Genomic DNA, 121,896 nt, shown 5'->3' on the forward strand with positions numbered 1-121,896 from the left:
ATATCACAGCCATATCTATAGTGTGTGATGTATAGTCTCACACATATCACAGCCATATCTATAGTGTGTGATGTATAGTCTCACACACATCACAGCCATATCTATAGTGTGTGATGTATAGTCTTACACATATCACAGCCATATCTACTGTGTGTGATGTATAGTCTTACACATATCACAGCCATATCTATAGTGTGTGATGTATAGTCTCACACATATCACAGCCATATCTATAGTGTGTGATGTATAGTCTTACACATATCACAGCCATATCTATAGTGTGTGATGTATAGTCTCACACATATCACAGCCCTATCTATAGTGTGTGATGTATAGTCTCACACATAAAGCAGCCATATCTATAGTGTGTGATGTATAGTCTCACACATAAAGCAGCCATATCTATAGTGTGTGATGTATAGTCTCACACATAAAGCAGCCATATCTATAGTGTGTGATGTATAGTCTCACACATATCACAGCCATATCTATAGTGTGTGATGTATAGTCTCACACATATCACAGCCATATCTATAGTGTGTGATGTATAGTCTCACACATATCACAGCCATATCTATAGTGTGTGATGTATAGTCTCACACATATCCCAGCCATATCTATAGTGTGTGATGTATAGTCTTACACATATCACAGCCATATCTATAGTGTGTGATGTATAGTCTTACACATATCACAGCCATATCTATAGTGTGTGATGTATAGTCTTACACATATCGCAGCCCTATCTATAGTGTGTGATGTATAGTCTCACACATATCACAGCCATATCTATAGTGTGTGATGTATAGTCTTACACATATCACAGCCATATCTATAGTGTGTGATGTATAGTCTCACACATATCACAGCCATATCTATAGTGTGTGATGTATAGTCTTACACATATCACAGCCATATCTATAGTGTGTGATGTATAGTCTTACACATATCACAGCCATATCTATAGTGTGTGATGTATAGTCTCACACATATCGCAGCCATATCTATAGTGTGTGATGTATAGTCTCACACATATCACAGCCATATCTATAGTGTGTGATGTATAGTCTCACACATATCACAGCCATATCTATAGTGTGTGATGTATAGTCTCACACATATCACAGCCATATCTATAGTGTGCGATGTATAGTCTCACACATATCACAGCCATATCTATAGTGTGCGATGTATAGTCTCACACATATCACAGCCATATCTATAGTGTGTGATGTATAGTCTCACACATATCACAGCCATATCTATAGTGTGTGATGTATAGTCTTCCACATATCACAGCCATATCTATAGTGTGTGATGTATAGTCTTACACATATCACAGCCATATCTATAGTGTGCGATGTATAGTCTCACACATATCACAGCCATATCTATAGTGTGTGATGTATAGTCTCACACATATCACAGCCATATCTATAGTGTGTGATGTATAGTCTTACACATATCACAGCCATATCTATAGTGTGTGATGTATAGTCTCACACATATCACAGCCATATCTATAGTGTGTGATGTATAGTCTTACACATATCACAGCCATATCTATAGTGCATGATGTATAGTCTTACACATATCACAGCCCTATCTATAGTGTGTGATGTATAGTCTCACACATATCACAGCCATATCTATAGTGTGTGATGTATAGTCTTACACATATCACAGCCCTATCTATAGTGTGTGATGTATAGTCTCACACATATCACAGCCATATCTATAGTGTGTGATGTATAGTCTTACACATATCACAGCCATATCTATAGTGTGTGATGTATAGTCTTACACATATCACAGCCATATCTATAGTGTGTGATGTATAGTGTCACACATATCACAGCCATATCTATAGTGTGTGATGTATAGTCTCACACATATCACAGCCCTATCTATAGTGTGTGATGTATAGTCTTACACATATCACAGCCATATCTATAGTGTGTGATGTATAGTCTCACACATATCACAGCCATATCTATAGTGTGTGATGTATAGTCTTACACATATCACAGCCATATCTATAGTGTGTGATGTATAGTCTCACACATATCACAGCCATATCTATAGTGTGTGATGTATAGTCTCACACATATCACAGCCATATCTATAGTGCATGATGTATAGTCTTACACATATCACAGCCCTATCTATAGTGTGTGATGTATAGTCTTACACATATCACAGCCCTATCTATAGTGTGTGATGTATAGTCTCACACATATCACAGCCATATCTATAGTGTGTGATGTATAGTCTTACACATATCACAGCCATATCTATAGTGTGTGATGTATAGTCTCACACATATCACAGCCATATCTATAGTGTGTGATGTATAGTCTCACACATATCACAGCCATATCTATAGTGTGTGATGTATAGTCTCACACATATCACAGCCATATCTATAGTGTGTGATGTATAGTCTTACACATATCACAGCCATATCTATAGTGTGTGATGTATAGTGTCACACATATCCCAGCCATATGTACTGTGTGTGATGTATAGTCTTACACATATCCCAGCCATATCTATAGTGTGTGATGTATAGTCTCACACATATCACAGCCATATCTATAGTGTGTGATGTATAGTGTCACACACATCACAGCCATATCTATAGTGTGTGATGTATAGTGTCACACATATCACAGCCATATCTATAGTGTGTGATGTATAGTCTTACACATAAAGCAGCCATATCTATAGTGTGTGATGTATAGTCTTACACATAAAGCAGCCATATGTACTGTGTGTGATGTATAGTCTTACACATAAAGCAGCCATATCTATAGTGCATGATGTATAGTCTTACACATATCACAGCCATATCTATAGTGTGTGATGTATAGTCTTACACATATCACAGCCATATCTATAGTGTGCGATGTATAGTCTCACACATATCACAGCCATATCTATAGTGTGTGATGTATAGTCTTCCACATATCACAGCCATATCTATAGTGTGTGATGTATAGTCTTACACATATCACAGCCATATCTATAGTGTGTGATGTATAGTGTCACACATATCACAGCCATATCTATAGTGTGTGATGTATAGTCTCACACATATCACAGCCATATCTATAGTGTGTGATGTATAGTGTCACACACATCACAGCCATATCTATAGTGTGTGATGTATAGTGTCACACATATCACAGCCATATCTATAGTGTGTGATGTATAGTCTTCCACATAAAGCAGCCATATCTATAGTGTGTGATGTATAGTCTCACACATATCACAGCCATATCTATAGTGTGTGATGTATAGTGTCACACATATCACAGCCATATCTATAGTGTGTGATGTATAGTCTCACACATATCACAGCCATATCTATAGTGTGTGATGTATAGTCTTACACATAAAGCAGCCATATATATAGTGTGTGATGTATAGTCTCACACATATCACAGCCATATCTATAGTGCATGATGTATAGTCTCACACATATCACAGCCCTATCTATAGTGTGTGATGTATAGTCTTACACATATCACAGCCATATCTATAGTGTGTGATGTATAGTCTCACACATATCACAGCCATATCTATAGTGTGTGATGTATAGTCTCACACATATCACAGCCATATCTATAGTGTGTGATGTATAGTCTTACACATAAAGCAGCCATATATATAGTGTGTGATGTATAGTCTCACACATATCACAGCCATATCTATAGTGCATGATGTATAGTCTCACACATATCACAGCCCTATCTATAGTGTGTGATGTATAGTCTTACACATATCACAGCCATATCTATAGTGTGTGATGTATAGTCTCACACATATCACAGCCATATCTATAGTGTGTGATGTATAGTCTCACACATATCACAGCCATATCTATAGTGTGTGATGTATAGTCTCACACATATCACAGCCATATCTATAGTGTGTGATGTATAGTCTCACACATATCACAGCCATATCTATAGTGTGTGATGTATAGTCTCACACATATCACAGCCATATCTATAGTGTGTGATGTATAGTCTCACACATATCACAGCCATATCTATAGTGTGTGATGTATAGTCTCACACATATCCCAGCCATATCTATAGTGTGTGATGTATAGTCTCACACATATCACAGCCATATCTATAGTGTGTGATGTATAGTCTCACACATATCACAGCCATATCTATAGTGTGTGATGTATAGTCTCACACATATCACAGCCATATCTATAGTGTGTGATGTATAGTCTCACACACATCACAGCCATATCTATAGTGTGTGATGTATAGTCTCACACATATCACAGCCATATCTATAGTGTGTGATTTATAGTCTCACACACATCACAGCCATATCTATAGTGTGTGATGTATAGTCTCTCACACATATCACAGCCATATCTATAGTGTGTGATGTATAGTCTTACACATATCACAGCCATATCTATAGTGTGTGATGTATAGTCTTACACATATCACAGCCATATCTATAGTGTGCGATGTATAGTCTCACACATATCACAGCCATATCTATAGTGTGTGATGTATAGTCTCACACATATCACAGCCATATCTATAGTGTGTGATGTATAGTCTTCCACATATCACAGCCATATCTATAGTGTGTGATGTATAGTCTTCCACATATCACAGCCATATCTATAGTGTGTGATGTATAGTCTCACACATATCACAGCCATATCTATAGTGTGTGATGTATAGTCTTACACATATCACAGCCATATCTATAGTGTGCGATGTATAGTCTCACACATATCACAGCCATATCTATAGTGTGTGATGTATAGTCTCACACATATCACAGCCATATCTATAGTGTGTGATGTATAGTCTTACACATATCACAGCCATATCTATAGTGTGTGATGTATAGTCTTCCACATATCACAGCCATATCTATAGTGTGTGATGTATAGTCTTCCACATATCACAGCCATATCTATAGTGTGTGATGTATAGTCTCACACATATCACAGCCATATCTATAGTGTGTGATGTATAGTCTTACACATATCACAGCCATATCTATAGTGTGCGATGTATAGTCTCACACATATCACAGCCATATCTATAGTGTGTGATGTATAGTCTCACACATATCACAGCCATATCTATAGTGTGTGATGTATAGTCTCACACATATCACAGCCATATCTATAGTGTGTGATGTATAGTCTCACACATATCACAGCCATATCTATAGTGTGTGATGTATAGTCTTACACATATCACAGCCATATCTATAGTGTGTGATGTATAGTCTCACACATATCACAGCCATATCTATAGTGTGTGATGTATAGTCTCACACATATCACAGCCATATCTATAGTGTGTGATGTATAGTCTCACACATATCACAGCCATATCTATAGTGTGTGATGTATAGTCTCACACATATCACAGCCATATCTATAGTGTGTGATGTATAGTCTTCCACATATCACAGCCATATCTATAGTGTGTGATGTATAGTCTCACACATATCACAGCCATATCTATAGTGTGTGATGTATAGTCTTCCACATATCACAGCCATATCTATAGTGTGTGATGTATAGTCTCACACATATCACAGCCATATCTATAGTGTGTGATGTATAGTCTTACACATATCACAGCCATATCTATAGTGTGCGATGTATAGTCTCACACATATCACAGCCATATCTATAGTGTGTGATGTATAGTCTCACACATATCACAGCCATATCTATAGTGTGTGATGTATAGTCTCACACATATCACAGCCATATCTATAGTGTGTGATGTATAGTCTCACACATATCACAGCCATATCTATAGTGTGTGATGTATAGTCTTACACATATCACAGCCATATCTATAGTGTGTGATGTATAGTCTCACACATATCACAGCCATATCTATAGTGTGTGATGTATAGTCTCACACATATCACAGCCATATCTATAGTGTGTGATGTATAGTCTCACACATATCACAGCCATATCTATAGTGTGTGATGTATAGTCTCACACATATCACAGCCATATCTATAGTGTGTGATGTATAGTCTTACACATAAAGCAGCCATATATATAGTGTGTGATGTATAGTCTCACACATATCACAGCATCGCTGCAGGGTATAAGATACCTGGGAGCAGACTCCTGAGGGGACGTGGCTGACGGGACACGTGGCTGACGGGACACGTGGCTGACGGGACACGTGGCTGACGGGACACGGCCGCTTCTTACACAACTTTATCCCACATGCACATTACATCAGGTAATGCTGCTCCCCAGAAACATTAACCAGTCATATCCTGTAAGGTTATGTGCTCACACTTAGCACAGCCATAGCTGCCATGTGTAAGGAAGCTGAGCAGATATATGAGGAGACATGGAGACATGATCTCCTGTGGTAATTAGTAATTCCTGAGGTAAAAATCCTCTCATACATGATGTGGAAGCTGAGGATACACTAGTACACGATGTGGTAACAGCAGAGAGATATAACATGGTAACACCCAGCCTTATAGGGAGAGAAACAATACTCGCCAAAAACCGTAGCACCTGTGGGCGGAGCCACGGGCGTCGAGATGGTCGATGCTATCGGCGGTGGAACCAGGCTGGTCTCCCACGTCGTCCTTGGCTCCGGTAACCAGTCATCGCCGCGGCATCCGAGGAACCGCCTGATGAAGACGGGGGACGCCACCCGGACGACCTGGACCTCCTCTCCCGATGGGAACACCTCCTATCGCGACCGTGATGCACCACTGAGCCGCGGCGAAAACATCTGCGTGCATCCCGGGCGGGCGAGGAAAACAGGACCTGCTGCGCTGGCGCCTGAACCTAGCAGGAGCTGGAGGCGCCAGGGGTGTATGTGTGTTCTGGGACTAGGACCACAGGGGGTTTGGGAAGTAGAGGTGGAAGAGCACTAGCCCACCACGCTGGGAGGGGCAGGGCGAGCACCTCCACAACGCAGGCAGCCGGAACAGCCGAGAGCATAGCCGCTGGGAATACAGCGGAGCGGACTAAATGTACCAGCAGTCGCCACATATGCGTAGACCGCCGGCCGGAAAATTACACTAATGTGGGGAGGGGGGGTCTTAAACAGTCCGGCGGCTGCGCCATACATGTGGACTGACATCACAGCCGCAAAGCGCCTCAAGAAGGGGAAGGGGTCGCCCATTAGTAAACCTGACCACCTAAGGTACCAGGACACAAATCAGATACCGCTCACCACAACTGCAGACAGCTTGAAGATGGCGTGGGCAAGAGGAAGTGCAGGCCCAGGGGCGGGCAAGAGGAAGTGCAGGCCCAGGGGCGGGCAAGAGGAAGTGCAGGCCCAGGGGCGGGCAAGAGGAAGTGCAGGCCCTGTGCCCTATAAAGGCTTAGCAATGGGAGGAGAAAGGAAGCAAATACCACCGCTATTCAAAGTGCAATGTCCCATGCAACACCAGGACACCCCCAGTCCATGGGCACCCTCCTTATACAGTGGGGGGCACCCTTCAGACACTAATTGTATCACTGTCTCCTACTGCTTGTTACCTGCTCTCCTGATACCTGGGGAAGAATCCCGTATGTGCTGCCGAACGGACGAAAAAGAAATAGACATTACATATTACACACGTTATACGTTACATACATGTTACATGTCACACACAGGGTACACACAAGTTACACATAGTCACATTACACGATACACACACGCTACACGTTACACACACGTTACACGTTACACACACGTTACATATTACACACACATTACACGTTACATACACGTTACATATTACACACACATTACACGTTACATATTACACACATTACACGTTACACACACGTTACATATTACAGACACATTACATGTTACATACACGTTACATATTACACACACGTTACATATTACACACACATTACACGTTACACACACATTACACGTTACACACACGTTACATATTACACACACGTTACACGTACGTTACATATTACACACACATTACACGTTACACACACGTTACATATTACACACACGTTACACGTTACACACACGTTACACATTACACACACGTTACATATTACACACACGTTACATATTACACACACGTTACATATTACACACACATTACACACACGTTACATATTACACACACATTACACATACGTTACATATTACACATACGTTACATATTACACACACGTTACATATTACACACACATTACACGTTACACACACGTTACATATTACACACACATTACACGTTACACACACGTTACATATTACACACACATTACACGTTACACACACGTTACATATTACACACACATTACACGTAACACACGCGTTACATATTACACACACATTACACGTTACATACACGTTACATATTACACACACATTACACATTACACACACGTTACATATTACACACACGTTACATATTACACACACATTACACACACGTTACATATTACACACACATTACACATTACACACACGTTACATATTACACACACGTTACATATTACACACACGTTACATATTACACACACGTTACACATTACACACACATTACACGTTACACACACGTTACACGTTACACACACATTACAGGTTACACACACGTTACATATTACACACACGTTACACACACGTTACATATTACACACACATTACACGTTACACACACATTACACGTTACACACACATTACACGTTACACACACATTACACATTACACACACATTACACGTTACACACACATTACACATTACACACACGTTACATATTACACACACGTTACACGTTACACACACGTTACATATTACACACACATTACTCGTTACACACACGTTACATATTACACACACATTACACGTTACACACACGTTACATATTACACACACGTTACACGTTACACACACGTTACATATTACACACACATTACACGTTACACACACGTTACATATTACACACATTACACGTTACACACACATTACACATTACACACACGTTACATATTACACACACATTACACTTTACACACACATTACACATTACATACACGTTACATATTACACACACATTACACGTTACACGTTACACACACGTTACATATTACACACACATTACACGTTACACACACGTTACATATTACACACACATTACACGTTACACACACGTTACATATTACACACACGTTACATATTACACACACATTACACACACGTTACATATTACACACACATTACACATTACACACACGTTACATATTACACACACGTTACATATTACACACACATTACACGTTACACACACGTTACATATTACACACACGTTACACGTTACACACACGTTACATATTACACACACATTACACGTTACACACACGTTACATATTACACACACATTACACGTTACACACACGTTACATATTACACACACATTACACGTTACACACACGTTACATATTACACACACATTACACGTTACACACACGTTACATATTACACACACGTTACACGTTACACACACGTTACATATTACACACACATTACACGTTACACACACATTACACATTACACACACGTTACATATTACACACACATTACACTTTACACACACATTACACATTACACACACGTTACATATTACACACACATTACACGTTACACGTTACACACACGTTACATATTACACACACGTTACACGTTACACACACGTTACATATTACACACACATTACACGTTACACACACGTTACATATTACACACACGTTACATATTACACACACATTACACACACATTACACATTACACACACGTTACATATTACACACACGTTACATATTACACACACATTACACGTTACACACACGTTACATATTACACACACGTTACACGTTACACACACGTTACATATTACACACACGTTACACGTTACACACACGTTACATATTACACACACATTACACGTTACACACACGTTACACGTTACACACACGTTACATATTACACACACATTACACGTTACACACACGTTACATATTACACACACATTACACGTTACACACACGTTACATATTACACACACATTACACGTTACACACACGTTACATATTACACACACGTTACACGTTACACACACGTTACATATTACACACACGTTACACGTTACACACACGTTACATATTACACACACGTTACACGTTACACACACGTTACATATTACACACACGTTACACGTTACACACACGTTACATATTACACACACGTTACACGTTACACACGTTACATATTACACACACATTACACGTTACATATTACACACACATTACACGTTACATATTACACACACATTACACGTTACACACACGTTACATATTACACACACATTACACGTTACACACACGTTACATATTACACACACATTACACGTTACACACACGTTACATATTACACATTACACGTTACACACACGTTACACGTTACACACACGTTACACGCTACACACGTTACTTACATATTAGGGTTAGTGGCACAGAAGTCCTGGTATGAGGGCACATTATAGTCTATGGTGGGCACCTGTGATTATTCCCCTTTCCTGGGGGGCGGCTTAGGGGGCTGGCACAGAGGCGGGGCTGGGGCTGTCAGAAGGGCGGGTCGGGGGTCTGGCGTATGATATGTAGATTTCTGGTGGAGGCGTGGCCTGGTTGATACATGAGGGGTGACATATGTGGGGGATATATACGTTGGTGTCCGGGGTCCTCACCGCTGCCTCTCTCCCCCCAGGACTCCCCGGCACAGGCGCAGATCTAGAGAAGAGGAGACAAGTATTTGGAAAAAATTTTATACCTCCAAAAAAGCCAAAAACTTTCCTGCAGCTGGTATGGGAGGCGCTGCAGGACGTGACCCTCATCATCCTGGAGATCGCAGCTATAATATCACTAGGACTGTCCTTCTACCAACCTCCGGGAGGGGAAAACGAAGGTAAGTGATGTACACGGGGGAGGGGTGTATTACATGTGTGATATTACATGGGGGGAGGGGGTGTATTACATGTGTGATATTACATGGGGGGAGGGGGTGTATTACATGTGTGATATTACATGGGGGGAGGGGGTGTATTACATGTGTGATATTACATAGGGGAGGGGGGTGTATTACATGTGTGATATTACATGGGGGGAGGGGGTGTATTACATGTGTGATATTACATGGGGGAGGGGGTGTATTACATGTGTGATATTACATGGGGGGAGGGGGTGTATTACATGTGTGATATTACATGGGGGGAGGGGGTGTATTACATGTGTGATATTACATGGGGGAGGGGGTGTATTACATGTGTGATATTACATGGGGGGAGGGGGTGTATTACATGTGTGATATTACATGGGGGGAGGGGTGTATTACATGTGTGATATTACATGGGGGGAGGGGGGTGTATTACATGTGTGATATTACATGGGGAGAGGGGTGTATTACATGTGTGATATTACATGGGGGGAGGGGGTGTATTACATGTGTGATATTACATGGGGGGAGGGGGTGTATTACATGTGTGATATTACATGGGGGAGGGGGGTGTATTACATGTGTGATATTACATGGGGGGAGGGGTGTATTACATGTGTGATATTACATGGGGGGAGGGGGTGTATTACATGTGTGATATTACATGGGGGAGGGGGGTGTATTACATGTGTGATATTACATGGGGGAGGGGGTGTATTACATGTGTGATATTACATGGGGGGAGGGGGTGTATTACATGTGTGATATTACATGGGGGGAGGGGGTGTATTACATGTGTGATATTACATGGGGGGAGGGGGGTGTATTACATGTGTGATATTACATGGGGGAGGGGTGTATTACATGTGTGATATTACATGGGGGGAGGGGGTGTATTACATGTGTGATATTACATGGGGGGAGGGGGGTGTATTACATGTGTGATATTACATGGGGGGAGGGGGTGTATTACATGTGTGATATTACATGGGGGGAGGGGGTGTATTACATGTGTGATATTACATGGGGGGAGGGGGGTGTATTACATGTGTGATATTACATGGGGGAGGGGTGTATTACATGTGTGATATTACATGGGGGAGGGGTGTATTACATGTGTGATATTACATGGGGGGAGGGGTGTATTACATGTGTGATATTACATGGGGGGAGGGGTGTATTAAAAGTGTGATATGACATGGGGGAGGGGGGTGTATTACATGTGTGATATTACATGGGGGGAGGGGGGTGTATTACATGTGTGATATTACATGGGGGGAGGGGGGTGTATTACATGTGTGATATTACATGGGGGGAGGGGTGTATTACATGTGTGATATTACATGGGGGGAGGGGGGTGTATTACATGTGTGATATTACATGGGGGGAGGGGTGTATTACATGTGTGATATTACATGGGGGGAGGGGTGTATTACATGTGTGATATTACATGGGGGGAGGGGGGTGTATTACATGTGTGATATTACATGGGGGGAGGGGTGTATTACATGTGTGATATTACATGGGGGGAGGGGTGTATTACATGTGTGATATTACATGGGGGGAGGGGGGTGTATTACATGTGTGATATTACATGGGGGGAGGGGTGTATTACATGTGTGATATTACATGGGGGGAGGGGGTGTATTACATGTGTGATATTACATGGGGGGAGGGGGGTGTATTACATGTGTGATATTACATGGGGGGAGGGGGGGTGTATTACATGTGTGATATTACATGGGGGAGGGGGGTGTATTACATGTGTGATATTACATGGGGGAGGGGGGTGTATTACATGTGTGATATTACATGGGGGGAGGGGTGTATTACATGTGTGATATTACATGGGGGGAGGGGTGTATTACATGTGTGATATTACATGGGGGGAGGGGTGTATTACATGTGTGATATTACATGGGGGAGGGGGGTGTATTACATGTGTGATATTACATGGGGGAGGGGGGTGTATTACATGTGTGATATTACATGGGGGGAGGGGGGTGTATTACATGTGTGATATTACATGGGGGGAGGGGTGTATTACATGTGTGATATTACATGGGGGGAGGGGTGTATTACATGTGTGATATTACATGGGGGAGGGGGGTGTATTACATGTGTGATATTACATGGGGGAGGGGGGTGTATTACATGTGTGATATTACATGGGGGGAGGGGGGTGTATTACATGTGTGATATTACATGGGGGGAGGGGTGTATTACATGTGTGATATTACATGGGGGGAGGGGGTGTATTACATGTGTGATATTACATGGGGGGAGGGGGGTGTATTACATGTGTGATATTACATGGGGGGAGGGGGGGTGTATTACATGTGTGATATTACATGGGGGAGGGGGGTGTATTACATGTGTGATATTACATGGGGGAGGGGGGTGTATTACATGTGTGATATTACATGGGGGGAGGGGTGTATTACATGTGTGATATTACATGGGGGGAGGGGTGTATTACATGTGTGATATTACATGGGGGGAGGGGTGTATTACATGTGTGATATTACATGGGGGAGGGGGGTGTATTACATGTGTGATATTACATGGGGGAGGGGGGTGTATTACATGTGTGATATTACATGGGGGGAGGGGGTGTATTACATGTGTGATATTACATGGGGGGAGGGGGTGTATTACATGTGTGATATTACATGGGGGGAGGGGGTGTATTACATGTGTGATATTACATGGGGGGAGGGGGGTGTATTACATGTTTGATATTACATGGGGGGAGGGGGGTGTATTACATGTGTGATATTACATGGGGGGAGGGGGGTGTATTACATGTGTGATATTACATGGGGGGAGGGGGGTGTATTACATGTGTGATATTACATGGGGGGAGGGGTGTATTACATGTGTGATATTACATGGGGGGAGGGGTGTATTACATGTGTGATATTACATGGGGGGAGGGGGGTGTATTACATGTGTGATATTACATGGGGGAGGGGTGTATTACATGTGTGATATTACATGGGGGAGGGGTGTATTACATGTGTGATATTACATGGGGGAGGGGGTGTATTACATGTGTGATATTATATGGGGGGAGGGGGTGTATTACATGTGTGATATTACATGGGGGGAGGGGTGTATTACATGTGTGATATTACATGGGGGGAGGGGTGTATTACATGTGTGATATTACATGGGGGGAGGGGTGTATTACATGTGTGATATTACATGGGGGGAGGGGTGTATTACATGTGTGATATTACATGGGGGAGGGGTGTATTACATGTGTGATATTACATGGGGGGAGGGGGTGTATTACATGTGTGATATTACACGGGGGGAGGAGGTGTATTACATGTGTGATATTACACGGGGGGAGGGGGTGTATTACATGTGTGATATTACACGGGGGGAGGGGTGTATTACATGTGTTATATTACATGGGGGGAGGGGTGTATTACATGTGTGATATTACATGGGGGGAGGGGTGTATTACATGTGTGATATTACATGGGCGAGGGGGGTGTATTACATGTGTGATATTACATGTGGGAGGGGTGTATTACATGTGTGATATTACATGTGGGAGGGGTGTATTACATGTGTGATATTACATGGGGGAGGGGTGTATTACATGTGTGATATTACATGGGGGAGGGGGTGTATTACATGTGTGATATTACATGGGGGAGGGGGGTGTATTACATGTGTGATATTACATGGGGGGAGGGGGTGTATTACATGTGTGATATTACATGGGGGGAGGGGTGTATTACATGTGTGATATTACATGGGGGGAGGGGGTGTATTACATGTGTGATATTACATGGGGGAGGGGGTGTATTACATGTGTGATATTACATGGGGGGAGGGGGGTGTATTACATGTGTGATATTACATGGGGGGAGGGGGTGTATTACATGTGTGATATTACATGGGGGAGGGGGTGTATTACATGTGTGATATTACATGGGGGAGGGGGTGTATTACATGTGTGATATTACATGGGGGAGGGGGTGTATTACATGTGTGATATTACATGGGGGGAGGGGTGTATTACATGTGTGATATTACATGGGGGGAGGGGGGTGTATTACATGTGTGATATTACATGGGGGGAGGGGTGTATTACATGTGTGATATTACATGGGGGAGGGGGTGTATTACATGTGTGATATTACATGGGGGAGGGGGTGTATTACATGTGTGATATTACATGGGGGAGGGGGTGTATTACATGTGTGATATTACATGGGGGGAGGGGTGTATTACATGTGTGATATTACATGGGGGGAGGGGTGTATTACATGTGTGATATTACATGGGGGAGGGGGTGTATTACATGTGTGATATTACATGGGGGGAGGGGTGTATTACATGTGTGATATTACATGGGGGGAGGGGGTGTATTACATGTGTGATATTACATGGGGGAGGGGTGTATTACATGTGTGATATTACATGGGGGGAGGGGGGTGTATTACATGTGTGATATTACATGGGGGGAGGGGGGTGTATTACATGTGTGATATTACATGGGGGAGGGGGTGTATTACATGTGTGATATTACATGGGGGGAGGGGGTGTATTACATGTGTGATATTACATGGGGGGAGGGGGGTGTATTACATGTGTGATATTACATGGGGGGAGGGGTGTATTACATGTGTGATATTACATGGGGGGAGGGGTGTATTACATGTGTGATATTACATGGGGGGAGGGGGGTGTATTACATGTGTGATATTACATGGGGGGAGGGGTGTATTACATGTGTGATATTACATGGGGGGAGGGGTGTATTACATGTGTGATATTACATGGGGGAGGGGGTGTATTACATGTGTGATATTACATGGGGGGAGGGGGGTGTATTACATGTGTGATATTACATGGGGGAGAGGTGTATTACATGTGTGATATTACATGGGGGGAGGGGGTGTATTACATGTGTGATATTACATGGGGGGAGGGGGTGTATTACATGTGTGATATTACATGGGGGATGGGGGTGTATTACATGTGTGATATTACATGGGGGGAGGGGTGTATTACATGTGTGATATTACATGGGGGAGGGGTGTATTACATGGGGGAGGGGTGTATTACATGTGTGATATTACAAGGGGGGAGGGGGTGTATTACATGTGTGATATTACATGGGGGGAGGGGTGTATTACATGTGTGATATTACATGGGGGAGGGGTGTATTACATGGGGGAGGGGTGTATTACATGTGTGATATTACAAGGGGGGAGGGGGTGTATTACATGTGTGATGACCCTCTTCTCGTGCTTTCTTCAGGCTGTGGTGGAGCGGCTGCCGGTGCAGAAGATGAAGGTGAGGCGGAGGCCGGTTGGATTGAAGGAGCGGCCATTCTTCTGTCGGTTGTCTGTGTTGTTCTGGTCACGGCCTTTAATGATTGGAGCAAGGAGAAGCAGTTCCGTGGTCTTCAGAGCCGCATTGAGCAGGAGCAGAAGTTCACGGTGGTCCGAGGGTCTCAGGTCATTCAGATCCCTGTGGCTGAGCTTGTGGTCGGGGACATTGCACAGGTGAAATATGGTAGGTGGTCCCTCATCCCATCCTCCGGCACAAATATAAAGCCTCTTCCTTATGGATCGTCCGGTTCAGTTATCATGGGTGACCGGTCCGTGTGACCCCTGTGCGTGTGACCAATGTCCGGGCCCTGAAGGGACCTCAGATTGTAGGAATCTGATTATTCCCTCCCGGGAGCCGTCACTGGCTCCGAAATTTCACCAAACAAATTGACTTTCTATTGAAGGGCACCACATTTATTACTGACCGTGCAGCACATTTATTACTGACCGTACAGCACATTTATTACTGACTGTGCAGCACATTTATTACTGGCCGTGCAGCACATTTATTACTGGCCGTGCAGCACATTTATTACTGACCGTGCAGCACATTTATTACTGACCGTGCAGCACATTTATTACTGACCGTGCAGCACATTTATTACTGACCGTGCACCACATTTATTACTGGCCGGGCACCACATTTATTACTGACCGAGCGTCACATTTATTACTGACCGTGCAGCACATTTATTACTGACCGTGCAGCACATTTATTACTGGCCGTGCAGCACATTTATTACTGGCCGTGCAGCACATTTATTACTGACCGTGCAGCACATTTGTTACTGGCCGGGCAGCACATTTGTTACTGGCCGGGCAGCACATTTGTTACTGGCCGGGCAGCACATTTGTTACTGGCCGGGCAGCACGTTTGTTACTGGCCGGGCAGCACGTTTATTACTGACCGTGCAGCACGTTTGTTACTGACCGTGCAGCACGTTTGTTACTGACCGTGCAGCACATTTGTTACTGGCCGTGCAGCACATTTATTACTGGCCGTGCACCACATTTATTACTGACCGTGCAGCACATTTGTTACTGGCCGGGCAGCACATTTGTTACTGGCCGGGCAGCACGTTTATTACTGACCGTGCAGCACATTTGTTACTGGCCGGGCAGCACGTTTATTACTGACCGTGCAGCACGTTTGTTACTGGCCGTGCAGCACATTTATTACTGGCCGTGCACCACATTTATTACTGACCGTGCAGCACATTTGTTACTGGCCGGGCAGCACATTTGTTACTGGCCGGGCAGCACGTTTATTACTGACCGTGCAGCACATTTGTTACTGGCCGGGCAGCACATTTGTTACTGGCCGGGCAGCACATTTGTTACTGGCCGTGCAGCACATTTGTTACTGGCCGTGCAGCACATTTATTACTGGCCGTGCACCACATTTATTACTGACCGTGCAGCACATTTGTTACTGGCCGGGCAGCACATTTGTTACTGGCCGGGCAGCACATTTGTTACTGGCCGTGCAGCACATTTATTACTGGCCGTGCACCACATTTCTTACTGGCCGTGCAGCACATTTGTTACTGGCCGGGCAGCACATTTGTTACTGGCCGGGCAGCACATTTGTTACTGGCCGGGCAGCACATTTGTTACTGGCCGGGCAGCACATTTATTACTGGCCGGGCAGCACATTTATTACTGACCGTGCAGCACATTTGTTACTGGCCGGGCAGCACATTTGTTACTGGCCGGGCAGCACGTTTATTTCTGCAATTCTGCATCAGGATCAAAGTACAAAAAAAAACACAACAGTGTCACATCCTGCGCGCAGTATCTTTTCCCTTTTTTAGTGGATTGAGGGGATATGTATTCTCATTCCCTTACTGTCCTTCACTCTCCATAGGGGACCTGCTACCAGCAGATGGTGTATTTATTCAGGGAAATGATCTGAAAATTGATGAAAGTTCTCTAACCGGAGAGTCCGACCAGGTCCGAAAATCTGTGGACAAAGATCCAATGCTGCTGTCAGGTAATGTTAAATACAAGAATGAGAGGGCTGAGCTATAGATGCCCTCCTCCCTGCGGGTGATATTAGAGCTATAGATGCCCTCCTCCCTGCGGGTGATATTAGAGCTATAGGTGCCCTCCTCCCTGCGGGTGATATTAGAGCTATAGGTGCCCTCCTCCCTGCGGGTGATATTAGAGCTATAGATGCCCTCCTCCCTGCGGGTGATATTAGAGCTATAGATGCCCTCCTCCCTGCGGGTGATATTAGAGCTATAGATGCCCTCCTCCCTGCGGGTGATATTAGAGCTATAGATGCCCTCCTCCCTGCGGGTGATATTAGAGCTATAGATGCCCTCCTCCCTGTGGGTGATATTAGAGCTATAGGTACCCACCTCCCTGTGGGTGATATTAGAGCTATAGATGCCCTCCTCCCTGCGGGTGATATTAGAGCTATAGATGCCCTCCTCCCTGCGGGTGATATTAGAGCTATAGATGCCCTCCTCCCTGCGGGTGATATTAGAGCTATAGATGCCCTCCTCCCTGCGGGTGATATTAGAGCTATAGATGCCCTCCTCCCTGCGGGTGATATTAGAGCTATAGATGCCCTCCTCCCTGTGGGTGATATTAGAGCTATAGGTGCCCTCCTCCCTGCGGGTGATATTAGAGCTATAGGTGCCCTCCTCCCTGCGGGTGATATTAGAGCTATAGGTGCCCTCCTCCCTGCGGGTGATATTAGAGCTATAGGTGCCCTCCTCCCTGCTGGTGATATTAGAGCTATAGGTGCCCTCCTCCCTGCGGGTGATATTAGAGCTATAGATGCCCTCCTCCCTGTGGGTGATATTAGAGCTATAGATGCCCTCCTCCCTGCGGGCGATATTAGAGCTATAGGTGCCCTCCTCCCTGCTGGTGATATTAGAGCTATAGATGCCCTCCTCCCTGCGGGTGATATTAGAGCTATAGGTGCCCTCCTCCCTGCGGGTGATATTAGAGCTATAGATGCCCTCCTCCCTGCGGGTGATATTAGAGCTATAGATGCCCTCCTCCCTGTGGGTGATATTAGAGCTATAGGTACCCACCTCCCTGTGGGTGATATTAGAGCTATAGATGCCCTCCTCCCTGTGAGTGATATTAGAGCTATAGGTGCCCTCCTCCCTGCGGGTGATATTAGAGCTATAGGTGCCCTCCTCCCTGTGGGTGAAATTAGAGCTATAGGTGCCCACCTCCCTGCGGGTGATATTAGAGCTATAGGTGCCCTCCTCCCTGCTGGTGATATTAGAGCTATAGATGCCCTCCTCCCTGCGGGTGATATTAGAGCTATAGATGCCCTCCTCCCTGCGGGTGATATTAGAGCTATAGATGCCCTCCTCCCTGCGGGTGACATTAGAGCTATAGATGCCCTCCTCCCTGCGGGTGATATTAGAGCTATAGGTGCCCTCCTCCCTGCGGGTGATATTAGAGCTATAGATGCCCTCCTCCCTGCGGGTGATATTAAAACTATAGATGCCCTCCTCCCTGCGGGTGATATTAGAGCTATAGATGCCCTCCTCCCTGAGTGTGGGATCACAGCTATAGATGCCTCCTCCCTGAGTGTGGGATCACAGCTATAGATGCCTCCTCCCTGAGTGTGGGATCACAGCTATAGATGTCTCCTCCCTGAGCGTAGGATCACAGCTATAGATGCCTCCTCCCTGAGCGTAGGATCACAGCTATAGATGCCTCCTCTCTGAGCCTGGGATCACAGCTATAGATGCCTCCTCCCTGAGCGTAGGATCACAGCTATAGATGCCTCCTCTCTGAGCCTGGGATCACAGCTATAGATGCCTCCTCCCTGAGCCTGGGATCACAGCTATAGATGCCTCCTCCCTGAGTGTGGGATCACAGCTATAGATGCCTCCTCCCTGAGCCTGGGATCACAGCTATAGATGCCTCCTCCCTGAGCGTAGGATCACAGCTATAGATGCCTCCTCTCTGAGCCTGGGATCACAGCTATAGATGCCTCCTCCCTGAGCGTAGGATCACAGCTATAGATGCCTCCTCCCTGAGTGTGGGATCACAGCTATAGATGCCTCCTCTCTGAGCCTGGGATCACAGCTATAGATGCCTCCTCCCTGAGCCTGGGATCACAGCTATAGATGCCTCCTCCCTGAGCCTGGGATCACAGCTATAGATGTCTCCTCCCTGAGCGTAGGATCACAGCTATAGATGCCTCCTCCCTGAGCGTAGGATCACAGCTATAGATGCCTCCTCTCTGAGCCTGGGATCACAGCTATAGATGCCTCCTCCCTGAGCGTTTGATCACAGCTATAGATGCCTCCTCTCTGAGCCTGGGATCACAGCTATAGATGCCTCCTCCCTGAGCCTGGGATCACAGCTATAGATGCCTCCTCCCTGAGCGTAGGATCACAGCTATAGATGCCTCCTCCCTGAGCGTAGGATCACAGCTATAGATGCCTCCTCCCTGAGCCTGGGATCACAGCTATAGATGCCTCCTCCCTGAGCGTAGGATCACAGCTATAGATGCCTCCTCCCTGAGCGTAGGATCACAGCTATAGATGCCTCCTCCCTGAGCCTGGGATCACAGCTATAGATGCCTCCTCCCTGAGTGTGGGATCACAGCTATAGATGCCTCCTCCCTGAGCGTAGGATCTCAGCTATAGATGCCTCCTCCCTGAGCCTGGGATCACAGCTATAGATGCCTCCTCCCTGAGCCTGGGATCACAGCTATAGATGCCTCCTCTCTGAGCCTGGGATCACAGCTATAGATGCCTCCTCCCTGAGCCTGGGATCACAGCTATAGATGCCTCCTCCCTGAGTGTGGGATCACAGCTATAGATGCCTCCTCCCTGAGCCTGGGATCACAGCTATAGATGCCTCCTCCCTGAGCGTAGGATCACAGCTATAGATGCCTCCTCTCTGAGCCTGGGATCACAGCTATAGATGCCTCCTCCCTGAGCGTAGGATCACAGCTATAGATGCCTCCTCCCTGAGTGTGGGATCACAGCTATAGATGCCTCCTCTCTGAGCCTGGGATCACAGCTATAGATGCCTCCTCCCTGAGCCTGGGATCACAGCTATAGATGCCTCCTCCCTGAGCCTGGGATCACAGCTATAGATGTCTCCTCCCTGAGCGTAGGATCACAGCTATAGATGCCTCCTCCCTGAGCGTAGGATCACAGCTATAGATGCCTCTTCTCTGAGCCTGGGATCACAGCTATAGATGCCTCCTCCCTGAGCGTTTGATCACAGCTATAGATGCCTCCTCTCTGAGCCTGGGATCACAGCTATAGATGCCTCCTCCCTGAGCCTGGGATCACAGCTATAGATGCCTCCTCCCTGAGCGTAGGATCACAGCTATAGATGCCTCCTCCCTGAGCGTAGGATCACAGCTATAGATGCCTCCTCCCTGAGCCTGGGATCACAGCTATAGATGCCTCCTCCCTGAGCGTAGGATCACAGCTATAGATGCCTCCTCCCTGAGCGTAGGATCACAGCTATAGATGCCTCCTCCCTGAGCCTGGGATCACAGCTATAGATGCCTCCTCCCTGAGTGTGGGATCACAGCTATAGATGCCTCCTCCCTGAGCGTAGGATCTCAGCTATAGATGCCTCCTCTCTGAGCCTGGGATCACAGCTATAGATGCCTCCTCCCTGAGCATGGGATCACAGCTATAGATGCCTCCTCCCTGAGCGTAGGATCACAGCTGTAGATGCCTCCTCCCTGAGCCTGGGATCACAGCTATAGATGCCTCCTCCCTGAGCCTGGGATCACAGCTATAGATGCCTCCTCCCTGAGCGTAGGATCACAGCTATAGATGCCCTCCTCCCTGAGCCTAGGATCACAGCTATAGATGCCCTCCTCCCTGAGCCTGGGATCACAGCTATAGATGCCTCCTCCTTGAGCCTGGGATCACAGCTATAGATGCCTCCTCCCTGAGCGTGGGATCACAGCTATAGATGCCTCCTCCCTGAGCCTGGGATCACAGCTATAGATGCCTCCTCCCTGAGCGTAGGATCAAAGCTATAGATGCCTCCTCCCTGAGCGTAGGATCACAGCTATAGATGCCTCCTCCCTGAGCGTGGGATCACAGCTATAGATGCCTCCTCCCTGAGCCTGGGATCACAGCTATAGATGCCTCCTCCCTGAGCGTAGGATCACAGCTATAGATGCCTCCTCCCTGAGCCTGGAATCACAGCTATAGATGCCTCCTCCCTGAGCCTGGGATCACAGCTATAGATGCCTCCTCCCTGAGCGTAGGATCACAGCTATAGATGCCTCCTCCCTGAGCCTGGAATCACAGCTATAGATGCCTCCTCCCTGAGCCTGGGATCACAGCTATAGATGCCCTCCTCCCTGAGCATAGGATCACAGCTATAGATGCCCTCCTCCCTGAGCCTGGGATCACAGCTATAGATGCCCTCCTCCCTGAGCCTGGGATCACAGCTATAGATGCCTCCTCCCTGAGCGTGGGATCACAGCTATAGATGCCTCCTCCCTGAGCGTGGGATCACAGCTATAGATGCCCTCCTCCCTGAGCCTGGGATCACAGCTATAGATGCCTCCTCTCTGAGCGTAGGATCACAGCTATAGATGCCTCCTCCCTGAGCCTGGGATCACAGCTATAGATGCCTCCTCCCTGAGCCTGGGATCACAGCTATAGATGCCTCCTCCCTGAGCGTGGGATCACAGCTATAGATGCCCTCCTCCCTGAGCCTGGGATCACAGCTATAGATGCCTCCTCTCTGAGCGTAGGATCACAGCTATAGATGCCTTCCTCCCTGAGCCTGGGATCACAGCTATAGATGCCTCCTCCCTGAGCGTGGGATCACAGCTATAGATGCCTCCTCCCTGAGCGTGGGATCACAGCTATAGATGCCCTCCTCCCTGAGCCTGGGATCACAGCTATAGATGCCTCCTCCCTGAGCCTGGGATCACAGCTATAGATGCCTCCTCCCTGAGCGTGGGATCACAGCTATAGATGCCTCCTCCCTGAGCCTGGGATCACAGCTATAGATGCCCTCCTCCCTGAGCCTGGGATCACAGCTATAGATGCCTCCTCCCTGAGCCTGGGATCACAGCTATAGATGCCCTCCTCCCTGAGCCTGGGATCACAGCTATAGATGCCTCCTCCCTGAGTGTGGGATCACAGCTATAGATGCCTCCTCCCTGAGCGTGGGATCACAGCTATAGATGCCCTCCTCCCTGAGCCTGGGATCACAGCTATAGATGCCTCCTCTCTGAGCGTAGGATCACAGCTATAGATGCCTCCTCCCTGAGCCTGGGATCACAGCTATAGATGCCTCCTCCCTGAGCGTAGGATCACAGCTATAGATGCCTCCTCCCTGAGCGTGGGATCACAGCTATAGATGCCTCCTCCCTGAGCGTAGGATCACAGCTATAGATGCCTCCTCCCTGAGCGTAGGATCACAGCTATAGATGCCTCCTCCCTGAGCGTAGGATCACAGCTATAGATGCCTCCTCCCTGAGCGTAGGATCACAGCTATAGATGCCTCCTCCCTGAGCCTGGGATCACAGCTATAGATGCCCTCCTCCCTGAGCCTGGGATCACAGCTATAGATGCTTCCTCCCTGAGCCTTGGATCACAGCTATAGATGCCTCCTCCCTGAGCCTTGGATCACAGCTATAGATGCCTCCTCCCTGAGCGTAGGATCAAAGCTATAGATGCCTCCTCCCTGAGCGTGGGATCACAGCTAAAGATGCCTCCTCCCTGAGCGTGGGATCACAGCTATAGATACTTCCTCCTTGAGCCTGGGATCACAGCTATAGATACTTCCTCCTTGAGCCTGGGATCACAGCTATAGATGCCTCCTCCCTGAGCCTGGGATCACAGCTATAGATGCCCTCCTCCCTGAGCCTGAGATCACAGCTATAGATGCCCTCCTCCCTGAGCGTAGGATCACAGCTATAGATGCCTCCTCCCTGAGCGTAGGATCACAGCTATAGATGCCCTCCTCCCTGAGCCTGGGATCACAGCTATAGATGCCTCCTCCCTGAGTGTCGGATCACAGCTATAGATGCCCTCCTCCCTGAGCCTGGGATCACAGCTATAGATGCCCTCCTCCCTGAGCCTGGGATCACAGCTATAGATGCCTCCTCCCTGAGCCTGGGATCACAGCTATAGATGCCCTCCTCCCTGAGCCTGGGATCACAGCTATAGATGCCTCCTCCCTGAGTGTGGGATCACAGCTATAGATGCCTCCTCCCTGAGCGTGGGATCACAGCTATAGATGCCCTCCTCCCTGAGCCTGGGATCACAGCTATAGATGCCTCCTCTCTGAGCGTAGGATCACAGCTATAGATGCCTCCTCCCTGAGCCTGGGATCACAGCTATAGATGCCTCCTCCCTGAGCGTAGGATCACAGCTATAGATGCCTCCTCCCTGAGCGTGGGATCACAGCTATAGATGCCTCCTCCCTGAGCGTAGGATCACAGCTATAGATGCCTCCTCCCTGAGCGTAGGATCACAGCTATAGATGCCTCCTCCCTGAGCGTAGGATCACAGCTATAGATGCCTCCTCCCTGAGCGTAGGATCACAGCTATAGATGCCTCCTCCCTGAGCCTGGGATCACAGCTATAGATGCCCTCCTCCCTGAGCCTGGGATCACAGCTATAGATGCTTCCTCCCTGAGCCTTGGATCACAGCTATAGATGCCTCCTCCCTGAGCCTTGGATCACAGCTATAGATGCCTCCTCCCTGAGCGTAGGATCAAAGCTATAGATGCCTCCTCCCTGAGCGTGGGATCACAGCTAAAGATGCCTCCTTCCTGAGCGTGGGATCACAGCTATAGATACTTCCTCCTTGAGCCTGGGATCACAGCTATAGATGCCTCCTCCCTGAGCCTGGGATCACAGCTATAGATGCCTCCTCCCTGAGCCTGGGATCACAGCTATAGATGCCCTCCTCCCTGAGCCTGAGATCACAGCTATAGATGCCCTCCTCCCTGAGCGTAGGATCACAGCTATAGATGCCTCCTCCCTGAGCGTAGGATCACAGCTATAGATGCCCTCCTCCCTGAGCCTGGGATCACAGCTATAGATGCCTCCTCCCTGAGTGTCGGATCACAGCTATAGATGCCCTCCTCCCTGAGCGTGGGATCACAGCTATAGATGCCCTCCTCCCTGAACGTAGGATCACAGCTATAGATGCCTCCTCCCTGAGCCTGGGATCACAGCTATAGATGCCCTCCTCCCTGAGCGTGGGATCACAGCTATAGATGCCCTCCTCCCTGAGCGTAGGATCACAGCTATAGATGCCTCCTCCCTGAGCCTGGGATCACAGCTATAGATGCCTCCTCCCTGAGTGTGGGATCACAGCTATAGATGCCTCCTCCCTGAGCGTAGGATCACAGCTATAGATGCCTCCTCCCTGAGTGTGGGATCACAGCTATAGATGCCTCCTCCCTGAGCCTGGGATCACAGCTATAGAAGCCCTCCTCCCTGAGCCTGGGATCACAGCTATAGATGCCTCCTCCCTGAGCGTGGGATCACAGCTATAGATGCCCTCCTCCCTGAGCCTGGGATCACAGCTATAGATGCCCTCCTCCCTGAGCGTAGGATCACAGCTATAGATGCCTCCTCCCTGAGCGTAGGATCACAGCTATAGATGCCCTCCTCCCTGAGCCTGGGATCACAGCTATAGATGCCTCCTCCCTGAGTGTCGGATCACAGCTATAGATGCCCTCCTCCCTGAGCCTGCGATCACAGCTATAGATGCCTCCTCCCTGAGCGTAGGATCACAGCTATAGATGCCTCCTCCCTGAGCGTAGGATCACAGCTATAGATGCCTCCTCCCTGAGCGTAGGATCACAGCTATAGATGCCTCCTCCCTGAGCGTAGGATCACAGCTATAGATGCCCTCCTCCCTGAGCCTGGGATCACAGCTATAGATGCCTCCTCCCTGAGCGTGGGATCACAGCTATAGATGCCTCCTCCCTGAGTGTGGGATCACAGCTATAGATGCCTCCTCCCTGAGCGTGGGATCACAGCTATAGATGCCCTCCTCCCTGAGCGTAGGATCACAGCTATAGATGCCTCCTCCCTGAGCGTGGGATCACAGCTATAGATGCCTCCTCCCTGAGCCTGGGATCACAGCTATAGATGCCTCCTCCCTGAGCGTAGGATCACAGCTATAGATGCCTCCTCCCTGAGCGTAGGATCACAGCTATAGATGCCTCCTCCCTGAGCGTAGGATCACAGCTATAGATGCCTCCTCCCTGAGCGTAGGATCACAGCTATAGATGCCTCCTCCCTGAGCGTGGGATCACAGCTATAGATGCCCTCCTCCCTGAGCCTGGGATCACAGCTATAGATGCCTCCTCCCTGAGCCTGGGATCACAGCTATAGATGCCTCCTCCCTGAGCGTAGGATCACAGCTAATGATGCCTACTCCCTGAGCCTGGGATCACAGCTATAGATGCCTCCTCCCTGAGCCTGGGATCACAGCTATAGATGCCTCCTCCCTGAGCGTGGGATCACAGCTATAGATGCCCTCCTCCCTGAGCGTAGGATCACAGCTATAGATGCCTCCTCCCTGAGCGTAGGATCACAGCTATAGATGCCTCCTCCCTGAGCCTGGGATCACAGCTATAGATGCCTCCTCCCTGAGCGTAGGATCACAGCTATAGATGCCTCCTCCCTGAGCGTAGGATCACAGCTATAGATGCCTCCTCCCTGAGCGTAGGATCACAGCTATAGATGCCTCCTCCCTGAGCGTAGGATCACAGCTATAGATGCCTCCTCCCTGAGCGTAGGATCACAGCTATAGATGCCTCCTCCCTGAGCGTAGGATCACAGCTATAGATGCCTCCTCCCTGAGCGTGGGATCACAGCTATAGATGCCCTCCTCCCTGAGCCTGGGATCACAGCTATAGATGCCTCCTCCCTGAGCCTGGGATCACAGCTATAGATGCCTCCTCCCTGAGCGTAGGATCACAGCTAATGATGCCTACTCCCTGAGCCTGGGATCACAGCTATAGATGCCTCCTCCCTGAGCCTGGGATCACAGCTATAGATGCCTCCTCCCTGAGTGATATCTAGTGAAAGGAAGTAGGTTGATTTACTAATGTATTGATATTCTAATGCATTTAAGAATATAAATGAATATTTAACAAATATTATTTTGATGCTCTTGATTGTCTATATAATAATCAGAACTATAGATGCCACCTTCTCATGGGGTAAGATCAAAGCTATAAATGTCCTCCTCCAAGAGAATGAGATCAGAGCTATAGGTGCCCTTCTTCTTGGGTGTGACAACGGAGCTATGGATGCCTCCTCTCTGAGGTTGAGTTCACGTCTACAGATCTTCTCCTCCCTTGGGAGACATCAGAGATATAGATGTCCTCCTCCCAACATTACAACTAGAGATATGTTTTCCCCCTCGGGGTTACATCAAAGTTGTGGATGTACTCCTTACTTAGGGTGAGATCATTGCTATAGATGTCCTCACTCATGGTGAGGCTTGAGAGAGAGATTTGGTGTTGACCCTGGAAAGTGGCTTCTATACATTTAGGTGTAACGTGTGTGTGGTGGAGGAGGACACTGGTGAGGGTGTAACTTGTGTGTGGTGGAGGAGGACACTGGTGAGGGTGTAACGTGTGTGTGGTGGAGGAGGACACCGGTGAGGCTGTAACGTGTGTGTGGTGGAGGAGGACACTGGTGAGGATGTAACGTGTGTGTGGTGGTGGAGGAGGACACTGGTGAGGATGTAACGTGTGGCGGTGGAGGAGGACACTGGTGAGGATGTAACGTGTGGCGGTGGAGGAGGCCACTGGTGAGGATGTAACGTGTGTGTGGTGGAGGAGGACACCGGTGAGGCTGTAACGTGTGTGTGGTGGAGGAGGACACTGGTGAGGATGTAACGTGTGTGTGGTGGTGGAGGAGGACACTGGTGAGGATGTAACGTGTGGTGGTGGAGGAGGACACTGGTGAGGATGTAACGTGTGGCGGTGGAGGAGGCCACTGGTGAGGATGTAACGTGTGTGTGGTGGAGGAGGACACTGGTGAGGGTGTAACGTGTGGCGGTGGAGGAGGACACTGGTGAGGATGTAACGTGTGTGTGGTGGAGGAGGACACTGGTGAGGATGTAACGTGTGGTGGTGGAGGAGGACACTGGTGAGGATGTAACGTGTGTGTGGTGGAGGAGGACACTGGTGAGGGTGTAACGTGTGTGTGGTGGAGGAGGACACTGGTGAGGGTGTAACGTGTGTGTGGTGGAGGAGGACACTGGTGAGGGTGTAACGTGTGTGTGGTGGTGGAGGACACTGGTGAGGATGTAACGTGTGTGTGGTGGTGGAGGAGGACACTGGTGAGGATGTAACGTGTGGCGGTGGAGGAGGCCACTGGTGAGGATGTAACGTGTGTGTGGTGGAGGAGGACACTGGTGAGGATGTAACGTGTGTGTGGTGGAGGAGGACACTGGTGAGGATGTAACGTGTGTGTGTGGTGGAGGAGGACACTGGTGAGGATGTAACGTGTGTGTGGTGGAGGAGGACACTGGTGAGGATGTAACGTGTGTGTGGTGGAGGAGGACACTGGTGAGGATGTAACGTGTGGTGGTGGAGGAGGACACTGGTGAGGATGTAACGTGTGTGGTGGAGGAGGACACTGGTGAGGATGTAACGTGTGTGTGGTGGAGGAGGACACTGGTGAGGATGTAACGTGTGTGTGGTGGAGGAGGACACTGGTGAGGATGTAACGTGTGTGTGGTGGAGGAGGACACTGGTGAGGGTGTAACGTGTGGCGGTGGAGGAGGACACTGGTGAGGATGTAACGTGTGTGTGGTGGAGGAGGACACTGGTGAGGGTGTAACGTGTGTGTGGTGGAGGAGGACACTGGTGAGGGTGTAACGTGTGTGTGGTGGAGGAGGACACTGGTGAGGATGTAACGTGTGTGTGGTGGAGGAGGACACTGGTGAGGATGTAACGTGTGTGTGGTGGAGGAGGACACTGGTGAGGATGTAACGTGTGGTGGTGGAGGAGGACACTGGTGAGGGTGTAACGTGTGTGGTGGAGGAGGACACTGGTGAAGGTGTAACGTGTGTGTGGTGGAGGAGGACACTGGTGAGGGTGTAACGTGTGTGTGGTGGAGGAGGACACTGGTGAGGATGTAACGTGTGTGTGGTGGAGGAGGACACTGGTGAGGATGTAACGTGTGTGTGGTGGAGGAGGACACTGGTGAGGGTGTAACGTGTGTGTGGTAGAGGAGGACACTGGTGAGGATGTAACGTGTGGCGGTGGAGGAGGACACTGGTGAGGATGTAACGTGTGGTGGTGGAGGACACTGGTGAGGATGTAACGTGTGTGTGGTGGAGGAGGACACTGGTGAGGATGTAACGTGTGGTGGTGGAGGAGGACACTGGTGAGGGTGTAACATGTGTGTGGTGGAGGAGGACACTGGTGAGGATGTAACGTGTGTGTGGTGGTAGAGGAGGACACTGGTGAGGGTGTAACGTGCGTGTGGTGGAGGAGGACACTGGTGAGGGTGTAATGTGTGTGTGGTGGAGGAGGACACTGGTGAGGGTGTAACGTGTGTGTGGTGGAGGAGGACACTGGTGAGGGTGTAACGTGTGTGTGGTGGAGGAGGACACTGGTGAGGGTGTAACGTGTGTGTGGTGGAGGAGGACACTGGTGAGGATGTAACGTGTGTGTGGTGGAGGAGGACACTGGTGAGGATGTAACGTGTGGTGGTGGAGGAGGACACTGGTGAGGGTGTAACATGTGTGTGGTGGAGGAGGACACTGGTGAGGGTGTAACGTGTGTGTGGTGGAGGAGGACACTGGTGAGGGTGTAACGTGTGTGTGGTGGAGGAGGACACTGGTGAGGATGTAACGTGTGTGTGGTGGTGGAGGACACTGGTGAGGGTGTAACGTGTGTGTGGTGGAGGAGGACACTGGTGAGGGTGTAACGTGTGGCGGTGGAGATGTAGTAACGACGCGGTCATTTTTCTCCATCTCTTGTATGAAATCAGAATAAACCTTTTCCCTTTTTAGGACTTTTAGGAATCGAAATGATTTTTCTTTCCCAAATGGCAGAATAATGAGACAATTTACGGCCTTTTTATGACTTTATTTTCTCAGTTTTTGGTTCCATTGTCCTTACATTTTATGACTTGGGTCACACGTTTTGGATTCTTCCACAAACTTCGGACGTTAGGAATGAGGCCCCTCCTCCTGACAGAACTGGTGCAGCTGAGCCGTGTGTGGCCGCTGGCTCCGGTCCTGACTCTGGTGAAGCCTCTGTGGCAGAAGCTTCGGGTCAGTATTCATCCGGGAGACCCATTTGCCCCCATGATTTACCTTCCTGGCTGATGCACCAGTCCCTCCACAAGATGCTGCCCCTCGGGTCATAGTTCGGATGGTGGTCTCAGGCTTCTCACACGTTGCGATGGTCAGACCACAGGACTTGACTCCATTAAACTCTTTGTTCCTGTGAATTAGCTTTTTCTGTCTCTTTTGGGGTAATGATTTTTTCCTGGCTTTTAGCCCACGAGGATCCACTTGTTTCAGCCTCTTACCGGCTTCAGCATCTTCACAAGGTCCTTGGCTTTTGTTCTTGGTCTGATGCACATTTTGCTGCGGCTGATGGCTGGACATCCCCTTCTTGTTTGCACAGATGAACAAGGTGCCTACAGGGAATTGCTCCCAAGGATCAACCAGACTTGTGCAAGTTCACAATTCTCTTACTGATATCTGAACAAAATACAACAGTTAATGTTAATGCATGTGTTAACGTTGTATGTTTACATATGTTACGACTTGCATTAGTTGTTGTGTTTTGTAGATGCAAACAGCATTTTAATTAGACAAATCTCTCTCCAGCTGTTGCATTAAACGCCACGTGTGGCCTCGCCCTCAGCTCTCAGATCAGAAGCTTCCAAAGATGTGACATCTTACGGCCTGTCCCAAATTGTTTCATGGCAGAGTAGTATTTGACTTTTCAGGAAATAATAAAATGCCTTAAAATATCTCATGGTAATATGCAGATATGTTTTCCAAGGTGGGAAAAGAAAAACCGCGCCTCTTTTTGCTACCTTGTAAGGCCGCTCCCTTAACATCAAGCATGACTTACAAGAAGCCTAATAACATGATGTGGGATTAAGACAAACCAGTCCATGTTCCAGGAGGAAGAGATTCCCAGCTGTTTCCATGTGGTTGCATCTCTTCAGTACAGGGTAGGGAAGGGGTTTGGCTTGTGACCAGGGTCAGGAAGTAAGAGGACTGGAGGGACGACTCTCAGTAACCACCTGGCGGGCGAAAGGCAAGCATCCCAAATAAATACCTACCCACGACCTGCTGGGAATTGTGTGGGAAGGCACAGATCTATTTATCCAAAAACATCTTTGACATTAAAGGCTATTATGACCTTTGCCCTTAGACTGGAAACCTTCTTCAGACTTGTGCGCAGCTTGTTCGAATGTCCCCGAGCATGAGGCACCAAGCTGCCCCTTCTTCTCCAGGGCAAGGTCCCAAACCGCCAGCTGTGACACCTGAAAGACAGAGAAAAACCCAAAGGATCCACCAAAACATAATGGGGCGCACTTTCATTGGGCTTCCCGAATATCTCCGATTTGCCCTGTATTGCCCCGGGATTTTGGCGCACGCGATCGGATTGTGGCGCATCGGTGCCGGCTTTCACGCAACAGAAATCGGGGGCGTGGCCTGACGTTTTTTTTACAAATCGCGGAATTTAAAAAAAAATTGTGTCGCAAGATCAGCACTCACATGCACCAGGAAGAAGGTGAACTCTGGCGGACCTCGTCCAGTAGCGACACCTGGTGGACATCGGGCGCAGGATCTTAGTGAATCCCGGCAGAACCCGAATCCTCGACGGAGAACGCACCGCGGGAACGCTACAGGACCGGGTAAGTAAATGAGTCCCAATATCTTTCCAATATACATTGGACCTTTCTGCCAACCCCCGTCTTTCCACTTCTATACCCCAACTGCTCCTCCTTTGCAGTGGCCAACTGACCAATCAGCTCCCACCTGCAGTGCCCCCCAAAAACTGCTTGCCCTGCCACTGACCTCCTCTCCCTCCCCACAGTCCTAAGCCTTTTGTTAACCCCTTTGTTAATTCTCCGTACAGAGACTTTGCCAACTTAGATTTCCCTCTCGCGACATGGAAATATTCTTATAATCCTATTTGACCTAAAACAGGAAAAGTTTGTTCTGATTTCATGTCGGATGAGTCTTTTTACATGGAGAGCGATGATTCAGGGTTTCTTCATCTGGGGCTTTTCTCTCCAGCAGTCCTGAGGGCTTCCAGAGATTGGATTTTGTATGTAACTTGGTTCCTTCATGTGATGCTCTGTGCTCCTCTATAGGAACCCATGTGATGGAGGGGTCCGGGAGAATGCTCGTCACAGCTGTGGGTGTCAACTCTCAGACTGGAATCATCTTCACCTTGTTAGGGGCAAGTGAAACCGAGGATGAGAAGAAAGACAAGAAAGGTAAGTACCACTCCCCCCCCCCCCCTCCCCCACTGACTGCTGAGTATTGTGTCACCTGGATCCAGCTCTGAGCATCATGGCCTCATTCTAGTGGAGGAGTCATGGGGACTAGGCCGGGGCTGCCAGGGTCATTGACACGTGTGCTTGTCATGTCTCATTGGTTCACATCTAACATCTTATTTGTGTTTTGTTTTCATCATCATCATCATCATCCGCAGCTGTGAAAAAAGAGGATGAAGCCAATCTACCAGGTAGTGTAAGATGTAGACGTAGATGGTACGATACGTAGACGGGGCACATCCATGCTCCCACTGTAGTAAGAAAAGTTCAGGACCTGCTAGTAACGTATCCTGGTGGTCTCTCCAGTCAGCATTGGGCCGGGCAGCTCGCAGTAGTATGATGGCATGTCCACACCTGTATTCATGTAGAGGGACGGTCATGGAGATATCAGATATCTGCCTGTACATGGGGGAGGACGTATCTCCAGGGGCTTCATGTAGAGGGACGGTCATGGAGATATCAGATATCTGCCTGTACATGGGGGGAGGACGTATATCCAGGGGCTTCATGTATTCATGTAGAGGGATGGTCATGGAGATATCCGATATCTGCCTGTACATGGAGGAGGACGTATCTCCAGGGGCTTCATGTAGAGGGATGTTCATGGAGATATCAGATATCTGCCTGTACATGGAGGGAGGACGTATCTCCAGGGGCTTCATGTATTCATGTAAAAGGACGGTCATGGAGATATCAGATATCTGTCTGTACATGGGGGGAGGACGTATCTCCAGGGGCTTCATGTATTCATGTAGAGGGATGGTCATGGAGATATCCGATATCTGCCTGTACATGGAGGAGGACGTATCTCCAGGGGCTTCATGTATTCATGTAGAGGGACGGTCATGGAGATATCAGATATCTGCCTGTACATGGGGGAGGACGTATCTCCAGGGGCTTCATGTAGAGGGATGGTCATGGAGATATCAGATATCTGCCTGTACATGGGGGGAGGACGTATCTCCAGGGGCTTCATGTAGAGGGACAGTCATGGAGATATCAGATATCTGCCTCTACATGGGGGAGGACGTATCTCCAGGGGCTTCATGTAGAGGGACGGTCATGGAGATATCAGATATCTGCCTGTACATGGAGGAGGACGTATCTCCAGGGGCTTCATGTATTCATGTAGAGGGACAGTCATGGAGATATCAGATATCTGCCTGTACATGGGGGAGGACGTATCTCCAGGGGCTTCATGTAGAGGGACAGTCATGGAGATATCAGATATCTGCCTGTACATGGGAGGAGGTTGTATCTCCAGGGGCTTCATGTATTCATGTAGAGGGACGGTCATGGAGATATCAGATATCTGCCTGTACATGGGGGAGGACGTATCTCCAGGGGCTTCATGTATTCATGTAGAGGGACGGTCATGGAGATATCAGATATCTGCCTGTACATGGGGGGGAGGATGTATCTCCAGGGGCTTCATGTATTCATGTAAAGGGATTGTCATGGAGATATCAGATATCTGCCTGTACATGGGAGGAGGACGTATCTCCAGGGGCTTCATGTAGAGGGACGGTCATGGAGATATCAGATATCTGCCTGTACATGGGAGGAGGACGTATCTCCAGGGGCTTCATGTAGAGGGACGGTCATGGAGATATCAGATATCTGCCTGTACATGGGAGGAGGACGTATCTCCAGGGGCTTCATGTAGAGGGACGGTCATGGAGATATCCGATATCTGCCTGTACATGGGAGGAGGACGTATCTCCAGGGGCTTCATGTAGAGGGACAGTCATGGAGATATCAGATATCTGCCTGTACATGGGGGAGGACGTATCTCCAGGGGCTTCATGTATTCATGTAAAGGGACGGTCATGGAGATATCAGATATCTGCCTGTACATGGGGGAGGACGTATCTCCAGGGGCTTCATGTATTCATGTAGAGGGACGGTCATGGAGATATCAGATATCTGCCTGTACATGGGGGGGAGGACGTATCTCCAGGGGCTTCATGTAGTCATGTAGAGGGACAGTCATGGAGATACAAGATATCTGCCTGTACATGGGGGAGGACGTATCTCCAGGGGCTTCATGTATTCATGTCGAGGGATGGTCATGGAGATATCAGATATCTGCCTGTACATGGGGGGAGGACGTATCTCCAGGGGCTTCATGTATTCATGTAGAGGGACGGTCATGGAGATATCAGATATCTGCCTGTACATGGGGGGGAGGACGTATCTCCAGGGGCTTCATGTAGTCATGTAGAGGGACAGTCATGGAGATATCAGATATCTGCCTGTACATGGGGGAGGACGTATCTCCAGGGGCTTCATGTATTCATGTCGAGGGATGGTCATGGAGATATCAGATATCTGCCTGTACATGGGGGGAGGACGTATCTCCAGGGGCTTCATGTATTCATGTAGAGGGACGGTCATGGAGATATAAGATATCTCCCTGTACATGGGGGGAGGACGTATCTCCAGGGGCTTCATGTATTCATGTAGAGGGACGGTCATGGAGATATCAGATATCTGCCTGTACATGGGGGGGAGGACGTATCTCCAGGGGCTTCATGTAGTCATGTAGAGGGACAGTCATGGAGATATCAGATATCTGCCTGTACATGGGGGAGGACGTATCTCCAGGGGCTTCATGTATTCATGTAGAGGGATGGTCATGGAGATATCAGATATCTGCCTGTACATGGGGGGAGGACGTATCTCCAGGGGCTTCATGTAGAGGGACAGTCATGGAGATATCAGATATCTGCCTGTACATGGGGGAGGACGTATCTCCAGGGGCTTCATGTATTCATGTAGAGGGATGGTCATGGAGATATCAGATATCTGCCTGTACATGGGGGAGGACGTATCTCCAGGGGCTTCATGTATTCATGTAGAGGGACGGTCATGGAGATATCAGATATCTGCCTGTACATGGGGGGAGGACGTATCTCCAGGGGCTTCATGTATTCATGTAGAGGGACGATCATGGAGATATCAGATATCTGCCTGTACATGGGGGGGAGGACGTATCTCCAGGGGCTTCATGTATTCATGTAGAGGGACGGTCATGGAGATATCAGATATCTGCCTGTACATGGGGGGAGGACGTATCTCCAGGGGCTTCATGTATTCATGTAAAGGGATGGTCATGGAGATATCAGATATCTGCCTGTACATGGGGGGAGGACGTATCTCCAGGGGCTTCAAGTAGAGGGATGATCATGGAGATATCAGATATCTGCCTGTACATGGGGGAGGACGTATCTCCAGGGGCTTCATGTAGTCATGTAGAGGGACGGTCATGGAGATATCAGATATCTGCCTGTACATGGGGGAAGACGTATCTCCAGGGGCTTCATGTATTCAGGTAGAGGGACGGTCATGGAGATATCAGATATCTGCCTGTACATGGGGGGAGGACGTATCTCCAGGGGCTTCATGTAGTCATGTAGAGGGACGGTCATGGAGATATCAGATATCTGCCTGTACATGGGGGGGAGGACGTATCTCCAGGGGCTTCATGTATTCATGTAGAGGGATGGTCATGGAGATATCAGATATCTGCCTGTACATGGGGGAGGACGTATCTCCAGGGGCTTCATGTATTCATGTAGAGGGACAGTCATGGAGATATCAGATATCAGCCTGTACATGGGGGAGGACGTATCTCCAGGGGCTTCATGTATTCATGTAGAGGGATGGTCATGGAGATATCAGATATCTGCCTGTACATGGGGGGAGGACGTATCTCCAGGGGCTTCATGTAGAGGGCCAGTCATGGAGATATCAGATATCTGCCTGTACATGGGGGAGGATGTATCTCCAGGGGCTTCATGTATTCATGTAGAGGGATGGTCATGGAGATATCAGATATCTGCCTGTACATAGGGGGAGGACGTATCTCCAGGGGCTTCATGTAGAGGGACAGTCATGGAGATATCAGATATCTGCCTGTACATGGGGGAGGACGTATCTCCAGGGGCTACATGTATTCATGTAGAGGGATGGTCATGGAGATATCAGATATCTGCCTGTACATGGGGGGAGGACGTATCTCCAGGGGCTTCATGTAGAGGGACAGTCATGGAGATATCAGATATCTGCCTGTACATGGGGGAGGACGTATCTCCAGGGGCTTCATGTATTCATGAAGAGGGACGGTCATGGAGATATCAGATATCTGCCTGTACATGGGGGGAGGACGTATCTCCAGGGGCTTCATGTATTCATGTAGAGGGACGGTCATGGAGATATCAGATATCTGCCTGTACATGGGGGAGGACGTATCTCCAGGGGCTTCATGTATTCATGTAGAGGGATGGTCATGGAGATATCAGATATCTGCCTGTACATGGGGGGAGGACGTATCTCCAGGGGCTTCATGTATTCATGTAGAGGGACAGTCATGGAGCTATCAGATATCTGCCTGTACATGGGGAGGACGTATCTCCAGGGGCTTCATGTAGAGGGACGGTCATGGAGATATCAGATATCTGCCTGTACATGGGGGGAGGACGTATCTCCAGGGGCTTCATGTATTCATGTAGAGGGACGGTCATGGAGATATCAGATATCTGCCTGTACATGGGGGAGGACGTATCTCCAGGGGCTTCATGTATTCATGTAGAGGGACGGTCATGGAGATATCAGATATCTGCCTGTACATGGGGGAGGACGTATCTCCAGGGGCTTCATGTTTTCATGTAGAGGGACAGTCATGGAGATAACAGATATCTGCCTGTACATGGGGGGGGGGGGGGACGTATCTCCAGGGGCTTCATGTAGAGGGGTGTTCATGGAGATATCAGATATCTGCCTGTACATGGGGGGAGGACGTATCTCCAGGGGCTTAATGTATTCATGTAGAGGGACAGTCATGGAGATATCAGATATCTGCCTGTACATTGTGGGAGGACGTATCTCCAGGGGCTTCATGTATTCATGTAGAGGGATGGTCATGGAGATATCAGATATCTGCCTGTACATGGGGGGAGGACGTATCTCCAGGGGCTTCATGTATTCATGTAGAGGGACAGTCATGGAGATATCAGATATCTGCCTGTACATGGGGAGGACGTATCTCCAGGGGCTTCATGTAGAGGGACGGTCATGGAGATATCAGATATCTGCCTGTACATGGGGGGAGGACGTATCTCCAGGGGCTTCATGTATTCATGTAGAGGGACGGTCATGGTGATATCAGATATCTGCCTGTACATGGGGGGAGGACGTATCTCCAGGGGCTTCATGTATTCATGTAGAGGGACGGTCATGGTGATATCAGATATCTGCCTGTACATGGGGGGAGGACGTATCTCCAGGGGCTTCATGTATTCATGTAGAGGGACAGTCATGGAGATATCAGATATCTGCCTGTACATGGGGGGAGGACGTATCTACAGGGGCTTCATGTATTCATGTAGAGGGACGGTCATGGAGATATCAGATATCTGCCTGTACATGGGGGGAGGATGTATCTCCAGGGGCTTCATGTATTCATGTAGAGGGACGGTCATGGAGATATCAGATATCTGCCTGTACATGGGGGAGGACGTATCTCCAGGGGCTTCATGTATTCATGTAGAGGGACGGTCATGGTGATATCAGATATCTGCCTGTACATGGAGGAGGACGTATCTCCAGGGGCTTCATGTATTCATGTAGAGGGACGGTCATGGAGATATCAGATATCTGCCTGTACATGGGGGGGAGGATGTATCTCCAGGGGCTTCATGTATTCATGTAGAGGGATGGTCATGGAGATATCAGATATCTGCCTGTACATGGGGGGAGGATGTATCTCCAGGGGCTTCATGTATTCATGTAGAGGGAGGGTCATGGAGATATCAGATATCTGCCTGTACATGGGGCGAGGATGTATCTCCAGGGGCTTCATGTATTCATGTAGAGGGACAGTCATGGAGATATCAGATATCTGCCTGTACATGGGGGGAGGACGTATCTCCAGGGGCTTCATGTATTCATGTAGAGGGACAGTCATGGAGATATCAGATATCAGCCTGTACATGGGGGGGACGTATCTCCAGGGGCTTCATGTAGAGGGACAGTCATGGAGATATCAGATATCTGCCTGTACATGGGGGGAGGACGTATCTCCAGGGGCTTCATGTATTCATGTAGAGGGACGGTCATGGAGATATAAGATATCTCCCTGTACATGGGGGGAGGACGTATCTCCAGGGGCTTCATGTAGTCATGTAGAGGGACAGTCATGGAGATATCAGATATCTGCCTGTACATGGGGGGAGGATGTATCTCCAGGGGCTTCATGTATTCCTGTAGAGGGACGGTCATGGAGATATCAGATATCTGCCTGTACATGGGGGAGGACGTATCTCCAGGGGCTTCATGTAGAGGGACGGTCATGGAGATATCAGATATCTGCCTGTACATGGGGGGGGACGTATCTCCAGGGGCTTCATGTATTCATGTAGAGGAACAGTCATGGAGATATCAGATATCTGCCTGTACATGGGGGGGAGGACGTATCTCCAGGGGCTTCATGTATTCATGTAGAGGAACAGTCATGGAGATATCAGATATCTGCCTGTACATGGGGGGAGGATGTATCTCCAGGGGCTTCATGTATTCATGTAGAGGGACGGTCATGGAGATATCAGATATCTGCCTGTACATGGGAGGAGGACGTATCTCCAGGGGCTTCATGTAGAGGGACGGTCATGGAGATATCAGATATCTGCCTGTACATGGGGGAGGACGTATCTCCAGGGGCTTCATGTAGAGGGACAGTCATGGAGATATCAGATATCTGCCTGTACATGGGGGGAGGACGTATCTCCAGGGGCTTCATGTATTCATGTAGAGGGACAGTCATGGAGATATCAGATATCTGCCTGTAGATGGGGGAGGACGTATCTCCAGGGGCTTCATGTATTCATGTAAAAGGACGGTCATGGAGATATCAGATATCTGCCTGTACATGGGGGAGGACGTATCTCCAGGGGCTTCATGTAGAGGGACGGTCATGGAGATATCAGATATCTGCCTGTACATGGGGGGAGGACGTATCTCCAGGGGCTTCATGTAGAGGGACGGTCATGAAGATATCAGATATCTGCCTGTACATGGGGGGAGGACGTATCTCCAGGGGCTTCATGTATTCATGTAGAGGGACAGTCATGGAGATATCAGATATCTGCCTGTACATGGGGGGAGGACGTATCTCCAGGGGCTTCATGTATTCATGTAGAGGGACAGTCATGGAGATATCAGATATCTGCCTGTACAGGGGGGGAGGACGTATCTCCAGGGGCTTCATGTATTCATGTAGAGGGACAGTCATGGAGATATCAGATATCTGCCTGTACATGGAGGAGGACGTATCTCCAGGGGCTTCATGTAGAGGGACGGTCATGGAGATATCAGATATCTGCCTGTACATGGGGGGAGGACGTATCTCCAGGGGCTTCATGTAGAGGGATGTTCATGGAGATATCAGATATCTGCCTGTACATGGGGGGAGGACGTATCTCCAGGGGCTTCATGTATTCATGTATAGGGACGGTCATGGAGATATCAGATATCTGCCTGTACATGGGGTAGGATGTATCTCCAGGGGCTTCATGTATTCATGTAGAGGGATGGTCATGGAGATATCAGATATCTGCCTGTACATGGGGGGAGGACGTATCTCCAGGGGCTTCATGTAGAGGGACGGTCATGGAGATATCAGATATCTGCCTGTACATGGGGGAGGACGTATCTCCAGGGGCTTCATGTAGTCATGTAGAGGGACGGTCATGGAGATATCAGATATCTGCCTGTACATGGGGGAGGACGTATCTCCAGGGGCTTCATGTATTCAGGTAGAGGGACGGTCATGGAGATATCAGATATCTGCCTGTACATGGGGGGGGACGTATCTCCAGGGGCTTCTTGTAGAGGGACGGTCATAGAGATATCCGATATCTGCCTGTACATGGGGGAGGACGTATCTCCAGGGGCTTCATGTATTCATGTAGAGGGATGGTCATGGAGATATCAGATATCTGCCTGTACATGGGGGGAGGATGTATCTCCAGGGGCTTCATGTATTCATGTAGAGGGAGGGTCATGGAGATATCAGATATCTGCCTGTACATGGGGCGAGGATGTATCTCCAGGGGCTTCATGTATTCATGTAGAGGGACAGTCATGGAGATATCAGATATCTGCCTGTACATGGGGGAGGACGTATCTCCAGGGGCTTCATGTATTCATGTAGAGGGACAGTCATGGAGATATCAGATATCAGCCTGTACATGGGGGGGACGTATCTCCAGGGGCTTCATGTAGAGGGACAGTCATGGAGATATCAGATATCTGCCTGTACATGGGGGAGGACGTATCTCCAGGGGCTTCATGTAGAGGGACAGTCATGGAGATATCAGATATCTGCCTGTACATGGGAGGAGGACGTATCTCCAGGGGCTTCATGTAGAGGGACGGTCATGGAGATATCAGATATCTGCCTGTACATGGGAGGAGGACGTATCTCCAGGGGCTTCATGTAGAGGGACGGTCATGGAGATATCAGATATCTGCCTGTACATGGGGGAGGACGTATCTCCAGGGGCTTCATGTAGAGGGACAGTCATGGAGATATCAGATATCTGCCTGTACATGGGGGGAGGACGTATCTCCAGGGGCTTCATGTATTCATGTAGAGGGACAGTCATGGAGATATCAGATATCTGCCTGTAGATGGGGGAGGACGTATCTCCAGGGGCTTCATGTATTCATGTAAAAGGACGGTCATGGAGATATCAGATATCTGCCTGTACATGGGGGAGGACGTATCTCCAGGGGCTTCATGTAGAGGGACGGTCATGGAGATATCAGATATCTGCCTGTACATGGGGGGAGGACGTATCTCCAGGGGCTTCATGTAGAGGGACGGTCATGAAGATATCAGATATCTGCCTGTACATGGGGGGAGGACGTATCTCCAGGGGCTTCATGTATTCATGTAGAGGGACAGTCATGGAGATATCAGATATCTGCCTGTACATGGGGGGAGGACGTATCTCCAGGGGCTTCATGTATTCATGTAGAGGGACAGTCATGGAGATATCAGATATCTGCCTGTACAGGGGGGGAGGACGTATCTCCAGGGGCTTCATGTATTCATGTAGAGGGACAGTCATGGAGATATCAGATATCTGCCTGTACATGGAGGAGGACGTATCTCCAGGGGCTTCATGTAGAGGGACGGTCATGGAGATATCAGATATCTGCCTGTACATGGGGGGAGGACGTATCTCCAGGGGCTTCATGTAGAGGGATGTTCATGGAGATATCAGATATCTGCCTGTACATGGGGGGAGGACGTATCTCCAGGGGCTTCATGTATTCATGTATAGGGACGGTCATGGAGATATCAGATATCTGCCTGTACATGGGGTAGGATGTATCTCCAGGGGCTTCATGTATTCATGTAGAGGGATGGTCATGGAGATATCAGATATCTGCCTGTACATGGGGGGAGGACGTATCTCCAGGGGCTTCATGTAGAGGGACGGTCATGGAGATATCAGATATCTGCCTGTACATGGGGGAGGACGTATCTCCAGGGGCTTCATGTAGTCATGTAGAGGGACGGTCATGGAGATATCAGATATCTGCCTGTACATGGGGGAGGACGTATCTCCAGGGGCTTCATGTATTCAGGTAGAGGGACGGTCATGGAGATATCAGATATCTGCCTGTACATGGGGGGGGACGTATCTCCAGGGGCTTCTTGTAGAGGGACGGTCATAGAGATATCCGATATCTGCCTGTACATGGGGGAGGACGTATCTCCAGGGGCTTCATGTATTCATGTAGAGGGATGGTCATGGAGATATCAGATATCTGCCTGTACATGGGGGGAGGATGTATCTCCAGGGGCTTCATGTATTCATGTAGAGGGAGGGTCATGGAGATATCAGATATCTGCCTGTACATGGGGCGAGGATGTATCTCCAGGGGCTTCATGTATTCATGTAGAGGGACAGTCATGGAGATATCAGATATCTGCCTGTACATGGGGGAGGACGTATCTCCAGGGGCTTCATGTATTCATGTAGAGGGACAGTCATGGAGATATCAGATATCAGCCTGTACATGGGGGGGACGTATCTCCAGGGGCTTCATGTAGAGGGACAGTCATGGAGATATCAGATATCTGCCTGTACATGGGGGGAGGACGTATCTCCAGGGGCTTCATGTATTCATGTAGAGGGACGGTCATGGAGATATAAGATATCTCCCTGTACATGGGGGGAGGACGTATCTCCAGGGGCTTCATGTAGTCATGTAGAGGGACAGTCATGGAGATATCAGATATCTGCCTGTACATGGGGGGAGGATGTATCTCCAGGGGCTTCATGTATTCCTGTAGAGGGACGGTCATGGAGATATCAGATATCTGCCTGTACATGGGGGAGGACGTATCTCCAGGGGCTTCATGTAGAGGGACGGTCATGGAGATATCAGATATCTGCCTGTACATGGGGGGGGACGTATCTCCAGGGGCTTCATGTATTCATGTAGAGGAACAGTCATGGAGATATCAGATATCTGCCTGTACATGGGGGGGAGGACGTATCTCCAGGGGCTTCATGTATTCATGTAGAGGAACAGTCATGGAGATATCAGATATCTGCCTGTACATGGGGGGAGGATGTATCTCCAGGGGCTTCATGTATTCATGTAGAGGGACGGTCATGGAGATATCAGATATCTGCCTGTACATGGGAGGAGGACGTATCTCCAGGGGCTTCATGTAGAGGGACGGTCATGGAGATATCAGATATCTGCCTGTACATGGGGGAGGACGTATCTCCAGGGGCTTCATGTAGAGGGACAGTCATGGAGATATCAGATATCTGCCTGTACATGGGGGGAGGACGTATCTCCAGGGGCTTCATGTATTCATGTAGAGGGACAGTCATGGAGATATCAGATATCTGCCTGTAGATGGGGGAGGACGTATCTCCAGGGGCTTCATGTATTCATGTAAAAGGACGGTCATGGAGATATCAGATATCTGCCTGTACATGGGGGAGGACGTATCTCCAGGGGCTTCATGTAGAGGGACGGTCATGGAGATATCAGATATCTGCCTGTACATGGGGGGAGGACGTATCTCCAGGGGCTTCATGTAGAGGGACGGTCATGAAGATATCAGATATCTGCCTGTACATGGGGGGAGGACGTATCTCCAGGGGCTTCATGTATTCATGTAGAGGGACAGTCATGGAGATATCAGATATCTGCCTGTACATGGGGGGAGGACGTATCTCCAGGGGCTTCATGTATTCATGTAGAGGGACAGTCATGGAGATATCAGATATCTGCCTGTACAGGGGGGGAGGACGTATCTCCAGGGGCTTCATGTATTCATGTAGAGGGACAGTCATGGAGATATCAGATATCTGCCTGTACATGGAGGAGGACGTATCTCCAGGGGCTTCATGTAGAGGGACGGTCATGGAGATATCAGATATCTGCCTGTACATGGGGGGAGGACGTATCTCCAGGGGCTTCATGTAGAGGGATGTTCATGGAGATATCAGATATCTGCCTGTACATGGGGGGAGGACGTATCTCCAGGGGCTTCATGTATTCATGTATAGGGACGGTCATGGAGATATCAGATATCTGCCTGTACATGGGGTAGGATGTATCTCCAGGGGCTTCATGTATTCATGTAGAGGGATGGTCATGGAGATATCAGATATCTGCCTGTACATGGGGGGAGGACGTATCTCCAGGGGCTTCATGTAGAGGGACGGTCATGGAGATATCAGATATCTGCCTGTACATGGGGGAGGACGTATCTCCAGGGGCTTCATGTAGTCATGTAGAGGGACGGTCATGGAGATATCAGATATCTGCCTGTACATGGGGGAGGACGTATCTCCAGGGGCTTCATGTATTCAGGTAGAGGGACGGTCATGGAGATATCAGATATCTGCCTGTACATGGGGGGGGACGTATCTCCAGGGGCTTCTTGTAGAGGGACGGTCATAGAGATATCCGATATCTGCCTGTACATGGGGGAGGACGTATCTCCAGGGGCTTCATGTATTCAGGTAGAGGGACGGTCATGGAGATATCAGATATCTGCATGTACATGGCGGGGGGGGGGGACGTATCTCCAGGGGCTTCATGTATTCAGGTTGAGGGACGGTCATGAAGATATCAGATATCTGCCTGTACATGGGGGGAGGACGTATCTCCAGGGGCTTCATGTATTCCTGTAGAGGGACGGTCATGGAGATATCAGATATCTGCCTGTACATGGGGGGAGGACGTATCTCCAGGGACTTCATGTATTCAGGTAGAGAGACGGTCATGGAGATATCAGATATCTGCCTGTACATGGGGGGGGGGGGGACGTATCTCCAGGGGCTTCATGTAGAGGGACGGTCATGGAGATATCAGATATCTGCCTGTACATGGGGGGGGACGTATCTCCAGGGGCTTCATGTATTCATGTAGAGGGACGGTCATGGAGATATCAGATATCTGCCTGTACATGGGGGGAGGACGTATCTCCAGGGGCTTCATGTAGAGGGATGGTCATGGAGATATTAGATTTCTGCCTGTACATGGGGGGGGACGTATCTCCAGGGGCTTCATGTATTCCTGTAGAGGGACGGTCATGGAGATGGCAGAATGAATAAGGCCATCAGGTTCCAGTCTAGGTCCGGGACTCGCGCCTTTTGTCTGCACATTGTAATGCGAAAGTTTTCAGCCTGATTGAACTTTTCTTCCTTTTGTCACATTTCAAGCTTCAAACATGAAGATCTAAATTGAAATTTTTTGGTGAAAAACACTTCCAGAGCAGCCAATCCCATAGTGACATTTGAATACGCACGCGTTCTGACGGACCTGTCCATTTCGACGCATCCAAAACATCACATGTGAACCCACCCTCAATGATCCAATGTCGTCCTAATGACTGATGATGATGAATATAATCCCCCGGTGTGTAATCAGGCCTCAGTATAAATCCCCTGCCCTGTGATATCTCCGGGTTCTGCATCACGAAGGATCCACCAGGCAGAGGTCCGGGAACATCCCGAGGAGCCAAGTGCTGGTGCCATATTGTACTGGAAGGAGCATCAGACCCCGGAAATCTACCAGGACCCGGCCACCCCTCTAACCTTCATCTCACACCAGGAGAAGACTCATCAGAGATGAAGCCAAGACGCCCCTGATCCCTCTGGATGATCTGCAGAGACCTGGAGCCGAGGGTGGAGAGTCCGTCCGCAGGACAACAATCAGTCACTGCACAAATCTGCCCTTTATGGAAGAGGCAAGAAGAAGCAACCGGAGACACCAAACATCTGGGAGAAGGTTCTCTGCTCGGGGGAACCAAAATCCAACGGTATACAATACAGCTCATCCCCCTGAACACCCCATCCCCGCTGTCACACATGGCGAGGGGCACCGTCCCCGCTGTCACACATGGCGGGGGGCACCATCCCCGCTGTCACACATGGCGGGGGGCACCATCCCCGCTGTCACACATGGCGGGGGGCACCATCCCTGCTGTCACACATGGCGGGGGGCACCATCCCCGCTGTCACACATGGCGGGGGGCACCATCCCCGCTGTCACACATGGTGGGGGGCGGGGGGATAGAGCCAGATTCCAGATCATTCTGGAAGAAAACCTGTTGGAGTCGGGAGAAGACCTGAGACCGGACAGAGATTCATCTTCCAACAAGACAAAGATCCCAAACATAAAGCAGAATCTGCACTGGAAGGTTCCCAAATAACCGGATCCGGGTGTCAGAACGAGTCACATCCAATCCCAGACGCTTCATCCGACCTCCCGGAGCTCCGGCTGTTACCAAAGAAGAGCGGGAAGAATCTCAGCCTCTCCATGTGCAGAACTGATGGAGACCTGATCCCCCAATGCCTGCAGCTGTAATCACAGCCACTGGGGGCGCTACAGAGGATTAACTTAAAGGGGTTGTCCAAGACCGTACAAAAACAAACAAAAAAAACTTTGGTGGCTGGGAGGGGGCTACTTAAAAATGTAAACATGTACTTACCTCCGCGGTCCCTCCCAGCGTCCCCATGTAAACAAAGAGGGGCATGAAGGCTGTGATGTGTTCATGGTGGCCGGCTACACCTACCCATCCCTACTCATCCCTATTCCTAGTGCTGAATAATGCCGGACAGGTGGGCGTGGCCAGCCACTTGAGGAACGAACCGGAGAGATGGCAGCACAGGACGCTGGAACGGACTGCAGAGGTAAGTACATGTTTATTTTTTTTTAAAGGGGTTTCCCATGAAAGAAAAGTCTCATATATAATTCCCTGTGTGATGTTACACAATAAAAATCATTTTAACCCCTTACTTTACAGTGTTACTCAGGAGCTAAAACAGCAATAACACTATCACTCCTTAGGCTGCTCAGTGCAAAATCCCAGGGTGTGGGCGGGGCCTCTGTAAGCAGACACATTATGACCCATCTAGTTCTGGGAGCAGACAATGTGGTGTATATATAGAGAGAGAGATGAGACGCATCAGAAATGATGAGATCCATTAGATGTAATGACACTGCTACATCTCTGCTATTCCCCAGCACACAAGATCTGCTGTGCCTCCCCGGATTATCCACTTATCTGTGTGTAGTTTGTAGCTTCCCCTCTGGCAGATTCTGTCTCTCATTGGGCAGCAGTGAGTGGGCGTGGTGCAGGGTCGTATCCAGGGGCAGAGAGCGGGGTTATATCTGGGAGACGTTTGGTAATAACAGAATATTATATGTTCTTGTTCTTATCCTGACGACTTATAAGAAACTTCCCCCTCTAAGCCGCCGCCTCCCGCCACCAATGTTTTTGTTTGTTACAGTCTTGGACATCCCCTTTAAGGGGGGAATAATGTGACACCTTCACTTCTCAGTTTACTATTGTCCGATACATCTCGTCTCCACTTGTTGTTGATTCTTCACCAAGAAATGACAATTTTAGATCTTTATGTTTGAAGCCTGAAATGTGACAAAAGGAAGGACCGTTCCAGGGGTGAAGACTTCCGCACGGCTCTGTGTGCTCTGCGTGTGCTCTGCGTGTTCTGTGTATTTATATATTTCACTGCATTTTTGTTCTTTAAGTTCTTCTCTTTGTTTCTTTACATTTATCACAGTCGGCTCCACTCATCCACCCAATCACCTTCCTGCAGCCTCCGATGGTCCCGCAGGGGCAAACGCCACTGATAATGCCAATGCCAACCTAGTGAATGGTAGGTCACCCCGCAGCACTTTCAGTGCATCATGGGAAGGGGCTAGTGCATAGGAATAAATGGCCTCAGCCATAGGGGGCACAGGGGTAGCCAACAGGCCACAGTTATAGGTAGGGGGCACAGCCATATGGGGCACAGGGGTAGCCAACAGGACACAGCCATAGGGGGCACAGCGGTAGCCATCAGGAAACAGCCATAGGTAGGGGGCACAGAGGTAGCCATCAGGCCACAGCCATAGGGGGCACAGCGGTAGCCATCAGGACACAGCCATAGGTAGGGGGCACAGCGGTAGCCATCAGGCCACAGCCATAGGTAGGGGGCACAGCGGTAGCCATCAGGCCACAGCCATAGGTAGGGGGCACAGCGGTAGCCATCAGGCCACAGCCATATGGGGCACAGGGGTAGCCAACAGGACACAGCCATAGGGGGCACAGGGGTAGCCATCAGGAAACAGCCATAGGTAGGGGGCACAGAGGTAGCCATCAGGCCACAGCCATAGGGGGCACAGCGGTAGCCATCAGGACACAGCCATAGGTAGGGGGCACAGCGGTAGCCATCAGGCCACAGCCATAGGGGGCACAGCGGTAGCCATCAGGCCACAGCCATAGGGGGCACAGCGGTAGCCATCAGGCCACAGCCATAGGGGGCACAGCGGTAGCCATCAGGAAACAGCCATAGGTAGGGGGCACAGGGGTAGCCATCAGGACACAGCCATAGGTAGGGGGCACAGGGGTAGCCATCAGGACACAGCCATAGGGGGCACAGCAGTAGCCATCAGGCCACAGCCATAGGGGGCACAGCAGTAGCCATCAGGATACAGCTATAGGGGGCACAGCGGTAGCCATCAGGACACAGCCATAGGTAGGGGGCACAGGGGTAGCCATCAGGACACAGCCATAGGGGGCACAGCAGTAGCCATCAGGCCACAGCCATAGGGAACACAGCGGTAGCCATCAGGACACAGCTATAGGGGGCACAGCGGTAGCCATCAGGCCACAGCCATAGGTAGGGGGCACAGCGGTAGCCATCAGGACACAGCCATAGGGGGCACAGTGGTAGCCATCAGGCCACAGCCATAGGTAGGGGGCACAGTGGTAGCCATCAGGACACAGCTATAGGTAGGGGGCACAGCGGTAGCCATCAGGCCACAGCCATAGGTAGGGGGCACAGCGGTAGCCATCAGGACACAGCCATAGGGGGCACAGCGGTAGCCATCAGGCCACAGCCATAGGTAGGGGGCACAGCGGTAGCCATCAGGACACAGCTATAGGGGGCACAGCGGTAGCCATCAGGACACAGCTATAGGGGGCACAGCGGTAGCCATCAGGACACAGCTATAGGGGGCACAGCGGTAGCCATCAGGACACAGCTATAGGGGGCACAGCGGTAGCCATCAGGCCACAGCCATAGGCAGGGGGCACAGCGGTAGCCATCAGGACACAGCTATAGGTAGGGGGCACAGCAGTAGCCATCAGGACACAGCCATAGGTAGGGGGCACAGCGGTAGCCATCAGGCCACAGCCATAGGGGGCACAGCGGTAGTCATCAGGCCACAGCCATAGGTAGGGGGCACAGCGGTAGCCATCAGGACACAGCTATAGGGGGCACAGCGGTAGCCATCAGGACACAGCTATAGGGGGCACAGCGGTAGCCATCAGGACACAGCTATAGGGGGCACAGCGGTAGCCATCAGGCCACAGCCATAGGCAGGGGGCACAGCGGTAGCCATCAGGACACAGCTATAGGTAGGGGGCACAGCAGTAGCCATCAGGACACAGCCATAGGTAGGGGGCACAGCGGTAGCCATCAGGCCACAGCCATAGGTAGGGGGCACAGCGGTAGCCATCAGGACACAGCCATAGGTAGGGGGCACAGCGGTAGCCATCAGGACACAGCCATAGGTAGGGGGCACAGCGGTAGCCATCAGGACACAGCCATAGGTAGGGGGCACAGCGGTAGCCATCAGGACACAGCTATAGGGGGCACAGCGGTAGTCATCAGGCCACAGCCATAGGTAGGGGGCACAGCGGTAGCCATCAGGACACAGCTATAGGGGGCACAGCGGTAGCCATCAGGCCACACACATAGGTAGGGGGCACAGCGGTAGCCATCAGGCCACAGCCATAGGTAGGGGGCACAGCGGTAGCCATCAGGCCACAGCCATAGGTAGGGGGCACAGCGGTAGCCATCAGGCCACAGCCATAGGTAGGGGGGCACAGCGGTAGCCATCAGGCCACAGCCATAGGTAGGGGGGCACAGCGGTAGCCATCAGGCCACAGCCATAGGTAGGGGGGCACAGCGGTAGCCATCAGGCCACAGCCATAGGTAGGGGGGCACAGCGGTAGCCATCAGGCCACAGCCATAGGGGGCACAGCGGTAGCCATCAGGCCACAGCCATAGGGGGCACAGCGGTAGCCATCAGGCCACAGCCATAGGGGGCACAGCGGTAGCCATCAGGCCACAGCCATAGGTAGGGGGCACAGTGGTAGCCATCGGGCCACAGCCATAGGGGGCACAGCGGTAGCCATCAGGCCACAGCCATAGGTAGGGGGCACAGTGGTAGCCATCAGGCCACAGCCATAGGTAGGGGGCACAGCGGTAGCCATCAGGCCACAGCCATAGGTAGGGGGCACAGTGCATATACAGGTACATGCGCACTGCTTATACTGCAGACAATGCACATGTAGAATGAAATTCATGTATCTCTTAGCAGAGAAAATCCCGGCCCCTCACAAAGTTCTTGCTCAAATCTTAGTATATTGGCAGAAAAGCTCAGCAGCCGATGTGGTTCCAGGACCCAAACCTTTGTCAATCGCTAAAACACTGCAGATACATAAGAATAGATGGAAGATAAATGACGTAAGGAATCGAGGGATTTATACAAAGATAAATGTCATCCCACTGCCAACGCAGATAGACGTGGCAGCGGGTGAATATTAAGAATTGTCTTCAGTATTGACCAATGTCTCGTGTATAACACATGAGCTGCAAGTCAAAAACCTTGGGTGGAAGTTTCTCGGTCTTTCTCCTGAGTCTTCTCAGAGTCTCTTCTCTCCTGAGCTTCATGAGAAGCGCATGTCTGAGGCCTTCTGCCCAGACACACGGCCTACAACTAATGCTCCAAGAGTCTGCATGACCCCTCACCTCCAGCCTGACGCTGCCCAGACACACGGCCTACAACTAATGCTCCAAGAGTCTGCATGACCCCTCACCTCCTGCCTGACGCTGCCCAGACACACGGCCTACAACTAATGCTCCAAGAGTCTGCATGACCCCTCACCTCCTGCCTGACGCTGCCCAGACACACGGCCTACAACTAATGCTCCAAGAGTCTGCATGACCCCTCACCTCCTGCCTGACGCTGCCCAGACACACGGCCTACAACTAATGCTCCAAGAGTCTGCATGACCCCTCACCTCCTGCCTGACGCTGCCCAGACACACGGCCTACAACTAATGCTCCAAGAGTCTGCATGACCCCTCACCTCCTGCCTGATGCTGCCCAGACACACGGCCTACAACTAATGCTCCAAGAGTCTGCATGACCCCTCACCTCCAGCCTGACACTGCCCAGACACACGGCCTACAACTAATGCTCCAAGAGTCTGCATGACCCCTCACCTCCAGCCTGACGCTGCCCAGACACACGGCCTACAACTAATGCTCCAAGAGTCTGCATGACCCCTCACCTCCTGCCTGACGCTGCCCAGACACACGGCCTACAACTAATGCTCCAAGAGTCTGCATGACCCCTCACCTCCTGCCTGACGCTGCCCAGACACACGGCCTACAACTAATGCTCCAAGAGTCTGCATGACCCCTCACCTCCTGCCTGACGCTGCCCAGACACACGGCCTACAACTAATGCTCCAAGAGTCTGCATGACCCCTCACCTCCTGCCTGACGCTGCCCAGACACACGGCCTACAACTAATGCTCCAAGAGTCTGCATGACCCCTCACCTCCTGCCTGACGCTGCCCAGACACACGGCCTACAACTAATGCTCCAAGAGTCTGCATGACCCCTCACCTCCAGCCTGACACTGCCCAGACACACGGCCTACAACTAATGCTCCAAGAGTCTGCATGACCCCTCACCTCCAGCCTGACGCTGCCCAGACACACGGCCTACAACTAATGCTCCAAGAGTCTGCATGACCCCTCACCTCCTGCCTGACGCTGCCCAGACACACGGCCTACAACTAATGCTCCAAGAGTCTGCATGACCCCTCACCTCCTGCCTGATGCTGCCCAGACACACGGCCTACAACTAATGCTCCAAGAGTCTGCATGACCCCTCACCTCCTGCCTGACGCTGCCCAGACACACGGCCTACAACTAATGCTCCAAGAGTCTGCATGACCCCTCACCTCCAGCCTGACACTGCCCAGACACACGGCCTACAACTAATGCTCCAAGAGTCTGCATGACCCCTCACCTCCAGCCTGACGCTTCCCAGACACACGGCCTACAACTAATGCTCCAAGAGTCTGCATGACCCCTCACACCCAACCTGACGCTGCCCAGACACACGGCCTACAACTAATGCTCCAAGAGTCTGCATGACCCCTCACCTCCTGCCTGACACTGCCCAGACACACGACCTACAACTAATGCTCCAAGAGTCTGCATGACCCCTCACCTCCTGCCTGAAACTGCCCAGACACACGGCCTACAACTAAGGCTCCAAGAGTCTGCATGACCCCTCACACCCAGCCTGACACACGGCCTACAACTAAGGCTCCAAGAGTCTGCATGACCCCTCACCTCCTGCCTGACACTGCTAGACACACGGCCTACAACTAAGGCTCCAAGAGTCTGCATGACCCCTCACCTCCAGCCTGACACTGCCCAGACACATGGCCTACAACTAATGCTCCAAGAGTGTGCATGACCCCTCACACCCAGCCTGACGCTGCCCAGACACACGGCCTACAACTAAGGCTCCAAGAGTCTGCATGACCCCTCACCTCCTGCCTGACGCTGCCCAGACACACGGCCTACAACTAATGCTCCAAGAGTCTGCATGACCCCTCACCTCCTGCCTGACACTGCCCAGACACACGGCCTACAACTAATGCTCCAAGAGTCTGCATGACCCCTCACCTCCTGCCTGACGCTGCCCAGACACACGGCCTACAACTAATGCTCCAAGAGTCTGCATGACCCCTCACCTCCTGCCTGACGCTGCCCAGACACACGACCTACAACTAAGGCTCCAAGGGTCTGCATGACCCATCACCTTCAGTCTGACACTGCCCAGACACACAGCCTACAACTAAGGCTCCAAGAGTCTGCATGACCTCTCACCTCCTGCCTGACGCTGCCCAGACACACGGCCTACAACTAATGCTCCAAGAGTCTGCATGACCCCTCACCTCCAGCCTGACGCTGCCCAGACACACGGCCTACAACTAATGCTCCAAGAGTCTGCATGACCCCTCACCTCCAGCCTGACACTGCCCAGACACACGGCCTACAACTAATGCTCCAAGAGTCTGCATGACCCCTCACCTCCTGCCTGACGCTGCCCAGACACACGGCCTACAACTAATGCTCCAAGAGTCTGCATGACCCCTCACACCCAGCCTGACGCTGCCCAGACACATGGCCTACAACTAATGCTCCAAGAGTCTGCATGACCCCTCACCTCCAGCCTGACACTGGCAAGACACACGGCCTACAACTAATGCTCCAAGAGTCTGCATGACCCCTCACCTCTAGCCTGACGCTGCCCAGACACAAGCCCTACAACTAATGCTCCAAGAGTCTGCATGACCTTTCACCTCCGGCCTGACGCTGCCCAGACACACGACCTACAACTAATGCTCCAAGAGTCTGCATGACCCCTCACCTCCAGCCTGACACTGCCCAGACACACGGCCTACAACTAATGCTCCAAGAGTCTGCATGACCCCTCACACCCAGCCTGACGCTGCCCAGACACACGGCCTACAACTAATGCTCCAAGAGTCTGCATGACCCCTCACCTCCTGCCTGACGCTGCCCAGACACACGGCCTACAACTAATGCTCCAAGAGTCTGCATGACCCCTCACCTCCAGCCGGACCCTGGCAAGACACACGGCCTACAACTAATGCTCCAAGAGTCTGCATGACCCCTCACCTCCAGCCTGACGCTGCCCAGACACAAGGCCTACAACTAATGCTCCAAGAGTCTGCATGACCTCTCACCTCCTGCCTGACGCTGCCCAGACACACGGCCTACAACTAATGCTCCAAGAGTCTGCATGACCTCTTACACCCAGCCTGACGCTGCCCAGACACACGGCCTACAACTAATGCTCCAAGAGTCTGCATGACCCCTCACCTCCTGCCTGACACTGCCCAGACACACGGCCTACAACTAAGGCTCCAAGAGTCTGCATGACCCCTCACCTCCTGCCTGACGCTGCCCAGACACACGGCCTACAACTAATGCTCCAAGAGTCTGCATGACCCCTCACCTCCTGCCTGACGCTGCCCAGACACACGGCCTACAACTAATGCTCCAAGAGTCTGCATGACCCCTCACCTCCAGCCTGACACTGCCCAGACACACGGCCTACAACTAATGCTCCAAGAGTCTGCATGACCCCTCACCTCCAGCCTGACGCTTCCCAGACACACGGCCTACAACTAATGCTCCAAGAGTCTGCATGACCCCTCACACCCAACCTGACGCTGCCCAGACACACGGCCTACAACTAATGCTCCAAGAGTCTGCATGACCCCTCACCTCCTGCCTGACACTGCCCAGACACACGACCTACAACTAATGCTCCAAGAGTCTGCATGACCCCTCACCTCCTGCCTGAAACTGCCCAGACACACGGCCTACAACTAAGGCTCCAAGAGTCTGCATGACCCCTCACACCCAGCCTGACGCTGCCCAGACACACGACCTACAACTAATGCTCCAAGAGATTGCATGACCCCTCACCTCCTGCCTGACACTGCCCAGACACACGGCCTACAACTAATGCTCCAAGAGTCTGCATGACCCCTCACCTCCTGCCTGACACTGTCCAGACACACGGCCTACAACTAATGCTCCAAGAGTCTGCATGACCCTTCACCTCCAGCCTGACACTGCCCAGACACACGGCCTACAACTAATGCTCCAAGAGTCTGCATGACCCCTCACCTCCTGCCTGACACTGCCCAGACACACGGCCTACAACTAATGCTCCAAGAGTCTGCATGACCCCTCACCTCCTGCCTGACACTGCCCAGACACACGGCCTACAACTAAGGCTCCAAGAGTCTGCATGACCCCTCACACCCAGCCTGACACACGGCCTACAACTAAGGCTCCAAGAGTCTGCATGACCCCTCACCTCCTGCCTGACACTGCTAGACACACGGCCTACAACTAAGGCTCCAAGAGTCTGCATGACCCCTCACCTCCAGCCTGACACTGCCCAGACACATGGCCTACAACTAATGCTCCAAGAGTGTGCATGACCCCTCACACCCAGCCTGACGCTGCCCAGACACACGGCCTACAACTAAGGCTCCAAGAGTCTGCATGACCCCTCACCTCCTGCCTGACGCTGCCCAGACACACGGCCTACAACTAATGCTCCAAGAGTCTGCATGACCCCTCACCTCCTGCCTGACACTGCCCAGACACACGGCCTACAACTAATGCTCCAAGAGTCTGCATGACCCCTCACCTCCTGCCTGACGCTGCCCAGACACACGGCCTACAACTAATGCTCCAAGAGTCTGCATGACCCCTCACCTCCTGCCTGACGCTGCCCAGACACACGACCTACAACTAAGGCTCCAAGGGTCTGCATGACCCATCACCTTCAGTCTGACACTACCCAGACACACAGCCTACAACTAAGGCTCCAAGAGTCTGCATGACCTCTCACCTCCTGCCTGACGCTGCCCAGACACACGGCCTACAACTAATGCTCCAAGAGTCTGCATGACCCCTCACCTCCAGCCTGACGCTGCCCAGACACACGGCCTACAACTAATGCTCCAAGAGTCTGCATGACCCCTCACCTCCAGCCTGACACTGCCCAGACACACGGCCTACAACTAATGCTCCAAGAGTCTGCATGACCCCTCACCTCCTGCCTGACGCTGCCCAGACACACGGCCTACAACTAATGCTCCAAGAGTCTGCATGACCCCTCACACCCAGCCTGACGCTGCCCAGACACATGGCCTACAACTAATGCTCCAAGAGTCTGCATGACCCCTCACCTCCAGCCTGACACTGGCAAGACACACGGCCTACAACTAATGCTCCAAGAGTCTGCATGACCCCTCACCTCTAGCCTGACGCTGCCCAGACACAAGCCCTACAACTAATGCTCCAAGAGTCTGCATGACCTTTCACCTCCGGCCTGACGCTGCCCAGACACACGACCTACAACTAATGCTCCAAGAGTCTGCATGACCCCTCACCTCCAGCCTGACACTGCCCAGACACACGGCCTACAACTAATGCTCCAAGAGTCTGCATGACCCCTCACACCCAGCCTGACACTGCCCAGACACACGGCCTACAACTAATGCTCCAAGAGTCTGCATGACCCCTCACACCCAGCCTGACGCTGCCCAGACACACGGCCTACAACTAATGCTCCAAGAGTCTGCATGACCCCTCACCTCCTGCCTGACGCTGCCCAGACACACGGCCTACAACTAATGCTCCAAGAGTCTGCATGACCCCTCACCTCCAGCCGGACCCTGGCAAGACACACGGCCTACAACTAATGCTCCAAGAGTCTGCATGACCCCTCACCTCCAGCCTGACGCTGCCCAGACACAAGGCCTACAACTAATGCTCCAAGAGTCTGCATGACCTCTCACCTCCTGCCTGACGCTGCCCAGACACACGGCCTACAACTAATGCTCCAAGAGTCTGCATGACCTCTTACACCCAGCCTGACGCTGCCCAGACACACGGCCTACAACTAATGCTCCAAGAGTCTGCATGACCCCTCACCTCCTGCCTGACACTGCCCAGACACACGGCCTACAACTAAGGCTCCAAGAGTCTGCATGACCCCTCACCTCCAGCCTGACGCTGCCCAGACACATGGCCTACAACTAATGCTCCAAGAGTCTGCATGACCCCTCACACCCAGCCTGACGCTGCCCAGACACCGGGCCTACAACTAAGGCTCCAAGAGTCTGCATGACCCCTCATACCCAGCCTGACACTGCCCAGACACACGGCCTACAACTAATGCTCCAAGAGTCTGCATGACCCCTCACCTCCTGCCTGACGCTGCCCAGACACACGACCTACAACTAATGCTCCAAGAGTGTGCATGACCCCTCACCTCCTGCCTGACGCTGCCCAGACAGACGGCCTACAACTAATGCTCCAAGAGTCTGCATGACCTCTCACCTCCTGCCTGACACTGCCCAGACACACGGCCTACAACTAAGGCTCCAAGAGTCTGCATGACCCCTCACCTCCAGCCTGACACTGCCCAGACACACGGCCTACAACTAATGCTCCAAGAGTCTGCATGACCCCTCACTCCCAACCTGACGCTGCCCAGACACACGGCCTACAACTAATGCTCCAAGAGTCTGCATGACCCCTCACCTCCTGCCTGAAACTGCCCAGACACACGGCCTACAACTAATGCTCCAAGAGTCTGCATGACCCCTCACCTCCTGCCTGACACTGTCCAGACACACGGCCTACAACTAATGCTCCAAGAGTCTGCATGACCCTTCACCTCCAGCCTGACACTGCCCAGACACACGGCCTACAACTAATGCTCCAAGAGTCTGCATGACCCCTCACCTCCTGCCTGACACTGCCCAGACACACGGCCTACAACTAATGCTCCAAGAGTCTGCATGACCCCTCACCTCCTGCCTGACACTGCCCAGACACACGGCCTACAACTAAGGCTCCAAGAGTCTGCATGACCCCTCACACCCAGCCTGACACACGGCCTACAACTAAGGCTCCAAGAGTCTGCATGACCCCTCACCTCCTGCCTGACACTGCTAGACACACGGCCTACAACTAAGGCTCCAAGAGTCTGCATGACCCCTCACCTCCAGCCTGACACTGCCCAGACACATGGCCTACAACTAATGCTCCAAGAGTCTGCATGACCCCTCACACCCAGCCTGACGCTGCCCAGACACACGGCCTACAACTAAGGCTCCAAGAGTCTGCATGACCCCTCACCTCCTGCCTGACGCTGCCCAGACACACGGCCTACAACTAATGCTCCAAGAGTCTGCATGACCCCTCACCTCCTGCCTGACGCTGCCCAGACACACGACCTACAACTAAGGCTCCAAGGGTCTGCATGACCCATCACCTTCAGTCTGACACTGCCCAGACACACAGCCTACAACTAAGGCTCCAAGAGTCTGCATGACCTCTCACCTCCTGCCTGACGCTGCCCAGCCACACGGCCTACAACTAATGCTTCAAGAGTCTGCATGACCCCTCACCTCCAGCCTGACGCTGCCCAGACACACGGCCTACAACTAATGCTCCAAGAGTCTGCATGACCCCTCACCTCCGGCCTGACGCTGCCCAGACACACGGCCTACAACTAAGGCTCCAAAAGTCTGCATGACCCCTTACCTCCTGCCTGACACTGCCCAGACACACGGCCTACAACTAAGGCTCCAAGAGTCTGCATGACCCCTTACCTCCTGCCTGACACTGCCCAGACACACGGCCTACAACTAATGCTCCAAGAGTCTGCATGACCCCTCACCTCCTGCCTGACGCTGCCCAGACACACGGCCTACAACTAATGCTCCAAGAGTCTGCATGACCCCTCACCTCCAGCCTGACACTGCCCAGACACACGGCCTACAACTAATGCTCCAAGAGTCTGCATGACCCCTCACCTCCAGCCTGACGCTGCCCAGACACACGGCCTACAACTAATGCTCCAAGAGTCTGCATGACCCCTCACCTCCAGCCTGACGCTGCCCAGACACACGGCCTACAACTAATGCTCCAAGAGTCTGCATGACCCCTCACCTCCTGCCTGACGCTGCCCAGACACACGGCCTACAACTAATGCTCCAAGAGTCTGCATGACCCCTCACACCCAGCCTGACGCTGCCCAGACACACGGCCTACAACTAATGCTCCAAGAGTCTGCATGACCCCTCACCTCCTGCCTGACACTGCCCAGACACACGGCCTACAACTAAGGCTCCAAGAGTCTGCATGACCCCTCACCTCCAGCCTGACGCTGCCCAGACACATGGCCTACAACTAATGCTCCAAGAGTCTGCATGACCCCTCACACCCAGCCTGACGCTGCCCAGACACCGGGCCTACAACTAAGGCTCCAAGAGTCTGCATGACCCCTCACACCCAGCCTGACACTGCCCAGACACACGGCCTACAACTAATGCTCCAAGAGTCTGCATGACCCCTCACCTCCTGCCTGACGCTGCCCAGACACACGACCTACAACTAATGCTCCAAGAGTGTGCATGACCCCTCACCTCCTGCCTGACGCTGCCCAGACAGACGGCCTACAACTAATGCTCCAAGAGTCTGCATGACCTCTCACCTCCTGCCTGACACTGCCCAGACACACGGCCTACAACTAAGGCTCCAAGAGTCTGCATGACCCCTCACCTCCTGCCTGACACTGCCCAGACACACGGCCTACAACTAATGCTCCAAGAGTCTGCATGACCCCTCACACCCAGCCTGACGCTGCCCAGACACACGACCTACAACTAATGCTCCAAGAGATTGCATGACCCCTCACCTCCTGCCTGACACTGCCCAGACACACGGCCTACAACTAATGCTCCAAGAGTCTGCATGACCCCTCACCTCCTGCCTGACACTGTCCAGACACACGGCCTACAACTAATGCTCCAAGAGTCTGCATGACCCTTCACCTCCAGCCTGACACTGCCCAGACACACGGCCTACAACTAATGCTCCAAGAGTCTGCATGACCCCTCACCTCCTGCCTGACACTGCCCAGACACACGGCCTACAACTAAGGCTCCAAGAGTCTGCATGACCCCTCACACCCAGCCTGACACACGGCCTACAACTAAGGCTCCAAGAGTCTGCATGACCCCTCACCTCCTGCCTGACACTGCTAGACACACGGCCTACAACTAAGGCTCCACGAGTCTGCATGACCCCTCACCTCCAGCCTGACACTGCCCAGACACATGGCCTACAACTAATGCTCCAAGAGTGTGCATGACCCCTCACACCCAGCCTGACGCTGCCCAGACACACGGCCTACAACTAAGGCTCCAAGAGTCTGCATGACCCCTCACCTCCTGCCTGACGCTGCCCAGACACACGGCCTACAACTAATGCTCCAAGAGTCTGCATGACCCCTCACCTCCTGCCTGACACTGCCCAGACACACGGCCTACAACTAATGCTCCAAGAGTCTGCATGACCCCTCACCTCCTGCCTGACGCTGCCCAGACACACGGCCTACAACTAATGCTCCAAGAGTCTGCATGACCCCTCACCTCCTGCCTGACGCTGCCCAGACACACGACCTACAACTAAGGCTCCAAGGGTCTGCATGACCCATCACCTTCAGTCTGACACTGCCCAGACACACAGCCTACAACTAAGGCTCCAAGAGTCTGCATGACCTCTCACCTCCTGCCTGACGCTGCCCAGACACACGGCCTACAACTAATGCTCCAAGAGTCTGCATGACCCCTCACCTCCAGCCTGACGCTGCCCAGACACATGGCCTACAACTAATGCTCCAAGAGTCTGCATGACCCCTCACCTCCAGCCTGACACTGCCCAGACACACGGCCTACAACTAATGCTCCAAGAGTCTGCATGACCCCTCACCTCCTGCCTGACGCTGCCCAGACACACGGCCTACAACTAATGCTCCAAGAGTCTGCATGACCCCTCACACCCAGCCTGACGCTGCCCAGACACATGGCCTACAACTAATGCTCCAAGAGTCTGCATGACCCCTCACCTCCAGCCTGACACTGGCAAGACACACGGCCTACAACTAATGCTCCAAGAGTCTGCATGACCCCTCACCTCTAGCCTGACGCTGCCCAGACACAAGCCCTACAACTAATGCTCCAAGAGTCTGCATGACCCCTCACCTCCGGCCTGACGCTGCCCAGACACACGACCTACAACTAATGCTCCAAGAGTCTGCATGACCCCTCACCTCCAGCCTGACACTGCCCAGACACACGGCCTACAACTAATGCTCCAAGAGTCTGCATGACCCCTCACCTCCAGCCTGACACTGCCCAGACACACGGCCTACAACTAATGCTCCAAGAGTCTGCATGACCCCTCACACCCAGCCTGACGCTGCCCAGACACACGGCCTACAACTAATGCTCCAAGAGTCTGCATGACCCCTCACCTCCTGCCTGACGCTGCCCAGACACACGGCCTACAACTAATGCTCCAAGAGTCTGCATGACCCCTCACCTCCAGCCGGACCCTGGCAAGACACACGGCCTACAACTAATGCTCCAAGAGTCTGCATGACCCCCTCACCTCCAGCCTGACGCTGCCCAGACACAAGGCCTACAACTAATGCTCCAAGAGTCTGCATGACCCCTCACCTCCAGCTTGACACTGCCCAGACACACGGCCTACAACTAATGCTCCAAGAGTCTGCATGACCCCTCACACCCAGCCTGACGCTGCCCAGACACACGGCCTACAACTAATGCTCCAAGAGTCTGCATGACCCCTCACCTCCTGCCTGACGCTGCCCAGACACACGGCCTACAACTAATGCTCCAAGAGTCTGCATGACCCCTCACCTCCGGCCTGACGCTGCCCAGACACACGGCCTACAACTAATGCTCCAAGAGTCTGCATGACCCCTCACCTCCAGCCTGACGCTGCCCAGACACACGGCCTACAACTAATGCTCCAAGAGTCTGCATGACCCCTCACCTCCTGCCTGACGCTGCCCAGACAGACGGCCTACAACTAATGCTCCAAGAGTCTGCATGACCCCTCACCTCCGGCCTGACGCTGCCCAGACACACGACCTACAACTAATGCTCCAAGAGTCTGCATGACCCCTCACCTCCTGCCTGACACTGCCCAGACACACGGCCTACAACTAAGGCTCCAAGAGTCTGCATGACCCCTCACCTCCAGCCTGACACTGCCCAGACACACGACCTACAACTAATGCTCCAAGAGTCTGCATGACCCCTCACCTCCAGCCTGACACTGCCCAGACACACGGCCTACAACTAATGCTCCAAGAGTCTGCATGACCCCTCACCTCCGGCCTGACGCTTCCTGTACCAGATGAGAGAAACCTCTGTCCAACATCATCCAAGTAGCGACCTCCATTTGAATCATCATCTACTGTTGTTGCCTTTGCCAGGGAACTGTCCATGTTCTGGTTGACATCCCAGAGTGGTCCCTGCTTAAAGCTGCTACGATAAAGGGCGCCCCATTTACCACCAGGGTTCCTTACACCTTCATTGGGAGAACTATCATTCATCTCCCTTTTTTCCTGCAAATCCACTACTGAGATTTTCTGCACTGAATGAAGATTTGAGCAGCGTATATCCCCTCCACTGTAGAGGGACAGATGTGGCCTCTAGGATCAGGCTGTGGCCCGGTCTTCTCTATGTGTATTTATTCTGTGCTGTCTCTTGTGATCCCTATTTGTTCAGATGTTTCATGCTTTGTTCTCTGTTGTCTGTCAACCTTTCATCATGTAGGCAAAATGCAAGATGGGAATGTGGAGGTCATCCAAAATAAAGGTAATGCTGCTGCACAGCTGGAGCCGAGGTATAGCAATGCACACAATGAGCCCTAGCCCAGGGGATTACACTTTACCATGTAGGCCCATATGTCCAGTGAGAAGCCTGGTCCAAAAACCATCACAAAATGCCCCACATATAAGGGCATTGGCACCAAAAATCAATGCACAGCAGTGTTCAGCGGCTGCAGCTGGTATTGGAGCTCGTTGACCACTGGACATGATGTCACAGGCCTGGAAGGGCGACTGATGGGGGATCCAGAGGGTCTGGCCTCAGGATCCATCATATTGCTGATATATTCTAGGTAGGAGTCCATCACACACACTGGTGACGTGTCCTAGCCGAGTCCAGTGCTCCACCCATTATCCGATTATCCTGCAGCATTGGCTTAATGTGGTGGTGGACTCGACTCTCGTCTTATGGAGGATATAGATCAGGTGAGGTTCTGTAGACCACACATCTCCATTCACCATCTGCTTCTACCTCAACAGCCAAACAGCAAGATGGAGCCGCTGCCATGGAGATGCAGCCCTTAAAGAGCGCAGAGGGCGGAGAGGGTGAAGACAAGGACAAGAAGAAACCAAATCCACACAAAAAGGAGAAGTCTGTACTTCAGGGGAAGCTGACCAAGCTGGCAGTGCAGATTGGAAAAGCTGGTGAGCCGGAAGCCATGAGTGTTTTGTGTGAATGGTCACCAGTAAAGATGCTCTGATTGTGGAAGAGAATCCTTGTTGGTCGGCCTCTTCTGTATGGGGTGTGGGAATTAGGCCGCTGAACAAGAAGGTCTTGGACGTTATCTAATGACAGCCCCATCCTGGAAGTAGAGATATCTCCTCATGTGCCGGCCCCTCCATCCGTATGATAGAATACAGTGTCAGGCACTTGTCACTTACCTCCCACCCTTTTCTTTCCTGCAGGTCTGGTCATGTCCGCCATCACTGTCATTATTTTGGTATTATATTTTGCCATTGATACATTTGTTGTCCAAAAACGTCAGTGGTTGCCTGAATGCACGCCAATATACATTCAGTACTTTGTGAAGTTCTTCATCATCGGCGTGACTGTGCTGGTGGTGGCTGTGCCCGAAGGGCTTCCTCTGGCAGTGACCATTTCTCTAGCTTATTCTGTTAAGGTAAGTCTTGTCTTGATTTCTCCACCACATAATGAGCCCTGGGATACCGTCCGACTCTGGACCCTCCCCTGTTAATTCCTCAATTTCTTCCCTTTCCAGAAAATGATGAAAGATAATAATTTGGTACGACATTTAGATGCTTGTGAGACTATGGGTAACGCAACAGCTATTTGCTCTGACAAGACTGGCACATTGACCACTAATAGGATGACTGTGGTCCAGGCATATGTTGGAGATGTGCATTACAAAGAAATTCCAGACCCCGATGCTCTTCCAGCAAAAACATTAGATGTTCTGGTGAAGGCCATAAGTATCAACAGCGCATACACCTCCAAAGTCCTGGTAAGTCATGTTATATGCTTCGCATGAAATCTATGCATATATCATTAAGACACTTCCAGAAAACCAAGTCTATTCATGCCGATGGTGGGTAACATGATCTGGGTGGTGGCCAGTGGTCTGCAGAAATCCTCAGAATGTATTGAGTAGATCCGCTTCGAGGCCTCCAGGCTTCGTGGTCTTCACCATCATGTGCCGCACAATCTAACTCTGTGTGGTTTGTCTGCAGCCAGCAGAACAAGGTGGTGGCCTCCCACGACAAGTTGGAAACAAAACAGAATGTGGTCTGCTGGGCTTTTTGCTGGATTTGAAGCGGGATTATCAGACGGTGAGAAACCTCATCCCAGAAGAGAAACTCTACAAAGTGTACACCTTCAATTCAGTGCGGAAGTCTATGAGCACCGTGGTTAAGCTGGAAGATGGCAGCTTCCGCTTGTACAGCAAAGGCGCTTCAGAGATTATCCTTAAGAAGTAGGTGTTTGGAGCGGCTTCTTACATCTGATAGGGCTGGGCAGGGGCCTGGACATTTTCTCTCTGTCGTCTAATACTTATTTTGCCCATTGAATCCATCAGATATCTGAACCTTCTCTATTGTAGATGTTCCAAAATTTTGAATGGTGCTGGAGAACCCCGTTTGTTCAAGCCCCGGGATCGTGATGAGATGGTGAAAAAAGTGATTGAGCCAATGGCTTCTGATGGCCTCAGAACTATCTGCATTGCTTATCGAGACTTCAGCCAGAGCCCGGAGCCAGATTGGGACAATGAGACCGATATTGTGACTGATCTGACCTGCATCGCCGTTGTTGGCATTGAAGATCCGGTCCGACCAGAGGTAAAGTCTCACAAAGCAGTGAGGGAACGTTTTCTATGTGTTCTCCAGGGAGTGCCATACCATATGAGGACAACCACTAGTACTAGGTGTTACAGCGTATTAGCAGGGTTCATTGCGAGGTCCTGGCTCTTCCTGCCCCTCGCTGAGGACTTGGGGCACATGACTGGCCAAGCACTTATAGAATGTGGAATGAAATATGGACAAAAAGGGTGAGAGGCAAGAACAGCGAAGGTGTAGACGTTTGTCAGGTGACATGTCCCTTGCTTTCCTGTGTTTGTATGAAGGTACCAGAGGCGATCCGGAAATGTCAGCGAGCTGGAATCACGGTCCGTATGGTAACAGGTGATAACATAAATACAGCCCGCGCCATTGCCATCAAATGCGGCATCATCCATCCAGGGGAAGACTTTCTGTGCATAGAAGGAAAAGAATTTAACCGAAGGATTCGCAATGAGAAGGGCGAGGTAAGTCCTGGAGCACAATCCATCGGATAATTCTACATATGAAAAAGAAAATTCCTCTTTAATCCATGAATTTAGGCATTTCCTTCAGCCCCCTCCCCTAAGTATCTAATCCAGGCCCCCAACGTGCAGCTAGTCTATTGGAGAAAGGCCCAAATCACAGACCTCCACACGAGGCATCAATGCAACAAGTCATAAGACGTCTTCCCTCCTAGAAACTCCATGCCGGGTGTCAGATGGAGGAGGAGGAGGAGTGTAATGTACAATGCCGGGTGTCAGATGGAGGAGGAGGAGGAGGAGTGTAATGTACAACGCCGGGTGTCAGATGGAGGAGGAGGAGTGTAATGTACAATGCCGGGTGTCAGATGGAGGAGGAGGAGTGTAATGTACAATGCCGGGTGTCAGATGCAGGAGGAGTGTAATTTACTATGCCGGGTGTCAGATGGAGGAGGAGGAGTGGCCACATCCCAGAGTAGAGCAGAGCAGAGCGTGTGGCCACATCCTGGGGTGGAGCAGAGCAGAGCGTGTGGCCACATCCCGGGGTGGAGCAGAGCGTGTGGCCACATCCCAGAGTGGAGCAGAGCGTGTGGCCACATCCCAGAGTAGAGTGGAGCAGAGTGTGTCATAAGTCATAAGACGTCTTCCCTCCTAGAAACTCCATCATCAGCTGCCAGTTGTGTTAGGCCTCATGCACAGGGCTCCAACCCTCACAATGTACTATGCAGGGTGTCAGATGGAGGAGGAGGAGGAGTGTAATGTACAATGCCGGGTGTCAGATGGAGGAGGAGGAGGAGTGTAATGTACAATGCCGGGTGTCAGATGGAGGAGGAGGAGGAGGAGTGTAATGTACAATGCGGGGTGTCAGATGGAGGAGGAGGAGGAGGAGGAGTGTAATGTACAATGCGGGGTGTCAGATGGAGGAGGAGGAGTGTAATGTACAATGCGGGGTGTCAGATGGAGGAGGAGGAGGAGGAGTGTAATGTACAATGCGGGGTGTCAGATGGAGGAGGAGGAGGAGGAGGAGGAGTGTAATGTACAATGCGGGGTGTCAGATGGAGGAGGAGGAGGAGGAGGAGGAGTGTAATGTACAATGCCGGGTGTCAGATGGAGGAGGAGGAGGAGGAGTGTAATGTACAATGCCGGGTGTCAGATGGAGGAGGAGGAGGAGGAGGAGTGTAATGTACAATGCCGGGTGTCAGATGGAGGAGGAGGAGGAGGAGGAGTGTAATGTACAATGCCGGGTGTCAGATGGAGGAGGAGGAGGAGGAGGAGTGTAATGTACAATGCCGGGTGTCAGATGGAGGAGGAGGAGGAGGAGGAGTGTAATGTACAATGCCGGGTGTCAGATGGAGGAGGAGGAGGAGGAGGAGTGTAATGTACAATGCCGGGTGTCAGATGGAGGAGGAGGAGGAGGAGTGTAATGTACAATGCCGGGTGTCAGATGGAGGAGGAGGAGGAGGAGTGTAATGTACAATGCCGGGTGTCAGATGGAGGAGGAGGAGGAGGAGTGTAATGTACAATGCCGGGTGTCAGATGGAGGAGGAGGAGGAGGAGTGTAATGTACAATGCCGGGTGTCAGATGGAGGAGGAGGAGGAGGAGGAGTGTAATGTACAATGCCGGGTGTCAGATGGAGGAGGAGGAGGAGGAGGAGTGTAATGTACAATGCCGGGTGTCAGATGGAGGAGGAGGAGGAGGAGTGTAATGTACAATGCCGGGTGTCAGATGGAGGAGGAGGAGGAGTGTAATGTACAATGCCGGGTGTCAGATGGAGGAGGAGGAGGAGTGTAATGTACAATGCCGGGTGTCAGATGGAGGAGGAGGAGTGGCCACATCCCAGAGTAGAGTGGAGCAGAGCGTGTGGCCATATCCCGGAGTGGAGAAGAGCGTGTGGCCACATCCCAGAGTGGAGTGGAGCAGAGCGTGTGGCCACATCCCAGAGTGGAGTGGAGCAGAGCGTGTGGCCACATCCCAGAGTGGAGTGGAGCAGAGCGTGTGGCCACATCCCAGAGTGGAGTGGAGCAGAGCGTGTGGCCACATCCCAGAGTGGAGTGGAGCAGAGCGTGTGGCCACATCCCAGAGTGGAGTGGAGCAGAGCGTGTGGCCACATCCCAGAGTGGAGTGGAGCAGAGCGTGTGGCCACATCCCAGAGTGGAGTGGAGCAGAGCGTGTGGCCACATCCCAGAGTGGAGTGGAGCAGAGCGTGTGGCCACATCCCAGAGTGGAGTGGAGCAGAGCGTGTGGCCACATCCCAGAGTGGAGTGGAGCAGAGCGTGTGGCCACATCCCAGAGTGGAGTGGAGCAGAGCGTGTGGCCACATCCCAGAGTGGAGTGGAGCAGAGCGTGTGGCCACATCCCAGAGTGGAGTGGAGCAGAGCGTGTGGCCACATCCCAGAGTGGAGTGGAGCAGAGCGTGTGGCCACATCCCAGAGTGGAGTGGAGCAGAGCGTGTGGCCACATCCCAGAGTGGAGTGGAGCAGAGCGTGTGGCCACATCCCAGAGTGGAGTGGAGCAGAGTGTGTGGCCACATCCCAGAGTGCAGTGGAGCAGAGTGTGTGGCCACATCCCAGAGTGCAGTGGAGCAGAGTGTGTGGCCACATCCCAGAGTGCAGTGGAGCAGAGTGTGTGGCCACATCCCAGAGTGGAGTGGAGCAGAGTGTGTGGCCACATCCCAGAGTGGAGTGGAGCAGAGTGTGTGGCCACATCCCAGAGTGGAGTGGAGCAGAGTGTGTGGCCACATCCCAGAGTGCAGTGGAGCAGAGTGTGTGGCCACATCCCAGAGTGGAGTGGAGCAGAGTGTGTGGCCACATCCCAGAGTGGAGTGGAGCAGAGTGTGTGGCCACATCCCAGAGTGGAGTGGAGCAGAGTGTGTGGCCACATCCCAGAGTGGAGTGGAGCAGAGTGTGTGGCCACATCCCAGAGTGGAGTGGAGCAGAGTGTGTGGCCACATCCCAGAGGAGTGGAGTGGAGCAGAGTGTGTGGCCACATCCCAGAGTGGAGTGGAGCAGAGTGTGTGGCCACATCCCAGAGTGGAGTGGAGCAGAGTGTGTGGCCACATCCCAGAGTGGAGTGGAGCAGAGTGTGTGGCCACATCCCAGAGTGGAGTGGAGCAGAGTGTGTGGCCACATCCCAGTGTGGAGTGGAGCAGAGTGTGTGGCCACATCCCAGAGTGGAGTGGAGCAGAGTGTGGCCACATCCCAGAGTGGAGCGGAGTGTGTGGCCACATCCCAGAGTGGAGTGGAGCAGAGTGTGGCCACATCCCGTGGCTCCCTCTATTCATATCTATTGCACTTTCCACCAGCGATTAAGGCAGATGAGTGTAGCCTCTGTCACAGACCTGTAACTGCATCAGAGGTCCCATATGGTGGGGGCCCTGGGGTGCAGGCCCTAGGGGCCCTTCTATCCACCACATTGTTGTATTAATTATAATCACATTTTTTTTATAGATTGAGCAAGAAAGGATTGATAAAATTTGGCCTAAACTGCGGGTTCTAGCACGTTCCTCCCCTACAGACAAGCACACGCTGGTGAAGGGTAAGTCTGCGCCAAGTCTCTTCATTTGAATATCCATTTAGATCAGCACCTATGGCATGCAAGGATTAGAAGGTGATCCCCAACACCTCAGGGTGCAGCACCCAGTGGCCTCCTCTCTTCAAGGCCTCATTCACATGAACGTTTCTCCAGTCCTGTATGAATCCCTATATACGTTTTTAACCGTATGTGAACGTTTGGCACCTTATCCGTATAAAATACGGTGGGTAAGCAAACGATGGCTGACTATTGGCTGGCTAGCACATATATACGGCAGCGTACAGTCCACAGCCATATGCAGCAGGTATTTCATACGATGCCTTCTATGTGGCACACGGACACAAATACATGAAAAATTGGACATAGGCTCAAAAACGTGCACAAATGCGGTCATAACGCCCACGTAGGATACCAGAATACACGACCGTTAGGACGAATATACCAATGGGGCAGCACGGACATGCGCGTCCGTACTGCTCAGGCCTTGGTACCTCGCTCCCCCCCCCCCCCCCCGATCAGCAGGTTAGGCCCTTTCCTGGATACACAGGACACTCATCTATATGCTGCCTGGCCCGGATTATTGGCGGTGTACTGGCCCACATTTATCAATATGCTAAATGGATTATTGGATGCCGTGCACGGTCTACCCATTAACCTGACGCCCTCTGGTCCCCTTCATGTGCAGCGGATTGTGTCGCACGTGTACAGTGCAGCCACAATACTGGCGCAAACACTTCATACATGTGTAACCAGTTTCCACGTGTGTTTATGTTGCCATTATGAGCAGATACTAATGTGCGGCAGATTGCTGGATGCAGCCGCACAGACCTTAATAATGCGGCGCACCCGGCATGCGCCAATTGTGCTTAAACAGAGAGCTGCAGTTTGTTTCTGGCGCACTCAGGTTAATGAGCACGCCACATTTTTAATGTAATAAATGCAGATACAGAGCAGCCGTGACACAGAACAGGGTCACACACGTTATTCATGTACAGGATCCAAAGACGTCACCATAAACCTGGCGCAGTAGTAGATCCGGCGGCTGTAGCACAGAGATAGGGGGAAGGTACAATTACTACAAGCCCTGGGTCTGTAATACAAGGAGATACAGCGGATACTGCTCGCTCCTCGCGATAACACAGACATTCACTTGACTCGTTTCATTATTCAGGATTTTTGGCAGCTCGAGTTCCTCTATCCAGATGAAAGATGGTGCCCATCCCCCCTCCCCCCCCCATGCTCAGCGCGCGTTCCCCTTTATATATTGTTACCAGTTATACTGACTGCACGAGAGGCGGCGTCTATATTCTGCTTTCTGCGCATGCACAGCTTAAATACTTATGACCCAACATCTGTGGTACACAACACGTGGCCTGCACTGATCACTTATGGTAGAGAATAGATGACAAGTACTCACCACACCGGTCGTCTCCTGCTGCTCCGTGCCCTGATGCTGGTAGTAAGCACCGGAGTCAGGAACAGGAGAGGATCAGGGGAGACGAGTACAGAACATACAGAAACCAGCAGTGAAACAGTTACATGATGTGTACAGTCTGTAAACAACTCTATGGAAGAGAAATCAGCGCAGCCAGGCGACGCTGCCAGGGCAGGGCAGTGTCAGGCAGGCGACGCGGCCAGGGCAGGGCAGTGTCAGGCAGGCGACGCGGCCAGGGCTGGGCAGTGTCAGGCAGGCGACGCGGCCAGGGCAGGGCAGTGTCAGGCAGGCGACGCGGCCAGGGCAGGGCAGGGCCAGGCAGGCGACGCGGCCAGGGCAGTGTCAGGCAGGCGACGCGGCCAGGGCAGGGCAGTGTCAGGCAGGCGACGCGGCCAGGGCAGGGCAGTGTCAGGCAGGCGACGCGGCCAGGGCAGTGTCAGGCAGGCGACGCAGCCAGGGCAGGGCAGTGTCAGGCAGGAGACGCGGCCAGGGCAGTGTCAGGCAGGGGAGGATAGCAGCGTAACAGCCCATAACATACAGACACTGGTATCAGTACATGAGCTGCTCGGATCGCTCTTTATAAGGACATGGATACCTGTATAAGATGTTTGTGATTATTTGCAGGTATTATCGACAGCACACAGGTGGAGCAGAGACAAGTAGTAGCAGTCACTGGGGATGGAACCAATGATGGTCCGGCACTGAAGAAAGCCGATGTTGGCTTTGCCATGGTAGGTTTCCATGCTGGTTGGTGCCCTATGGATGAGGAGATTAATAATGTGGTTCAGAGTTAGGATGACGCCTTTACATGAGCCAACAAGGCACATCGGAAGAGAATGTGCGAGAAGCTGACCGATAGGACACACCACCTCTTATCTGTCGCCAATTCTTGTTCTTTTGTAGGGAATAGCAGGCACAGACGTGGCTAAGGAGGCATCTGACATCATCCTGACGGACGACAACTTCAGCAGTATCGTCAAGGCCGTAATGTGGGGCCGCAATGTCTACGACAGCATCTCCAAGTTTCTGCAGTTTCAGCTGACTGTGAACGTGGTGGCGGTAATCGTGGCCTTCACAGGAGCCTGCATTACTCAGGTGAGGACAATTGTAGTCAGTCCGTCTCCTGGGGAGGACCTTGGGCTTTGGCTGGAGATCCATCCATCTCTCTTCATTCCTCCGCTAGGACTCACCCCTGAAAGCTGTTCAGATGTTGTGGGTGAACCTCATCATGGACACGTTTGCATCTCTTGCCCTGGCAACTGAGCCCCCGACAGAATCTCTTCTACTTCGGAAACCTTATGGAAGGAACAAGCCTCTGATTTCCCGGACAATGATGAAGAACATCCTGGGTCATGGCGTCTACCAGCTGACTCTCATCTTCACGCTCCTGTTTGTTGGTAGGTGTTAGGAGCCTTTCCTTTGGGTGTTGTGCAGGACACGTGTGTAATCCTGGGATTTGTGTCCTTGCAGGAGAGGAAATCTTTAACATAGACAGTGGACGCAACGCCCCGCTTCATTCTCCTCCATCAGAACATTATACCATCATCTTCAACACGTTTGTCATGATGCAGCTGTTCAACGAGATCAATGCTCGGAAGATCCATGGAGAGCGCAATGTATTTGACGGAATATTTAGGAATCCCATTTTCTGTATAATTGTACTCGGTACCTTCGCAATCCAGGTAAATATCCAATACAAATGTCATCGTCCACTGCCCAATAGTATTCAACCTTCTTATAGTATAGACTCCATAGTGTGACCCCCTCTTACAGAATAGACCCCATAGTGTGACTCCTCTTACAGTATAGACTCCATAGTGTGACCCCCTCTTACAGTATACACTCCATAGTGTGACCCCCTCTTACAGTATACACTCCATAGTGTGACCCCCTCTTACAGTATACACTCCATAGTGTGACCCCCTCTTATAGTATACACTCCATAGTGTCACCCCCTCTTATAGTATACACTCCATAGTGTCACCCCTCTTATAGTATACACTCCATAGTGTCACCCCCTCTTATAGTATACACTCCATAGTGTGACCCCCTCTTATAGTATACACTCCATAGTGTGACCCCTCTTAAAGTATAGATCCCATAGTGTGACCCCTCTTACAGTATAGACTCCATAGTGTGACCCCCCTCTTACAGTATACACTCCATAGTGTGACCCCCCTCTTACAGTATAGATCCCATAGTGTCACCCCTCTTATAGTATACACTCCATAGTGTCACCCCTCTTATAGTATACACTCCATAGTGTGACCCCCTCTTATAGTATACACTCCATAGTGTGACCCCTCTTAAAGTATACACTCCATAGTGTCACCCCCTCTTATAGTATACACTCCATAGTGTGACCCCCTCTTATAGTATACACTCCATAGTGTGACCCCTCTTAAAGTATAGATCCCATAGTGTGACCCCTCTTACAGTATAGACTCCATAGTGTGACCCCCCTCTTACAGTATACACTCCATAGTGTGACCCCCCTCTTACAGTATAGATCCCATAGTGTCACCCCTCTTATAGTATACACTCCATAGTGTCACCCCTCTTATAGTATACACTCCATAGTGTGACCCCCTCTTATAGTATACACTCCATAGTGTCACCCCTCTTATAGTATAGACCCCATAGTGTGACCCCTCTTACAGTATAGACCCCATAGTGTGACCCCCTCTTACAGTATAGACCCCATAGTGTGACCCCCTCTTACAGTATAGACCCCATAGTGTGACCCCCTCTTACAGTATAGACCCCATAGTGTGACCCCCTCTTACAGTATAGACCCCATAGTGTGACCCCATCTTACAGTATAGACCCCATAGTGTGACCCCTCTTACAGTATAGACTCCATAGTGTCACCCCCTCTTACAGTATAGACCCCATAGTGTCACCCCTCTTACAGTATAGACTCCATAGTGTGACCCCCTCTTACAGTATACACTCCATAGTGTCACCCCTCTTACAGTATACACTCCATAGTGTGACCCCCTCTTACAGTATACACTCCATAGTGTGACCCCCTCTTACAGTATAGACCCCATAGTGTCACCCCTCTTACAGTATAGACCCCATAGTGTGACCCCCTCTTACAGTATAGACCCCATAGTGTGACCCCCTCTTACAGTATAGACTCCATAGTGTCACCCCCTCTTACAGTATAGATCCCATAGTGTCACCCCTCTTATAGTATACACTCCATAGTGTGACCCCCTCTTATAGTATACACTCCATAGTGTGACCCCTCTTAAAGTATACACTCCATAGTGTGACCCCCTCTTATAGTATACACTCCATAGTGTGACCCCCTCTTATAGTATACACTCCATAGTGTGACCCCTCTTAAAGTATAGATCCCATAGTGTGACCCCTCTTACAGTATAGACTCCATAGTGTGACCCCCCTCTTACAGTATACACTCCATAGTGTGACCCCCCTCTTACAGTATAGACTCCATAGTGTCACCCCTCTTATAGTATACACTCCATAGTGTCACCCCTCTTATAGTATACACTCCATAGTGTGACCCCCTCTTATAGTATACACTCCATAGTGTCACCCCTCTTATAGTATAGACCCCATAGTGTGACCCCTCTTACAGTATAGACCCCATAGTGTGACCCCCTCTTACAGTATAGACCCCATAGTGTGACCCCCTCTTACAGTATAGACCCCATAGTGTGACCCCCTCTTACAGTATAGACCCCATAGTGTGACCCCCTCTTACAGTATAGACCCCATAGTGTGACCCCATCTTACAGTATAGACCCCATAGTGTGACCCCTCTTACAGTATAGACTCCATAGTGTGACCCCCTCTTACAGTATAGACCCCATAGTGTCACCCCTCTTACAGTATAGACTCCATAGTGTGACCCCCTCTTACAGTATAGACTCCATAGTGTCACCCCTCTTACAGTATACACTCCATAGTGTGACCCCCTCTTACAGTATACACTCCATAGTGTGACCCCCTCTTACAGTATAGACCCCATAGTGTCACCCCTCTTACAGTATAGACTCCATAGTGTCACCCCTCTTACAGTATAGACTCCATAGTGTGACCCCCTCTTACAGTATACACTCCATAGTGTGACCCCCTCTTACAGTATACACTCCATAGTGTGACCCCCTCTTACAGTATAGACCCCATAGTGTGACCCCCTCTTACAGTATAGACCCCATAGTGTCACCCCTCTTACAGTATAGACCCCATGTGAGCGCCCCCTGTAGTAAATACCAGCTACGCACGGTGTGAGGCACCTGCAATGTCCGGCGCCTCCTCTCTGAGCCGCGCTCTGTTCCTCCCTGTGGTTGCGCTTGGATCGCTCCGGCCATTGCTGAGGAGTTATCACATTTACACTGAGACACATGGATCATGTAAATACGTGGCGCTGGTTCCCAAACGCAATCGGGAGAAGCTCCGCCCCTTTGTGCTTGAAGTAGAAATACATTGGGCAAACCCCAAAACTGCAGACCCATCATGTGAACACAGCCTGAAGCAGAGGCACCTGTAGGGGGCGTAAGCAGCGCGGGGGGAGGGGGGGGCAGCTGTTACCTATCAGGTGTGAATAGTGCTCAGGTGGCTCCGCCCATGTGTAATGATGTCGCTTCGCTCCTGCAGATTGTGATTGTGCAGTTTGGTGGGAAACCGTTCAGCTGCGCCCCACTACAGCTCGACCAGTGGATGTGGTGCATATTCCTGGGCATCGGGGAACTAGTGTGGGGGCAGGTAAGTGTTGTCACAATCGCATCAAGGCCACTCCCCATGCCACGCCAGGACCACCCCCCGCCACACCAGGGCCACCGCCCGCCACGCTGCGCCAGGGCCAACCCCCACCATGCCAGGGCCACTCCCCATGCCGCGCCAGCACCATCCCCCACTGCGCCAGGGACAACTCCCCACCCCGCCGTGCCAGGGCCAACCCCGACCCACCCCCAGCCACGACAGGCCAACTCCCCACCATGCCAGGGCCACTCCCCCTGGAGGTGATGGAAATCCTTGTTCGGTTTCCCTGGGTGCAGGTTCATTGTTGAGGTCACGATTGTAGAAATTCCTGTTGCTCTTTGATTGTGCTGCCATTTAATAGATGTTCCAAGCTCGGGGGCGCCACAGGCCCTTCATCAGGTCTGACAGATCTTATACACAAAGAATCCGAGAAGTTATGCAAAGAAAGGTCTTTAACCTTTGGCGGCCACTAAGGGAGGTCCTTCTGAGAATATTACAGAACATCGCGACCCGCTGGTGGCATCACAGACCAGACCCGGCACCAACACCTGGGAGCAGAAAAGACTCCTGGGTGTTTAACCCCTTACACATGACCACAGAGTGTAGGTGTATGAGTCCTGGATCGGACTCCCCAATGATCTCACCTTCCGATCCATACTCCTGCAGCCCTGGGGTCCAGCGCGTGTCCCAAGGCTGCCGGTCCTGACATTATACCCAGCATTACATGTGTAAGGGCAAGAACAAGCAATCGCCAGACACCTGCTCAAACCAAACTTAACAACAAATAAAAACCGGCCTCTATATGGCAGTTACATAGAAAAACCAAATAAAGTATAAAATAAATACATTTTTGGTGTCACCGCGTCCGTATCAATCTGTACAATGAATCCAAAGAAAAATTAAACCCACACAGTGAAAAATAACTGCCCGGATATAGAATTTTTCATCAAACACCCTCCCAAAAAAAATGTTACGACTGAAAAGTACAAACCTTTTCACAAAAAAAATCAGCCCTCAACCAGATCAACAAATCAAAGTTCTGCCCAGAAAAAAAAAAAAATGGGATTTTCTCCAATATTTGTTTTCTCTCAGTAAAATTAAGCAAAGAAAAGAAAAACTTCCAAAATAAAAATGACTGATTTTGTTTGTTTCCCCCTGGAAATAGTTAATAGAATCTCCTGAATAAATGATGTGTACATTGTATCTCCCCCCATATAATCACATGCCGGACACCCGGCACCACCACATGCGGGGGATCGGCACTCCGTATCATTTCTGTCATTGTGAAAGTGTCATTTTTGGCCTAATGGAATGTAATTTTCCAATTAGTTTCTAAATTGCACGTCCAGATTGCTGTAATGGTGTGAAGTTTAGAGGGTTTTATTATTATTTAGGCCTCTAAAATTCACTGAAAGCCAAGTTGTCCCTCAAAATGTGCATCTTGCCGATTTTCATGAAAATGTGAAAAATCGCACCTAAATTTCTAAGCCTCATAACATCCTAGAAGTGAGAGGAGGCATAAAATAACGCAGACACCCCAGTTGTCATAGACATTCAGATGCCCGGCGTGCTTTGTGTGTCGGCCTGGCCGGCGTGCTTTGTGTCGCTCCCTGGCCGGCGTGCTTTGTGTGGCTCCCTGGCCGGCGTGCTTTGTGTGGCTCCCTGGCCGGCGTGCTTTGTGTGGCTCCCTGGCCGGCGTGCTTTGTGTGTCGGCCTGGCCGGCGTGCTTTGTGTCGCTCCCTGGCTGGCGTGCTTTGTGTCGCTCCCTGGCCGGCGTGCTTTGTGTCGCTCCCTGGCCGGCGTGCTTTGTATGGTGTCCTGGCCGGCGTGCTTTGTGTGTCGGCCTGGCCGGCGTGCTTTGTGTGTCGGCCTGGCCGGCGTGCTTTGTGTGGCTCCCTGGCCGGCGTGCTTTGTGTGGCTCCCTGGCCGGCGTGCTTTGTGTGGCTCCCTGGCCGGCGTGCTTTGTGTGGCGGCCTGGCCGGCGTGCTTTCTGTCGCTCCCTGGCCGGCGTGCTTTCTGTCGCTCCCTGGCCGGCGTGCTTTCTGTCGCTCCCTGGCCGGCGTGCTTTCTGTCGCTCCCTGGCCGGCGTGCTTTCTGTCGCTCCCTGGCCGGCGTGCTTTCTGTCGCTCCCTGGCCGGCGTGCTTTGTATGGTGGCCTGGCCGGCGTGCTTTGTATGGTGGCCTGGCCGGCGTGCTTTGTGTGTCGGCCTGGCCGGCGTGCTTTGTGTGGCTCCCTGGCCGGCGTGCTTTGTGTGGCTCCCTGGCCGGCGTGCTTTGTGTGGCTCCCTGGCCGGCGTGCTTTGTGTGGCTCCCTGGCCGGCGTGCTTTGTGTGGCTCCCTGGCCGGCGTGCTTTGTGTGGCTCCCTGGCCGGCGTGCTTTGTGTGGCTCCCTGGCCGGCGTGCTTTGTGTGGATCCCTGGCCGGCGTGCTTTGTGTGGCGGCCAGGCCGCCGTTTGAGGAGGTTACTAGACCTAATAGTTCTTGGTGTGGCAGAATCGGGGCCTCCCCAAGAATGTTGTGCATGTGGAGGTTTTCATGGCTTGAATGTCACAGAAACAAGGTTTTTGAGAACGCCGGTTGGAAATCTGGGTTGTGAAATAAAGGCGTGAGGGGGCTAAATGGACGGGAGAGGACCCTACGCCTGATAAGGGACCTCCATAGCTTCAAGGTTTGGGCTAGGAACAACATCTGAGGCTCGACCTCTATGCATCGGGAGGACACCCACAGAAGAATAGGGGAGCTATATTGTTCTAGGCGTACTCATTGCTTAGTTGGTAAGTGATTGTGCCAATCTAACAGTCGTACTAAGATGGATGCCTGGTGGTAAAGCTTAAAATCGTGAAGTCCTACACCTCCTCCTGATTTTGACCTAATCAGGAACTGCCATCCAACCTGGGGGCGAGCTGTACCCCAGATGAATCGTAAGAGCGCTGATTAAATTGATTTGAAGAGTGAGGATGGGGGGGGGGTGTAATCCGGGTTCCTTGGAAGATGTAGAGAAAGCGAGGTAGGATGTCCATTTTTATCACATTAATTCGGCAGAACCAGGACAGTTGTTTTCTGTTGTACCCGGTTAGATCCCTTAACATAGTAATGGCAAATAATTAAGGGCGTACAATTTTGAGAGGTCTACAGGCATTTGACGTATGGCGCCAGCAAACGGGGAAATTATCTTTGACAAACTGCATGTCATTAGGTGGTAGTGATACGTTTAACGCCTCAGACTTGTTGAAGTTCATTTTGTAGTTGCTCCATTGGCCGTATCTCTCTAATTCCTTAAGGAGGGACAGAAGTGAGATTCTTGGTTGAAATACATAAAGCATAAGGTCGTCTGCATCTTATATTGGCGCTGGCCCACTTGAATGCCATGTATGCTGCGGTTGTTTCTAATAGCCGTGGCCAAGCGTTCCATCACGATCAGAGGGGGCACCCCTGCCACGGACAATGCACTTACATGCACCAGGAAGAAGAAAGTGAACTCCAGGGACCTGAGCGGGGAAGCGACACATGCAGGATATCGGGCACAGGATCTTAGTGACTCCCCGCACAGCGCATTATACACGGACAATGCACTTACATGCACCAGGAAGAAGAAGGTGAACTCCAGGGACCTGAGCGGGGAAGTGACACATGCAGGATATCGGGGCACAGGATCTTAGCGACTCCCCGCACAGCGCATTATACACGGACAATGCACTTACATGCACCAGGAAGAAGAAGGTGAACTCCAGGGACCTGAGCGGGGAAGCGACACATGCAGGATATCGGGGGGCACGATCTTAGTGACTCCCCGCACTGCGCATCATACACGGACAATGCACTTACATACACCAGGAAGAAGAAGGTGAACTCCAGGGACCTGAGTGGGGAAGCGACACATGCAGGATATCGGGCGCAGGATCTTAGTGACTCCCCGCACAGCGCATTATACACGGACAATGCACTTACATGCATCGGGAAGAAGAAGGTGAACTCCTGGGACCTGAGCGGGGAAGAGACACATGCAGGATATCCGGCGCACGATCTTAGTGACTCCCCGCACAGCACATTATACACGGACAATGCACTTACACGCACCAGGAAGAAGAACGTGAACTCCAGGGACCTGAGCGGGGAAGCGACACATGCAGGATATCGGGCGCAGGATCTTAGTGACTCCCTGAACAGAGCATTATACACGGACAATGCACTTACATGCACCAGGAAGAAGAAGGTGAACTCCGGGGATCTGAGCGCGGAAGCGACACATGCAGGATATCGGGCGCAGGATCTTAGTGACTCCCTGCACAGCGGATTATACACAGACATTGCATTTACATGCACCGGGAAGAAGAAGGTGAACTCCAGGGACCTGAGCGGGGAAGCGACACATGCAGGATATCGGACGCACAATCTTGTTGAATAGAGGCAGACTTCATCCACATCGGACAACGCAACGGATCACGTTGGGCCGGGTAAGCAAATGTGCCCCAGTACGTGCCAAATTCCACGTTGTGTGTGTCCTTTCCCTCAGCGGACCTAATGTGGGGGATGTGTGTTGCTCCGGACCAGGGGTGTATGAATCGGGTGAGAAGCCAAAATTTGCGCCTGCCAGGACAGGAAAAACTGAATCACAAGAAAATAAGACATGATCATACATAAGGTACAAAAAAGACCTTTCTAATGTCTCAATTATACACCAAAGAAAAACAAACCTATGATACACGTCCCCCTTAGTGTTGTAACTACTTACTTGAGATATTGCAGGCAGAAATTGTAGTCAGTGAGGCCAGAGGTCAGGTCATGGTAGACTACAGGCTGGGAGCACAATAATCTTGCAAGGAAGTGTAAGCAAGACTGGGTTTAAATAGGAAGTTCAATCAAGGAAGGGGCGGAGCAAAGCCAGGAAACAGGAAGTAGGAACTGGAAGAGCAAGGACTAGGCCAAGGATCAGCACTGGAGCTGTCCAGAGAGCTGCATAGCTCAGTTGGTAGAGCTGCAGCCTCAGACAGCAGAGTCTGCTGGTTCAAGTCCTGATAGTAGTCTCCTCCTTTCAGAATGGCCTCTGGACATTTTCTCTGATAAAAAGCTTTTGTTATTTTCTGGTTCCCAAGAATTCTCTTCTGGAGCATAAGCCTTCCATTGTACTAGATACTGCAGTTCTACACTCCAGAATTTGAACCTTTACTGGTACAGGAGGTGGTTGATTTCTTCCTTGACAGGAGTTTCATTGAATGCTTTGACCAATAACACAGACTTTTGTGTAACTTGGGTAACTTGAGCAGAAATTTGGAAATACAGTAGATAATCAAACCTTATCACCAACTCTTAAGGTAGGAGGAGTCTTTCAATGTTCAGCTGCCGCCTTTTTCTAGTTTTCTTGAGCTTCTTGTAGCATTTCTATTACAGTTTCATGCTGTACAGAAATTTTTCCAAAATCTTGATGTGAATTGAACACCTCTGTCTGAAATCACATTGTCAGGAACACTGTGCAGCCTAAATATCTGCTTAACTCTATTCGACTGACGTCTAGGGGCAGGTCCGGAGTCTGCAGCGGTGTCTTTAGTCGTTGGTGCAGTTTTCGGCTGCTCCTGTGCTAGCCGTGGGCGCAGGACCCGGTCTGACACCCGGTGACCCTAGGAAGAAGGGAGATCCGGTTTGTTACGTCTTCTCCCTTCTCCGCTCCTCACTGCATTGCGCTGAATGAGACCCAGTCCGGCTCTGATCACAATCCCCATTTCCCCTGTAGCCGATGCTCTGGTTACAGGGGAAAACTTGTAATAGAAAAAAAATAAAGTAAAAAAAAAAAGTGACAAAAATAAATTCCCCGCTTCACTACAAAAAGCATCGCGGTGGTCGCCCCGTCTGCCCGAGACTCCACATACTATCCCTTACAACAACCGAAACAAAATAGGGAATTCATTAACAATGTTCATTTTGAGTTAATTGGAAAATTAAAAGAAAAATACAATAAATTACAAAAAACCCACATTTTTTCCTTGTTTAACCCAAAATAAAAATAAAAATGAAAAAATGTGGGCCGAAAAAACACGGCAAAAGATTGTAAGGTAGCAAAAAAAACGGCGCACACAAAAATTTGCTAAAAATGCCCGGTCACTGGAGGCTCCTCAGGCCGCGTCACTAAGGAGTTAATCTGTAATTCTGCTGTTGGTTTGGCAGTGGGGGTCACAACAACAAGGATGGAAGATCCACAAGAATGAGAAATGAGCCTTTGGTAGCAATACTTGTTAAAAGCTCTTTGGGGTCAAGTATTCCTACAACATTTCTGGAGGGTCAGATGGTTGTCTCAGTCCTAGACCCCTCCTTAGCCAACCTGGTGGATAAGAAATAATGAAATTCAATCTAGAGAAGAATAAGGCCCCCGGGTTTGTCTCCTGGCGCTACGGATAAACTCTAATTCCTCTACAGGATGATTTGCACCTTCCATTCAGAGAAGACAATTTCACTGGCCACCAGTTCTCTATCTCCGATGTCGTAGTTCCTTTCTGCAGATGACTTGGTCTGGGAAAGAAAGGTTCATGGATGAAGTTGCATCTTGTCACCGACTCGTTCAGACAGAACATCTCCCACAGTCTGAGGCATCGCCCTCCACAACAAATAGTAATTTGGGGTTTGATGGACTAGTATGGAGGCAAAAGCCTCCTGTGCCTCTTAGGACCACAAAAATGCTGAGAGAGTGAAGTGATTGGAAAACTTACTTTAGAAAAGTCCTTTATGAATTTCATGTAGAAATCTGCAAAGCCAACAAACCGCTGGATATCTTTTACAATTTTTGGAGTAGGCCAATCCACAACAGCTTTAATTTTACTAGGATCCATGTCAGGCTCAATGGGTACTGGACCCTTCAAACCTTCTGAGCCAGCGCATGCTCGCCCAAGGAGACGGAGGCGCAAGTACGGCCGGAGGAACGGGAACAGGAGCAGGGAAAGGTAAGAGGTGCGGGTGCCGTGCCTACGAGTACAGAGGGGCGTGTGTGAGCTCGTGTCCGAGATATGGGTCGCGGGAGCACCCGTGACAGTATCTTCTTGGGCTGGAGAAATCTCTGCAGTAACTCATGGTCCAGAATATTCTCCTTAGTTTCCCAGGAACTCTCCTCCACATCAAACCCCTTCCAATTGACAAGAAAGAACCACTTTCCTAAGACCAACTTCATATCCAGAACCCCTTTACCTCATAAACATCAGCCTCAGGAGCAGGAGGAGGTACCTGTCGGGAGAAGCGGTTCAAGAAAACTGGCTTCAGGAGGGAGACATGGAAGGAGCTCAGGATGTGCATGGTGGGAGGAAGGCGCAGCTTGTATGCCACAGGATTGATGTGGGTGTAGAGGATGCCCCCTGTCTATGGTGATGGTAGAACCTCCTCTCCTCTAGGTGTAGAGGATGCCTCCTGTCTATGGTGATGGTAGACCCTCCTCTCCTCTAGGTGTAGAGGATCCCCCTGTCTATGGTGATGGTAGAACCTCCTCTCCTCTAGGTGTAGAGGATGCCTCCTGTCTATGGTGATGGTAGAACCTCCTCTTCTCTAGGTGCAGAGGATGCCCCCTGTCTATGGTCATGGTAGAACCCCCTCTCCTCTAGGTGTAGAGGATGCCCCCTGTCTATGGTGATGGTAGAACCTCCTCTCCTCTAGGTGTAGAGGATGCCCCCTGTCTATGGTGATGGTAGAACCTCCTCTCCTCTAGGTGTAGAGGATGCCCCCTGTCTATGGTGATGGTAGAACCTCCTCTTCTCTAGGTGTAGAGGATGTCCCCTGTCTATGGTGATGGTAGAACCTCCTCTCCTCTAGGTGTAGAGGATGCCCCTGTCTATGGTGATGGTAGAACCTCCTCTCCTCTAGGTGTAGAGAATGCCCACTGTCTATGGTGATGGTAGATCCTCCTCTCCTCTAGGTGTAGAGGATGCCCCCTGTCTATGGTGATGGTAGAACCTCCTCTCCTCTAGGTGTAGAGGATGCCCCCTGTCTATGGTGATGGTAGATCCTCCTCTCCTCTAGGTGTAGAGGATGCCCCCTGTCTATGGTGATGGTAGATCCTCCTCTCCTCTAGGTGTAGAGGATGCCCCCTGTCTATGGTGATGGTAGAACCTCCTCTCCTCTAGGTGTAGTGGATGCCCCCTGTCTATGTTGATGGTAGAACCTCCTCTCCTCTAGGTGTAGAGGATGCCTCCTGTCTATGGTGATGGTAGACCCTCCTCTCCTCTAGGTGTAGAGGATCCCCCTGTCTATGGTGATGGTAGAACCTCCTCTCCTCTAGGTGTAGAGGATGCCCCCTGTCTATGGTGATGGTAGATCCTCCTCTCCTCTAGGTGTAGAGGATGCCCCCTGTCTATGGTGATGGTAGATCCTCCTCTCCTCTAGGTGTAGAGGATGCCCCCTGTCTATGGTGATGGTAGAACCTCCTCTCCTCTAGGTGTAGAGGATGTCCCCTGTCTATGGTGATGGTAGAACCTCCTCTCCTCTAGGTGTACAGGATGCCTCCTGTCTATGGTGATGGTAGAACCTCCTCTCCTCTAGGTGTAGAGGATGCCCCCTGTCTATGGTGATGGTAGAACCTCCTCTCCTCTAGGTGTAGAGGATGCCCCCTGTCTATGGTGATGGTAGAACCTCCTCTCCTCTAGGTGTAGAGGATGCCCCCTGTCTATGGTGATGGTAGAACCTCCTCTCCTCTAGGTGTAGAGGATGCCCCCTGTCTGTGGTGATTGTAGAACCTCCTCTTCTCTAGGTGTAGAGGATGTCCCCTGTCTATGGTGTTGGTAGAACCTCCTCTCCTCTAGGTGTAGAGGATGTCCCCTGTCTATGGTGATGGTAGAACCACCTCTCCTCTAGGTGTAGAGGATGCCTCCTGTCTATGGTGATGGTAGAACCACCTCTCCTCTAGGTATAGAGGATGCCCCTGTCTATGGTGATGGTAGAACCTTCTCTCTTCTTGGTGTAGAGGATGCCCCCTGTCTATGGTGATGCCCCCTGTCTATACCTCCTCTCCTCTAGGTGTAGAGGATGCCCCCTGTCTATGGTGATGGTAGAACCTCCTCTCCTCTAGGTGTAGAGGATGCCCCATGTCTATGGTGATGGTAGAACCCCCTCTCCTCTAGGTGTAGAGGATGCCCCCTGTCTATGGTGATGGTAGGACCTCCTCTCCTCTAGGTGTAGAGGATGCCCCCTGTCTATGGTGATGGTAGAACCTCCTCTCCTCTAGGTGTAGAGGATGCCCCCTGTCTATGGTGATGGTAGAACCTCCTTTCCTCTAGGTGTAGAGGATGCCCCCTGTCTATGGTGATGGTAGAACCTCCTCACCTCTAGGTGTAGAGCATGCCCCTGTCTATGGTGATGGTAGAGCCTCCTCTCCTCTAGGTGAAGCAGATGCCTCCTGTCTATGGTGATGGTAGAACCTCCTCTCCTCTAGGTGTAGAGGATGCCCCCTGTCTATGGTGATGGTAGAACCTCCTCTCCTCTAGGTGTAGAGGATGCCCCCTGACTATGGTGATGGTAGATCCTCCTCTCCTCTAGGTGTAGAGGATGCCTCCTGTCTATGGTGATGGTAGAACCTCCTCTCCTCTAGGTGTAGAGGATGTCCCCTGTCTATGGTGATGGTAGAACCTCCTCTCCTCTAGGTGTAGAGGATGCCCCCTGTCTGTGGTGATGGTAGACCCTCCTCTCCTCCAGGTGTAGAGGATGCCCCCTGTCTATGGTGATGGTAGACCCTCCTCTCCTCTAGGTGTAGAGGATGCGCCCTGTCTATGGTGATGGTAGAACCTCCTCTCCTCTAGGTGTAGAGCATGCCCCCTGTCTATGGTGATGGTAGAACCTCCTCTCCTCTAGGTGTATAGGATGCCCCCTGTCTATAGTGATGGTAGAACCTCCTCTCCTCTAGGTGTAGAGGATGCCCCTGTCTATGGTGATGGTAGAACCTCCTCTCCTCTAGGTGTAGAGAATGCCCCCTGTCTATGGTGATGGTAGAACCTCCTCTCCTCTAAGTGTAGAGGATGCCTCCTGTCAATGGTGATGGTAGAACCTCCTCTCCTCTAGGTGTAGAGGGTGCCCCCTGTCTATGGTGATGGTAGAACCTCCTCTCCTCTAGGTGTAGAGGATGCCCCCTGTCTATGGTGATGGTAGAACCTCCTCTCCTCTAGGTGTAGAGGACGCCCCCTGTCTATGGTGATGGTAGAACCTCCTCTCCTCTAGGTGTAGAGGATGCCCCCTGTCTATGGTGATGGTAGAACTACCTCTCCTCTAGGTTTAGAGGATGCCCCCTGTCTATGGTGATGGTAGAACCTCCTCTCCTCTAGGTGTAGAGGATGCCTCCTGTCTATGGTGATGGTAGAACCTCCTCTCCTCTAGGTGTAGAGGATGCCCCCTGTCTATGGTGATGGTAGAACCTCCTCTCCTCTAGGTGTAGAGGATGCCCCCTGTCTATGGTGATGGTAGAACCTCCTCTAGGTGTAGAGGATGCCCCCCTGTCTATGGTGATGGTAGAACCTCCTCTCCTCTAGGTATAGAGGATGCCCCCTGTCTATGGTGATGGTAGAACCTCCTCTCCCCTAGGTGTAGAGGATGCCCCATGTCTATGGTGATGGTAGAACCTCCTCTCCTCTAGGTGTAGAGGATGCCCCCTGTCTATGGTGATGGTAGAACCTCCTCTCCTCTAGGTGAAGAGGATGCCCCCTGTCTATAATGATGGTAGAACCTCCTCTCCTCTAGGTGTAGAGGATGCCCCCTGTCTATGTGGATGGTAGAACCTCCTCTCCTCTAGGTGTAGAGGATGCCCCCTGTCTATGGTGATGGTAGAACCTCCTCCTCTCTAGGTGTAGAGGATGCCCCATGTCTATGGTGATGGTAGAACCTCCTCTCCTCTAGGTGTAGAGGATGCCCCCTGTCTATGGTGATGGTAGAACCTCCTCCTCTCTAGGTGTAGAGGATGCCCCATGTCTATGGTGATGGTAGAACCTCCTCTCCTCTAGGTGTAGAGGATGCCCCCTGTCTATGGTGATGGTAGAACCTCCTTTCCTCTAGGTGTAGAGGATGTCCCTGTCTATGGTGATGGTAGAACCTCCTCTCCTCTAGGTGTAGAGGATGCCCCCTGTCTATGGTGATGGTAGAACCTCCTCTCCTCTAGGTGTAGAGGATGCTCCCTGTCTATGGTGATGGTAGTACCTCCTCTCCTCTAGGTGTAGAGGATGTCCCCTGTCTATGGTGATGGTAGAGCCTCCTCTCCTCTAGGTGTAGAGGATGCCCCCTGTCTATGGTGATGGTAGAACCTCCTCTCCTCTAGGTGTAGAGGATGCCCCCTGTCTATGGTGATGGTAGAACTACCTCTCCTCTAGGTTTAGAGGATGCCCCCTGTCTATGGTGATGGTAGAACCTCCTCTCCTCTAGGTGTAGAGGATGCCTCCTGTCTATGGTGATGGTAGAACCTCCTCTCCTCTAGGTGTAGAGGATGCCCCCTGTCTATGGTGATGGTAGAACCTCCTCTCCTCTAGGTGTAGAGGATGCCCCCTGTCTATGGTGATGGTAGAACCTCCTCTAGGTGTAGAGGATGCCCCCCTGTCTATGGTGATGGTAGAACCTCCTCTCCTCTAGGTATAGAGGATGCCCCCTGTCTATGGTGATGGTAGAACCTCCTCTCCCCTAGGTGTAGAGGATGCCCCATGTCTATGGTGATGGTAGAACCTCCTCTCCTCTAGGTGTAGAGGATGCCCCCTGTCTATGGTGATGGTAGCACCTCCTCTCCTCTAGGTGAAGAGGATGCCCCCTGTCTATGGTGATGGTAGAACCTCCTCTCCTCTAGGTGTAGAGGACGCCCCCTGTCTATGGTGATGGTAGAACCTCCTCTCCTCTAGGTGTAGAGGATGCCCCCTGTCTATGGTGATGGTAGAACCTCCTCTCCTCTAGGTGTAGAGGATGCCCCCTGTCTATGTGGATGGTAGAACCTCCTCTCCTCTAGGTGTAGAGGATGCCCCCTGTCTATGGTGATGCTAGAACCTCCTCTCCTCTAGGTGTAGAGGATGCCCCCTGTCTATGGTGATGGTAGAACCTCCTCCTCTCTAGGTGTAGAGGATGCCCCATGTCTATGGTGATGGTAGAACCTCCTCTCCTCTAGGTGTAGAGGATGCCCCCTGTCTATGGTGATGGTAGAACCTCCTCCTCTCTAGGTGTAGAGGATGCCCCATGTCTATGGTGATGGTAGAACCTCCTCTCCTCTAGGTGTAGAGGATGCCCCCTGTCTATGGTGATGGTAGAACCTCCTTTCCTCTAGGTGTAGAGGATGTCCCTGTCTATGGTGATGGTAGAACCTCCTCTCCTCTAGGTGTAGAGGATGCCCCCTGTCTATGGTGATGGTAGAACCTCCTCTCCTCTAGGTGTAGAGGATGCTCCCTGTCTATGGTGATGGTAGTACCTCCTCTCCTCTAGGTGTAGAGGATGTCCCCTGTCTATGGTGATGGTAGAGCCTCCTCTCCTCTAGGTGTAGAGGATGCCCCCTGTCTATGGTGATGGTAGAACCTCCTCTCCTCTAGGTGTAGAGGATGCCCCCTGTCTATGGTGATGGTAGAACTACCTCTCCTCTAGGTTTAGAGGATGCCCCCTGTCTATGGTGATGGTAGAACCTCCTCTCCTCTAGGTGTAGAGGATGCCTCCTGTCTATGGTGATGGTAGAACCTCCTCTCCTCTAGGTGTAGAGGATGCCCCCTGTCTATGGTGATGGTAGAACCTCCTCTCCTCTAGGTGTAGAGGATGCCCCCTGTCTATGGTGATGGTAGAACCTCCTCTCCTCTAGGTGTAGAGGATGCCCCCTGTCTATGGGGATGGTAGAACCTCCTCTCCTCTAGGTGTAGAGGATGCCCCCTGTCTATGGTGATGGTAGAACCTCCTCTAGGTGTAGAGGATGCCCCCCTGTCTATGGTGATGGTAGAACCTCCTCTCCTCTAGGTATAGAGGATGCCCCCTGTCTATGGTGATGGTAGAACCTCCTCTCCCCTAGGTGTAGAGGATGCCCCATGTCTATGGTGATGGTAGAACCTCCTCTCCTCTAGGTGTAGAGGATGCCCCCTGTCTATGGTGATGGTAGAACCTCCTCTCCTCTAGGTGAAGAGGATGCCCCCTGTCTATGGTGATGGTAGAACCTCCTCTCCTCTAGGTGTAGAGGATGCCCCCTGTCTATGTGGATGGTAGAACCTCCTCTCCTCTAGGTGTAGAGGATGCCCCCTGTCTATGGTGATGCTAGAACCTCCTCTCCTCTAGGTGTAGAGGATGCCCCCTGTCTATGGTGATGGTAGAACCTCCTCCTCTCTAGGTGTAGAGGATGCCCCATGTCTATGGTGATGGTAGAACCTCCTCTCCTCTAGGTGTAGAGGATGCCCCCTGTCTATGGTGATGGTAGAACCTCCTCCTCTCTAGGTGTAGAGGATGCCCCATGTCTATGGTGATGGTAGAACCTCCTCTCCTCTAGGTGTAGAGGATGCCCCCTGTCTATGGTGATGGTAGAACCTCCTTTCCTCTAGGTGTAGAGGATGTCCCTGTCTATGGTGATGGTAGAACCTCCTCTCCTCTAGGTGTAGAGGATGCCCCCTGTCTATGGTGATGGTAGAACCTCCTCTCCTCTAGGTGTAGAGGATGCTCCCTGTCTATGGTGATGGTAGTACCTCCTCTCCTCTAGGTGTAGAGGATGTCCCCTGTCTATGGTGATGGTAGAGCCTCCTCTCCTCTAGGTGTAGAGGATGCCCCCTGTCTATGGTGATGGTAGAACCTCCTCTCCTCTAGGTGTAGAGGATGCCCCCTGTCTATGGTGATGGTAGAACCTCCTCTCCTCTAGGTGTAGAGGATGCCCCCCTGTCTATGGTGATGGTAGAACCTCCTCTCCTCTAGGTGTAGAGGATGCCCCCCTGTCTATGGTGATGGTAGAACCTCCTCTCCTCTAGGTGTAGAGGATGCCCCCTGTCTATGGTGATGGTAGATCCTCCTCTACTCTAGGTGTAGAGGATGCCCCCTGTCTATGGTGATGGTAGAACCTCCTCTCCTCTAGGTGTAGAGGATGCCCCCTGTCTATGGTGATGGTAGAACTACCTCTCCTCTAGGTTTAGAGGATGCCCCCTGTCTATGGTGATGGTAGAACCTCCTCTCCTCTAGGTGTAGAGGATGCCCCCTGTCTATGGTAATGGTAGAACCTCCTCTCCTCTAGGTGTAGAGGATGCCCCCTGTCTATGGTGATGGTAGAACCTCCTCTCCTCTAGGTGTAGAGGATGCCCCCTGTCTATGGTGATGGTAGAACCTCCTCTAGGTGTAGAGGATGCCCCCCTGTCTATGGTGATGGTAGAACCTCCTCTCCTCTAGGTATAGAGGATGCCCCCTGTCTATGGTGATGGTAGAACCTCCTCTCCTCTAGGTGTAGAGGATGCCCCATGTCTATGGTGATGGTAGAACCTCCTCTCCTCTAGGTGTAGAGGATGCCCCCTGTCTATGGTGATGGTAGAACCTCCTCTCCTCTAGGTGAAGAGGATGCCCCCTGTCTATGGTGATGGTAGAACCTCCTCTCCTCTATGTGTAGAGGATGCCCCCTGTCTATGTGGATGGTAGAACCTCCTCTCCTCTAGGTGTAGAGGATGCCCCCTGTCTATGGTGATGCTAGAACCTCCTCTCCTCTAGGTGTAGAGGATGCCCCCTGTCTATGGTGATGGTAGAACCTCCTCCTCTCTAGGTGTAGAGGATGCCCCATGTCTATGGTGATGGTAGAACCTCCTCTCCTCTAGGTGTAGAGGATGCCCCCTGTCTATGGTGATGGTAGAACCTCCTCCTCTCTAGGTGTAGAGGATGCCCCATGTCTATGGTGATGGTAGAACCTCCTCTCCTTTAGGTGTAGAGGATGCCCCCTGTCTATGGTGATGGTAGAACCTCCTCTCCTCTAGGTGTAGAGGATGCCCCCCTGTCTATGGTGATGGTAGAACCTCCTCTCCTCTAGGTGTAGAGGATGCCCCCCTGTCTATGGTGATGGTAGAACCTCCTCTCCTCTAGGTGTAGAGGATTTCCCCTGTCTATGCTGATGATAGAACCTGCTCTCCTCCAGGTGTAGAGGATGCCCCTGTCTATGATGATGGTAGAACCTCCTCTCTAGGTGTAGAGGATGCCCCCTGTCTATGGTGATGGTAGAACCTCCTCTCCTCTAGGTGTAGAGGATGCCCCCTGTCTATGTGGATGGTAGAACCTCCTCTCCTCTAGGTGTAGAGGATGCCCCCTGTCTATGGTGATGCTAGAACCTCCTCTCCTCTAGGTGTAGAGGATGCCCCCTGTCTATGGTGATGGTAGAACCTCCTCCTCTCTAGGTGTAGAGGATGCCCCATGTCTATGGTGATGGTAGAACCTCCTCTCCTCTAGGTGTAGAGGATGCCCCCTGTCTATGGTGATGGTAGAACCTCCTCCTCTCTAGGTGTAGAGGATGCCCCATGTCTATGGTGATGGTAGAACCTCCTCTCCTCTAGGTGTAGAGGATGCCCCATGTCTATGGTGATGGTAGAACCTCCTTTCCTCTAGGTGTAGAGGATGTCCCTGTCTATGGTGATGGTAGAACCTCCTCTCCTCTAGGTGTAGAGGATGCCCCCTGTCTATGGTGATGGTAGAACCTCCTCTCCTCTAGGTGTAGAGGATGCTCCCTGTCTATGGTGATGGTAGTACCTCCTCTCCTCTAGGTGTAGAGGATGTCCCCTGTCTATGGTGATGGTAGAGCCTCCTCTCCTCTAGGTGTAGAGGATGCCCCCTGTCTATGGTGATGGTAGAACCTCCTCTCCTCTAGGTGTAGAGGATGCCCCCTGTCTATGGTGATGGTAGAACTACCTCTCCTCTAGGTTTAGAGGATGCCCCCTGTCTATGGTGATGGTAGAACCTCCTCTCCTCTAGGTGTAGAGGATGCCTCCTGTCTATGGTGATGGTAGAACCTCCTCTCCTCTAGGTGTAGAGGATTTCCCCTGTCTATGCTGATGATAGAACCTGCTCTCCTCCAGGTGTAGAGGATGCCCCTGTCTATGATGATGGTAGAACCTCCTCTCTAGGTGTAGAGGATGCCCCCTGTCTATGGTGATGGTAGAACCTCCTCTCCTCTAGGTGTAGAGGATGCCCCCTGTCTATGTGGATGGTAGAACCTCCTCTCCTCTAGGTGTAGAGGATGCCCCATGTCTATGGTGATGGTAGAACCTCCTCTCCTCTAGGTGTAGAGGATGCCCCCTGTCTATGGTGATGGTAGAACCTCCTCTCCTCTAGGTGAAGAGGATGCCCCCTGTCTATGGTGATGGTAGAACCTCCTCTCCTCTAGGTGTAGAGGATGCCCCCTGTCTATGTGGATGGTAGAACCTCCTCTCCTCTAGGTGTAGAGGATGCCCCCTGTCTATGGTGATGCTAGAACCTCCTCTCCTCTAGGTGTAGAGGATGCCCCCTGTCTATGGTGATGGTAGAACCTCCTCCTCTCTAGGTGTAGAGGATGCCCCATGTCTATGGTGATGGTAGAACCTCCTCTCCTCTAGGTGTAGAGGATGCCCCCTGTCTATGGTGATGGTAGAACCTCCTCCTCTCTAGGTGTAGAGGATGCCCCATGTCTATGGTGATGGTAGAACCTCCTCTCCTCTAGGTGTAGAGGATGCCCCCTGTCTATGGTGATGGTAGAACCTCCTTTCCTCTAGGTGTAGAGGATGTCCCTGTCTATGGTGATGGTAGAACCTCCTCTCCTCTAGGTGTAGAGGATGCCCCCTGTCTATGGTGATGGTAGAACCTCCTCTCCTCTAGGTGTAGAGGATGCTCCCTGTCTATGGTGATGGTAGTACCTCCTCTCCTCTAGGTGTAGAGGATGTCCCCTGTCTATGGTGATGGTAGAGCCTCCTCTCCTCTAGGTGTAGAGGATGCCCCCTGTCTATGGTGATGGTAGAACCTCCTCTCCTCTAGGTGTAGAGGATGCCCCCTGTCTATGGTGATGGTAGATCCTCCTCTCCTCTAGGTGTAGAGGATGCCCCCTGTCTATGGTGATGGTAGAACCTCCTCTCCTCTAGGTGTAGAGGATGCCCCCTGTCTATGGTGATGGTAGAACTACCTCTCCTCTAGGTTTAGAGGATGCCCCCTGTCTATGGTGATGGTAGAACCTCCTCTCCTCTAGGTGTAGAGGATGCCCCCTGTCTATGGTAATGGTAGAACCTCCTCTCCTCTAGGTGTAGAGGATGCCCCCTGTCTATGGTGATGGTAGAACCTCCTCTCCTCTAGGTGTAGAGGATGCCCCCTGTCTATGGTGATGGTAGAACCTCCTCTAGGTGTAGAGGATGCCCCCCTGTCTATGGTGATGGTAGAACCTCCTCTCCTCTAGGTATAGAGGATGCCCCCTGTCTATGGTGATGGTAGAACCTCCTCTCCTCTAGGTGTAGAGGATGCCCCATGTCTATGTTGATGGTAGAACCTCCTCTCCTCTAGGTGTAGAGGATGCCCCCTGTCTATGGTGATGGTAGAACCTCCTCTCCTCTAGGTGAAGAGGATGCCCCCTGTCTATGGTGATGGTAGAACCTCCTCTCCTCTAGGTGTAGAGGATGCCCCCTGTCTATGTGGATGGTAGAACCTCCTCTCCTCTAGGTGTAGAGGATGCCCCCTGTCTATGGTGATGCTAGAACCTCCTCTCCTCTAGGTGTAGAGGATGCCCCCTGTCTATGGTGATGGTAGAACCTCCTCCTCTCTAGGTGTAGAGGATGCCCCATGTCTATGGTGATGGTAGAACCTCCTCTCCTCTAGGTGTAGAGGATGCCCCCTGTCTATGGTGATGGTAGAACCTCCTCCTCTCTAGGTGTAGAGGATGCCCCATGTCTATGGTGATGGTAGAACCTCCTCTCCTTTAGGTGTAGAGGATGCCCCCTGTCTATGGTGATGGTAGAACCTCCTTTCCTCTAGGTGTAGAGGATGTCCCTGTCTATGGTGATGGTAGAACCTCCTCTCCTCTAGGTGTAGAGGATGCCCCCTGTCTATGGTGATGGTAGAACCTCCTCTCCTCTAGGTGTAGAGGATGCTCCCTGTCTATGGTGATGGTAGTACCTCCTCTCCTCTAGGTGTAGAGGATGTCCCCTGTCTATGGTGATGGTAGAGCCTCCTCTCCTCTAGGTGTAGAGGATGCCCCCTGTCTATGGTGATGGTAGAACCTCCTCTCCTCTAGGTGTAGAGGATGCCCCCTGTCTATGGTGATGGTAGAACCTCCTCTCCTCTAGGTGTAGAGGATGCCCCCCTGTCTATGGTGATGGTAGAACCTCCTCTCCTCTAGGTGTAGAGGATGCCCCCCTGTCTATGGTGATGGTAGAACCTCCTCTCCTCTAGGTGTAGAGGATTTCCCCTGTCTATGCTGATGATAGAACCTGCTCTCCTCCAGGTGTAGAGGATGCCCCTGTCTATGATGATGGTAGAACCTCCTCTCTAGGTGTAGAGGATGCACGCTGTCTATGGTGTTGGTATAGCCTCCTCATCTCTAGGTGTAGAGGATGCCCCCTGTCTATGGTGATGGTAGAACCTCCTCTTCTCTAGGTGTAGATGATGCCCCCTGTCTATGGTGATGGTAGAACCTCCTCTTCTCTAGGTGTAGAGGATGGCCCCTGTCTATGGTGATGGTAGAATCACCTCTGATCAAGGTGTAGAGGATGCCCCCTGTCTATGGTGATGGTGGGACCTCCTCTCCTCTAGGTGTAGAGGATGCCCCATATCTATGGTGATGGTAGAACCTCCTCTCCTCTAGGTGTAGAGGATGCCCCCTGTCTATGGTGATGGTAGAACCTCCTCTCCTCTAGGTGTAGAGGATGCCCCCTGTCTATGGTGATGGTAGAACCTCCTCTCCTCTAGGTGTAGAGGATGCCCCCTGTCTATGGTGATGGTAGAACCTCCTCTCCTCTAGGTGTAGAGGATGCCCCATATCTATGGTGATGGTAGAACCTCCTCTCCTCTAGGTGTAGAGGATGCCCCCTGTCTATGGTGATGGAAAAACCTGCTCTCCTCTAGGTGTAGAGGATGCCTCCTGTCTATGGTGATGGTAGAACCTCCTTTCCTCTAGGTGTAGAGGATGTCCCCTGTCTATGGTGATGGTAGAACCTCCTCTCCTCTAGGTGTAGAGGATGCCCCATATCTATGGTGATGGTAGAACCTCCTCTCCTCTAGGTGTAGAGGATGCCCCCTGTCTATGGTGATAGGAGAATCACCTCTGATGAAGGTGTAGAGGATGCCTCCTGGTCACAGCTCTACTATGTCCTGTTCATACACTGGTGCTTAAAACTGTCCACAATATTCTGTGTGTGGCCCAGGGATTTCCTTTCCTGACCCCATATTTTTATTAGCAGCTTCCTGGCACTAGTCACTAAGATTAAGTTAAACATCCTCCACTACCCACAAGTCTTTTTCTGCATCAGTTTTCCAAGAAATTTATCATATAAAACACAATTATAATTTTCATTTCCTCAACCCAAGTGCATAACCTTAAATTTATGTACATGTAACCTTATCAACCATTTCTCCAGTTTCTACAAATCTCTCTGTAATGTTATACTATGTATTATTTACTTTACAGAGCTTAGTATCTTCTACAAATATTGTAACTCTACTATGTAAAACCTCTATGACATCATTAAAGGGCTTTTCCAACCTACAGTGATCCTCGTCTCCAGCACCACCATCCCGTTGTGCTGTGTGCCTGTATTTTACAGGGGGCTCTTGCGCTGGGACAAGGAATGGGTGGGCGTGTCGGGCAGCCGGAAGCAGTTTCAGCTGATGTGCCATGTCCCTGTAAACAAACAGGCTTACGGTTATAAGGGACTGTGGCGCGGGACACCGGGGGAGTTAAGTACAGGTTTATTTTTTTTAACAGCCCCAACCCAGCTTTAGTTTTTTGAAGGTTGGATAACCTCATTAAAAAAATATTAAAAAAGAAGGGGCCCCGTTCTTCACCCTGTGGCCCCCACTGGTAACATCAACCTTCTGTTTTCTATCACTAAGCCAGTTGCTTACCCAAATAGATTTGGAATCAAACAGATTTTCCCCTAATCCCAGCCGTCTTATTTCATGTACCAACTTTTATGCAGCGCTGTGTCCTGCGCTCAGTCTGAATCAGTCGAATCGTCTGACGCCCAAGTCCCCATTTCTGTGGTATGAAACCTGTGCAGCCACACCACAATCCGATTGCATGCGACACACTCCCAGCGGAGACGCCTGTTACATACCTGGGGATCTGTAAACTGTCTGTGGTCAGAATCCGTGGACAGGTTCTGTGGTGCCTGAGATTACAAGGGAAGGTCCCTTTTGTATATTTGATTGTATCACACGAGGTCTCATCCCCACACAATGCAATCTACCTGAGGCCTAGCTACCTACCTTTCAGCAGTCCTGGCAGACTCTCGGGACACATTGGTCTGTTCCATAATTCATTGCTATGGTACAGGTCACAGTGTCCACACATGACAGCACGTGTCCATATTCGGTGCAGTATGATGGAGAGATGTTACTCTGCTTACAGGTCATCTCCAGCATCCCAAGCAGCAGGTTAAAGTTCCTGAAAGGAGCCGGACATCTGACAAAGAAAGAGGAAATCACAGAGGAAGAGCTCAACGAAGACGTAGAAGAAATAGATCACGCAGAGCGAGAACTCAGACGTGGACAGATACTCTGGTTCCGGGGCCTCAACCGAATCCAAACACAGGTATATGTTACATTGAATGAGAGGTGATGGACCAGGAGCTCCTCATGAGTAATGAATACGGGGGACGCTAGATGTTCTCCCTCTAGTTGGCCATGATGAGCCCCAACACTGATGTCATTATGGGTGGTCAGTCACGGCTCCCGTGTAAGGACTGTCTATTATGGGTGGTCAGTCATGGCTCCCGTGTAAGGACTGTCTATTATGGGTGGTCAGTCACGGCTTCCGTGTAAGGACTGTCTATTATGGGTGGTCAGTCATGGCTCCCGTGTAAGGACTGTCTATTATGGGTGGTCAGTCATGGCTTCCGTGTAAGGACTGTCTATTGTGGGTGGTCAGTCACGGCTTCCGTGTAAGGACTGTCTATTATGGGTGGTCAGTCATGGCTTCCGTGTAAGGACTGTCTATTATGGGTGGTCAGTCACGGCTTCCGTGTAAGGACTGTCTATTATGGGTGGTCAGTCATGGCTTCCGTTTAAGGACTGTCTATTATGGGTGGTCAGTCATGGCTCCCGTGTAAGGACTGTCTATTATGGGTGGTCGGTCACGGCTCCTGTGTAAGGAATGTCTATTATGGGTGGTCAGTCATGGCTTCCGTGTAAGGACTGTCTATTATGGGTGGTCAGTCACGGCTTCTGTGTAAGGACTGTCTATTATGATTGGTCAGTCATGGCTCTATTATGGGTGGTCAGTCATGGCTCCCGTGTAAGGACTGTCTATTATGGGTGGTCAGTCATGGCTCCCGTGTAAGGACTGTCTATTATGGGTGGTCAGTCACGGCTTCCGTGTAAGGACTGTCTATTATGGGTGGTCAGTCATGGCTCCCGTTTAAGGACTGTCTATTGTGGGTGGTCAGTCACGGCTCCCGTGTAAGGACTGTCTATTATGGGTGGTCAGTCATAGCTCCCGTGTAAGGACGGTCTTTTATGGGTGGTCAGTCATGGCTCCCGTGTAAGGACTGTCTATTATGGGTGGTCAGTCATGGCTCCCGTGTAAGGACTGTCTATTATGGGTGGTCAGTCACGGCTTCTGTGTAAGGACTGTCTATTATGGGTGGTCAGTCATGGCTCCCGTTTAAGGACTGTCTATTGTGGGTGGTCAGTCACGGCTCCCGTGTAAGGACTGTCTATTATGGGTGGTCAGTCATAGCTCCCGTGTAAGGACGGTCTTTTATGGGTGGTCAGTCATGGCTTCCGTGTAAGGACTGTCTATTATGGGTGGTCAGTCACGGCTTCCGTGTAAGGACTGTCTATTATGGGTGGTCAGTCATTGCTTCCGTGTAAGGACTGTCTATTATGGGTGGTCAGTCATGGCTTCCGTGTAAGGACTGTCTATTATGGGTGGTCAGTCATAGCTCCCGTGTAAGGACGGTCTATTATGGGTGGTCAGTCATGGCTTCCGTGTAAGGACTGTCTATTATGGGTGGTCAGTCACGGCTTCCGTGTAAGGACTGTCTATTATGGGTGGTCAGTCATGGCTTCCGTGTAAGGACTGTCTATTATGGGTGGTCAGTCACGGCTTCCGTGTAAGGACTGTCTATTATGGGTGCTCAGTCATGGCTTCCGTGTAAGGACTGTCTATTATGGGTGGTCAGTCATGGCTCTATTATGGGTGGTCAGTCACGGCTCCTGTGTCAGGACTGTCTATTATGGGTGGTCAGTCACGGCTTCCGTGTAAGGACTGTCTATTATGGGTGGTCAGTCATGGCTTCCGTGTAAGGACTGTCTATTATGGGTGGTCAGTCATGGCTCCCGTTTAAGGACTGTCTATTATGGGAGGTCAGTCATGGCTTCCGTGTAAGGACTGTCTATTATGGGTGGTCAGTCATAGCTCCCGTGTAAGGACTGTCTATTATGGGTGGTCAGTCATGGCTTCCGTGTAAGGACTGTCTATTATGGGTGGTCAGTCACGGCTCCTGTGTAAGGACTGTCTATTATGGGTGGTCAGTCACAGCTCCCGTGTAAGGACTGTCTATTATGGGTGGTCAGTCACGGCTCCCGTGTAAGGACTGTCTATTATGGGTGGTCAGTCATGGCTCCCGTGTAAGGACTGTCTATTATGGGTGGTCAGTCATGGCTTCCGTGTAAGGACTGTCTATTATGGGTGGTCAGTCACGGCTTCCGTGTAAGGACTGTCTATTATGGGTGGTCAGTCACGGCTTCCGTGTAAGGACTGTCTATTATGGGTGGTCAGTCACGGCTTCCGTGTAAGGACTGTCTATTATGGGTGGTCAGTCACGGCTTCCGTGTAAGGACTGTCTATTATGGGTGGTCAGTCATGGCTTCCGTGTAAGGACTGTCTATTATGGGTGGTCAGTCATGGCTTCCGTGTAAGGACTGTCTATTATGGGTGGTCAGTCATGGCTTCCGTGTAAGGACTGTCTATTATGGGTGGTCAGTCATGGCTTCCGTGTAAGGACTGTCTATTATGGGTGGTCAGTCATGGCTTCCGTGTAAGGACTGTCTATTATGGGTGGTCAGTCATGGCTTCCGTGTAAGGACTGTCTATTATGGGTGGTCAGTCATGGCTTCCGTGTAAGGACTGTCTATTATGGGTGGTCAGTCACGGCTCCCGTGTAAGGACTGTCTATTATGGGTGGTCAGTCATAGCTCCCGTGTAAGGACTGTCTATTATGGGTGGTCAGTCATAGCTCCCGTGTAAGGACTGTCTATTATGGGTGGTCAGTCATGGCTCCAGTGTAAGGACTGTCTATTATGGGTGGTCAGTCACGGCTTCTGTGTAAGGACTGTCTATTATGGGTGGTCAGTCATGGCTTCCGTGTAAGGACTGTCTATTATGGGTGGTCAGTCATGGCTTCCGTGTAAGGACTGTCTATTATGGGTGGTCAGTCACGGCTCCCGTGTTAGGACTGTCTATTATGGGTGGTCAGTCATAGCTCCGTGTAAGGACTGTCTATTATGGGTGGTCAGTCATAGCTCCCGTGTAAGGACTGTCTATTATGGGTGGTCAGTCATAGCTCCCGTGTAAGGACTGTCTATTATGGGTGGTCAGTCACGGCTTCTGTGTAAGGACTGTCTATTATGGGTGGTCAGTCATGGCTTCCGTGTAAGGACTGTCTATTATGGGTGGTCAGTCATGGCTTCCGTGTAAGGACTGTCTATTATGGGTGGTCAGTCACGGCTCCCGTGTAAGGACTGTCTATTATGGGTGGTCAGTCATGGCTTCCGTGTAAGGACTGTCTATTATGGGTGGTCAGTCACGGCTTCCGTGTAAGGACTGTCTATTATGGGTGGTCAGTCATGGCTTCCGTGTAAGGACTGTCTATTATGGGTGGTCAGTCACAGCTCCCGTGTAAGGACTGTCTATTATGGGTGGTCAGTCATGGCTTCCGTGTAAGGACTGTCTATTATGGGTGGTCAGTCATGGCTTCCGTGTAAGGACTGTCTATTATGGGTGGTCAGTCACGGCTCCCGTGTAAGGACTGTCTATTATGGGTGGTCAGTCATGGCTCCAGTGTAAGGACTGTCTATTATGGGTGGTCAGTCACGGCTTCTGTGTAAGGACTGTCTATTATGGGTGGTCAGTCATGGCTTCCGTGTAAGGACTGTCTATTATGGGTGGTCAGTCATGGCTCCCGTGTAAGGACTGTCTATTATACTTTGATGGTAGAGAAGTCTCATTGAGAGCGTCTGTGCCGTGGCCTCCTTGATCACACGTGGCACTGCCTGCGTATGGACAATGTCTATATTGGGGGATATTTGTCAGGGCCTCTGCGCAGGACCCCGCCTGGAGCCTCCATTAAGTGAATAGACCTGGTGGTCCCGGGTGCTCGAGGTCCCAGGCAGCCAAGGAGAACCAGACAGCTGCACATTGCGGGGCATTAGGGCAAATAACGGTGAGGACATGAGGTGCAGGAGGGTGGGGCATCTTCAGCCCCTCCCTACATCTCACACCCGCTATACTGTACCACACACATCCATTATACCCGACCTACATACAGGTCTGTCCATGCAGCCTGAGGGGTCCCCAAGTGCAGACCACCCTGTACAATCACCCTGTACCCCAGTGCAGACCGCCCTGTACAATCACCCTGTACCCCAGTGCAGACCGCCCTGTACAATCACCCTGTACCCCAGTGCAGACCGCCCTGTACAATCACCCTGTACCCCAGTGCAGACCGCCCTGTACAATCACCCTGTACCCCAGTGCAGACCGCCCTGTACAATCACCCTGTACCCCAGTGCAGACCGCCCTGTACAATCACCCTGTACCCCAGTGCAGACCGCCCTGTACAATCACCCTGTACCCCAGTGCAGACCGCCCTGTACCCCAGTGCAGACCGCCCTGTACAATCACCCTGTACCCCAGTGCAGACCGCCCTGTACAATCACCCTGTACCCCAGTGCAGACCGCCCTGTACAACCACCCTGTACCCCAGTGCAGACCGCCCTGTACAATCACCCTGTACCCCAGTGCAGACCGCCCTGTACAATCACCCTGTACCCCAGTGCAGACCGCCCTGTACAATCACCCTGTACCCCAGTGCAGACCGCCCTGTACAATCACCCTGTACCCCAGTGCAGACCGCCCTGTACCCCAGTGCAGACCGCCCTGTACAATCACCCTGTACCCCAGTGCAGACCGCCCTGTACAATCACCCTGTACCCCAGTGCAGACCGCCCTGTACCCCAGTGCAGATCGCCCTGTACAATCACCCTGTACCCCAGTGCAGACCGCCCTGTACAATCACCCTGTACCCCAGTGCAGACCGCCCTGTACAATCACCCTGTACCCCAGTGCAGACCGCCCTGTACAATCACCCTGTACCCCAGTGCAAACAGCCCTGTACAATCACCCTGTACCCCAGTGCAGACCGCCCTGTACAATCACCCTGTACTCCAGTGCAGACCGCCCTGTACAATCACCCTGTACCCCAGTGCAGACCACCTTGTACAATCACCCTGTACCCAGTGCAGACCACCCTGTACAATCACCCTGTACCCCAGTGCAGACCGCCCTGTACAATCACCCTGTACCCCAGTGCAGACCGCCCTGTACAATCACCCTGTACCCCAGTGCAGACCGCCCTGTACAATCACCCTGTACTCCAGTGCAGACCGCCCTGTACAATCACCCTGTACCCCAGTGCAGACCACCTTGTACAATCACCCTGTACCCCAGTGCAGACCACCCTGTACAATCACCCTGTACCCCAGTGCAGACCGCCCTGTACAATCACCCTGTACCCCAGTGCAGACCGCCCTGTACAATCACCCTGTACCCCAGTGCAGACCGCCCTCACCGAGACCATCAGTACAATTATTATCAAGAAAGGAGAAGACTAATCTACATAGACAAAGATAGAAGAGGTGGCAGGATAACCCCACCTCATACACTCACTGCACAGTACACTAGACCCCACCACCTCATACACTCACTGCACAGGACACTAGACTCCACCACCTCATACACTCACTGCACAGGACACTAGACCCCACCACCTCATACACTCACTGCACAGGACACTAGACTCCACCACCTCATACACTCACTGCACAGGACACTAGACCCCACCACCTCATACACTCACTGCACAGTACACTAGACCCCACCACCTCATACACTCACTGCACAGGACACCGGACCCCACCACTTCATACACTCACTGCACATTACACTGGACCCCACCACCTCATACACTCACTGCACAGGACACTAGACCCCACCACCTCATACACTCACTGCACATTACACTGGACCCCACAACCTCATACACTCACTGCACAGGACACCGGACCCCACCACCTCATACAGTCACTGCACAGGACACTAGACCCCACCACCTCATACACTTACTGCACAGGACCCCACCACCTCAAACACTCACTGCATAGGACACTAGACCCCACCACCTCATACACTCACTGCACAGTACACTGGACCCCACCACCTCATACACTCACTGCACAGTACACTAGACCCTACCACCTCATACGCTCACTGCACAGTACACTGGACCCCACCACCTCATTCACTCACTGCACAGTACACTGGACCCCACCACCTCATACACTCACTGCACATTACACTAGACCCCACCACCTCATACGCTCACTGCACAGTACACTGGACCCCACCACCTCATACACTCACTGCACAGTACACTAGACCCCACCACCTCATACAGGCACGGTACGCAGGACTGGACCCCACATTTGGGCTGTCCTATTGAGGTTTGTTCTGACATATTGGGCATATCATTTCCATATACTGTGAGTATGTAAATTGTATAGAGAAGATTAGAAGCCTTGGATATGACCCCTGAAGAATAAATGGCTGATACCGGTACAGTTCCTGTATATGATTACTGTGTGTATCACTTTGTATTCCTTGTATTTCATGTTGGTCTTTTGCCTCAATGTTTGCTTTGTGTCTTTGTATTGTTGTGTGTTGTTTTTTATTATCATTATTTTTACCATTTGTTGCATGGACTGTTAAAGAAACTTGTCTCATTTTCTGCTCCGTTACAGATTGAAGTAGTGAATACTTTCAAGAGTGGGGCTTCCTTTCAGGGGGCCCTGAGGAGACAATCATCCACCACCAGCCAGAACCAGGATGTTACCAATATTTCTAGTCCTAGTCATGTCTCGTTATCCAATGCTCTTTCTTCTCCTACCAGCACCTCAGCAGCAGGGCGTGAGTTTCTTCTTACTGCCAGACATCCACAGAAATGCCAACTAGCCTGTGGCTCTCACCAAGGCCTCCTCCAAGGCCAGCACATCATCTTCATGACCTCCTCACGATTACCTGATAGAAGAGGCTCCGAGCTGTCACCTCCTCAGCTCTGGAGCCTGTAATTGTTCATAATATTTTAATTCTTTCATTTTCACAATAACTTAAAACAAGATGGTAAAGAAAGAAAAAAAGAAAGAAAGAGGGGCCTATCCCACAAAATAGTTTTACTGCCTCCTTGTGGTGGGGTGGGTAATATATGATATTCCTGGAGCCCGGAGCTGTGCTGCAGGGGAGTCCAGTATCTGTGCTGGTCCTTTATTTGCTCGCCCTGCAGTTCTTGTACAGCTTCTTCTTTACAGGTTCTGAAGTTGTGTAGGACCGATGTTGCTTCATGGTCATAGTGACACAGCAGCTCATGTACGACTTTAACACCTGATAATTGGGATCCCATAACCATATAGGACTTGCTGTGTAAGTCACCTCCACACTTCACACGCGGCATGAAGAACACTTCCATATTTCGCCTGTAGCAAGAGAAACACTTCCACATTTCATCTTCATAAATTTGTCATACATGACTATTCCTGGCAATGACTACTACTGAACTCAAGGAATGGAAGGCTTCTTTTGGTGTAGACCTGTACTGAAGGCTTCCTCTAGTCCAGACCTTTAGTGACGGACCGGAAATCTTCCTCTAGTCTATACCTTTATTGAAGGACCATAAGGCTTCCTCTAGTCCAGACCTTTAGTGACGGACTGGAAGGTTTCATCTAGTCTAGATCTTTACTGAAGGACTGAAAGGCTTCCTCTGTTGTATACCTTTACTGAAGGACTGTCTGGCTTCCTCTGGTGTACACTTTTACTGAAGGAATGGAAGGCTTGTTTTGGTGTAGACCTTTACTGAAGGCTTCCTCTAGTCTAGACCTTTAGTGAAGGACCGAAAGGCTTCATCTAGTGTACAATTTTACTGGCTGGCTTCCTCCAGTGTAGATTATTACTGTAGGACTGGAAGGCTTCCTCTGATGTATACCTTTAATGAAGGACTTAAAGGCTTCCTCTAATCTACACATTTAGTGAAGGACTGGAAAGCTTCCTCAGGTCTAGACCTTTACTAAAGTTGCGGAAGGCTTCTCATTAAAAGACAGAAATGCTTCCTCTAATCTACAACTTTACTGAAGGACCGTAAGGCTTCCTCTAGTCTAGACCTTTAGTGAAGGACCGAAAGGCTTCCTCTAGTTTAGACTTTTACTGAAGACAGGAAGGCTTCCTCTGCTGTAGACTTTTACTGAAGGACCTGAAGGCTTCCTTTGATGTAGACCTTTAATGAAGGACTGAAAGGCTTCCTCTACTCTAGATATTTAGTGAAGGACTGGAAAGCTTCCTCAGGTCTAGACCTTTACTAAGGATCCTAAAGACTTCCTCTTGTCGAGACTTTTACTGAAAGACCGGAAGGTTTTCTATTGTGTAGACCTTTACTGAAGGACCAAAAGGCTTCCTCTGGTGTAGACTTTTGCTAAAGGATAAGAAGGATTCCTGTAGTCTAGACCTGTACTAATGCACTGGAAGACTTCCTGTGATGTAGGCCTTTACTGAAGGATTGAAAGGCTTCCTCTAGTCTAGACTTTTACTGAATGACTGGATGGCTTCCTCTGGTGTAGACCCTTATTGATGGACTGGAAGGCATCCTCTGGTGTAGACTAATACGGATGGACCGGTAGGCTCTCTCTAATGTAGACTTTTACTGAAGGACCGGAAGGCTTCCTCTGATGTAGACTTTCACTGATGGACTTAAAGCCATCCTCTGGTGTAGACTAATACTGATGGACTCAAAGGGTTCCTCTGGTCTAGACCTTTACTAAAGAACCGGAAGGCTTCCTCTCCTCTAGACTTTTACTGAAGAACCAAAAGTCTTCCTCTATTCTAGACCTTTACTGAAGGATTTAAAGGCTTCCTCAAGTCTAAACCTTTAGTGAAAAGCCAGAAGGCTTCCTCTAGTCAAGACCTTTACTGAAGGACTGGAGGGCTTCCTCTAGTCAAGGCATCTAATAAAGGCCTGGAAGGCTTACTCTGGTGTAAACTTTATCTGAAGCACTGGAACTCTTCCTCTGGTGTAGACTCCTCCTGATGGAATGGAAGGCTTCCTCTGATGTAGAATATTAGTGATGGATTGCAAGGCTTCCTCTGGTCTAGACCTTCACTAAAGAACCAGAAGGCTTCTGCTCATCTAGACCTTTACTGAAGGATCGAAAGGCTCCCTCAGGTCTAGACCTTTAGTGAAGGACTGTAAGGTCTTCTCTGGTGTAGACCTCTACTGATGGACTGGAAGGCTTCCTCCAGTGTAGACTTTTACTGGAGGACCGGAAAGTTTCCCCTAGTCTAGGCCTTCAGTGAAGAACCAGAAGGCTTTCTCTGGTGTAGACTTTTGCTAAAGGATAAGAAGGATTCCTGTAGTCTAGACCTGTACTAATGCACTGGAAGACTTCCTGTGATGTAGGCTGTGGGGAATTGCTCTGGTAGTTGACTGGTAGCAGTGCAGGAAGCAGTGACACACGCAGGTTTAAAAGTCCAACTTAAGTGTTTATTCACACTTGCAAAACAGAACACAAATTCAGCCTTGGCTTAGGCACATGCAAAAACATTATAAAAGTAATTCCTGCCCGGCTAGGCGCTGTCTAATACATTTTGAGGACCCTAGCTATCCGGGTACCAGGCTGCCTGGCACACGCTCTTGGCCAGCAGCAAGACAGGAGACCCTCAGTTACCTTTGCTGTGAGAATGCAATCTCGCTTTCAGCTCTCCAGGTAGGGCCTCTCCTACTGCTTCTGGCCTGCAGACTAAATCAGGCCCTAACGAGGCCTGTGACCTGCACCTGTGGGCTATACAAAAGCCCAGGACCGAAGCCCGGGTGGAGTAGGAGTCCCACTACCAGCCTACCCCTACTCCATAATAAGCAGGCCCAGTACGGACATTACCAATGTGTCTGTGTTAGCTAGGCCAACACAGACAAAACAGACTATTCCTGCTTATCATGTCTGCATTAACCCTTGGGTTACTGCAGACAAACCCAGGGCTTTTACCACATGTATTTCATCTGCCTGTAAGACAGATAGCGGTTTTCCCACACAATACCTCTCACTTTCTCACATCCCCTCCCCCTCAGTTCAGACCCACCGGGGCGAACTCCTGACATTAAGCAATGCGTTCGGGACAAGGCATCCGCATTGCCCTGTAGCTTCCCGGCTCTGTGCTCCACCATGAAACTGAAATTTTGGAGGGACAAGAACCACCTAGTGACCCTGGCATTCTTCTCCTTAGTTCTACTCATCCACGTGAGAGGAGAGTGGTCAGTTATGAGACGGAACTGTCGTCCCAGCAAGTAGTACCGTAGGGACTCTAATGCCCACTTTATCGCCAGACATTCCTTCTCTACGATACTGTAATTTTTTTCAGCTGGCGTGAGCTTCCTGCTCAGGTAAGTAATGGGGTGTTCCCCGCCATTCACCTCCTGAGACAGGACAGCTCCCAGTCCTACATCTGACGCATCCGTCTGCACAATAAACTCTTTCTTGAAGTTTGGCGCAATGAGGATGGGAGATCCACACAACGCAGACTTCAATGCCTGAAAAGCACCTTCTGCTTGTTCATTCCACCGCACCATGACAGGCCTTTTACCCTTCAGCAGGTCTGTCAGGGGAGCGGACATGGTGGCAAAGTTTGGTATAAACCGTCTGTAGTACCCTACAATGCCCAGGAATGCCCTGACTTGCTTTGTGCTCACTGGTTGAGGCCAACCCTGTATAGCGTCAATCTTGTTGATCTGAGGTTTAATTATACCTCGACCAATCACATACCCCAAATAGTGTGTCTCCTCCATTCCCAGCGCACACTTCTTGGGGTTTGCAGTCAGGCCCGCTGCCCTTAGCGAGTTCACTACGGCCTGTACCTTGGCCAAGTGACTCGCCCAGTCTTGGCTGTAGATGATAATGTCATCTAGATAGGCGGAGGCGTATCTCCTATGTGGCTTTAACATTATGTCCATTAACCGTTGAAAGGTAGCGGGGGCCCCATGAAGCCCAAACGGTAATACAACATAGTGAAAAAGGCCCTCAGGGGTGATAAAGGCTGTCTTTTCTTTAGCCCTATCTGTCAGGGGTACCTGCCAATATCCTTTAGTTAGATCCAGGGTGGTGAAGTACCGAGCACCCCCTAGTCTCTCAATAAGCTCGTCCACCCGGGGCATGGGATAGGCATCAAACTTAGACACCTCATTCAATTTTCTAAAATAGTTGCAAAATCGCAACGTCCCATCCGGTTTGGGAATTAGAACAATTGGACTGGCCCACTCACTTTTGGACTCCTCAATAACCCCTAGCTTCAGCATCTTCTGAACTTCTTCTGATATGGCTTGTCTACGAGCTTCAGGGACTCGGTACGGCCTTAATCTTACCTTTACCCCTGGCTCAGTGACAATATCATGTTTAATTACAGATGTGTAGCCTGGCAACTCTGAGAACACATCTGTATTTCTTGCTACAAACTCTCTAGCCTCTCGCTGTTGCTCTTTGGTAAGGGTATCGGCTATTCGCAGTTCTGCCTCCGGCACTGGCTTATCTGCAGCCTGTGAGGGTAGCGCAGGAGGTGGACTAGCCAGAACCATCTCTGTATGCAGACTCTCTCTGTCTTTCCAGGCCTTCAACAGATTTACATGATAAGTCTGCTCGGGTTTTCTCCGTCCGGGCTGACGTATCCTGTAGTTCACCTCTCCTATTTTCTCTATAACCTCATACGGTCCTTGCCATTTAGCGAGAAACTTACTTTCTACAGTGGGGACTAGCACCAACACACGATCACCGGGACTAAAGCTCCTTACTTTTGCTGACCTGTTATAAACCCGGCTTTGAGTTCTTTGTGCCTCCTCCATATGCTCCTTGACTATGGGCATGACGGCCGCCACCCTGTCCTGCATATCTGCGATATGGTCTATTACACTTTTGTGGGGGGTGGGCTCTTGTTCCCATGTCTCCTTGGCTATGTCCAGGAGACCCCTGGGATGTCTGCCATACACTAACTCAAACGGTGAGAACCCAGTAGAGGCTTGTGGGACCTCTCGGATGGCGAACATTAAATATGGCAATAGTACATCCCAGTCCTTCCCATCCTTGTTTACCACCTTTTTTAGCATACTCTTTAAAGTTTTGTTGAACCGTTCTACCAATCCATCCGTCTGAGGATGGTACACAGAGGTGCGTAACGGTTTAATATTAAAGAGCCGACATAGCTCCTTGGTGACTTTTGACATAAAAGGAGTCCCCTGATCTGTGAGGATCTCCTTGGGAAGTCCCACCCGGCAGAACATGGCAAACAACTCTTTAGCAATTAGTTTCGCAGAGGTGTGCCGTAGTGGGATAGCCTCAGGATATCGGGTAGCATAGTCCATGACTACCAGGATATGCTGATGCCCCCGAGCAGATTTAACTAAAGGACCGACCAAATCCATGGCGACCCTTTCAAAGGGTACCTCAATAATGGGCAGAGGTACCAACGGACTTCGAAAGTGTACCATAGGAGCATGCAATTGACAATCAGGGCAAGTTTCACAATACCTTTTTACCCTATCATATACTCCTGGCCAGTAAAAACGCTGCAAGATGCGTTCCAGAGTTTTTGTGGTACCTAGGTGCCCTCCCATCACATGCTTATGTGCAAGGTCTAACACCATCTGACGATATGGCTGAGGCACCATTAACTGCTCCCGGGTTTCACCGTGGACCTTATCAATGCGGTACAATAACTCCTGATTTACCACCACACGGGGGAACAACTTATCCGCACCTGGGTGCTGAGGTACGCCATTCATTTCTACCACATTTTCTCTGGCGCGGACCAGAGTGGGGTCCTGGAGTTGGGCAGTACCAAAGTTGTCACGGGATACCTCCAAATCAGACAACTGCGGTCCTGTCACTACCTCCTCAGTTTCGCCTGCCATAACATCTAGGGGAAACATTACACTTCCATCTTCTGTGGCGGTCACCCCTACGGCAGGAACTCCAGAGTCTGGGTCATCAGGCTCGGCTTCAGAGATCTGACCAGACAACACAGGAGAACAACCCCCCAACTCTTGGTTTCCCCGCCATAGAGTCCAGAACATGGGGAAGTCCCGTCCCAAGATAAGGTCATGGGGCAAGTTCTTGACAACCGCTGCCTCATGTAGTGTCTCTCCACAAGAGGTCTGGAAGTTAATAACTGTGGTGGGGTAGTCCTTTACGTCCCCATGGATGCACAGGACTCCAATTGTGCGCCCTGTGACCGCCTTGGGGTCTGTGAGGGACCCATTAATCAAGGTCACCCGACTGCCTGAGTCCAGCAGGGCCAACGCTGGATGCCCTGCCACAGTCACCCGGCACAGGTGGCGCTCATCAGCAGAGTCGGGGCTAGTAGCTGTGTAGACAGGGGCAGCATAGAGAGAAACCCTTCTGGCGGAACTGCAGTCCATGGGCTCTGAGGAATTGGGGCAATGGGCTGCAATATGACCTGGCTCATGGCAGGTCCAACAGGTGGGAGCCTCCCCCCTCCTCCTCCCCTGGGGTACTTCCCGGACATTGGGCGTTGTCCTGCCCCGGGAATTTGTGGGTGACAAGACCTTCCGTGCCTTAAGGCCTGTCTTGGTATAAGGGGCTTTCTTTGTTAGGGCCTGAGTGGCACAAAACCTCTCCACCAACCCCACCAGTGCATCGGCATCAGACGGGTCCCCGTGTCCCACCCATTGTTGGATCTCACCCGGCAAGGCCCTCAGGAAACGGTCCAAAACAACCTTCTCGACCATCTGGGCTGGGGTGGATGTCTCCGGCTGGAGCCACTTGCGGACCAAGTGAACAAGTTGGTGCATCTGCCCCCTCGGTGGTAGCGCCTCCTGGTATCTCCAGCTATTCACTCTTTGAGCGCGTAGATGCTGATCCACTCCTAGTCGGGCCAAGATCTCTGCCTTTACCTTGGAGTAGTCCCGGGCATCCTCCTCGCTCAGGTCGTAGTATGCCTGCTGGGGATCAGCGACGAGGAAGGGGGCCAACACCTCTGCCCAGTGTTGCTGTGGCCACCCTCTCAAAGCCTGTCAGATAGGCCTCCACATCATCCTCGGCGGTCATCTTGGTCATAGCTTTGCGGACCTCTTTCCTGGCGTCCTTCACCGTCATTGCTGGGACAGTCCTTTGCTGAGCAGCGGTCAGGGCTGTTATCTGCTGGAGCAGCAATCTGTTTGTCTCTTGCTGCTGCACGTTGGACTGGACAAGCTGCTTGATTAACTCCTCCATGGCTGTGGCTTGCAGCTTCAGTGCTGTCAACTTCCAGGACATGCACTAGTGTATACTTCACTGCACTTTGCCCGCTCCAATCCACCATATGTGGGGAATTGCTCTGGTAGTTGACTGGTAGCAGTGCAGGAAGCAGTGACACACGCAGGTTTAAAAGTCCAACTTAAGTGTTTATTCACACTTGCAAAACAGAACACAAATTCAGCCTTGGCTTAGGCACATGCAAAAACATTATAAAAGTAATTCCTGCCCGGCTAGGCGCTGTCTAATACATTTTGAGGACCCTAGCTATCCGGGTACCAGGCTGCCTGGCACACGCTCTTGGCCAGCAGCAAGACAGGAGACCCTCAGTTACCTTTGCTGTGAGAATGCAATCTCGCTTTCAGCTCTCCAGGTAGGGCCTCTCCTACTGCTTCTGGCCTGCAGACTAAATCAGGCCCTAACGAGGTCTGTGACCTGCACCTGTGGGCTATACAAAAGCCCAGGACCGAAGCCCGGGTGGAGTAGGAGTCCCACTACCAGCCTACCCCTACTCCATAATAAGCAGGCCCAGTACGGACATTACCAATGTGTCTGTGTTAGCTAGGCCAACACAGACAAAACAGACTATTCCTGCTTATCATGTCTGCATTAACCCTTGGGTTACTGCAGACAAACCCAGGGCTTTTACCACATGTATTTCATCTGCCTGTAAGACAGATAGCGGTTTTCCCACACAATACCTCTCACTTTCTCACAAGGCCTTTACTGAAGGATTGAAAGGCTTCCTCTAGTCTAGACTTTTACTGAATGACTGGATGGCTTCCTCTGGTGTAGACTAATACGGATGGACCGGTAGGCTCTCTCTAATGTAGACTTTTACTGAAGGACCGGAAGGCTTCCTCTGATGTAGACTTTCACTGATGGACTTAAAGCCATCCTCTGGTGTAGACTAATACTGATGGACTCAAAGGGTTCCTCTGGTCTAGACCTTTACTAAAGAACCGGAAGGCTTCCTCTCCTCTAGACTTTTACTGAAGAACCAAAAGTCTTCCTCTATTCTAGACCTTTACTGAAGGATTTAAAGGCTTCCTCAAGTCTAAACCTTTAGTGAAAAGCCAGAAGGCTTCCTCTAGTCAAGACCTTTACTGAAGGACTGGAGGGCTTCCTCTAGTCAAGACATCTAGTAAAGGCCTGGAAGGCTTACTCTGGTGTAAACTTTATCTGAAGCACTGGAACTCTTCCTCTGGTGTAGACTCCTCCTGATGGAATGGAAGGCTTCCTCTGATGTAGAATATTAGTGATGGATTGCAAGGCTTCCTCTGGTCTAGACCTTCACTAAAGAACCAGAAGGCTTCTGCTCATCTAGACCTTTACTGAAGGATCGAAAGGCTCCCTCAGGTCTAGACCTTTAGTGAAGGACTGTAAGGTCTTCTCTGGTGTAGACCTCTACTGATGGACTGGAAGGCTTCCTCCAGTGTAGACTTTTACTGGAGGACCGGAAAGTTTCCCCTAGTCTAGGCCTTCAGTGAAGAACCAGAAGGCTTTCTCTGGTGTAAACTTTAATTGAAGGACCAGAAGGCTTCCTCTGATCAAGACCTTTAGTGAAGGACTGGAAGGCTTCCTCTGGTCTAGACTGTTACTGATGGACTGTAAGGCATATTCTGGTGTAGACCTTTACTTCCTCTAGTCTAGATCTTTCGGAAAAGAATGCAAAGCTTCATCTGGTGTAGACTTTTACTGATGGACTGGAAGGTTTTAGCTGGTCTAGACCGTTATTGAATTTCTAGGCTTCCCCTTGTTCTCTACTGAATGGTTACAAGGTTTCCATTGTCAAAAACTGAGCAACTATATTCTAGAATTCTATTACACAGTAATACGACTTACTGACTGAAAGACTCATCATCTTTGGAGTATGTGTTGGTCTTCTAATGGGTTACGTTAATTTGTTCATCATTTCCCACTGTAAGGTTTCTCCAGTCTTTAATAAAGGCAGTGTAAAACTCCTTTAATCTTCACTGAACAGCCCGTAGAGTTTACTATTGTTCTATGTAAGCAACACTTCCATAAGTTTTCTACAGAGCAACTGTAAAACTTCCTTAACCTTCAAAGAACAAGAGTAAGGCTCAACCATATTGCCTTCATCCTCAAGTCAATGTTATGCTCCAAAAACATCGGGCCATATGAGTAATAAAATGATAAATGTAGGCTCTTACTTTCTCATGCTATGACAGCAACACAGTAGATGATGGTCACAATTTTAAGACTTGCCGTTCGGACATGCTTCCAAATCATTCTCAGCATTACCTGTATACATTTGTTGTGTAGAGCACTGATATCTAAAACATTTTGGCTATGTGATAAATCTTCAGAAGGCCATGGTTGTCCCCATTATTTATATCATATTTTTCAGACTCAAGGTTAACAAACCTACTGTCATGATCTGGCCTGTTATAGGTGTCCTCCGAGGAACAAAAAGCTCCATCAGAGAAGTGAAATCTTTACCTTTTCCACCGATTACTCCTAGGGTTGATGCATGTGCACACAGCATGCCCCACAAACAACATCTCCTCCAACATCACCGTACATCACTCTCAGCAGTTGGCATCTCTTGGCAAATATTTATTCTTATCAATGTCTATTACCAAGTGAAGATCTGGATTTGCATTTCTTTCCTTGCTGCTCTGCTCTTTGTCTAAACCTTTCCCACTTTGTTTGTCTTTCTCAGAGGGCTAGAGAACACTGGACCAAAGGTTTAGCGAGAGAGTGAAATATAAAGAGGTTGTGAGTTTTTAACCTTGAGCCTAAATTGAATGTGACTCTGAGTTCAAGGGTTTCGTCTTGACAAAGCCACGGTAAACCTTCGAGTATATGCCCAAAGCTAACCAGCTGTGCAAATTATAACATTTAGAGGGTCCTATCAGGTGCAAAACAGCTGCTTTTCCTCCTTCCAATATCTTCATAGTGTAAAATGTGCCACGTTTCCTCCTCTTCATAGTGTAGAATGTCCATTTCTTCCTTTTCTTCATAGTGTAAAATGTCCTACACTTCCTCCTCTTCATAGTATAGAATCACCCACGTTTCCTCCTCTTCATAGTGTAGAAGGTGCCACGCTTCCTCCTCTTCATAGTGTAGAAGGTGCCACGCTTCCTCCTCTTCATAGTGTAGAAGGTGCCACGCTTCCTCCTCTTCATAGTGTAGAAGGTGCCACGCTTCCTCCTCTTCATAGTGTAGAAGGTGCCACGCTTCCTCCTCTTCATAGTGTAGAAGGTGCCACGCTTCCTCCTCTTCATTTTGTAGAAGGTGCCACGCTTCCTCTCTTCATTTTGTAGAAGGTGCCACGCTTCCTCTTCATTTTGTAGAAGGTGCCACGTTTCCTCCTCTTCATAGTGTAGAATGTCCCACGTTTCCTCCTCTTCATAGTGTAGAATGTCCATTTCTTCCTTTTCTTCATAGTGTAAAATGTCCTACACTTCCTCCTCTTCATAGTATAGAATCACCCACGTTTCCTCCTCTTCATAGTGTAGAAGGTGCCACGCTTCCTCCTCTTCATAGTGTAGAAGGTGCCACGCTTCCTCCTCTTCATAGTGTAGAAGGTGCCACGCTTCCTCCTCTTCATAGTGTAGAAGGTGCCACGCTTCCTCCTCTGCATAGTGTAGAAGGTGCCACGCTTCCTCCTCTTCATTTTGTAGAATGTCCCACGTTTCCTCCTCTTCATAGTGTAGAATGTCCCACGTTTCCTCCTCTTTATAGTGTAGAATGTCCATTTCTTCCTTTTCTTCATAGTGTAAAATGTCCTACACTTCCTCCTCTTCATAGTATAGAATCACCCACATTTCCTCCTCTTCATAGTGTAGAAGGTGCCACGCTTCCTCCTCTTCATAGTGTAGAAGGTGCCACGCTTCCTCCTCTTCATTTTGTAGAATGTCCCACGTTTCCTCCTCTTCATAGTGTAGAATGTCCATTTCTTCCTTTTCTTCATAGTGTAAAATGTCCTACACTTCCTCCTCTTCATAGTATAGAATCACCCACGTTTCCTCCTCTTCATAGTGTAGAAGGTGCCACGCTTCCTCCTCTACATAGTGTAGAAGGTGCCATGCTTCCTCCTCTTCATAGTGTAGAAGGTGCCACGCTTCCTCCTCTTCATAGTGTAGAAGGTGCCACGCTTCCTCCTCTTCATAGTGTAGAAGGTGCCACGCTTCCTCCTCTTCATAGTGTAGAAGGTGCCACGTTTCCTCCTCTTCATAGTGTAGAATGTCCATTTCTTCCTTTTCTTCATAGTGTAAAATGTCCTACACTTCCTCCTATTCATAGTATAGAATCACCCACGTTTCCTCCTCTTCATAGTGTAGAAGGTGCCACGCTTCCTCCTCTTCATAGTGTAGAAGGTGCCACGCTTCCTCCTCTTCATAGTGTAGAAGGTGCCACGCTTCCTCCTCTTCATTTTGTAGAATGTCCCACGTTTCCTCCTCTTCATAGTGTAGAAGGTGCCACGCTTCCTCCTCTTCATAGTGTAGAATGTCCATTTCTTCCTTTTCTTCATAGTGTAAAATGTCCTACACTTCCTCCTATTCATAGTATAGAATCACCCACGTTTCCTCCTCTTCATAGTGTAGAAGGTGCCACGTTTCCTCCTCTTCATGGTGTAGAATGTCCCACACTTCTTCCTAGGCACACACATCTTTTATGTGTTAGAATACTCGACCTTTGCTATGACATTTTTGAATAACAAGAGGAAAACGATCTTAACATACGAAACAATTACAGGTGTAAATGGCCCTTAGGACATCACTTCTTAGATGCTATAGGATTACCCATTGTAGTCTCTGTGCTGACCTTCTACCCAGGCTGCTTGGAGTTGCTTTCTTTTAGGAAAACTTCCTTTTCCTATTATTGTCTATGCAGTTATATGGATAACAATGGCGGTTCTTTCGGAGCTACAATGCTATATCACATACAGATTAGTCCTGTGGCCCGTGGTCCTCAGTGGCTCTTGTATAACATCTAGAGAAGTCGTCAGGAGACACACTCCAAATGCCCCCAGATTCCCGGCTGAAATCCCGCTGATACTGTAATGGGCACCACAGGACACGGTCGTCGTATAACGCTATAACCACATGATTGTTTCTCTTTCCCAGCACTGTCAGTATTCTCACCATCTAACTTGCAGGGATCGGATGAAGATTTTATTTTGGTTTTTAATTACAGCTGGCGGGAAAGAAGAATCCTCTGTGTGCACCAGACTTGTGTCACGTCTGTCTTGTAGCTCAGGTTAAATGTTATGTGGTGTCTCTAGTCTCGCTAGAAAAAGAGTTTGTCTTCTCCCTGTCCGTGTGGCTCCAGTCTGTTTTCTGGCAATTACTTCCACTGACCAGTTATGGTGTTAGCTCCCCGATGGAATAACTAGGTTAGCAGTAAGTAGTGACACTGTATTATTTGTCAGGATTAAATATGGGTACCAAAATACGCACAACAAAATGTCTACAGTGCAGAGATGAGAGTCATCCTGAGGATGGTGATGGAAGGAAACCATATCAGGTCCCTTTAATAAATGGGGGTCAGTCCGTTCCTTAAGAACTGAAGGTCCCTCCATTGCCGCTGTGCTGTCATCTCTTCCACTGTAGACCTTAGCATCATACACATAATCCGTCTAAGCTCCCTCATCTTCTAAAGTTTTTGGGAATCCAGTGTTGCTTACGGGAATATTGGGCCTATACTCAAGTGTTTACCTTTTGTGCATGAGAAAAGCAGAAGCGCTTGTAGACATGATTCTCCAGGGCTTTGAGTGTAGTGTGGTAGAGTCACTGTGTGCCAGTGTCTTACGTCTTGTGCTGCCGGTGACCCTATGTACATTGTGGCATGTGTTCCTTCCATGTCTGCTTGTGGCCACCATGTGCCTTACATTTGCTTTGTTGTGTCTCTGCTGCTGCATCTCCTGACGTTAATGGAAAGAGATGATTATCTTTTTCTCCATCCTCAGTGACCACTACCAGCAATTGCTCTGGAGTTACGAAAAGGCAGTAACAGAAATGTCTGCTATAGACATGACACCATCTGTAGTCCTTTGGCTGGAGACCATTATTCTTTATGCAAAAACATTTTTCCCTCCGAGCCAAGTCCTTGAAATAATTGCTGGCAGTCAAGGATGGATAACGAGACGTGTAGCAACCCTTCTTCTGTGTCCCTCACTCATCGTGTTGTGTTGTGCTTCTCCCGCCTGCAGTGTCACCACATCGTTACTTTAATCTTTCATTTACTAATCAGGCCACCAACGTGTATTTCCTTCTCAAATCTTCTGACCTTTAATAAAGATCTCAGACCGCTGGTGGTCTGCTTATTAAGGGTTTCCAGGTGAAACTGGGTGATGTTTTCCTTCATTTGCTTCTGAAAGTAAAAGCACAGAAAGTGATGATCCGCCTGTCCTCCTGCAGGACATTTCCACCTGATGACTTTGTGCTGCCTGCTCCGTCCCTAACCAGTGGACGGACCAGTTCAGTCCTTTCTTGTCTGTAAGTTGTGAGTATTTTTGATGCATTTTTTCACTCTCTTCTCTGACTCCTTGCACACAGATCCGCGTCGTGAAGGCTTTCCGTAGCTCTCTCTATGAAGGTTTAGAAAAACCGGACTCTCGAACTTCCATTCACAATTTTATGACCCATCCAGAATTTAAGATAGAAGATTCTCAGCCACATATCCCTCTAATCGATGACACGGACCTAGAGGAAGACCCTGCCCTGAAGCAACCCTCCAGCCAGCCTCCCTCACCCAACAAAAACAACAATGCAATTGATAGTGGGATCAACCTGACCACAGAGACAAGCAAATCAGCTACCTCTTCCAGTCCTGGGAGTCCCATACACAGCCTGGAAACCTCCCTTTAGCTGGTGATGGCAGCACAAGAGCAAAATAATAATCCATAATCACAAAAGCAATCAATACTTGTGTCTGTCTGCAAGAAGTGGAGTCACCACGTAGATGGTCTGCGTCCGGGCAGCGCAAGGAAAAGAAAACGTGGCAGATTCCTGCACAAGTCGCATGTCGCTCCCTCCTGAGAACAACTCTAACCAACCATCTTCCTGCATGAATGTACACGTACAGTCCCTGCTCTCGTTTTACATACACTTTGGGAGGTTTCCATGGAAGGGGCGGACTTGACATATAAGCATTTCCCCCAAAGTATTGATCTCGTACTGATACAACTAGGAAGAGACCTCTACTTTTTGTTCCTTTTTTCCTTAAACCTTGCACAGTGGATTTACACCCATAACGACAGAAAAGCAGATGCAAGAGATTTCCAATGGCGGCAGATGTGCGTGCGTCTGTGTGTGAATACACATGTGGATTATTGGCATATTCTCATAGGTGCTCGGGCTGCACAACACCCGCAACATCCCGCAAAATCTGTGTACAATCCCTTTATGCATGTGAGAAGAATTATATGTGGTTCCCTAAAACATAAGAGGTTAAAAAGATAAAATAACAAAAAATGCTAATATACTTATTGCAAGCAGGGTGCACGAAAAGGTGATGTTTCTTTGTATTTACCACTTGTTCCTGTGGAGATCCGCACAACGTACACTTTCCATTTCTAAAACTTGAAAAGCAATGAGGCATCGGGAGGGACCGACCATCACGATACAAGTCGTCCTCCAGACCTGGCTGCTGCAGATATGATTTCCCATCCTCTTCTGGGGCTGTAATAGCAATAATTCCCTTTGTGTTTCGCAGTTCTTTTTGCTGCATGTTTTTTTGTTATTTGTTTTGCTGCCATTTGGTTTTTGTTTTTTTTACATCCTGAAGATGAATGTAGTTTGTTTACAATGTTAAGACGCTGAGCGGCAGAGAGAAGGCAGTGGGGGGGGGGGGGGGGGGGTGAAGGGATGGGACGTGGAGAGAACCACAGGCACGGCCTTTCATCTCGCTTTAACGCTGCTGCAATAAATGCTGCTTGTTGGTAGCGGAGCTCAGGGGCCTGAAGTGACCCTTGTGCCCCTTATTCTAATGCATGCAGAGATCTTTATGTGCAATAAATACCCCACAACCTTGGCCACAATATTTCTACCACATTTGCACCTCATAGGTAGACTAGTAACCCCTCACCTCATATAAGACTACACACAATAAGCAGTGTTACATGCCAACAAATGACATTACGGGTAGCAGCAGTCTGGCCATGGGGGTCATCTCCGCAAACACTTTGTACCTTAGCCTAGAAGAATCAAGGATTCGGCAATATTTCAGTGATTTTCTCCCAGGGCTCCATCTAGAAAATATAAGGGGAAAAAAGGTTATTGTGCGCTGCCCCACTGCCGGCCACATCCATGCTTTACCACGGCCACAAGCCATAAACACGTCATGTGGGAACGTCAGTGTCATCACAAAGGTTTATTCTGGCGCTGATCCTGACAGGCGGGAGCTGCGTGCAGAGTAATACAGGCGCTTCAATGGGATATAGCAATAACAGGGGTATTATACATATAATAGTTCATGAGCATCGAAGCCGTGCGAGTGTGAGTGCAGGAAACCACACAATCATGTCCCATGTCACGAGGAATGGGGGTCATGTCCCATGTCACGAGGAATGGGGGTCATGTCCCATGTCACGAGGAATGGGGGTCATGTCCCATGTCACGAGGAATGGGGGTCATGTCCCATGTCACGAGGAATGGGGGTCATGTCCCATGTCATGAGGAATGGGGGTCATGTCCCATGTCATGAGGAATGGGGGTCATGTCCCATGTCATGAGGATTGGGGGTCCTGTCCTATGACACGAGGAATGGGGGTCATGTCCCATGTCACGAGGAATGGGGGTCATGTCCCATGTCACGAGGAATGGGGGTCCTGTCCCATGTCACGAGGATTGGGGGTCCTGTCCAATGACATGAGGAATGGGGATCCTGTTCCATGTAATAAGGAATGGGTGTCCTGTCCCATATTATGAGGAATGGGGGTCGTTTCCCATGACATTAGGAATAGGGATCCTGTCCTATATCATGAGGATTGGGGTCCTGTCCCGTGTCATGAGGAATGGGGGTCCTGTCCCATGTCACGAGGATTGGGGGTCCTGTCCAATGACATGAGGAATGGGGATCCTGTTCCATGTAATAAGGAATGGGTGTCCTGTCCCATATTATGAGGAATGGGGGTCGTTTCCCATGACATTAGGAATAGGGATCCTGTCCTATATCATGAGGATTGGGGTCCTGTCCCGTGTCATGAGGAATGGGGGCCCTGTCCTATATCATGAGGAATGGTGGTCCTATCCTATGACATGAGAAGTGGTGGTCCTATCCTATGACATGAGGATTGGGGGTCCTGTCCTAGGACATGAGGATTGGGGGTCCTGTCCTAGGACATGAGGAACACCATGGAGGCCGAATGAAATAGCAGCTTGTCCCTGCAGCAATCTCTTTCTTCAGGCAGGAAGCATTGGGGCCCTTCTCATGATTCTGGGGCCCCAGTACTTCTTCTCCTCCACCTTATAGAGAAGTTGTAAACTGTGATGTGTTTCATAGACCACCGCTTGCTGTGAGCAGAGGAAAAAACCCAAAGGCTTAGCCCATACTACAAAGGTCCCGTGCCAGGGGTTCGGGCTGGACGAGCACTGAGTGACCAATGGACAGCACCTGAGCAGATGATTACCAACAGGGGCAATGTACTGTCAGGTCTGCACAATAGACGCCATCAGCTTATAGACTCGCGTGTAATCAGAATGACGAGGATGAGGACGAGCTATGGCTCCCCGGCCCATGATGTGGGACACACATACGTCCCCTGGAGTCATGGCTGCAGGTAACATGGATGACGGGCCACGTGTCGTGTCCTCACCCTCACAGGGGCAGGAACATGCACTAAGTTGTGGTTGGCATCGTCCTGTGTAGATAGAAATGAAAACTCTATAGATATTAGCAGCCGAAAGTAGACACAACGATGGCAGCATGTGGAGGGTATACATAAGATGTATAGCAAGGATCCCGGAAGAGACAAGGTATAAAGCTGCTCACAATCATGAAGAAGGACCCCAGATACCCCAAGCAGGCCCCCAGATACAGACCTTCAGAAGGCCCCCAGATACAGACCTTCAGAAGGCCCCCAGATACAGACCTTCAGAAGGCCCCCAGATACAGACCTTCAGAAGGTTCTGGTAGGATTTACTGCTGGTCAGAACCAGAGAGGAGCCATTATGAATGAGTTCTGTGTGTGCCTAATCTGAGAGGCCAGAATATTCTGACCCCTGCGGAGAGACATCACACGGTGTTAATAAAGATAATTCCACATACAGAATGGGGCTGACAAATGGGTAATATTTACACCACCGCCATACAATGTATCATACAGGTCCCCGGCTTCATGGGCTCGGCACATAAACCAAGCTAGCCATAACCCATGGACCTTGTGCTGGAGCCATATGTGGACCTCCTGTCCCATACTCCTGTAGATGGCTGCCCCCACACAATCCCTTCTTATAATATATCCTTCTAAATTTACCATGGAAAGAGAAAAGTCCAGACCTTTCCTGCATGTAATAAATCCAGCCCACTGCTCACGGAAACCAACAGGAGAGACAAATCTCCACATCATGAAAGGCCGGATGAACGCGGCCACTAAGAGCATGTATCCAAGCAATAAGTGTCTGGTCACCCTCAGCGCCATCTTGTCTCTACAAGCCATGGTCTCATCCGGAGACGACGTTCAGTGCTGGGGACCTCCATGTTATGTGTCCAATGACTCTAGCGCTGTCCACGGCCTCAGGATACAACCCAGAGGCGACAGAAGCTTAGGCAATAATTGGCGCCCTGGAGAATGACTCGCCCGCTAGCGCTTTCTGTGTCCGTCCCTACATAAGAACTGGATAAGAAATCTTTTTGCACGCAGCGTTATCGCAACCAACCAGTTCAGGAAATGGAGCTACGTCTTTATAAACACTAATGTGCTTTCTATGTCCTGTCCTTAGCAGCATGGGAAACGTGAAAAAAAAAAAAAAACACACAAAAAAATGCAAAAAAAATCTATATGAAGATGTATACATATATAAATATATATACAGATATTTAATGGTACATGTAAATCATTTCCTCCTTGGTCGTGGCTGGAGGAGGAGGAGGAAATGCTCCGTTCGCCCATTTTTACATACTTTTTTAATTCTAGATGATACCAATTGTACATAAAACATCTATGTTCATATAATACTATGCAAAGGTTATGCTCTGTACCGCTCAACCTACTCCTGCCGTGTGATACTGGAATGTTTGTGGTTTTAAAAAGAAAAAAAAGCTATAAAAATGAAAAAATAGTTAAATAACTGCTGTAAATTATTTTATAATCTACGACCAGCAGTGCTGAGGGTTTACTCTTGCTGCTGTGATTGTCTTTTTGGATGATTCCTGGCAGGAGCACAAGTGGAAACAAAAGCAAAAAAAAACAAAAAAAAAAAAAAAGGAAAATAAAACTCACAAAGCAGCATGAAACCCGAGTCTCCATTTATTGTGTGTGAAACAAGAGGGGATGTCACAGTGGGGTACATTATAATGGCGGGGACCCTCAGCTCATAGTCATGTCTCCAAGGGGCCTGCAGCTTAGATACAACATGTGTAGCTTGTGTGGGTGCAACCTCCCCCACCGGGGCCTTTTCTTGGCTGGCGGTTGCGGCCTTGGCACGCTGTGGTCATGCTGCTTGGTATGGGGACCAGAGGGCTGTCCCACAGCCTGGCAGCTCTCCAGCAGGTGGTCTGTGCAAGAAATATGGAGGGAGAGGCTGAGGGACTGTAGTATATTTCCCTGGGTGATGGATGGGGGAACCCGTGGTGGTGACAGCCGTATCTAGGGATCAGACAGAGGAAACGTTGTGCAAATCAACTCACGGTTCTTTATTCAACTTCAAATAGCAGGCAATGGCCAAATGGTAGCAGCAGATTCAGCAAGCTGGCAGGGCGATGGAGATAGCTGGTCTGCAG

At 50.3% G+C, this 121,896-nt stretch overlaps 1 protein-coding gene across 1 annotated transcript; it reads left to right on the top strand.

The window, feature by feature from the left end:
- Positions 1-10,718: 10,718 nt before the first annotated feature.
- ATP2B2 (ATPase plasma membrane Ca2+ transporting 2) lies at positions 10,719-121,410 on the top strand. The gene is made up of 21 exons (XM_072131569.1): positions 10,719-10,974; positions 16,285-16,542; positions 18,226-18,351; positions 32,672-32,797; positions 33,016-33,048; positions 47,989-48,084; positions 62,782-62,823; positions 63,315-63,479; positions 63,741-63,955; positions 64,055-64,297; positions 64,524-64,765; positions 64,892-65,126; positions 65,411-65,590; positions 69,032-69,119; positions 71,176-71,282; positions 71,455-71,646; positions 71,735-71,948; positions 72,022-72,233; positions 75,184-75,291; positions 95,780-95,962; positions 116,511-121,410. The coding sequence occupies exons 1-21, from the start codon at positions 10,719-10,721 to the stop codon at positions 116,820-116,822; spliced, it is 3,633 nt and encodes a 1,210-aa protein (XP_071987670.1). The 3' UTR covers positions 116,823-121,410.
- The last annotated feature ends 486 nt before the right edge of the window (positions 121,411-121,896 follow it).

The sequence above is a fragment of the Engystomops pustulosus genome, unplaced genomic scaffold, assembly GCF_040894005.1.
Source record: "Engystomops pustulosus unplaced genomic scaffold, aEngPut4.maternal MAT_SCAFFOLD_93, whole genome shotgun sequence".
In the NCBI taxonomy this organism is placed as follows: domain Eukaryota; kingdom Metazoa; phylum Chordata; class Amphibia; order Anura; family Leptodactylidae; genus Engystomops; species Engystomops pustulosus.

Excerpts from the sequence above, each read along its gene's own strand:
- ATP2B2 (XM_072131569.1), top strand. The coding sequence starts at position 10,719 with ATGTGGGGGATATATACGTTGGTGTCCGGGGTCCTCACCGCTGCCTCT. Across the intron at positions 48,085-62,781 it reads CAATGCCAACCTAGTGAATG|GCAAAATGCAAGATGGGAAT; the intron begins GTAGGTCACCCC and ends TTCATCATGTAG. Across the intron at positions 65,591-69,031 it reads TTCGCAATGAGAAGGGCGAG|ATTGAGCAAGAAAGGATTGA; the intron begins GTAAGTCCTGGA and ends TTTTTTTTATAG.